This window comes from Leptinotarsa decemlineata, unplaced genomic scaffold (genome assembly GCF_025532065.1).
Source record: "Leptinotarsa decemlineata unplaced genomic scaffold, Ldec_3_MD MMD2_P_RNA_scaffold_9, whole genome shotgun sequence".
Lineage (NCBI taxonomy): Eukaryota > Metazoa > Arthropoda > Insecta > Coleoptera > Chrysomelidae > Leptinotarsa > Leptinotarsa decemlineata.
This window is the reverse complement of record NW_027412536.1, coordinates 2,413,459-2,557,637: the sequence shown is the minus strand read 5'-3', so window position 1 is coordinate 2,557,637 and position 144,179 is coordinate 2,413,459. Positions and strand designations below refer to the sequence as shown.

Genomic DNA, 144,179 nt, shown 5'->3' with positions numbered 1-144,179 from the left:
TACTGAGGGCTATTTTATCATAGTGAGTCGTTTGGTAAAGATTTTCTTGTGGAGTTAAGTCTGGGTTGTAAGTCTGACTCTTTGAACTACATTACTTTTGGTTAATTGAATTCTACTACCGAAAGTCATCAGATCTTCTCCCCTATGGAGTCGACTAGTTAATTCTTGAAATAAACAGTCCAAATCTCTCCTATCCGAAAAACATTGTTTCAGAGCAGATTTTAAGGGGTCCCAAGAATTGAGTTCGGTGCTGTTACCAACCATATACTCGGCTTTACCTGTCAGTTTTTCTTGAATACATTCAAGAATGTGTTCATTAAGTGAAGCATCATTAAACACGTTGTAAGCATTAACTATAGCATCGCATCTACTGATAAATTTGTTCAATGTATTGCTATCACCATCAAAACTTTATAAATTGTTTATTCTAGATTTGAAAAGGTTCCAAGTTGGTTGAGACTGGACTAGTGTAACCATTGTGGGTTGAAAAGTATTATCAAAATTTCCAGTTCCTTCTCCGTTGATTCCTTGCAGCTTCCCTGGGGCTGTGTCGTCTCCTTGTCAGCTCGTTCTGGGTGGTTCTCAAAGAATTCTTGTTGAATTGTGCTGAAGGGGTTGAAACTCCACGACGCAAAAAGTTCTTTTTCACGCTGCACAAATCCTACCGACTGCGCCAATTAAATGATTGGAACGAGAAAATAAATTTTTAAAAAAGAATTCATTTTACAAACTAGAAAGACTGTTTCTTACGATAGCTATGAACAGAATAATAATTAATATAATGTTAACTGGATGCTAACTGCATGTCGAGATAAGGGTTTCCTGGAATATCTTTTACTCAGCTGAATTTTCTTGTGAATGGCCGTGTCATGGGAACTATGACCACGTAGCTGGAGGGTCCAAATTATTTAAAACGATTAAAAACGTATACTCAATTTCATAATGCACAAAAAAATCTTGCATAAGTTACACAAAGCCGTCGTTTATCTTCAATGGAATTTGTCTAGTCATACTTAACTGAAAACTTTTTTTTGTGTTATATAAGTTTTCATATTCTAATATTTGTTTTTTTGTGGGATATTTCGATCAAGAGTTAATCATTTTTATATTTATAAACGTTGGTAGTATTTCTGTTTCCCTACCCAATGCCTCCTCTTTACTTGAAGATTGGCCACCTAAAATATTCCAAATCTGATATGTGCGGAATATTAAAATCAACCTGTAAAGTATGACTTCCTTATCAAAAACGGGAAGAAGTCCGAACTACAAGGTATATTTCCAATTTCACGAGAATTGTTGAAATTTTCCATATTCAAAAGGTAGGGGTGGAATTTAATTATTAATCTGGTCGAGGTTCATGTCTGGGAGGCCCGACCTGAAGGATTTTCTACCGATCAATTTTTATGGATAGTTCCAAAAAAGCTTGACGTTTCGGGACAAAGGCAACTTATAATAGACTTTAGAAAACTCAATGCTGAAACAATAGAAGATAAATATTCATTACCACGAATTGATTAAATTTTAGATAACATTGGTGATGTGTTTATTTTTCAACCCTCGATTTGGCACAAGGTTTTCATCAAATTGAAATGAGTCCGGAAAGTATTGAAAAAACCGCATCTTCAGTAAATATACGCGTAGGACATTTGGTTTAAAAAAATGTTCCATCAACATTTCAAACAGTTATGGATAATATCCTCAGAGAATATCTACATAAAACATGCTTTGTCTACATGGATGATGTCGTAATATTTCCAAAATCGGTTCACGATCAAAAAATTCATTTTAAACAAATCTTTGACAAATTTTGTGAATACAATTTGGAAATTCAATAGGATGGAGTCAGAATTATTCAGAAAACAAGTTGCCTCGTTAGGACATATCATTCATATTATTACACCTGAAGGAATTTAACTTAATCCTACAAAAATCAAAGCTGTACAAGACTAACCGTTACCCACTACAACAAAAGAAATAAAATCCTTTCTAGGATTGCCAGGTTACTATCGTATATTCATCAACAATTTGGCTAAAATAGTGCCACCATTTACTAGATGTTTAACAAACGGAAAAAAAATTGACTCAAACAATCCTGAATAATAATAATAATATTTATTGGTGAATATACATATTTCAATGTCACAAGTTGTACGAGGCAATTTCCGAATAAATATAGAAATCCCTCAGAAGGATAAACCTGTGCGTGGGTTCTGCAGAAATTGGAGTACTAATGAATACAAAAATTAAACTATAAAATAGTATAACTAAATGAATAAATGGTTAGACAGTTTAGAAGTATTAGACATACTAATTCAATTATATCTCCAAACTTTCTGTATGAAGATGTAAATCACTTTCTGTGCATGTCACTGTGATAATAAACATTTTTCATACCAACGTACTGGTGTATCTGAACCCTTGGCAAGCCTAAGACCCAGGTTTTGATCCAGTTTTGAATGAATTGTTACTCCTGATATTTTTTTTATGATATGGTACGAGATTATATAATCGAGCTAGGTATGAGTAAGACCTTTGAAAGATGTTTTTCCTTGAATTCAGATCATATGAATTATTTTTGTGTCGAGTTTCATATTGATGTTCTATTTTCCTTAATTCATGTCCATTAATATGTTGTTTTATTATAGTTTTGAGAAAGTAGAGTTGTCTGATGTCTAGAATTCATGTTTCTGTATATAATGACTCGCTCGGGTAAGTTCGGTTAATTCATGTCTATTAATATGTTGTCTAATTATGGTTTTGAGAAAGTAGAGTTGTGTGATGTCTAGAATTCATGTTTTATATAATGAGTCGCTCGGGTAAGTTTTTTTTGAGGTGGATAATTTTCAATACCGATTTTTATAACTTTTCTCGAGATCAATTGCCCAAACACCAAACTGATATTTTTGCACTCGACGCACGTTTCACCAAGTGAGCATCCTCGGGAGAAGAAAATTAATGCTGATTTATATATATATATATATATATATATATATATATATATATACCAAGGAATTTCAGCTTATCTACTGATAAAACAGAAAGTTCTACTTCATCGTATTTTATTAAAAGTGATTTGAAATCTGGTAGATTCTTGGCATACGAAGTGAAGGTAATGTAAAGTGTTTTGGATATATTTATACTCAATAATTTACTTTCAAACCATTTAATTATCGTTTTGAAATTTTTTTCTGCTTTTTGTTTCAGAGAATACCATTCAGAGAATTCCAGAGATACACATAAACATTCCATAAATGTAAATAATTATCATCTATAACGCCCCTCTTCTAAACTTATCCACATTTTTCCTAACCTTTTCGACTTAATACTGATGCTAATAATATTGCATTACGAGTTTTATCATGAAATAATCACCCTTTTATCCACAAATCGTTGTGCCGATCGTACAAAGTTTGAATACTGACGCAATTAATCAGTTAGAAACAGACATTAATAACAATATTTTATTTCTTTGCCTTACTGAAACACATACAAAAGTAGACACTATCCACATAAAAAACATAAGAAGATTTGAACTAAGCACCTACTTCTGTGGAAACCTATATGATCAAGGTGGCGTTGCTATATACTCAAGAGTCGGACTGAAATATAAAAAGATAAAACTAGATAAATATTGTATTGAAAAACACATCGAAATTTGTGGTATTTCTTGCAAATTAGATGGCATTACTACCATCATTTTCACTTGCTATAGATCTTCGTGTCGTGATCATAACCTATTTTTCGAAACTATACAGAAGGTTTTTGATGAGTTTTATAAGCCTATTGTAAATATTATTTCAGCAGGTGACATCAATAACGATTCTATCGCTGATTCAAGGGATTTGTAAAATGAACAAACTCGAAGATATTTTGTCTAGCTTTGCTTTGCATCCAATTGTGAAATGGCCAACTAGAGTTACCTCATATTCATCTACTATTATCGACCAAATTTTCAGTAACGTTGACAATGATATTTCAGACCATAAAACGGTACTTCTTCAGATATCTGAAACGAAATTGCTCCTTTCGAAAACTTTCCTAATGGGGAGAAGTTTCAATAGGCACTCTGTTGAACACTTATGTGAAGCACTCAAATTCGATTCATGGAAAGATGTTACCGAAGTTTGTACAGTAGATAAAGCATTTGAATACTTTTGTGCTGCATTTTTCCATCACTTCAAAATGGTAATTCACACGACAGGAATTGAGTAACCGATAAAGTGAAATTATCTAGTAGAAATTTGGAAGATCCTCATATTTTGCGAAATGGGTATCCTGAAACCCTCACAGCCGCTTACAGAAAGGCCAAAAAAACATGTTATATTGTTAAGAGACTCAAAAAAACTCTTTATCAGAACCGAATTATAGATTCCCCTAATCCTAGTAGAACAGCATGAGAAGTAATATCCGAACTTTGAAATAGGAAAGACGACACTCTACAAGATAACCCAGATGATTTATCAAATTTATTCAATGGATTTTTCATTATTTCTCCTTCAGAAATGATTAGCAAAATAAAAGTAGATGATGAAGTGAACCATCGTTCCATAAATACGAATCCGCATTCCATTTTCTTAGAGCCTTTTATACTTTTTCTGGTTAGCAACAAAATCAAAAACAAATAATCATCCGGCCCCGTTATTTCTCATCAAGAAATCTTTTCCCTTCCGTATAATGCTACTCACCTTCCTTGTCAACCTGTCATTTCCAACTGGATCAATTCCGGAAATATTGAAGGTCGGCAAAATTGTCCCAATTTTTAAAAAGCAGGAACCAGAAAAACTGTAAAACTATAGGCCAATTACCATAAATCCGGGTTTTTCCAAGATTTTTGAGTGCTCCTATTCAGATAGGTTACTAAAATTTCTGAAAAAACATGGTTAGACAAACAACATGGTTTTCGCACAAACGAATTCACAAACACTGCAAAAATTCCAATTATCGAAACAGTTTCAATGCTTCTGGAATTAGGAGAATGCTCTGTTGGAATATTCTGCGATCTCAGCAGGGCTTTCGACTGTGTCAATCAATATCAACTCATGTCAAAGCTTTATTCGTATGGTATACGAGGTGTTGACTATGACTGGACTTTATTGTTTCTGAAGAATAGACAGCAGTTTGTTAGCTTGAAATATCATAGTGAATCTACCACTACTACTTCGGACGTCACGATGGGTGTATCACAAGGATCTGTGCTAGGTCTGATATTATTCCTACTTTATATGAATGAAATCGATAACTTCATCATAGATTCATACATAACGATGTATGCTGATGACACATCCTTAGTGGTGTCCAGTAATGTGGATTATCTTCTGTTTGAGAAGTGTGAAAGTACTCTGAAGTCAGTTGTGAATTGGTGTGGATACAATTCATTGTACCTCAATGCTGAAAAACTCGGTGAAATTCCACAATCGTCAATGACAGTGCGAAAAATACAAATTCAAATAAATGATCAAACACCCATATACAGCATTTCTGGGGATAAACATGTGTAACTTAGAAAAAACACTGCACCTTTGATGAACAAATTGAATTCATTGTGTTACCTTCTCAGAAACATCACAAGCATTTTGACAGAACAACAACTATTAACATTATATCACGCGCAAGTTGCGACAAGGTTGCGATATGGCATATGTATATGGGGTAACTCTACACTAGCTTCAGATGTGTTTATTGTACAGAAAATAAATATTCGAAGAGTAGCAGGAGTTCTTAGTACTTTTTTGTAGAGATATATTTCAAAAATTTCGAATTATAACCCTATCCTGTATGTACATTTTTGAACTGTTAATCTATGTTTTTAAAAACAAGAATAGATTTCCATCAAATGGAAGTTTTTATAATGTGAACAAAAACGTCATATAAATGTTCCATTTCTTCCATATAAAACTACATTCAATTGTTCATCAGTGCTAGGTCTTATTATTCAATAAGCTCCCTAGGTTTGTTAAGAACAGTCGACAAAAATAAGGCTGCAACTGAAGCACACGGTACGATGCTCCGAGATAATTTCACAAAAAAAGAAACCTTATGAAGACGGGGAAATGATAAAACAGGCGTTTTTAGAAGCTGCTGATTCGTTATTTGCCAACTTTAGGAATAAAGACGAGATAGTTTCAGCTATAAAATCTATGCAACTTTCTGCTAATACAGTGATGAGATGTGTAGAAGTAATGAGCAATGATATTTTTTTACAGTTAAGAACTGATTTAGATAACTGTGTTTATTTTTCACTTCAACTGGATGAATCATCAGATGTCGTTGACACTGCCCAGATGGCCGTGTTCGTCAGGATGGTTTTTAATGATTTTACAATTAAAGAAGATCTTTTGAAGTTCATTCCACTGAAAGGACACACTACTGGACATGAGCTGTTTTCTCAATTAAAAAATATTATTTTTTCCGAGAAAATTCCAATATCGAAAATGGTAGGCTTGACAACCGATGGCGCTCCAGCTATGGTGGGTTGTGATAAGGATCTGGTGGCGTTATGTCGTAAAGATGAAACTTTTTCGCAATTTCTCTGTTACCACTGCATATCCATCAGTAAGCATTATGTGGAAATTTCCTGAAACTAAACAACGTTATGAAACTGGTGGTAAAAATTGTGAACAAGATTGGAGCTCAAGCGTTACAAAGAAGATTATTCAGAACCATGGCCGATGAAGTTGACTGTCAATACGGGGACCTACTCCTTCACTTTGAAGTCCGATGGTTAAGTAGAGGACGGGTGCTGAAAAGTTTTAATGATGTCCTATCTGGCATAGTTCAATTTTTCAAACAACGCGATGAACCGACTCCGGAACTAGAAAATTCAATATGGCTTAGAGATTTTGGTTTTCTCGTGGACATGACTAGCGGAAATGATTTCTGATATAAAAGCATTTAACAAAAAGCTGGAGTTTTGGGAACAAAACCTAATTAACAGCGATGCTAAGCATTTTCCTATTCTTTCAGAAAAAATATCTCTAAATCCCTTAGAACCCTATGACAACAAATATCATGTGGAAATAATTTCTACCCTGAAGAATAACTTCAAAAATCGTTAAGGATTTCAATGAAATGGCTTTAGTAGCGCAGTTTGTTGTTTCACCCTTTATGGAAATTGATATCCAACAGATTGCAACTTGTGTTATACAGAACTTTAGCGAAGACATCGCTGCAACAGAAATGGAAGTCATTGAGTTTCAAAATGATTTAGCCTTAAAATCGTTAGTCTCAAGTACTGAATGTATCTGGCCTATTGTAAGTAAAGACAAATATTCAGTTCTATGCCGTGTTGCCTTGAAAGTGAAAGCATTATTCAGTTCAACCTATTTGTGTGAATCTTTTTTTTCCAATATGAAGTTTATTAAGAACAAATATCGCAATCGACTTACAGATGAACATTTGGATGATTGTATTCGAATGGCTGCATCAAATTATACTGCAAACATTAAAAAAACTATCGATGAGTCTGAGTGTCAGCCTTCTCACTTAACGTGCTTTTTTATTTTTCAATGTTTATGTTCATTATAGTGCGTTACTTTTTTGTTGTTATTATTAACTATTTTTAAATCATACGTGACATGCCGTTGTGGCTGGATAAAAGCTTGTGTTTATTTTTCAAACACCTTCGTTTGATAGGTAGGAATGTAGCTATGAACAAGTACGTACTAGTAATATTATTTTGTTATTAGTTTATTATTAGTATCTATGTATTATGTATTACCAGTTAAATAGTAAAATAAATACATATAATGATAAATTAACTGTGGATTATTTCATTTACGTTACGTTACGTGGCTTCCGTGTGGGTAGCTCGCTGTTTATTCCAAAATTAACAAAGTAGCTCAACACATTGAAGAGGTTGGCGACCACTGCCATAGAGAAATTACGCTTATATTGTATATAGTCCTGGGTTACACATCTATTGATGAGCAGGTTCTGTTAACATCCAGCGACTCCTCTCTTCGACCCTCTCTGCTCATATATCCGTTCGAACACTCGGTCAACTGCGGTGAGTATTCGTGTGTATAAGATGCTTTTAAACAACTAATAACACGAATTCAAGCATGATATCGGTCTGCAATTCTTAGGAATCGACAAGTCTCCGCTTTTGGGGATGAGAATGGTCCGCTCCTCGACAAACCAATCCAAAATCGGCTGCTCTCCGTCCAGCCATGAGTTGAAAACTCAGGCCAGATGGCGGTGGGTTCTTAGTAGTTTTTTCCACCAATAAGTGTTCAGCCCATCTGGGCCTGGAGCAACAAAGTTCTTGGAACCTACAAGGGCTCTTCGAACGTTATCCGGGGTTATCGAGTTGCGCGGTTCATTGAGCGCAGGCTGTCGAAGCTCTCCGTTGAAAGCTTCGAACTGTGCTAGGGCTGGAGTGTCTAAGTTGACTGGCTGCGGGTGTTCATAGATATCCTTCCGGAAGGATTTCACCTGATCAGCAGTGAGCGGATTATCCACAACGAGTGAAGGCTCTTGGAATAAGCGAGAAGATTTCTGGCGGAACCTAAGGTTTTCCGCGATACTTCGTGTTCGCCTCACTAGTGACTTCTTAGGAGCCACTAGCATTCCTATCCTATCAAGGCAGTACTGTTTGGTGGTCAACAGCACGCCTTGAATCGAAGTGTGATGGATACATCGTCATTTGGCGGCTATTCGCCGCACTGCGGGCGTGAAAGGCCTGTTGGCCGCCCTGTAATCCATCATACATTGGATACGAGACGAGTGTTGTCTCGCCGACGTGATCTTAGCCTCCATTTTGTGTGCACGCAGTTCAATCTTCCGAATCGCTAGGCCGGGATTTCGTCCTTCCGATTCGGAAAGCGATTGGACGACATCATACACGGCGGTGTTGATTTGCCAGATGTCAGCCTCTTCTGTTAGAACACTACGAACCTCCGCATCCAAACAAGCCAGTTCTTGTGGCATCAGGGGCCTAATGCTGTGGAGCGCCCTGTGTGTTCTGATTGACTCCATTGGTGGCATGATGCGAGTCTTATTAGCTTGTATGAGGCTGAGGGTGGGGAACGACTAGTTCCAATCAATTCGGCACTTCTCGTTCCCCACAACGGATTCAATATCCCCCGGAGCGAGGGCAACACTGTTGTCTCGTCAATACCGTAAGAGTGGCGTAGATGGTAATATAGCACTCTTAGGGCCGCGTTATGTCGATGGATATAGGCCGAGGGCGTATATGCTGGACATGCTGATAGTAAGTGCATTAGGGTCTCGGGCGCCTCGCGGTAGGCCCTGCACCTTGTGTCAGGAACCTCTATACCCATCACGCTACTGCAATAGACTAAGTTGTTGAAGACACCATCCTGGCAAACCATGATGAACCCCTCAGTTTCCGACTTCAGCCCACTCGACCTGAGGAAAACAAAAGTCAGGCGCTTTGATGAGCCAAGGTCTCCAATGTTATTGAAGAAGACCCCATTCATTGGCTTATTCTTGTGTTTCCGCAGAAGTGAGATTATCTCTGCGGCTTTTATATGAGCTTTTTGCTGATCGGGTACCAACTCGGTGACAGAGTTGTGGTCACCTCGTTCAGTGTCGAAAATTAAACCGAGTTTATCAGCTGCTCGGGCAGCTGCCTCAAAGGAGGAATGCTCCAGTTCCTGTTTGCTCATGGTCACGGACCATGCAGAGAATGGGATTCGAACTCCTGACGACTTTACAGCCTATATCCAGTACCATTCTGTCATGTAGACACTCCAAACTCAAAAGTCCACGGCCTTCCTGTTGCCGGGGGAAGTACAACCGTGGAACGGAATATTTGAGATGCATAATTTTTCAAGTCTTTACGTCGAGTTGATACAGCACCTACCGAGTTCACTTCACTACTCCAAACGAGTAAAGTAAGAATGGAACGGCAAGCATATTTGCTTTCCCGACAGTTCCGATGACCAGATCTGTTGAAGTTTGTGCTGATACTTGCCACGGAGAGAGTTCTTCACTGCTGTTATCTCTTGCGAGTGGCGTTGTTCCACCCCGAGGTAAGTATACGTCTCTCCGGCATACAAATGGTGTAGGATGCTTCCACCTACGACCTGTACGTCCTCTCCGTAGTCCCCGTACCTTTCTCTTTTGAGATAGACCATTGCACATTTGTCTATCCCGAATTTCAGACCGATAGCATGCGTGTACTCTTCCACCACCCTCAAGGACTGATGGAGATCCTTCTCTCTAGAGGCATAGAATTTAAGATCATTCAATATCCAATATTGAAGCAGGTTCAGTTTCGTTGACCTTTTGCTTCAAATAGCCCCATGATGAAAGTCCAAAGGTGTCAATTTATGATGCACTGTTTGGAACCTTTGGTGTAGTAATGAATATTACTGGAGTTTTTTCCCAACACCAAATCGTTATTTTTAACACCTCGACACGTGTTTCGATCACCAAGTGATCATCTTCAAAGAGGAAGATTAAAACTCCAGTAATATTCAAAGGTGTCAAATCTGGTGAGTGAGCTGGTCATTCCATAGGACCTCGACGGCCAATCCAACGACCGGGAAAAGTAATATCCAAATCGTTTCTTACTTGTCTGGAGTAATGTGGTGATGCTTCATCTTGTTGGAATACAATATCCATATCGAATTCATTAGGATTCGCTTCGACGATTTCAGTGATGAGAGGGTCAACAGTAGCTTCCAGCATATTCAAATACAGTTCCCCTGTTGAATTTTGATCAATAAATAGAGGTCTTACAATATGGTTTCCCAATATTACTGTTAGATATCGGATCATGTATAAAAACAAAGGTTTTTGTTGAACATTTTTTTACATGAGCTACCGACTCGTGGGAAACGGAGTTCAGTTGTGGTTTGGTTTTGGAATTAGGAATATATGTATAGTTGTGAGCTGGAAGCGTTTTATTTCATTCTAATACTCAACAATTGGCGACGAGGATATAAGAAATTCCACGCCAATTAATTCTTTCGTTAAGTGTGGCAAAGTGAGAATAAAAACATCGAACAGAAAAAACAATGGCAACAGGACTTTTTGGTTCTCTCGCTGTATTTGATCACAAAAACTCAGACTTTTCTGTATTTAAGGAACGATTGAAACAGTTTTTCATTGCAACTGAAATCAAAGCAGAAACACGGAAAAAAGCAATCTTAATGAATACTTTGAACGAAAAGTGCTATGTTTTGCTGCGTAATTTATGCATACCGGACTTACCTGAAGCAAAAACTTATAGTGAAATCATCGACATCCTAACTGTGTATTTTTCCCCCGTAAAATCGTACTTTTCGGAACGTTTAAAATTTTACAATGCTCGAAAAAGTATGAGTGAAAGTGTTTCCGAATGGGAAGCAAAGTTGAAAAGTCTCGCTAAAAATTGCAAGTTCAGTGAGGAGCAGAAAATAGTGTTGCGAGACATATTTGTAATTGGGATGGGAAACGAAAAAATTATGTCCCGTTTATTTGAGGAAGATGCATCAAGTGAAGCAGTAACGTTAGCTTCCGTAGTGAAAATAGCTTTAGCAAAGGAATCCGCTATTAAAGAACAAGAAGAAGTGCAGAACGAATATTAAAGTTGAAGACGTCCATTTCAGTCGTTCCCCGGAAAGCAGAAGGGTTCGCAAAGGTATAGCAGCAGGTAGGACAGGGTGTGCACAGCGAAATGTGCTTTCTTCTGGAAGCATTTCACGAGATTCAAGTGAGTGCTATGTATGTGGTCGATTAAACCATAAAAGTTCGGAGTGTAGGTTCCGGAATAACAGTTGTTATAAATGCGGGAAAAAGGGGCATTTGGCACCAATGTGCAATCGTTCTAATGTTAGCCAAAATTTCATAAAAGATATAGAATCCGAACAAACTGCCGAGTTCATGTTTAATTTAGAAAATATCGAAATTGATAATAAAGGAAATGTAAAACCCACCTATGTTAAATTGATAATAACCCATTCAGTTTTGAAGCCGACTCCGGCTTTGCGTATGCCGCAATTTCTGAAGTTTATTTCAAAAACATTTTAGAAATAAGTTACTTCAGAAAAATGATTTGTTGTTAAGAGATTATGTTGGAATTTCGTTCAAGCCGTTAGGATTTGTAGAAGTTGAAGTATTTTACGAAGGTAAAGCTTACATGTTGAAAATATATATTATTAAAAACGGAGGTCCACCATTAATAGAAAGAAATGGATTAAAAATGTTAAAATTAGGAATAAGTAAAGTGAATAAGATCGAAAATAATCTGAACAATATAAGTTTTACTGTCAATCCTGATGATTAACTAATGAAGTATATTGCCGTATTCGAAAATAATTTCGGAACTTTTAACAAATTTAAAGTTTCTTTGAAATTAAAACCAGGGGCTGTTCCAAAATTTCATAAGGCTTGAAACCTAAAATAGAAAATGAATTAAAAAGATTAGTTGATAATGATATTTTAATGCCTGTCGAATTTTCGGAATGGGCAACACCCATCGCATCGTTCCGATATTGAAACAAAATGGTGGGACTCTGTGGCGATTTTAAAATAACCCTCAATCCTCAACTGGAGGTACAAAGATACCCTCTTCCGAGAATAGAGTATTTGTTTAATCAATTGCAAGGAGGTGAAAAATTTTCAAAAATAGATCTTTCTGAAGCCTACCAACAAGTGTTGTCAGACGATAGTCAAAAGTTGGTTACAATATCCACCCACAAGGGGTTATTTTCTTTCAAACGCTTACCGTACGGAATACGTTGTGCTCCATTTATTTTTCAAAATTTAATGGATAGTTATTTCACAATTCCCGGGGTAGTGTGTTTCTTAGATGATCTTCTTATCACGGGCAAAGATGTCAAAGATCATTACGAGAGATTAGAGTTAGTTTTACAACGTCTCCAAGAGTGTGGCTTGAAAATCCGTAAAGAAAAATGTGCTTTCTTTCAACATTCGGTTATATTTATATATATGGGTTACAAAACTGATAAAACCGGTCTCCATAAATCGGAAGATAGAGTTTATAAAATAAAACAATGTCCTCAACCACGAAATATCAGTGAGTTAAAATCGTTTCTAGGTATGGCAAACTATTATTGTAAATTTATACAAAATGCATCAATGATTTTGCAGCCTTTATACTGTTCGTGGCAATGGACCACAGAGTGCCAAAATAGTTTTGAATAAATTTAAAAAATGTTATTGTCAAATACGGTTTTAGCTCACTATGATCCGAATAGACCTTTGAAATTAATGGTGGACTCTTCTAATTTTGCAATTGGTGCAGTGATCAGTCATATTTATAACGACAATGTTGAACGACCTATTGCATTTGCATCTCGGATGATGACATCAGCCGAGATAAAATATTCACAAATAGAAAAGGAGGGACTGGCTATAATATTCGGTGTAAAACATTTTTTTCAGTATTTGTATGGGAGAAATTTTTTTCTTTACTGTGATCATAAACCATTACTTACCATATTTGGAGAAAATAAGAGTTTGCCGGTTTTCTCTGCAAATGAAATTAAATATATTCCATCAAATGAAAATACAGCAGATTATCTTTCACGCATAAAAATAGATAGGCAAAATAATGATTTTGGTGCATCAATTCACTATAACGAGACATTTGATTCTATGTCCTACTTTCATTTACTAGAAAAGGAGAATTTTCCGTTAAACTTTTCTCAAATTAGACAAGAATCAAGAGTAGATCCGATTTTGAGTAAAGTTATGTTTTATATACGAAATGGGTGGCCAAAAATTGTTTCAAAAGAACTTCAACCATTTTTTCTTCGAAATAAAGAATTAACAATAGAACAAGATTGTGTAATGTGGGGCTATCGTATAGTAATTCCGAAAAAATTTGTGTCAAATTCACTCGGGTCACGTAGGTATAGTAAAAATTAAAGCACCACTAAGGTCCTATGTATGGTGGCCGTCAATGGACGCAAACATTGAAGAAGTGGCAAGGACTTGTAAAATTTGTGCAAAATTTTCTAATAATCCCCCAAAAATATCACTGAAGCCTTGGGATTGGCCCAAAGAAGTGTTACAGTTACTTTTTAGTTTTGGAGGACGTCACTTCCAAGTGGATCGAATATTTTCAAATAAATAATATGTCTTCCAAAACTACCATAGAAATTCTTACTAGTGTTTTTGCAAGATTTGGGCTACCCAGGGAATTCTGTACCGATAATGCTCAATCATTTTTGTCGGATGAATTTCAATTTTTTTTAAACAAGGTATCAAGCATATTACAGGAGCCCCCATAATAAAAAAGCCCTAATTAAAGGTAAAGAAGAAGATAACGAAAGAAGTATCAATCATATCCTAAATTGTTTTTTATTTTACTACAGAAATACTCCACACACTACCACCGGGGAGACACCGTCTAAATTACTATTGGGACGAAAAATGCGTACCAGATTCGATTTAATGCTACCTTCAGTTGAAAGAGAGGTTCATAAAAAACAGGATTATCAAATAAAATATGATTATGAAAATGATATTATTTTTAGTGAACTCAAAAAGGTTTGGGTGCGAGATTTCAGACCGAGAAAGTCACCGTGGTGTGAAGGAATATTTTTAAAGAAAATTGGAAGTAGAACTTATATTGTAGAGGTAGAGGGAGATTTAAAATGAAAAAGACACAAAAATCAACTGAAAGCAAATAAGACTTTTGAAAAGGAAGGGAAGGATAAGGCAATTAATATAATACCTCGCTCTACTATCTCAGAAAAAATTGAAGAAATTGCCTCATCTTCGGAGGTAGCTGAAATATTAGATGTTACCCGGGAAAATATAAAATCTGATAATGATAGAATTTTAAGACGGCGTAGTCAGATTCGGCCTCCAGATAAATTGACATATTGATATTGTTTGTAATATATTCATCGTATAATTTGTATATATATATATATATATATATATATATATATATATATATATATATATATATATATATATATAAGGTGTTATATATATATATATAAGGTGTTAGATATCGGATCATGTATAAAAACAAAGGTTTTTATTGTTCATTTTTTTACATGAGCTACCGACTCGTGGGAAACGGAGTTCAGTTGTGGTTTGGTTTTGGAATTAGGAATATATGTATATACCATGTGAGCCGAAAATGTTTCATTTCATTCTAATACTTAACAATTACTGCCCAAACGTTAATTTTTTCTGGATATTGGGTATGTGTTTCCCGGAAAACGTGAGGGTTGGTGTCACTCCAATAACGGCAAATTTGTCTGTGAACATTGCCGTTTGAAAACAAAGTACACTCGTCACTAAAACAAATATTCTGGAGATAGGTAGCATGCCTTGCAATGATTTCAGTCATGATTTCGCAGAATTCTGTTCTTCGATCAGAGTCATCTTCAGTTAATTGGTGTAACATTTTAATGTTATATTGATGATACCTATTCCTCTTCAAAAGTCTTCATACAGTAGAAGGAGACACCTCACGAATATTCGTGACGGAATAAGTAGAGTGTTCAGGATTTCCTACCATCTCACCAATTATTTGCATTTGCTGTTCTTCCAGAACGGACGAATGACTACTCTACCGGTAGTTGTGAATTTGGATACAAGTTCCCTCAAATATTTTCTACAGATTCGGAAAACGTTCGTTGAAAATCCTTTCGGTCTCGTGAAAGTTACGCGTCGCACCGTAAATAAAAATCGCTTCAATTTTTTGTTCCAATGGACGAGAATCGACCATTTTAGAGATTGTTGACGTGGTACCCTTCTACTAGTAAAACCGAAAACTAAAAGAGAATATTCTTACTTAACAATGATGTTCATTGTCGTACTGACATTTTTTGTCGTTTTTATAAACAAAAAATAAATCAACAAATCTTATCGGGTTGTTGGAATTGCCATATGGCAGATAAAAAGGAATATTTAAAGAAATATCGATATTAATCTGTGTTTTCAGGAAATCATTAAATGTTTCGCCATTTTGTAGTAGGTGAAGATATTGACTTCATATTATCGGGTTGTGAAGTATTCGTCAGGAGCTTCAAAATGATGTATCACAAGACTCCCTTTTCCATTTAATTTTTTTTCTCAGATGGCGCCCAGTCGCCATCTTGAATCAATTTCACTTCAAAATAAAGTATTCATGCATTAATGTCATTAACTCAAATTACAATTTTTTGAGTTGATCCGTTCAAAAAATAAAAGGAGGGAGACATTGACACTGTATAAAATTTACCATCGAACGTGAGGATGGAGAACATACCGTTCCCTTCTTGGAAAAAAAACTTTTTCGAACTGCAGATAATACCATCAATAGGATGGGGAACCTGGAGGAATCAGTTCCCAAGTAACAGATAGTGTTTGGTTTGGGCGCAGTGCTGAGTCTGTCAAAAACCATTTACTTCAGTTGTGAGTGTTGGGAGCACTGTACCCAGAGTCAGATACTTTTGATTTTGTTTGTGTCAGCCATGGGTTTGGTGTCCCTTTTGGTGATTCTGTTATTGTCTTTTCTGTCAAATCATCAAACTTCAAATGTCTTTTCAGAATGTCAATTAAGTCAAAACAACTTACAATGTATGTGAGGTTATATGGCAGGTTGTTTGAAATATGGACGTAACATATATGAAAAATTACTATAGTGGAACTCAGGACGTTACAGACAAACAATATATAGTAGATTTAATGATATATCATTGTATCATGAAATTAAAAACCACGTGCATGATTCAAAAAGACATGACATGTAATCCAATCCCGCATGCGCTGTATCAACCAACTACGGGGCTCAAAATCGAATTGATATTCGACACCAACAAAATTATTTGACCTGTGACATAAAACCTTAGCCCTGTTGCCAAATGATTTTGGGCAATGTCTGGCTGTCGACATCGCAGATTCCATTACACTTTAAAGCCAAGTAATTTTTTAAACAATTTTTGAGAAAACTTATCCTAATGGATTATATATTAAACAATAATAATGAAAAAAGGATAATGATGTATTATATCTGGAAGATTCAATCTGTGAGAAGAATACCATTAGATGATATTTGGTGATTTCTCATTTTGTGATTATCCAGATATTGTTTAAAAAATTACTTGGCTTTGAAGTATAATGAAATCCAAACATGCGATGTCTACAGCCAGACATTGTCCAAAATCATTGAGGTTTTATGTCACAGATCAAACAATTTTGTTGATGTCGAATGTCAATTCGATTTTGAGCCCCGTAATTGGCTGATACAGCGCATGCGGGATTGGATTACATGTCATTGAATCATGCACGTGGTTTTCTCTTCTAGGAACAGGTGGTTTTTAATTTGATAATACAATGATATATCATTAAATCTACTATATATTGTTTGTCTGTAACGTCCTGAGTTTCACCATAGTAACTTTTCATATATGTTACAGGTTATTTCACTATCATTTCATTTCAGGTTTATTGTTACTTAATATAATTGTTATTTTCAACTATCCTTTTTTAATCATTCTTTTTCACTTGTTTCAGGGATTTCAAATCATTTTATATAATAGACAATGGAAGTCCGAACTAGTGAAATTCATCACGAAACATTGTCAATCACCTTCAAACATACACAAAAATGTTTCATACAAAAGTTGTAGGAGTTCATGAGAGCTATATTTTGATATAATTTTTAAATATACAGTGTGTGTAGGTGCTAAAGACCAAAATTCCATTTTTTAAAATATAACGCCCTGTATATCATTACATATTCAGATGCTACGTTAAATTCTGATATCATTTCATGTTTGGTTTTTGAAATTCGGTTACGGCGTTGTTGAGTTATTGCACTTTTCCTTAAATATAAAGTTTCAAAAAAACTTATTTACTCGTACACGAATCCAGTCTATATCTTTTATTAAAGTGAACTAGACTACTACTGAATACAAACCATTATTCTCACCTCTACGATACGATATCGATATCAGTTGAATATAATATTGAAATTCTTGAGAATGTAACTAACTTGAGGGTGAATTGCTTTATATTGCACAATTTCATCAAGTAGCTTATGCTTGTTGATGCCATAGTAACAAATGTTGTTGAACTGTATCTACTTGTCAGTTCGATTCAGTGATTCTTTGCAAAACAGTAACTGTGTTCTTTGTGCGAAAACTCCAGTATGCCTTTCGCGTTTAGTCCAAGTGATTGCATTGATATGTTATTAATTTTTGGGGAATGTCAGAAAAACTGCCATCAAGCACAACTTCTATACCAAGAACGTTTTCCAGACAGACCCATTCCGTCACGAATGACTTTTTCGAGAGTTGTAGAAAAATTGCGAACTGGCTCATTTCCTTCTACTATAAAGAATCGTCATCATACGAGATCTGTTAGAACTGAAGATTTAGAGATCAATGTGTTGGCTTATATTATTATTTATCCACATGTTTCTATCCGTACTCTTGCAGAAGAAGTCGGTGTGATTAAATCTAATGTACCCATTCAAAATTCAGTTGGTACAAGGTTTGAAACCCACGGATTTTGAACGACGACTTGAATTCATTGCTTGTATTCAGGTAATATTACATGAAAGTCCTAACATATTCAGTCAAATTTTGTGGAGCGATGAATCGCGATTCCACAATAATGGAGTTGTGAATCGACATAACAGTCACTATTGGTCTCAAGAAAATCCCCACTGGGTCCGCGAAGGTAATTTTCAAACTACTTGGGGTATTAATGTATGGTGTGGATTGTTCAATGGCCGCATCATAGGACCTTACTTTTTCAATGAAAATCTCAATGGATTGCGATATTTACATTTTCTAGAAAATGATTTGATCCAGTTGATGGAAGATATTCCCATAGCAGAACAACAAGGAATTTGGTGGCAACAAGATGGTGCTCCTCCTCACAGGTTGTTACTGAATATCTGGATAGAACGTACCCAAATAGATGGATTGGTAATAAGGGTCCAATTCGGTGGCCGGCTGGTTCCCCAGATTTATCACCGCTTGATTTTTTCCTATGGGGTTATTTAAAAGATATTGTTTTCACTACTCCCCCTTTGAATGTGGATGATCTGAAAATGAAAATTCGACTAGCGTGCAGTGATATTACGCCTGATATTATAAGAGCGACTTGTACGAGAGAAGTGATTCGACGTTTCGAAGCCTGTATAACATCTAATGGGCATCACTCTGAACAATTTTTATGACTTATTTCTAGGTACCTACCATTCTTATGAAATGATTTATCAAGTTATATTATTTACATTGTTATTGATTAAAGATTTGTTTTCGAATACACCTCTTTCAATTTCACAATTGTTTCATATTCAAAATGATTCCTGACTGAATTCCACAACTCAAAATTGAAACCATTACTTCGAACACCCAAAATTTTGACTAATTTTCATGTGATCTGATGCAGAGATAATAATTGTATGAGATATTTTTAAAAATAATAGTCGTTCTCAAGACTTTACATTTTGAGCAATAACTCAACAACGCCGTAACCGAATTTCAAAAACCAAACATGAAATGATATCAGAATTTAACGTAGCATCTGAATATGTAATGATATACAGGGCGTTCTATTTTAAAAAATGGAATTTTGGTCTGTAGCACCTACACCAAACACCCTGTATATTTAAAAATTATATCAAAATATAGCTCTCATGAACTCCTAAAACTTTCGTATTTATATATATATATATATATATATATATATATATATATATATATATATATATATATATATATATATATATATATATATATAAAACATCTTTATCTCTGTGTATATAAAGTGTGACCCATTCAAAATGGAACCACCCCTGTAGAATGTGCATTTTTCAATCAATCTCAATTTTTTTTTTATTGAAATATTAAGCATGAAAAAGTGTATCTTGACACTAACTTTCACAATTTTAGTTTCATTTCCAAGGCACTCTATGGTTTTTTTTGTTTGTCAAAAACGGCAAAAGTTTATTAGGCAATTTTTGTTTTCAAATTTGACTACACCACTGGATTCGTAGTCATTATAAATCAAAACTGTCAAATTTTCATTAAAAAATATTTGTTAACAACGAAGTTACAACAACTTCAATTTTGGAAACAAAGTATTTGTTTGTAATTTTTATTCAGATTATAGACATATTTGAGATCTGACAACACTGTCATCACCAAGTAGAACACCAGTGAATTTGTACAGTGAAAATCCGAAGTCAACAGCTCAATGCGTTCTACAGTTATAACTCCTGAAAATATGATAATGTGAGAGATTTGTGGTGCAAGCGTTTTGTAATAAAAATCTGACTACGCCACTGGATTTGTGGATAATATTCCCTTAAAATCATTCATTTGAGTGTAGGTTACGAGAAGTGAAAATTAAAATAAAAATTGAATAATTGAATAACAGAAAATTAAAAGTTCATTTTCAAGTTACGCAGTAGTAGACCAAGTTCAGAATCTCATGTCATGGGATCTCCCAATTGCGCTTTTACCAAATCTTGATAGAATCTTGAAGTATTAATGGTCATACTTGTAAGCTTTTTGGAAGTTTCCCAATAATAAATATTAGTACTTTTGTAACAGCGCACCTGGAAAATCACATTTTATGAGATTCTGAACTTACTCTACCTTCTTCTATAGCTGATGAAAACAAAATGTATACAAACAAGTTTCAAAGTATTTATTCAACAATTAATTGCCATTAAGAAAAAACTGATACTAAAATAAACATTGATTTAAAACTAAACATTCAAATTTTTGTGGCTTCTACCAAACCTCCATTAAGTTCAATACATTTATCGTATCTCTTCCGAATATTGTTTACACTATTTCTTATTTGTTGAACTGTAATTTCGGCACAAGCTTGTCGTATCCTTTGCATGAGTTCAGCTCGATTCGTTGGTCTTGTTCTGTATACTTTTTGTGTCAGAATACCCCACAGAAAAAAGTCTAATATTGTTAGATCAGGCGATCTAGGAGGCCATTCAATTAAGTCACTACCTCGTCCTATCCAATGATTTGGAAACTGGTTATTTAGCCACTCTTTAACAATCCACGAATTGTGCACGGAACAGCCGTCGAGCTGAAAATATAAATTCACTTGTTCCGCAAGAGGCATTTCATCTATTTCGTCCGATAATTGGTTATTTAGAAATTCCAAAAAATTTTGCCCGTTTATGTTTCCATCAAAAAAATATGGACCTATTATTCTATTTTGTACTATACCACACCAAACGTTAACTTTTTCGGAATATTGACTTTTACAATTTATGATCCAGTGCGGATTTTCCGTAGCCCAATACCGAGCATTTTGCGATGAAACTACCCCATTGGTGCTGAAAGAAGCTTCATCACTAAACATTATGCAGTTTAAAAAATTTCTTGTATTCAGGTACTCGCCTTGTGCCCACAAACAAAATTCCATACGTTTCACTTCATCACCTGCCTTTAAAGAGTGAAGAAATTTAGGTTTAAATGCTCTCATTTTGTTTTGTTTAAGACATCGTCGAATAGTCTCTCTCGGTAAGTTTAAATCCAAACTGGCGACTCGTAAACTTCTGTTTGGGTGGTTTCTAAAATAATCTAAAACAGCACCTTCGTTTAAATTTCTTCTTCGGTGATTATTTTTTAAAATATGTTTGCTGACTGCACCGGTTTCTTTAAATGTTTTGTTAATTTTACTGACGGTGCTTCTGTCAATGAGAAGTCGATTTGGATGTTTGTGATTAAATATCCTAGCTGCTTCTCTTTCACTATGATAATTGTCCCCAGAAATTCTCACAATTTCAATTCTTTCTTCTAATGATAATTGCAAAGCCATTATTAAATGCACGTAACTAACAACTATTATTATTATATTTATGATTAACTGTCAAAATCACAGCCTACTGTTGATTTATTATAAAACCTTTGCATAATGCACGATTTATGAGTGAAATTGTGCATCCAATGAAAAAATAATTTTCCGTTTAGCAAAAAGTGATAGGTACATACATTTATTTCGTTAAAAAATATTTGTTTGGACACCTTCTAATGTACAAAATTGAAACAAGATATCTTTCGTATATTTTTATCAGTCGTCAAATGGATTTCGCTTTGAAAAAATGACCATTTTTCGAAAGAAATGCTCATTTAAGAAAAACTATTGAACTTAGCCATAGGGAATACTTAATGAAATTTGTAGAGGTTTCGTTGGCGCTTCTTATGGATCAATAATATACAGGGTGTTCCATTTAATATAAGGAAGATTTTGCAAATTTTCATTTACAATATTTGGCAAGCGGTTTTTCATACCCTGTATATCACAGGTCAATTTCAGATATATCGTTTGAGAGAGTTACCAATGTAGAATATTCGACCAAAAAAAAATTTCAACTGGACTTGGCACCACTTTATAATTTCAAATATTCTGAGTGACGAATATTGGAAAAAAAAACCTGTCATGCTAGATATCTCGATAACCATCAATATTTTCGAAGTGCAGATATACATAAAGTTTATTTTATTTTCTATGAAGAAACCGAAAAAGCGATAAAACATATAGGTTGCCTTTTAAAAAGACACAGTTGGGATCCGCCCAGAAAAAATCGAACACCCTGTGTGACCGCCAATATTTTTATTTTGTCGAGCTCGAGCAATAAGGTAATATTATAGAAAATTAGATTCCTATCTGCTTCTTATATAGAGATATGGAACACCGCGCCACTGTTGCAGGACCCTGTATATATATATATATATATATATATATATATATATATATATATATATATATATATATATATATATATATATAGCTGCTGGAAAATAATTCTATAAAAATCAAAATATGAATAAATAAGTACTCTCTGATCATTCCCATATCAATTTCAATTTAAGAGCTACCGGTAGGCAGCTGTTTCAGCCTATTAGGCATCGCCTGCCTGATACTGACGATGCCCAATAGGGAAACAGCTGTCTACCGGTGGCTCTTAAATTGAAATCGATATGGGAATGATCAGAGAGTACTTATTTATTCATATTATATATATATATATATATATATATATATATATATATATATATATATATATATATATATAAATATATATATATATATATATATATATATAAATATATATATATATATATATATATATATATATATATATATATATATACAGTGCTAGTCAAAAGTCCCCTCCCCCCCTCGTATCTTTGGAACGGGTATACTTATAATAATGAAATTTGGAGGGTGGAAATAAACGGATGTAGGCTTCTTAACTGGTCATAACAGGTGACGCAATAGTCATAAATGACGTCACAAGGCCACTGTGACCAAAAATTTTAAATGGGACCCTATGGCAAGTGACAGCTCGTTTGAAAGGTATTGAAAATACCTATTCAGTCATACCCATTTTGTTTGGGTTTCGGCTGATTTTGATTGATAAATTGACGAAATACGAAAATTATTGTTTCGCATTTAATTAATAAAGATTTTAAAGTACGCCTCTGGTTCATTGTCAAAAAGGTTGACGTGTTTGAATTATCTACTTGTCAAAAGTGTTTATACCTTGAAAATTTACCTAAGCTATTGTTTAACGAGACGTTTAAGTGTTTACATAGGCAAAATGGTAAGTACTGTAGCCGACAAAGTAGCAGCTATCTTAATAATTGGTGAATGCAGCGGAACGACTGTTTAATGAGAGGTACCCCGATCGCCCTATATCGAGGGTTTATTTGAGGGAGCTTCTTCGGAAGTTTGAAGCATCAGGTAGTGTTCAAGATGCCAAACGATCTGGTCGACCAACAATTAGTGATGACAAAAAAATTGACATACTTGGAGAAATGGTAGTGAACCCTACTTCTTCCACAGCCCAAGTTGCGTCTATCTGTGAAGTCAGTCAAAGGACAGTACATAGGGTGTTGGCTAAAAACAAATTTCATCCATACAAATTAAAAATGGTGCACCAACTTTCAGATGATGACCCCGACCGAAGACTAGAATTCTGTGAAACTATGTCCGATAAAATGAACCAACAACCAGGCTACATACAGACAATTTGTTTTAGTGACAAAAGTACTTTCTTTCTCAATGGAAATGTTAACACTCAAAATGTGAGGTATTGGAGTGACACAAATCCTCACATCTTTCGTGAAAAACATACTCAATTTCCAGAAAAAGTAAATGTTTGGGCAGGTATTTTGGGAAACCACATAGTTGGGCTTCTTCTTCTCAATGCTAACTTTACCGGTGAATTCTATCTGGAGATGTTACAAACTGATATTGAGGCGTTAATTCTTGAAATTCTAGAAGATAATCCAGATGAATTCGACAACTTGGAAATAACGTTTCAACAAGATGGTGCTCCTGCACACTATTACGGTGCAGTAAGACGTTACCTAGGAAGAATATCGTGGTAGATGGATTGGACGACGAGGTTCGATCGAATGGCCAGCTCGGTCACCGGACCTTACACCATTAGATTTTTTTCTATGGGGGTACTTGAAATCTAAGGTTTACGCTACAGCACCTGACAGTATTGCCATTCTGAAACAACGAATTGTTGAAAATGTAGGGCAATTTCCGCTGACACACTGGTTCGAGTACGACAAGAGTTTAGCAATAGGATGCATTACTGCCAGGAAGTAGATGGAGCACATTTTGAACACTTATTATAAGAACTGGTTCTTAAATCTTTATTAATTAAATGCGAAACTATAATTTTCGTATTTCTTCAATTTATCAATCAAAATCAGCCGAAACCCAAACAAAATTGGTATGACTGAATAGGTATTTTCAATACCTTTCAAACGAGCTGTCACTTGCCATAGGGTCCCGTTTAAAATTTTTGGTCACAGTGGCCTTGTGACGTCATTTATGACTATTGCGTCACCTGTTATGACCAGTTAAGAAGCCTACATCCGTTTATTTCCACCCTCCAAATTTCATTATTATAAGTATACCCGTTCCAAAGATACGAGGGGGGGAGGGGACTTTTGACTAGCACTGTATAATAATATTTATTTATCAAAAAATTACAATATTGAATACATAAGTTTATATCAGTAGTGCTTGAGAGCTGCATAAATAAACAATGGCATCACTGAAGAAACAATCGCAAGATTGCTCCTTGTGCGTGATATAGCCTCTAGAAAAGATTCAAAAAAATGACAAAAAAAAACATTCATGTAGCACATAATACAATATTTAAAATATCACAATGATTGGTTGTCAGTTTCATGCAAGATACTACATGATATAAATATCACAGTCGAGTCGGTAAAAGCGTCGCATCCAGATCAAGTGAATAACACGATCGGTTTGAAATCTCAGTGAAACATAATATACATATATCACATTACAAATTATCTAGATATCACCAATAGATGGTTAACAGTTTTATGCAAAGTATCACATGAGATAAATATCACAGTCGGTAAAAGTCACATCTAGAGTCTTATTAGAGATATATGTCATTGTGTTTTGAATATAACAAACAATTTGTTAAAACTTAGGAATTATAACAGGTTTGAATTTTTGCAGTTTTTACTGTAAAATAATTTTTCGGAATATATCTCTGTCATAACTATTTAGCCAATTTTCTACTTGTTTTTTAAACTTAACGTAGTTTTGACTAGTTTTTATGGTTTTAGGTAGTAAATCCCAAGTTTTTGGACCCAGATAGCTGCAGTGTCTCTGTCCCACTGTTTTGATACATTTCGGAACCACAACACTATGTTTTGGTCTCCTACTATTGTATGGGTGATCCGAGCGTGTTATTTTAATTTCATTTTTGTATATTTTCTGCAACATTTTTTGGCAATAGAGTTGTCTAACATCGAAAATGCCACTTTCTTTGTATAAATTATCGCTTGAATACATCCTTCCTTTGCCCAAGATGATTTTAAGAATTTTTCTTTGTACAATATTGAGGCAATTTAAGTGTGTGTCATTTACTCCACCCCATCCTATTATGCCGTATGAAAGTTGGGACTGAACTAAACTATAATACACAGTTGTCAAATGGGTGATATCAAGGTATTCTTTCAAGAGTTTGAATCTTGATATGAATCCTCGAAGTTTATTTGTGAGATACGATATATGTAAATCCCATTTCAAATGTCGGTCAATTTTAATACCGAGGTATTTAATGGAGCTGGCTTCTGGAATTGATATATTCTGGTGTATATTCAATGGCCCCATATTCGGCAAATTATTAGTATAGGAGGTGAAGGGTAAGTATTTGGTTTCTTCCGCATTCAAAGTAAGTTTATTGTATAAAAACCATTTATTAATATTGTTGAAATCTTTTTCCGCCTTCGCTTTCAGTTGTTGCCATGTATCGTCACTATAAAATACTGCTGTGTCATCTGCAAAGCTCAGAATAGTTCCTTTAGAGGTCATTTTCAATAGGCTGTCTATATGTATATTTTCGGTTGAAATTTTGTAAGAAGTTGTTTTGAATGATTAGTTAACTTGAATGTGTTTTTATTGATGTTCAAAATATTATTTTAATAGAAACATACTTTTTCTATGACATCCATCATCTTGTAGAATCAAAACTATAACACTGAGGAAAGATCCATGTTGACTTCACGAAGATAGATTGACATAACCAGAAACAAAACCAAAAAAATAACCATTAAATCATCTTGGATGAAAGCTGTTCGGAAAAATGTGTAACTGAAACTGGTTTTGATCTATTTCACTACCAAAATAACCAAAAACATAAACATTAAATTATCTTGTATGAAAGCTGTTTGGAAAAGCGTGTAACTGAAACTGGTTTTGATCTATTTCAGTTTAGGATCAATTCAAAAATAACTGTTAACTTCTTTTGAATACATGTTGTTGATATAAATAGACGATATCACATAAAAAAATTCAGTGTTGACCAAATTGCAGTATATTCCATAGCAAAGTACTCCATTAATTATGAATCTCGGTATTATAGAAAATGCCATGTCGAACAAACATGTTAATATCAGCAAACCCTTTTCAATATTAGTCCTTATTGAGATTAAAATTTTTCATAATTACCAATCAACCACATCTATCCTTCCACTATTCTACACAAATATTTTCAATTTCATCAAAAGTCAAATATGGAGCCACATAATTGAAAATTGGTATGATGGAGATTGCGATCATACTGTTCGAATGAAACAATCACATTACAATTGTAGCGTATCAATTGTTTTGCTATTCGTCTGTATATTTGATCTAAATACATAACGTCGATATCTTTATGGCTACACATTGAAAAATTTTCTCAAATTCATATCAATATATTTCAAAAACGCACTTGGTGTTATGAGAATTTACTTGATTTTGAGATTTACTGGTGTGTAATTTTTCTGCGTATCAGTAGAATGGCTTTAGTTTTATAGGGAGACTAGATCAAGTTTTTTTTCAACCATTCTTAGCTGGAAATAAAGTCCAAACATAACGCATTTATGATTCAACACCAGACATCCCTGTTTCGACCCGCCATAGCTCTCATCAGTTGTGTTACGCTGAACCACAAATGCATTGCTAGAATCAACTGTAATTAAAGAACAAGCTATAGTGTCTATCATGAACATAAAGTCGAGTGGCCAAACGAGTGATTCTAGGAATGCATTTGTGGTTCAGCTGATGACAATCATTTTTCATCATCTCATATGGATCATAATTTATAATTTCATAAATCAAACTGTCCGTGTCAGTATAAACTGCGCAAAAATTTTCTCCAAACCTAGGAGCCATGTACTCATAATGTCAAATATAGGAAATAAACATGAAATAATTCAGATTCATTTAAGTAAATATATGAATTGAAAGATATTCCAACTTCACTTCAATATTTTAACACAAGAACACTCAGTATTCAGAATTCCATCTTTCAATATTTCAAGTCGAAATTGATCCGATCACAGGATATAGAATATAAAACAATCTCCAAATACGCAAACTTTGCACAGATTGCATACTGAGCATTTCACCTCAGTACAGTGACCGGATCAAAGTCGCAATGTCAGAGTATAATTCTTTATAAATATTGAGGGAGGTCAAGACAGACAACAGACAGTATTCAGTATTCATTTGAGTATCGATTAATCATCAGCAATGCAACACATCTCCTTCTCTTCGATCCTGCTGGGTGGCAGTATAATGTAAGTTTTTGATTGTTTTAATGTATTATTTTTATTAACATTTGAGTGTGAGTTTATTTTTTCTGTTTCTTCACAATAAATATTTAATTAAGTTTCAAATGAGTTCTTTCATTATTTTGGATGAATGAATGAATGGGTGAAACAGCAAATAAAAATCCTCTCGTAAATAGCCAAGCGAGAACTGAGTTGCGACAATAATAGAAATTATGTGTGGTCAACTTTGTCAAATCCAGAACTACCATTTCAACATTTATAGGTTTTTTGAAGAATATTTCGGATTTTCCCAATTCAATGGCCGCCAAGTTTTCATCGAAGACAATCAAACTCTTGAACCGAGGATTGGAGATTCTGGCTTCAGCACCATATCGTCATCCCAACTCGTTACAAGGCGAACATCAGAGTGCTTTCTCAGATTTTCCATAGTCTTCCCTGAAACAAATATTTAATTATATATATAAGACAAAAATTGAGTTTTGAATATAGTAGTACATACCAAATACGGCATTATTCATTAGTTTGAATAGGTTCTTCTCAAAATAATTCGAAGCAACAGTTCGCAAACGAGTGTTCAAGTCTATGTAGGGCAACCATGTGGACTGCTTGAACTTTAGAACACGATGAATCTTCTTCAAAATGAGACCATGTTCTAAGGCCTGCTTGAGATTTCTGTAATGGATCACATACTTTTTCTCGACTGGAGAGTAGCCATCAATTCAAATTGTTTCACATCCGATGTACTTTCGGCTCGAGATTTTTTTGTCTTAGGATTCACATGATCGTGGCAGAACGGTGAATCCTTATGCATATCAACTTCTAGTATATAACCTTCTGAGGCATTATCAGGCACATTTGTGATATCAATGTTGGTGTCCATCCACTAAAACCCGCCGTATGGTAGATATTGAGACATTGCCCAACCATGTCACCCATGTATTTGTTATTAGCTGTGACTGTTCGCTTGGAGCAAACTTGACTCAATCCACCTCTTGTTTCCTTTTCGAAAAACAGCAGCTGATCTACATCGGTGAGAAGTTCAAGTTGCTGTTTCGTTTTGAATAACATAGCATCCCATGCATAGCCAGGCAGAGTGAAATAATGGGCAGGATCCAAACCGTACGTTTTATGACAACTTGAGCGGAACCGCTCGAAGACATCAGCCAGAAGCATAACATCCGTCTTCAAATACAGATCCGTATATTCCCCCAATGTGTTTATCTTGAAAGTAGCTCATATCAACTTGGCACGTGAGTAGGATCTCCTAGAACACGGTTTATCCTCCAATTTGTTGTAAAAGGTTTCGATAGGGGGTAAACAATATTTTTTGAATTTTTCGAAAGAATCAATATAGTCATACGACATTACACATTTTTTTGTCAAAATCCGCTATTGATCATTCGAGAGGTTGGAGAACGGTGATATGAGATTTGGAAAATCTGATAGATATGATACTAACGTATCCAGCGAAGAACCCATGAATCTGAATGAGTAAATAAATCTGAAGTGGATATTGCTACCTGAAATACTTTTAGTGAAGAAGATATACTTTTCCTTTGTTATCGGCAAAATGGCGACACTTCCATTGAGATCCAATGCAATATTTTTCATAATAAAATGTGCATCATACCCTGATAAGTTATGAAACACGATGAGAATTGTTTAATCATCTTGATAGTTTATATAGCACTCATTGTGTGATGGTCCGCGATAATTATTTTTAGGTATTAGATGATTATGGTCGTGTACTTTTTTGTCTGATATAGTGAATGGTTTGTCACATATATGACAATGAGTTGCTACCCTGAAATCTGTTTCCTGGCTGGCTGATATATCTATATCGAATGGACACTGGAACACAGTTGCAACATCTTCAGCAAACTGACCTATGTCGTCGGCAAACCATTTCATACAATTTTCACCACGAAATGATCGATAAAATGATAGCGTATCATCGTAAGAGCATTTCACATAATATCCGATAGATGCTGGAATGTGTCGTTGATATTTATTGCCATCTTGTGTAGATATCAATACACTCTCCAGATCGGCGTATATGACAAAAGGCGATGTAATTTTATTTTTGAAATTTTTGAACTTCAAAATTTATTTTTCCTCCATGGGTAATTTTGGTAGGCATTCCTTTGTCTTCGAGCAGTCTTCAAGGTGTTTATCTAATTTAGCTTGCGTGGAAAAATAGTGAAAACACCTATTGCAAAAATATTTTTTTCCATTATGGTTGTCGAGTTGATTACTCACCAAACTAGATAGATCTTTCATCCAAACAAAGTGTTTTCTGGTTGGTGACGTAACATCATAGACATTTATTGAATCCTCACATCTTTCATCGTAATACATGTCTCGAATCGTGAGTAGATTCACACGTTTGCTTTTATTTTTTGCTAGGCTCAATCTTAGCGATATTACTGTATACTTGGATTTAGAAAGTTTCAACGAATAAACGTTGACTGAGAGATGATTTTGCTCTTCGAATCTATGTATCTGAATAATTTTCATTGGAAAGTAAATACCTGTCAACTTCAGAACTTTTGGATGGTCAGGATAAGATAGATTATGATCTGAATGTTGTCCATGGGCAACTGGATACAACGCCGAAACAATGGCCCAAGCGAAGCAGGCATTATCATGATTTTTCACATTTATACATGCTTGTTTATGTTAACCCCCAAATTCACTACTTCTTTCAACGTCCAACCACTGTCACGTTCCTGAAACTCTTCTAACTTTATCATATTGGCTCCATAACATGTTTCTCAAACCACATATTCATATCAGTGGTACTATAGATGGATGCGTTAGATGTTGTGAAATACTTATATTCGTTCAAAATTCGATCGCCTTTGACAACCTCAAATTCTCCACCGAATGCCATATTAACCTTTAAAAATGCATCCTTTTTCAATGAATTTTGAATTCGTCTCACAAAAAGGGTCTTACAGTCGATCAAAAATGAGGTAGGGTCCTTATACTTGAGATTACTAATCACTCCAGTCCAGATACGCGAATTGAAAGCCTATACTGAATCATTTCAATATACTCGATTAGAGGCTGTCTCTTTCCGGGTAATCAGGCCTGCTCCTTTCTTCATTTCAAATTTCATTTGATTACGTAGTGTTGTAATATTGGCCAAAAATGCTAGTAGATTTTGTTTCCCACCCATAGTAGTAATATTTTTCAAAGCTTTTTTTATTCTTTTAGAAGCCTTATAACACTCTTTAAGTCCATCCTTCACTGTTTTCTCCTTGAATTCATTCTTTATGAGGCTAAGGATAAATGCGATATATTTCACCACATCAGCAATAATTTTTCATAATACCATTTCATAATTGCAGAAGCAGGTTCAACAATAACTGATCGACCGAAGTGGAGCGCTTTTGTTTATAGCCGGGAAATATTCCTCGAACAGTAAATTAGAAACAGCACCACCTAGCGGGAGAAGCTTTGCGTTATAAGTAATGTGATCAAATATGAATAAAATCTGCTATAGAGACACATGTCTCATGGAATTATAGTATGTCAGAAAAATGAATTTCTATGATGATAAATATATTAGTCTGAAACACTATATTTACAGGAACAACAGTAAAAATGTGGAAAAAAATGTATATCGCGCTATTACAATACCCAATTCGATAGCGACAAGTTGCATTATTGTATCTTTATTGTGCAGCAAGTAAATGTAATACTGATTGAAAGAAAAGAGAAATCAATATATGAAAACTTCTTATTGAATAAATTGAACTGAAAAATTCTTTGAGATACTTGTGTTCGCCTTCTTTAGCGTACACTGATCGTAAGTATCGATATTAGGTCGAATCCAACTCATGTATTGGAATTGAATGCTAGTTTTTATCAAACTCCTAGTGTTGCACTTCTGATGGATACATCATAATACAACATGAAAATGTTGGTAGTGTGCTTTATGTAATATTTGGATGCTCACAGACCCGTATATCAGGATATCGACAGAAAATGACCTCGTATTCAAGTTGAAGATCACACTTAATCAGTTTTCAGGTCGAAGTGTGGAAATACCTCCTTTTCAGTTGAATACACACTTACCTCATATGGTATATTGGATTGACTCTTGGATAATATTGGGTTTCAAGAACAATATGTAATACATTTCAAATTGAAACATGTGTATTGCGACATGTAAAAGTTCATGTCGAGAATATATTTAGGTGTGAAAAATATGTGTCTTTTTCGCTATAAATTGGTGTGTTGTGACTGTATGCATAGTTTTGGAGAACTTCCAAACCCCGTTTAGCATGATGTTCGCAAAGAATGAACTCTGTATTCATTTTCATAGTCAAACCACACTCCACGGTCAGATATTGCAATATAGTGTTACATTTCAAATGATTAGATTGTATTGCAATACGCGGAATTTCTTGTTAGGCGTGCATATGTATGTGTGAGGAATATCAATCTATTCTACTGCAAAATGGCATGTGTTGACCCTACGCATCTCTTTCAGAAACTCCGCAAATCTCCGTATAGCATAACCTTGGCAGTGAATAAAGTCACGTTCAGTTTCGAACTCAAACCGAACTGCTTTTTAGTTGAAATCATATCAATATCATCTACTATATGGCTTCAGATTTGTAGTAAATTATGTTTCGAAAAGAAAAACGTAGTGTGACATTTTTAATTATTACATCGTTTTTAGGCATGCGGAAGTTCATGTAGGGCATGCATATCTGTGAGAAATATCAGTCAGTTCTGTTTTATTAATAATTTTTGATACATGAATGTATATATGACACATCACATTTTACAACAGATATTTTATCTAATATCACTTATATCAATAACAGCACATGTTACACAAATATATTATTTTCATACTCTTTCAGGGAGTAAAAACAACTTGTTACCAAGTTGTACCAAGTAAAAACAACTTGTTACCAAGTTGTTACCAAGTTGTTTTTACTCCCTGAAATTCAAGAAAAATGTCTGACTTTTTTCTTGAATTTGAGAAATTTTGTTTCACTTCTGATGCTGTGTGGTAATAAGTTAAAATATTTTGCCCCGGCATAAAGTGGCGAACCTTTGTAGTCATTACGGTTTATTTTTTCCTGATGGAAGTCGTTCCTCTGTCTCGTTTGATTAGAGTGAATTTCCTCATTTTTTGTTAGCAAATGGGAATGTACATGAACGTAGCTTAATATTTTGTGGAGATAAATACATGGTAATGTAAAAAATTTTTTGTCTTGGAATGTTTTCTTACAAGATTCTTTGTATTTGAGATCAAATATCAGTCATATGAAGCGTTTTCGAATTATAAAGATTCTATTCATTTGTGATGAGTATCCCCAAATGGTAATATTTATAGTGAGCTTAGAATACACTAGACCATAGTATATGTCCAAGAGATGATGTCTCAAAAAATTTGATTTCATGGTTAGGAAGTCAAAATACATTTTTTTCAGAGAAGTACACAAGTATTCGATGTGATTATTGAAAGACAATTTATTGTCAAGTTGTGTTCCAAGGAATTTTGTATATTCTGTTGCTTCGAAACCTAGATTTATTTGGAGAGGGCGCTGATACTCACTTGAAAACTGGATAAATGTTGTTTTATCTTCATTATTTATTAAATGATTGTTTCTACACCAACATTCGAATTCATTGATTACTAGTTCTGTTTTATTTTCAATTTCATTCAGACCTGGGGACGTAATAATGATTGTTGTGTCATCGGCATACATGAAAACCCGATCCTCGAGAAAAACCTAGCATTCAGTTTCGAGGTTAAACCAAACTTCACCGTCATATCTGGCCAATGTGTGGTGAAAAATAGACCAAAGTGAGGTGATACACACTTTTCAGTTGAAGTTACGTCAATATCATCTACTATGTTGCTTCAAATTATGATGTAATTATATTTCAAAAAAATATAGTGTAGCATTTTGAATCATTATTAAATATGTGGTAGTTTATGTTAGACATGCATATGCGTGAAAAATGTCAGTCCGTTCTCCTGTAAAATGTTATGTGTTGAGTCTACGCATCTGTTTTGGGTACCTCACACACATCCGTCTAGCATGACGTCGACAGATAATAACCTTGCATTTATTTCAAAGTCAAACCAAACTTGACGGCTAAATCTGGTAATGATAGGTGAATGAATTTTTTTCTGATCAAAGTGATGGCATATCCTACTTTTCAGTTATAGTTACGCCGATGTCATATGCTGTGAAGGTCGTAACGGAATGCAAAAGCTACGTGCAATATCAAATCGACAAGTTTTTTGTGTTACGTAACGAAGAATTACAGGTACAAACTATAGAAAATCGGCTCATCAAAGTAGTTGTCTCTCCCGACAATTTTTAAATTCTAACCAAACTCCAAGATTCTCTCAATCCTAAAATATTTCTCTTCCGAATATGTATTCTGTAAATCAATTTCAATCTTTTCAGTGTTTTCCCTACATAAAATATACCTAAATAATAACTGTTCTTTTATTCGTCACAATGATTACAACATTGCAAAGATTCAGATCTTAAATTCCATTGGATAGTTACAAACAACAAGAATTCACTCTCTGAACTCTTATTTCTTATCATTTGTGCTTTATTGGTTTGATTCATGTTGAATATTCAGTTCACTCTACTTTAGCACCTGTCTTAAATTTCAATCCGCCTCAACCTTACCTTTGCACAGCTCAAGTTGATAATTTTCAGATTAATACTTCACGAGATTCGACAATATCTACACATGCACGGTATTTACCCTCTTCAGTTCATACTACTTCAACACCTATGTCCTAAATTACAATTCGTCTTAACCTTACCTTGGCACAACTCAAGTTGATAATTATCAGGCTAATACTTCACGAGATTCGACAATATTATCGATACAAAGGCACTTTATTTACTCTCTTCAGTTCATACTACTTCAACACCTATGTCTTAAATTACAATTCGTCTCAACCTTACCTTGACACAACTCAAGTTGATAATTTTCAGGTTAATACTTCACGAGATTTTACAATATTGTTTATCAAATGCGTGTTATTTAATCTTCTCACTTAACACTACTTCAACACCTGTCTTAAATCGATTACATCACGGCTCTCGGCCGTTCACACACACAGACCCTACTTTTTAATATGGAACAGGTAGTTTGGGAAATTATTCAACCCACACGAGGGTGGCAATGACTGAATTTCATTTTTAATGCTAGATAGTATTGTGTCGAGCGCGCAGAGTTATTTTATTTTGATTTTCATTACAGTGGATCATGCGACATCTGAATGGTGTATGAAATCTTGTGGATCTGGGGAAATCTGGCAACACTGTCTTATGGAGATTTCCATGTTGGGACAAAAATTTGTAAAACGGAGCTTGGCTTTTTTCTCCAAATTTACATGGTATTTCCCATAAGGCGGTGTTGCCATTTGCCCCATGTTCTCTTAGCTATTCTACTAATGTCATATCACTTGGTTTCTGTTCTCCACCACCATGGACCATTAAGATCCCACCCTGTAACACCTCCACTCACAGGAAAAATGATATCACACCAAGTTTTATCCAAAAAACTCTCTAAAATAATCTCCAACTACAAGGAATACAATCACTTATACACAGATGCTTCGAAATCTTCTGATTGTGTAGGAGCAGCCGTCATTACAAGAGATACGGAACTTGCCTACTGTCTGCCGTCAATCTGTAGTGTTTATACAGGTGAATTATACGCCATAGATCAAGCCGTAGCACACTGTGAAAGACTGGAAGGCAACTATGTTATTATCACCGATTCTCTCAGCGCAATGTGATGGAATCAGACAGTTATACCCAAGGAATTCACTACTTGTCCGTATAAAGGAAAGGATATCCAAGCTAATACAGAATCAAAAATGTATTAAACTAATCTGCATACCTTCCCATACTGGAATGAGAGGCAATGAGAAAGCAGATGCAGTCGCTCGCAATGTTACTCCTTCCGCAACACTGTTTGAACAAATTTCCCACTCAGATCACTTTAAAATCATAAAAAAACTAATGAATGGAATCAAATAAATTACGTGATTTAAATCCCGACATGCGCTTCCAGAACTACCAATCAGCCCAACGAAGACATCAAGTCATTCTTCCTCGCCTCAGAATCGGACACACAAGACTAACACACCAACACTTCATGAAGAAAGAATTTGCTGCGGAGTGTGATATTTTTGGTGTGATCAACAGTGTGAAACACATTATCCTGGAGTGCCCAGTTTTTGAATATGAAAGACAAGAAGCAAGACTTCCCAGTGATCTCAATTCTGCCCTAGACGTGGCGAACTTGAATTCTTTAGTAACCTTTTTAAAATCATATTCATATATTACATAAAATATAATTATACCTAATTGTTCCTCCGCTAATAACCCTTCGCGGTTGATGCGGTTATTTTTGAAATAAAAAAAATCTTATTCCAAACCAATATTCAAAAAACAAATAAGAGAACACATTCTCGAAAAAAATAGACAATTAAAAAAAAATCTGTTGTGAAATGAGTTAGTCGTATCATACTGTTTTGTAAGTAGCATCATTTTATCCATATTGCCTGAGATTTTATCTATTTGTACATTAATATTTTATTCTTATAGAACGTATAATATTTGTCTAAGATTTTATCTATTTTTCTTACTTTTTGTTTTTCTTGTAGTTAATCGGCCTATTTTACCTCAAGCCGAAATATAATTTGCTTAACTATAACACCAAATTCACAAAATTTAATAAAATGTTTTGTAGTTTCTACTCCATGAAGGCCATACATATTTTTATACAAATATTTATGTACTTACATATTTTTTATAACTCCTTGCGAAACAAGAGCTCTGCTCTTATCGCCAAACCAGTTTGTTCACATATTTTGTTTTAATTATACTCTAATCTGTATACGTTGTGAATAAAGTTATTATTATTATTATCATTAACCAAATGTTGCTGTACTATACTGATGATGAGCCAAAAACCCGAAACACGTGTCTATGGTTTGCCACTTTCTTGAGTGATATGTCCGATTGGATCGGTAGTTTTATAACTCCTATTTAATTATATGCGAGCGCTTTCGACAGCTGGTCGTGCTATCATCATCAAAGCTCTATTCAAACTACTGAGTTTGTGATTCTTAACACGGTTGCAGAATATCCCAGATGAATTCACCAGCTTACTCCCTAAGTCAAGCGCGCGTAAAAAAGTTTCACTTCAAAAATCACAACACAACAAAAAAATATTTTTTGAATGTTTCCTACAGTAAATTAGTCAATTTATACTAATTTTGGGGTGATAAAAACGAAAATAACAATGAAAAATTTTTATTAGCTCTGGTTTTTGAGATACACAGTACTTAATCCTAAAGAGTAGTTATACTATACGTGAAAAGTGAAAGTACATAAAACAATATTGTTATGTTTCTTTTAGAATATTTTAAGTACAAAATTAATAAAAAAAACATTATTCTTAGTGTTTTGACAAATAAAAGAAGTTTGTAGCACCAAATTTCAATTAAGTCAATCCGATTCATTGTAAGATCGCTATCGTTTAGCTTGTCTTTTATAAAACACTTCTTGAGCGTCCCTACACACAGACCAGCAGTAGTCTGCAAGCATTGCTTCATTCCAACGGTCCTGATATCTCTGTTCCATTAAGGCAATGTCTTGATGGAATCTTTCTCCATGTTCGTCACTCACAGCTCCACAGTTTTGTGGGAAGAAATTAAGATGAGAGTGAAGAAAATGAATTTTTAAGGACATGTTGCATCCAAGTTGGTGGTAAGCTTGAAGAAGCTCTTTAACCAATGCTGTGAAGTTATCATCTCTTTTGTTACCTAAAAACCCATGTACAACCCCCTTAAAGGCTTCCCAGGCTCTTTTTTCATTTCCTGTTAAAATCATGTCAAAAGCAGGATCATTTACGATTTCACGGATTTGAGGCCCAATAAAGATGCCTTCCTTGACTTTAGCATCACTCAACCTGGGAAACTTTGCTCTCAAGTACTTAAAAGCTTGTCCTTCCTGGTCCATGGCCTTCACAAAGTTTTTCATTAGTCCCAACTTAATATGTAATGGGGGAAGGAGAACATCCTTAGGATCTACAAGAGGCTCGTAAACTACATTTTTCTCATTAGGGTTTAGGTCTCGTGTAGGCCAGTTCATTTTTTTATAGTGAGATTTTCTATCCCGACTGTCCCACAGACACAAAAACAACAGTACTTGGTGAACCCTAATTGCATTCTTAGGAGTATAGCAATGACTTTCAGATCACCACAGATGTGCCACTTGTGTTGTTCATATTTGATTGATTGGAGAAGTGTTTTCATATTTATATACGTTTCCTTCATGTGAACTGCATGACCTATAGGAATAGAGGGTAGCTGATTTTCATTATGCAGAAGTACAGCTTTTAAGCTTAGTTTTGAAGAGTCTATAAACAGTCTCCATTCAGATGGAGTGTGATCCAAATTCAAGCAGTCCATCAAACCATTAACATCAGAACAAACTACGAGGTTTTCTTTTTTCTCAAAAAAAGGAAGCAAATCTTTTTGACGCTGTCTGTACTGAGATATTTTCACATCATGTTTTAGAAGATTCCACTGTTGTAGTCTTGACCCTAACAGCTCAGCCTTTTCCTTAGACAAGCGAAGATCTCTTATAAGGTCACTCAACTCTGCTTGACTAATTCTGTGCGGATCACTAGACCTATCGCTTACCTCAAAATCAGGGTCATAGGATGTAGAAGGATGGGTTGCTCCTTCTAAACAGTCTTCATCACCTTCCTCTAAAATTTCATAGTTTTGGGGTGGAGAAGGGACTGGCAAATTGTCTGAGTGTGGTACAGGCCGAAGAGCAGATGGGAGATTAGGGTATTTAACCGTTCCTCTTTTCTTCATAGATAAACCTTGCTTAATGGGAGGAGTTAAGCAGAAATAACAGTCGTCTGTATGATTGGTAGGCTCACGCCAAACCATAGGTACTGCAAAAGCCATTGCCCGGTTGTTATTGTTCAGCCACTCTCGCAATATGACGGAACAAGAATTACAACATATATGAGGAGCCCATGATTTATCTTGGTCCCCAACTTTCACACCAAAATAATGTTCATAGGCTGTCTTAACGATAGGTGTCATTTTACGTTTCTGAGCCTTAAATGTTATTTCACCACATATATAGCAAAAGCTATCGACAGAATTCACACACTTTCGAGGCATTTCAGATCAGCACTTAAATTAATTTAAAAATCAACTTCACACGATAATTTCAATAGCAACCACGTGCGTACAATTGACAAACTCACATAGGTTATGTTTACTACTCAAGAACAGCTGATGAGAGGGGTGTTATGTAAACAAACATGTGTACCAACTGTTGGTGATGAAATATTTCATTTGTTGAAAACTCAATATACATATATAATGATACTATATCTTGAAAACAAGAGCTAATATATAATTTTTATGGTCACTTTCGGTTTTAACACGTGGAAATACATTAAAATCATCTAATTTCAACCCCGAAACAAAAACTTTGTTGTGTTAATTGTATAATGTTCCTCGGAGAACGGAAATCAAGTTACAAGGCCTTCCTAGCTAAAACCAACTAGCAGAATTTTGTATCGATACGGGCAGGGTGTCCGTATCGTTACAAAATTGTATCACTTGCATTGGTATTTCTAAAAAAGCACTAAGTATAATTCTTTATTCAGTTGAGAATAACTACCTGGGTACGTATACAACCAGCTGGCTTGGACAAGCAAATCAATTCTTTTCATTTTTTCAGAACTGTGTTCGATTGTATATTTTTTTTATATTTTTCTTCTATGCAAAAATATTGCTTTTTATCCAGTTCTGAGCTATATGTTTAAAGTTGTAAGTTCCTTTAGCTCCTCCATAACTTATTTTCAAATCGATTACAAAACTTGAACCAAACATACAAGGAGTGAGTAAAGAATTTCATAATATTCTACATTACTTCAAAACACCCATTTAATTTTCCATGAAATGTGTTATACTGTTGAGCAGTTTATATCAATTATTCACTTGTTAAGCAGTGTATAAAATGTCAAACGCTGACAAATCCACTCCGGACGGTTGATTATGGATGTGCAGTAGTCCAAAAAAAATGAAACTGTGAGACACAAACATCAGTATAACTCTTTCAATTTGAAACATCAAAGGTTCCGACGAGAGTAGGACTACTGGTTAGCTTTCGCTGTGACTGAGGTATACTTATTACATATCAATCACCACATTTGATTACTTACTCTTATTATATGCAATATTACAACTGACATTTGACACTTCAATATATGGATATGACTTGGAGCGTTTTCTGGCGCTCATGTATTCAAAACGTATTCATCTTTGATTCAAATACATTCATTCTGGCGTTAAAACGATGACGTCACACCAATTATGATCTGAAACATATTCAACATAATTGAAAACTAAGATGTTTTCTGGCGTTTATTCGTATTCGAGAGTGTATTCAAAAACGATTCGTAGTGACGTCATTGATAATAAGATTCGCCAGAATGGAATGATTCAATTTGTGTCAGATGTCCAAATCAATAATTAAAACATACTTTTCAATTTTCCCTAACCTCAGAATCGGATATGTACAAGTAATAATTTCTCAGCTTTATTTTGTACATCCTTACAAAGTATTTGAAAAAAGTTTTCAGCATTTTATAAACTATAACGACAACTGACTTAACGTAACATCAAATTTCGTTTCAACGTCAGAACGAATGTTTTTGAATCACAGACGACTACGTTTTGAATACACGAGCGCCAGAAAACGCCTCTAGCGTGAGGTTGGTTTTGAAACGGAATTTGATATTACGTTACGTTAGGTGTCAGTTTCTGCTTTATTTTGACCACATAGTTTATAAAGTGCTGAAAACTTTTCATCAAATATGTTGTAAGGATGTACGTGTTCCGAATGTCGAATGTCACCACTTTTTCATGGACAGTAGCGGTTAGTTTTAGAACACATAAACAGGATTTTAGTTAGTTTCGGACCATATAATAACTGAAAAACATGGGAATTAACTAAGTTCCAATTATCGCGAAACGCTCTATCTATATACTACAGGGGTAAGCTTTGTAGATAAGATTCAACTACCTACTTCTTAAAAAGTTGTTCCCTCTCTCTGCCCGATCAAATAAATAACATCGAGCAATAAGGTGGAATACATTTTGACGGGAATGACCCTATTGGAATAAGATTAGTGTTCACAGAATACACCTTCAAGTTCTCGATTGACGTTAGGTATTATTAGCGGTTGACGCAAAACAATTTGAAAGTGAAATGTGTTTCTGAATAATACGAAAGCGTAGAAGGACAATAAAAAATCTACAATATTATTTTCTACCATTTACACCTATAACTGGGAATTTACAATTATAATAGTGAAATTACAGTTTTGAGTACGAAGTCACAGTTATAAACTGTAAATTGGCAACTTCACTGTTTCCACTGTGAATTATGACCAGCGTTTGAAGACAGTAAATTCATCGCTTGTTCACTTTGAACTCGAAACAATCATTGCAAATCCATTCAGTATATATTGCTAATGAAACAAAAACTAACTTATAACCTAATCTAATCGAAATTAAATTCAACTAGTGCAACTGGAACTTGAAAACACATCTTGTATCAAAAATAGCTTTGGCTAGGTGAGATTGCAAGTAAGGTTTATTGTAGTGATTGCAAAGTGGTCCAGTTTATAGTTATAAGTATGAATTTGATAATTTACAGTGGTAACTGTGAATTATTACTTATAACGAAAATTCACCTTTTTATATCAATGAATTCACAGTATTGAGTATAAATTGTGGAAAAATAAAATCATAGATTTTGTGGCTTTTCCATAGAAGTTACAAAGTACATACAGTATACATCTATGAGCCCTTCTAAGCTTTCATACAATACATTTGTTAGCTCAATAACAAATATTGGAAAGAGCGTATTGCTATACCTTATTATTTGTACCAGAAATACATCCACTTCACAAATTGCGGTCAGTTGTCAATTTTATGTCAATCACCACTCAAACCAAACGCCTTCTGTTTTTGTTGTAGCTCCTAGTCTCGATGTTGCCGGATATACGTTAATGTACCGTGAGTACCGTTTGACATTTACTTCAAAACTCAAGTCTACAGTCTTTTAGCATTCTACTGTGACTCTACTTTTGAAAATCAGTTTTCAAAAAAAATTTAATTAGATGTTACTTTGACATTAAAAATGAACTTGAATTGGTTTCCTTTCAATACTGTATTTTCCGTGTTTCTTCGTTAAGTCAGTTTTTGAAATTGTTTCATTTTAGGTTACATCTATAAATAAAAGTATTTCAATTTGTTTCACTTTTTGTAGACGAAACCCATTTTTAACCATGTAGTAGTAACTAGTACTGGATATTGGATAAATAAATAGTAACATGGACATTGACACTTAACCTCGATCAAACAGTGAAGTATCGTCTGTGTCAGTCGTAGCCGAGAATTTCATTCCGTAGTCTGTCAACTGCTAACTCGATCTCATCTCTAAACACTTAACGGAGTCAACTCGGCCATTGTAGTTATTTTGGAAAACCGATTCGAAGTTTCAGAAGTGTTTCCCGGGTGAGTAAATTTGAATTAAAATGTCTAATTTTCAATTAGTTAACTCTAAACATCAACTAGGATTGTACATTTTTTTTAAATACAGACTTGTGTACTTCAATATCCGGCTGAACAGAAAGTTATTTTTTCTGTTTTTTTTAAATTATTTTTGCAATACCAATTTTCGATAGGGTACCTAAATTGTTGCCTATATAAAAACTACAATGAAAATTGATCGTTTGTATCTAATACAGCTGAAATAATAAAAAAATACCATTCAAGGAACAAATATTTGACAAGTTAACAGATCGAATATTTTGTAATAATCTCTAATTTTCACCTGTTTAAACTAAGTCACAAGGAAACGAAGTGATAGTTTGCCAGGTTTGTAGTACAACCCCTACAAATTTACATAAATATGAAAAATATGATTGTTTAACATTGTTGAAACAAATATTTTCCAATAGGAATTCTATGGACTCCAACCTAAAATATGCAACTTACAATTTAAGACTGTTGTCTTGAGTTAATCTGACTCTGTTATATCAACTTTAAAAAAGTCAAAAACGAAATAAAATCAATAGAATAGGTACTTTTAAGAGAATTGTTGATATAAATGTTCAGGGAAACATTTTCTTCTCACTGAAGAAATAATTTAACAAGGGAATTAGAACATTTTTGTCAGGATGTTAATCAAAGTATGCAGTTTTTTTGTTGTGAATAAACTGCTGAGTTTGAAATAACAGAAAAATGTTAAAAACATATATGCATACAGATCAGATCATGTAATAAACAAAGACTCATTTGATTGCATTTTCAAACATTTCAGTTGGTGTGTCACATAAGAGATGCACAATTATAACAAGGGACTACTCTCTATGAGCTCTGTGAACATCTGGTGAATGTTTTTGGCATCGGTTTGAATATTTGTTGCCTATTTATTAATTTCTCAGGAGCATTTGACTGAGAATTACTCTTGTTGAAAATGGAGAGACATAGTGTGAGGATTATCACCTAAAGACTTATGAAGTCTTATTTGCAAGGAAGAACCGAAAGAGTATTCATTTTTAGTATTCTACAAGTTTAGCACTCACCATAGAGTTAGGTGTTCCTCAAGGACTCATACTAGGACTCTCATTATTGCTGATATATGCCAATGACTTCATGAACTACCTCCATAGCCTTTCAATTTTCATATGCAAATGATACAAATTTTGTTAAGAATTGGAATTTATTAAGCCTCACCCAAAGTATGCAAAATCCCTATGAACAAATGGCATAGAAAAATCATCAGACTTTAATATGCGTAAAACAGCTATAATAATTTGAGGAAAAATTGTTATCTATTGAGATTCATAGTAACTTACTGTGACAGGGAAGTCCTGTTGAATCTATACTACATTGTCTCCGAAGATATGGAATTTTGGGTAACGGGAAATCATATGGAATTATCGCTCAGATAGTCTGGAGACAATCATTTAAAAACAAATTTAAAAAGTTCTCATCACCCTCAATGTTATTTCCTTAGAAACTTTATTTTTTGAGAAAATACCAAATTATACTTTTTGAACGTCTATTGACCTTTTTTGACAATCAACAACAACAACTTTTGTATAAACATATCTCATTCATAGCTACTCAACTGAATGTAACAAAAAATATACTGAATGATACATGAATTACAAAAATTTCAAAGCAACAAATAAACAAAATATATAATCTGTATTCTCCCCACCGTGAAAGTTTTTAAGAATTTTCACCAAATTCAACATCCACCCCACAGAATTTGGTTACAGGACGTTTGAAGACTCCTGTAGATGTTTTCACCTCGACTACTCTCGTAACATTGTTCTTTCCTGGAAAAACTGCAGTGATCCTACCCAGTGGCCAAGTATTTCTCGGAAGGTGACCATCTACAATGACGACTACATCGTCAACCGCAACAGGTTCATCGTCCTTGATCCATTTTGCACGCTTCGATAAAGTCGGTAAATATTCCTTGATCCACCTTGACCAAAATATCTCTGCCAGCCTTTGGGACTTCTTCCACGGCTTTCTTAGGTTTTGTTCTTCGAATTTTGTTGGAAATGGATTTTCTGAGGGTGAACCAATCAGAAGATGATTTGGCGTTAAACACTGAGGATCGGAAGGATCGGTTGAAACATGAGTTAATGGTCTACTATTAACTGCATACTCAGCTTCCGCGAACAATGTTAATAAAATTTCGTCTTTCTTCCTTTAAAGTAACCCCCAAAATTTTCTTGACCGAGCCTATTAACCTTTCCCAGCATCCACCCATAAGTGGACTACTAGGTGGAATGAAGTGCCATTCTATCTCCATCTCTCTCATTCTTCGAGTTAGCTCCTGGTGATCAAGTTCATGGTACAATTTCAAAAGTTCTTCATTCGCTCCCTTGAAATTTGTGCCATTGTCTGAATAAAGGCGTCTGATTGGACCCCGGCGTGATATCATCCTCCCTTTGGCCATTATTGTACCATCAGCAATGAGGGAGTATGTGATTTCCAAATGAATTGCACGAATTGTCATACAAGTGAAAAGAACTCCCCACCGTTTTTCTTTATGCCTTCCAACTGTGACATACAAGGGCCCGAAATAATCAATACCAGTACAAGTAAATGGTTTTAAGCCTGGTGTGAGGTGCATCTATGGCAAATCTCCCATCTTCGGTGTATTTCGTTTTGATTTTTTCAATTTACAGAAACGACACCTATAAAAAATATTTTTTACAGCTTGTCTTCCTTTAATTAGCAAATATTCCTGACGTATATTATTTAAAACCATTTCCTTTCCCTGATGATTATTCTTTTCATGGAAATGCTGTAATATCAGATCAACAGTAGCATTTTAGGGATCTAAAATCACCGGTTTCTTTACGGGTTCACCTAAACAGGGAGCCTGGCTGATTCTAGTTTGCATTTTGAGAAGTTCATCATCATCAATGAACGCTGAAAGATTAAAAAGCGAGCTTTTTCTGTCAAGTTGACCCTTTGCTTTAAGTAATTCAGTTTCCTTGCCAAAACTCTCCTCTTGGCTTCTTTTGAGACACAATCTCTTTGCATCATCTATTTCCTCGATAGTTAATTCTCCAGAAGAAATATCGGTTTTCCCACGATGTTTTCCTAGAAGAAGTCTGCAAAATCTTATTACCCATGCTGCACTTCTCACAAGTCTTCGCCATTTGGAAAACCGGTGTACTTCTGGCAGGTAGTCAAAAGATGGAACAATGAAACCAACAAATTGTTCAGCAGATTTTCTCTCATTTTCATCGTCGAGATGATAATTTGAAAAATCGAAGTGGTGAATCATTCAAGTTCCACAGAAAATCAGGACCTCGAAACTAACAAACAACTATCATAATTTGCGTCAATATTTGATGAATTTATTCTTGTTGTTTCATCAGCAACGTTTAATTTGCCAGGGACATATTTCCATTGAGCTGCAACTGTTAAATCCTGTATTTTACCGATTCTATGTGCGACGAATTGTTTATAATTCCGTCCATCACCTTTGATCCAACACAGAACTGTTTTAGAATCTGTCCACAAAAAAGAACTATATATTAACAGGAAAATCAATGTCTTTCAATATCGTGCATAACAATCGGGCTACCCATCACTGCAGCTTGTAACTCTATCCTTGGAATTGAAACAGACTTCAGGGGACTGACCCTGGCCTTTGCTGAAACGAAAGATACCTCAATGTGCGTTTCAAAAATTATTCTCAGGTAGGCTACCACCGCAAATGCTTCCTCGCTCGAATCACAGAATATGTGGATTTCTGTTGCCTTGGCTGTAGAATGATTTTTCTCTTGATAGACAAGAATGTGAGAAAGCCTAAGGGATCAAAAATCGACATAACCAACTGCAAAACTTGGCGTTTTGTAGGAATCACCGTACCGTCAGTTATTTCTTTGGGAACCTTATGATAATCGACTTTAAATGTAAACGAATCAGATTTCACATCCCACCATACTCCTAAAATGCGGTCCAACGATGACTTATTGAAATATTTTTCAACATGTTCGTTTCCGTATTTTGAGATAACCAAAGGTGAATTTGAAGACCAATTAACAATATCGAAACCACCATTTTTATGGAGTTCAATGATTCTTTCGATTTTTGAGAGTGCTTCTTGCTCTGTATCACAACAATCCAGATAGTCATCATCATAGAAATTTCTCTCGACATCTTTAATCAATTCAGGATATTTCGATTGCTTGGCATTTAAATTTTTAACATATTCTGCGGAACATAGAGAACAAGAAGCACCGAACATCATCACCTGTAACTCGTATTCATCTACCTGCCTATGTTGCTCGCCATTCCGCCAAAGAAACCGCTGTGCACATCTATCCTCCTTGCGAATTTTTACCCTATGGAACATCTCGGTTATATCCCCACAGAAACCCCATTTTGATCGACGAAAGCGCATCAGAACACCTTGTAATAAAGTCAGATAATTCGGACCTTGCAGAAGGTTTTCATTTAAGCTGGTACCATTACTCTTAGCGGCAGCGTCAAAACAAGTCTCAACTTATTGGGCTTATTAGGATTTACGACACCAAAATGTGGAAGATACCATGTGCGAGAATTTTGTTCAATCGCCTCAGAAGTTTCTAATTTACGAATGTTCCCCTTTTTAAAGTAGTCAGTGATTTTGTTGCTGTACTGATGAAAATATGATTTATCCCTCAACATTTTTTTCTCAGTACAAATCAACCTTCTCATAGCATTTGATTTACTTTCTGGTAAAGTTACATTGTCATGTTTTTCATTTTTCATTTTCTAAATAAACTCAAAATATCAAGGGCTCTTCTATGAGCAATGTCAATAATTCTATTATTAACGAAAACGCCAAATGATTCAGTTCATCATTGTTATCGCAGGAACAAATGTGGAAGCTATATACATTTTGATCAGATTCTGAAGTGTTACCATGGATAACCCATCCTAAATTAGTTTTAGTAGCAATTGGACTATATTCAGAACCTTGATAAACTTTTCTTGCTACTGTTAAATGGATATTGTCCTGACCTATGAGAACAGTAGGATTTGCATCTACTATATCTTGAAGATGTACATAATCTTTGAAATTATCCATCACAATGGTTTGAGAAGGTAAAGACAAATTTGTTACTGTTCTCAAACCAGTCATTTGGAAGATTCTTGCCCCTTCGTGAACTCTAGAAATTTTCATATTGATAGATAGATAGATACTTTATTGGTGTTAATATACTTACAGTATTCACACAAGTCAAACAAAGATACAACATAAAATAAGCTTATTACCATTATATTAAAATTACACACTAAAACAATCTTAAATAATTTCACGAAACTACATTTAAAGGTGAATACAATATAAAAATACAATCATGATTCGTCTTGTGTATTTATATACTAAGGTCATCCTGTAAAAGCTTTAGATACTGAAAACTCTTTTATTTTACGTTTGAATTCGCTAGTAGTTAATTGTTTTGTTTCCTCTTGAAGTTTATTATAAAATTTCACAGCCCAGTACTTCAGTCCATTTTGGCCTTTTTTAAGGCGACATGTATTAAAGATGATATCTTTTTTAATTCTAGTGTCGTATTCGTGTCTATTTTCAAATGATTCATATTGAGGTATATGCGATTTTATATAGAGTAAATTTTCTAATATGTATAATGATGGGAATGTTAAAATACTCAGTGTTATAAAAGATGTTCTATAATCATCTTTATAATAAACTCCATCTATAATTCTAATTGCCTTTCTTTGTAACCTGAAAATTCTATGCCTTTCCACAGCGTGCCCCCATGCAATAATGGCATAAGTTATGAGTGAATGACATAAAAAGCAAAATTTGCAGCTCGTAGTGTCACATTAGATACACATATTGATAAGTTTCTAAGTACATATAAATTTTTTTGTAATTTCTTTGCTGTATAGTTGATATGTTCATCCCATTTCAATTTTGGATCAAGATACACACCTAGGAATTCCGCACTTTTCAATGAGTTTTCGTAATCATTAGTGTTTTTTAACGTAAAGATCATATTTTGTGTTTTACTTTTGTTAATAAAAAGTTTATTTGCATCGAACCATTTTTCTGCTTTTGTCTATGCTTCACTCGATCTATTCACAACATAGTTTTGGAGGTAGTTAATAGGGTTGTGTCATCAGCATGTAGAGGATGAAAGAGGTAAATGTTTCTTCATAGGGTAAATTGTTGATAAAGATTAGAAAGAGCAGATTAGATACATTTTGAACCTTCATCATATGAAACAATATTCTTAGCACATTGCATGCATAAAGGTTTTGTTTCTCCTGATAATCCTAGTTGTTCTGCGATATGACTCTATCAAAGATATGGTTGATTCCTCATCGAACAGAGCATAAGTATTTATATACCCTTTTGGGCCATAGGAGCTATCCTGATAGGAGCTATCCTGAGAAGAACTTTAGAATTATTGTTGGTGAGACAAACTGTTTGAAAACTTTCATCAATTTTTTCAGTATAAGAAAGTACATCAGAAACTTCACTTTTATGCAGAAGGCTATGGTGGCGTAATTTGCATCCTTTGAAGCCGCAGCGTTGTTTTGATCTACAAAAACCTCTTTGAATGACCAGTTTTCAAACAACAGAAGCAAATTTTGGTTTTGTATAATTTTGACCAACGAATATATATGCTATCATTTTTCAATATGGAACAATTATTGTAAATTTCATGACCAGTTTTATTACAGTAAAGACGTTTAGGGTCATCATTTGCTTGATTTGTAGCAACCAAGATATTTTCCGATCTTGAATTATTAATTTTTTTCTGATGGTAAGTGGTAGTAGGAAATGTTCTTTGACTTACATAACATGCAGCTAAAGATAATTCATTGGCCCAGATTCCAAAATCTTTCAAATTCACCTTACCTCCTTTTAGCACCATCTTCTGTCCCCATTGTAATTTCAGACTATTGGGTAATTTTCCTACCAACTGCTCCAGTATAAACGGATTATTCAAATGATTACTTGCCTCAAATTGCTCCAATGTAGCCACCAGGTTATTGACGTGACATGAAAATTTAACAAAATTATTAAAATCGACATCTCTAACAAATTGCAAAGTCTGAGTTTTGTTTATCAAAGAACCAATGACGTATTCTGGACGACCAAAACGCATTTCTAATGTTTCAATAACATGAATAATATTTTTAGGGTGCAATAATAAACTCCTTACCTCTTCAAGCGCTTCTCTTTTCAGGCACCTCTGAAACATTAGCATCACTTCATCCTCTGAGTATTGATACATAACAGTTTTTCTATTAAATTGGCTGATGAATAACGGCCAGTCTTCTGGTTTGCCATCAAAAAAGGTAGTTCCTTAGCAATTGCATGGTTATTCGAACAATTTCCCCTTGTAACACTTCTAATGGCATCGGCAACAACATGACATAATTTTGAAATGTAATTTTCCTGTGACATATTTGTGTTTTGAATTTTCGTTATTTCTGGTGATAAAGTAACAGAATGCACTTCACACTTATCGACCGATTCTTGTACTCTTCTGAACATGCTTTCTTTATCTGTACTCTCTACAAGCGATCTTTTCGAACTGATATCTCTTGTAGAGCATAACTCTTCCTCTTCAATTCTAGTTTCAGCTAACTGTTTCTGAAGATCCAGAATCCTCATTTGATTTTCGAATTCCTGCTTTTTCATTTCCCTCATTAGCTCAGTCCTCGCGACCTCAGTTTCCAACGCCAAACGCTTCCTTTCAATTTCTACCCTCTTTGAAGGTACCTTGGATTTATTTGATTTTCTTGCCGATTTTCTAGTAGAATCTGATACTTTTGATGGATACATTATTGATCCTGGATCTGTTCCATCCCTACTGCCAGTTCTATTAGATTGTACATGAAATTCGGAACCTTTCGGCTCTTCTATGGGAGCTGTTTGGACAATTTCCAGCTCCTGAGTTGCGTCTTCTTGCTGATGCGAAGACATGAAGATATTTGATTCTGACTGAACAGTGTCATGAATACTTTGAATATTACTTTCTAATGCCAGCTGCCATCGAACATAATCATCAAAATTATTGGTTTTGCCAGCATTTTCCTCTGAGATCTCCTTCGATATTCAGACATGTTTCCTTTTAAGTACGTATTTGTGGACTGTATATACTATATTTTGATATCTAATCCGGTTAAAAGACCATGTAATTTCCTTAGAAACTTTATTTTTCAAGAAAATACCAAATTATACTTTTTGACGTCTATTGACCTTTTTTGACAATCAACAACAACTTTTTTATAAACATACTCATTCATAGCTACTTAACTGAATGGAACAAAAAATATTCTGAATGATACATGTTATATATAGCTACGATACAACATACATGAATTACATAAATTTCAAAGCAACAAATAAACAAAATATATAATCTGTAACACTCAAAGAGTTTCGATTTTAATTTTCGTGTTAATTTCAAGAATGTTTGTGTGAATATAATTTTCAACATGAGAAATGAAAGTATTATCACAGGGTTAATTTAAAGGTTAAATTCAATGATAATGAAGTGCATAACCTTTGTAATATAATATAATATAATATAATATAATCTCATTGATAGAAAATATGATAATATACCTAAACTGAAACAATTTTCACTGACATAGAAATTGATTTGTATCTTGAATTATTGTTAATATGTATTTGATCTTGAAAACAGGAGCATACCTGATTTTCAGTTTTATTTAAGATAAATAGGCCAATGACTGGCAACTATCTTACTTTATGAGAAATACAATAACTCAACATATTCTATTCGAAAGGCAAATTTTCTGACAGCAATATACACACCATGTTTCTAGATGGTAATGAGTCAGAAAATACATCCTGAGATGGCAACAAGGGAATCTTCATTGATCTCTGTCACAAAACCAATCAATAAACGTTTTTCATTCATTCATTTGTATGACTGTTGTCTTTTGTTCCACTCCCACATCTGATTGGAGGTATAACATTTTTTTTTGTTATTGAAGAAATATCTTCTAACTGAGGATAAACAAAAAAGGACTTAGTTGCTGTGGCGCAAAAATTCTACTTGTATTTTAATTATTTTTCCTACATAGACTATGCCTCTGAAGACTCGGAAAGAAATGGTGTGTTATAACTATGGGAAGATGGTCGATAGCCAAGCGGTTCGGCATGGGTGCTTTGTTCACTCACTCGAATTGACTGCCGTGTTGGTCGGTGGTTCAAGCCCTAGTCTGAACGATCGATCTTCACTTGCTATCGTCCAACCCGTGTTAGGAATCACACGTTAAAAGGTAAGACCTCGTTAATCCATAGCTCGCACAAGTTTCGACTTCTGAGGGTTGTCGTTCGTAGGGGTGCGACAGCTGGTTAACGGAAAAACAGATTTTAAACAGATTTTTTTAAACAGATGATAATATTTGCTACGTTTTGATATAGAGTACTTTATTTGATCATTTTACATACTATATGTAGTATATTTATGGCAATTCATGAATACAGAAATCCTTTTTCGGAGTTACAAAGATAAAATTAATGCCAATGGTTCCTTTAGCTGCATTCAGGGATGCCTTTGGCTTCTTTTGGTTTCAGTTGCAGTCTTATGTCTACTTTTTTTTTTGACTTCACCAATTTTCTTGGTGGGGCTTTTGGATATCCAAATAATTGTCCTGGACTTTTAATATTTATGATGCACTGTTTGGAACCTTTGGTGTAGTAATGAATATTACTGGAGTTTTTTCCCAACACCAAATCGTTATTTTTAACACCTCGACACGTGTTTCGATCACCGAGTGATCGGAACTAAGCTGTGATGTACACATGCATGAGGCAACAACATTTGAAATTCTCTCAACCTGATTATTAAACGCTCTACATGAATTCTTAATGCTGCTATTTTTTTGGACTGCTTCATCTCATGTTTTGTACTTGCTGTAAACTTGAACACTGAAGGAGGCCGAATAAGGGTACATTTTTTATTTTCTATCAAATGAGACAAGTCTTTGAAGCATCTGTCTGCCATAACAGCTGTGCTTGGAGGTAAACATTCTAGATAGCCACAATTTTCTACTATAATGATGTCAGAAGCCCTTCCACCATATCCTTCTGAAATAAAATTGACTAACCCATCTGGAGTACAAGAAATAAGGTATTTCAGAGTATTACATTTCTTATATTGTGACCATGACAGAGACTGGTAGATTGAATTGGACGGTTTTTCTATTTCTAAGCAATATATAATTGAAACAACTTGAGAATACCGTGCTCTAATATCGATAGGTAAGCGATGGTTTAGGCCACACAATTAACTCCCTCATTTTTTCTGCTAGAACAATTACTGTTTTCGAAAATATTCTACTTATAGTGCTGTGTGTATAGCCAAATTGTATAGCTAATATGTCAAATGATTCATTTAACTTTATTTTCTTCAAGGTTATTAAAATGTCGATAGTGGGAACTGGGATATTATCACTTAATAGTTTTATCAAATGGTAACTGTCTTTAGGCAGTCCTAACATCATTTTAGGCTCTTTTTCCACAACGGTCAATGTTGCACTATGCATTACATTTTGAAATTGTCTATCCTTGTTATCTTGAGACCAACTCGCTTCGGAAGAAGTAGTTTCTTGTTCATACTCACTAGAGATTGATGAAGATTGCGATGTAATAGATAAATCGTCTGTTGGTTTTGTATCTGGGAATAACTTCCTTTTCATACCGGCAATCTGGGCGGTTTTAATAGGTGAAGTTGATGTGTTTTTAACTGGTACTAGAAACGGTGATAATGCTTCATTTTTTGTCTTAGGACCAACAATGACACCTTTGTTCTATATTTTATTGTCGTTGGCTTCATTGTGTTAACTTGAACGGCTTTGTCACAAGCAAGGCTTTTATTTTCTGTTGAGAAAACGTCGTGTGAAGATGAACAAGGACCAGCTTCACAATAATTTATTTCTCTGGTGATTGTTTTATCTGCTGTATCCACAGGGCCTACACAATGTTTCATGGTGTATTTCATTAGTTCGAACTTCCATTGTCTAATATGATATAAAATGATGTAAAATCCCTGATCTCAGAACTGCTAACTGTATTGAAAATGGTGGAAATCATGAGATAAAAATCATGAAAGAAATTTTGGGAAACCGCATTATAATACAGGGTGTAACTGAATAATTGTAAAACATTTAAGAAGGTGATTCCTCATCGAAAAAAGATAGGATCTTTCATATAAAGAAACTTCATTGGAGCATCCCTTGTTAAGATACATCCCTTGTTAAAAGGGGTACATAAAATTTGTATAACAATTTTTTTCACAAGCACTGAAAAAGTTACAATATTGAAATTAATTATAGCACATAAATTAGTTTCATCCATAACTTCTCTGGGAGCAGCTTCTGATAGAGTCTCTTGAAGCAACCTAAGTCTTTGTCTTTTGAGAGCAGCCCCTCTTACAGGTTTTGGCCTATTTACTTTCTGACACTGAAATTTGTGGGGCACAATACAGCTTAGTTCCGATAGTAGATGAAGTAATAGTAATAGTATGTGGCATAATCAATATGCAAAACGTTTTAATAAAAAAATAAATAAAATTTTCAAGTGTTTTATTTTTATTCATATTGGTGTGGCACACTCAGAAGGTACCTTATTTTCAATGTACAAACTCCAAATAGAATGAATATAGGTTACAAGTAACTTGGCTGACAACTAAAATTTCAACTTGCTCCTCATACTATGATTTATTTGATATTTTTACATACAATAGGAAAAATATCATTACTCCAGAAGAGCATGCTGTTTTCCAAAATATTTGCACAATAATTCTCATCATAATTTACAATATAAATGTCTACTTCCTTTGATATTTCAAAATCATGATGTGCAACACAGAAAAGCCCTTTTTTTTTAAAAATACATCTGCATTTGGACCTGAGCCATATATTTTGAGGATATAACATCTTTTGAAACATACCTACTCATGGCTTTCTCAGATGATGGACATTTGATTTTCAATACTCAATAATCAATACTCTCACCATCAGGAGATGTACCAAATACGGGATAATTAGGGTTCAAGATCAAACCACACCCATTAATTTTTAGTTTCATTTTTTTTTTCGACTTCTTTCAATACTTTTTTCTCTAGCAAACGCCCTCTTTTCATCGCCTCTGTGTCCTTTAATTTAATTGCTCCCATTATACTTTCATATAAAGTGCCTTCGAAAACTTTGCAGTGTGCTGCTTCATGCATCTTCGAAGCAGTAATTCTAGCATACCGTAGCTCATGCCACAGCGGACAGTCATTCTGATCAATTGTAGCTAGATTAGCTTTATTGCAAGATGATGTGTCCATCATACTCCTGCAATAATTGATGAACTATGTGGCGTTAGCCGGTTTATTTGGTAGTGTATTTACTAAATGATGAAGGGATAATTTTTCTGCTCTGCTTTTTTCCTTGTAGTATTTCATGAGTTGACTTTCCATGTGACCGATGCTTTTGCTATGGTTTCGAGTATTGGCAGATGGAGCAGGTTTGGCTTTTGAACTACTACCTAACTCTTTAACTCTTATATACTTTAGGGTTGTGCCTATCGTGGATAATTTGGACTTCTTCCAGTAACAGTCGATACTAGTAGAGGGAGGGTCTTCGCTACGCCTGTGCAGCCAAGCTATAAAAGCTATTGCATGCTTACATCCACCTGAAAACTAAAAATATATATAATAATTATATTTTATGGATAAAACATGATCACATTATGAAATCAGACTCTTATTTTTATGAAACAAAATGTGTAAGTTGCAACTTGTGTCAATACTCATTCGTGCCCTCTAAATACTTTACCAATCAATTATATGTACCTAAATGTGCTGCGCAATCTTAACATTCTGCAGAGACAATTCTCTGTTCAGCTTCATCACATAGTGCTGATACAAAGTAACACTTCTGTTTCACATTATGTTCGGGAGTAATACGAGCTTTCACTACACATATGTTTGCTTCCCTATTTACTGGAACATATCCAATAGCTGAATCGCCATAAGAACATCTTTCGGACCTAAAAACACAAATATTATCAGGTTAGAATAAGAAGTGATTGTAAACATTTTTCTTAAACAAATTTTTCACTGCATTATTTGAGGTTATGTACACTTTCTCAATGTTAGTAAGCAAATAACTAGAAAACTGAACGAAAAGCTGAAATTAAAGACACTTAATACACAATAATTATTCAAGTACCTTGCAGCTTTGACGCCTCTAATCTCATCTGAAGTGAAATCGGGATGGTTTTCGAAAAAACTTGTCATCATGAAGACATCTATTCTCAGCAAATTGTCAGATTGTGCCATTACAAGTCCGGCTTCAGTCATTGTATTTATTTTCTGGGACCTTCACAGTAATGATAAAATGATAATGGCCAAATAACTGCTTGCAAAACTCTAATTAGACGGACAAACAATAATAGAATACTACAGAACAGCATGTAAATAAATGTTGTTGACATGGACTTTGACGTCATCCTAAGATCCTACCAATCCCGTTGTGTTTTACCTAATTTGAATCTGTCTCGTAATTTTTACGTTTTCAATTATGAACTATTTAAAATTTATAAAGTATATAGTCATGTGAACCCATTTACATTGATCTGGTATCAAAATAGATTAAGAAAAAATTAAAATGAGCTATTTTATATTACATGCATATGACCTATTCCATCATACATTTTATATAGAGAAGGGTAGAAGAATACCCAGTTGCACTTTTAAGAAAATTTTGAAGCTAGAACCTCTATTTCAACTTTAACACAAAATGATATCTTTTATTTTTGATAACAGAATCTCTAATAATATACATTATGATCCATACATGCACACCAACTTTATAAGCATGAATAGTAGATGTAAGGCCCTTATGAAATATGCATATATATATATATATATATATATATATATATATATATATATATATATATATATATATATATATATATATAGTTGAACAATTTGTAAAATATAGTCTACTGTACTTGTACTGTTTGGAATCTTTTAGATATAGATTTATTGATCCTTCAGGTGTACAAACAATTCAATACAGACAGGATAAGTCAAGAATTACAAAATAGTTCAGTTGAAATTAAAAAAAAATGTCAGCAGTAGCAGAAATTTGGGAAGCTAACCTGGAATGCCATCGAAAATTAATCCACATGTTTCTAGAAATGATATGAAATTGAAAAAGTTGAATGCAGTCAAACTGCTGGAAAATAATTTCGGTGGCTCTTAAATTGAAATCAATATGAGTGTGATCAGAATAGTGCTTTCTCGATTTCATATAATTTCTAGAAACGTGGATTCGTTTTCCGATGACATTCCAGGTTAGCTTCCCAAATTTCTGCTACCGCTGTTGTCGGTTGATTGATCAAACTATCAACACTGACGAAAAAACTTGACAAGTTGACATGGGTGGCACACCAATAGGTGGTTCCACTTATGTCTCGCTTGCGTTTACGCAGTTATTTTCATCAAGTACTTTTTTTGGTTAGTCACATTTTTTCTGCAATCGAGGACCTCCTGCCCGATACTGACGATGCCAATAGTCTGAAAAAGCCTATTGTTTGGATAGGTTTCCGCGGTCAGTAATTTGATATACTGTTGTTCGGGTTGAATTATTATTACAGATGCGGTTGAACCGCATCTGTAATTTTCATCGTTTTGACGTTTCGGTTCCTGCCTTGTCCAGTACGAACTTAGAGTGGAACACAGCAAGCATAGAGCTAGTAACAAGACTTGGGGACAAGGGAGATTACGGCCTAGTCCTCGAGTCATATAAGTACAAATCTAAGTGATTCTTGAAAATGGCTCCAAAGCAGGAGTCGAAACGATAAACGATGAAAATTACAAACAGATCGGATACATGTTCAATGAGTCACTGCAGTGAGGGCAGCCATATATTCTTTTATATAATAGTAAGCTTGCGTTGTCAAGAAGTCTTTCAAATATTTTTAAAACTTTTGGGGATTCATGTTTTTTACAAACATTGGTAATAAATACATTGTAGATGTTTACATCAAGATAATTTTTACTGGATTTTTGCAGTCTCTTTCTGCTTGGTCTGATTAATTGGAGGCCTCTGATGAGATAACTGTAGAAGCCCAAGTTTATTTCATAGTTTTCTTTATTTTTGTGAATTTCTTGTAGAAGTTGTCGGTGTCGGTGTAATTGGCACCAGCCATTATTCTTATTGCTTTTGTTGAAGGAGAAAAACTTCAAATGCCTTTGTATCATTACCCCATAAAATCGTACAATATATAATATTGAAGTGGAAAAAAGCATAATAGGTAGATAACGGAGCATGTAAGTTAATTGTTTTTTTTTAGTTTTCAGAGTAGGAACATGTATTCTAAGATAAGATTTTGGCACATAGCTGCTCTATGTGAAATGACCAGCTCAGTGAGTCATCAATTATAATTCCCAGCAAATTAACACTGCCACTCGTGGTTAGGAACCTAGTAGACGAGAAAAGTATTTTTTGCGTTTTACTTACGTGTAGCATCAAGTTATTTCTTCTAAACAATATTTCTGTTTTTTTCTGTGCTACATTCATTTCATTTGATATTGTATTCACATCCTTACCTGAGGTAGCGAGAGCTGTATCATCGGCAAATCCAATACAGTCAAATAGGGACATGTAAGCAAAAATATCGTTGACGTAAATTATAAACAGTAGCGGGCCCAGTACTGAGCCCTGCGGCACAGTATATGTGATAGGTTTCATGTTGGAAATATAATTTGAATCAATTACAACACATTGCTGCCTATTTGAAAGATATGATGGGAAAAGATGAATAGTTAACCCTTGCTTGTAGCATCAAGTTATTTCTTCTAAACAATATTTCAGTATTTTTCTGGGCTACATTCATTTCATTTGATATTGTATTCACATCCTTACCTGAGGTAGCGAGAGCTGTATCATCGGCAAATCCAATACAGTCAAATAGGGACATGTAAGCAAAAATATCGTTGACGTAAATTATAAACAGTAGCGGGCCCAGTACTGAGCCCTGCGGCACACTATATGTGATAGGTTTCATGTTGGAAATATAATTTGAATCAATTACAACACATTGATGCCTATTTGAAAGATATGATGGGAAAAGATGAATAGTTAACCCTCGTATACCGTTTGCCTCCAGTTTATATACAAGTATTGAATGTGAGACACAGTCTCAGTCAAAAGCTTTGGTTAGGTCACACAGAGCAGCGACAGTGTGTTACCCTTTCTCAAAACCTTCTATTATGTTGTCCACCACTTTTTTCAGAGCATGAGCTGTAGATGATGATTGGTTTGGGTTAAATAACTTGTCCTTTAACCCAGATACTCCCGAAATTATTTTTTCGAAAATTTTCCATAATGGTTCTTTTTTCTGCTCAATTAAATTACAAAAAACATACTTTTTAATATTTTCCTTATCTATCTACTGAAAGAACTGATATATATATATATATATATATATACCGTTCTTTCAAAAGGAAGGTGGCATAATAAACATCTACATGAATATTCATATCGTTTCATTCATATCTCTATTCTATAAAAGTTAACCTGAGAAACATTTCATAATAACTCTATTTTGTATGATATTCAAGAAAACAACTTTTAGGGTGTAGTGCTATATCACATTTATCGCATCTGAATTTTACCTTTTTATGACACTGTCCACATCTTGTCTGATTTTCTTGATAAACTATCAGATGATCTAAATGATCGTATCGAGAATGTTCATGTAAGTAGGCACTTGGTCTAATAGGACCTCGTTTGCTAGTTTTTTTATGAGTCTCTGAAATACCCTGAGCAAGAGATCGACGAAATGCCAGTTGATCCATCTTACCGCCTTGTAATTTATGCAGCTGCCAAGAATTTTGCACGGCCATATCCAAACATTGACTAATCAAAGGGAAATACCACTTTTTGCCTCTGATAGAGACACGATAGAGACTCACATTTTGGTCGGCTCTATCTACGCCTCCCATATTTTTATTGTACTTTTTGATGATATTTGGTTGTTTAACAACGATTTTTTTCTTTTCTTTCTGTGAATATCGTGAAACACTGGCTAGGGGAAAAACAGATTCAGAGTTGGATGCCATTGTCACTATACTGTTATCGTGCCATTTACAAACTAAAATATTTTCTTTTTCTTCCAGTACGTAATCAAATATACCCCGGACTTCTTTCTTCATTATAGTAGAACTCTTTATGGAACAATTTGGAATTCTATTTTCTCGAGCAGTGCCCGTTGCTCTTATTCTTCGATCTCTCAATACCATTAGAAGATCGAAAGATGTGAAAAAATTATCAAAAAAAAAGTGGAATGTTAAACATCCTTTCTCAGATACGAGAGCATCAGCAAAACTCAATATAACGGTGGCACCTAGACCTAGATTTTTATATCTTTCTGACAAGTTTGTTGTAGAACCTTGGTAAGGCTCAAACCACTCGATGTAACCTTTTGAAGTAGTTCCTGTCCATAACTTGTAGCCCCATCTTATGGGCTTACCTTTTATGAATTGTTTCGAACCATGGCGTCCAAAATATGGCACCATTGTCTCGTCGATACTATGACATTCCTGAACGGGTGCAAAAGTGATGAATCTTTTATTAAGTGCTTCCACAAGAGGTCGTATTTTTGAAAATTTGTCGCTTACATTCAGGATTGTATTATCGTTACAATGAATATTTTGCATAATGAAATTGAATCTGTTTCTCGATATTGCAGAAGTCACTAGTTTGCTACCAGCATCATCATTACTTTCCCAATACAAGGATCTTCTGGAAAAGTAGTGATAGCCACTTAGTAATAGTACTCCAAAAAAACATTTTATTTCATTGAGACTTATGTCACCAGGTCTATTTTTTTGGATTGAATACAAATTGGTATAGTCAGTTATCATTTGCCATACTTCATCATCAAAAAATAAGCTGAAGAGTTCTACTGACGATAACTGATTACTTGGTCCTTGTATATTTTTCCAGGAAGTCATGTTATCTTTAATATCTCTCTCAACCCAGTTACATGATTTTGCTTTCTTTTTTTTGTACCTTATAAAATATGACAAGGGACAATTTTCTTCAAATTCGTCATTTCTCTTATAAGAGTTATCTTGACTTATGTCGTTATTTTCCATGCCATTATTTTCGTCAGGAAAATCTAATTCATCCTTATTTCCTACATTTTCTTCCTCGCCTGAGTTCAGCCTTATTTCTACTTCTGCGTTGAGCTGCCCTGCAGGAAGATTATCGATACCGACATTTTCTTCGACTCCTGAATCCTCGTCTGTATCTCCTTCATTAGCATTAATAGGTGGAAAAAGCACTATAGCATCTGGTAACTTTGTATCATCATCAATATTTTCTATCTCTTCCATGAGTTCAAGAGCCGTAAGAGGTCTCTTGAAATAACTGTAACGATAAAAAAAGTTTGTAGTACCTGTTCATGCCACTGGCCTTTATAAAGGACAGCACATATTTTCAACAAAATGTACGAAAAAAAATAAAAAATTTGTTTATTTTAGTTATCAAATATGAAGAACAATATTTTTACGTTTCGATAAACATAACTTTGTCAAAATAAATAAATTTCAATAAATTCTACCTTACCTCCAATTGTCCAAATCTGTTACGCACAAATACAAGCAAACTCAATTATAAACTGAAGCTTACAGAAGTGAAATTTTTGTTATCTATTCACTGCAATAACTGACACATAGGTTAACTGTACATATAAGTAGGCGCCATCTATGAAAGAATGAATAAAATTCTTGAAATATAGGAATCTAGAAGCTGACCTATTAAAAGGACAGTGGCATTATCTGGGTTAAGAAGTAGTCCTAAAGTCTATTTTTTAGAATTGTCTCGAAGATCTTGCCAAGACTAGAGACAACTGAAATCGGTCGGTACTTACCAATTTCATTCTCATAAACTTTCTTGAAGATAGGGGTGACTCGAGATATTTTCAATTTGTCCGGGAATTTACCTTCTACAATAATGGAAGCATCGAAAAGATTTGTTAGAGGTTCAATCAAATCTGTTTCTTTTATAATTTTCGCATTGATGTCATAAATATAAAAAGAATTGGAGTTTTCTAGGTGAAGAATTACATTAGTTGTCTCCAAAGTTGTGATGGGTTATTAATGTCAAATACAAAAGGTGTATTAGAAATTGAGTTTGTTCTTGATATTTCTTCCGTTATTTTAGAACCAACATTTGCAAAGTATGAGTTGAATTCATTAGATGTAAATTTATTTTCTTTCATATTGGTAGGTTTTACTATTCATTTAGGATTTAATGAGTTTCCAGCTATCTCTGATTTTGTTGTTAGAATTTAGGATTGTTATCGTAACATTTTTTTTTTGCTGATATGACAATATGTAATCATTGATCCGGTAATTTTTATTTTTTCTTCCCCAGATACCCCCAGAAGGAAAGTGCTCATGTATAGCAGTTTAGTAAAAAGCTCGTTTGTAGGATGTGCTGATTGTAGGATGAATCCTAGTTTACTTCCCCCAATTACTTTTTTAAATTTTTTAGTCTTTTTTTATTAACATGTCTGATTTTAAGAGGTGTTTTCTTGACAGTAGCTGCACTATTTAATTCAATAAACTGGTCATAATGATTAGATAGAAATGCATCAGATACTCCAGTTTCATAATGCCGTTTTCTTGTAAGATTAGTGATGATGTTATCTAAGCAACTACCTGTACCGTTTACAACCCTGGTGTTTTCAAAGATAGTTGCTTCTAGACCAAAAGAATTAGCAGTAGATGAAGTTTTGACAAGTTTGAAGACGGTACCAAAAAGTCAATGTTAAAGTCACTCGAGATGATAATGTTTGTGAATTTATCAGAGAGGTTATTTAAGGGATTTTCAAGTTTATTCAAGAACAGATCGCAATTTGTGACGCACGCGGATCTATATATTGTAATTATGGTAATGTGCATATTTACTATTTTAAGTCCACAGACTTCAATATCTCTTTCAATGCTGAAATTGTTTAATGGTAATAGCTTTACCTCTATGTTGGCATTTCTAGTATATTTGGCTGCCACACCGTGCATGTTTTTTTGCCTACTGTAATGTGAGATAAGGTTGTAGTTGGGGATTTTACATAATTGGAGACATTGCTCGTCTAACCAGTGTTCAATCAGGCATAGTATATCAGGCATAGTATATCATAATTGTGTTCGTTCAAAAAAACATCAAGTCTGTCTATTTTATTCACTAGTGCGCAAATATTTAAATGATAAAATGCTTATGTTTTGAATATTTTTACATATTTCCTTCTTCTTCAATGATAATTTCAATGTTTCTTGGGATTCAAGTAAATAATTTTTTTCTTCCTTTGTTTCAACCGAGGATCCATCTTCTCCATTCACAATTGTGGAAACCCCCTCTTTGCAAAAAACCTGGATACTATCGCGCCTGTTGGCCAACCAAATTTCTCGCCTCTATACATTTTAAAAGTTTTCTATATTGATGATGACTTTCAGGGAATTTAAGTTGTGTTCCTCACATTGCACTTCAGGAAACGTTTTCTCTAGAATTTGCTTCACTAGTTCTGGTGCTGAGTGAGGTTTTAGTCGCGTGACATGTAGTGAGACGATTGTCTCTACTGTTTTATCCTCCGCTTTTTTGCGTTGGACACCCGGTCTCTTCCTCTAATGTCATATTCTGGCCGGCCAGTAATTGAATTTCTGTTTCTTCACAGCTTCAAAGATCACTTGATTTATTTTATTCCTATGAAAAATGTGCTTATTTTTCTGGCCAGTATTTTTGACAGTAGTGATTGTCAGTATTGACGTTTCTCACGGACGTAGATGAAGTATGACCAGGTGCGTTCAATTTTTCTGCACTGGTGTACGATTTCGTGGTCTGGTGCAAACTCTTAATTGTGGTTCAATGACTTGCTCAGTATCATTCTATGATTTGAATGTTTCATTGTCAGCGAGGTCCCACCAATCGGTTCTGTGTTTTATGGAGTTTTCGGTGTTGTTGATGATGTTGTATCTGTTTTTTATTGATTTTTTTTCTGGCGGTTCATGGTATAGGATTGTACGGTTTTTTCGAAGGTTTCGATTTTCGTTTTTAAATACATTGCATTTTCTTGTAGTAACTTTTGTTATCCGCGAGGATCTTAAGGTGCGTATTTACCAAAAAAGTGAGCACGAGCGAATAAGAGTGAACGGACATTCTGCATCAATAATCGTCTGATGAGTACGGGCTAGCGAGCGAGCGAACGTATGCTTGTTCGCGTTCAGAAAAGATCGAGAAGAAGGCGGTACATCAAAAGGTGCTCGCACAAAGTAGATGGATCATCTACGACTACGAACTTGAAGGTATTCGCTCTGGTGTGGACGAGACATCAATATGTCGAGCAAACACGAGCGAACACGAGCAAACATACACGAATGCTCGCTCGTGCTCGCTTTTTTGGTGAATACGCACCTTACAATTTCTCATCTTGGCTCACCAATCGGTTCTGTGTTTTATGGAGTTTTCGGTTTTCATGTTGTTGATGATGTTGTATCTGTTTTTTGTTGTTTTTTTTCCGACGGTCCATGGTATAGGATTTTTAAATACATTGCATTTTCTTGTAGTAACTTTTGTTATCCACGAGGATCTCAAATTTCTCATCTTGCTCACGGAAAATTCTCTTCAGCAGGTTAATTTATTGTAATGATTGTTCACATCGGCTTGCGAGTTTGGTGACTTTGGGTACATGCCATTACTATGACCCGATTGATATTAAATTATATTATTTTGGTCACTGTAAGCTTTCTAAACCTCGTTAAAATAAAAAGTTATCTAAAGAATTTAGATGATGTAATTCATTTTATATAAAATTGAATTAGATCGTTTTTGTATTTGTATTTGATGTTGTCTATCAACCTGTGATTGTGGTGTTTTGAATATATTTTCAGGTCACGGCAAATCTGATATCTCCATTGAACTGAACATCCTAATAATAAACTTGAGGGAAATTTAACACTTGATCAATTTCTTCATTATTTCCGTCAAACAAAACCATCTTATAGAAGTTTTCAGAACTTTCAGGTAGTACCTGTAATATTCCGCAGTCAGCCCTTTTCGCCAGACCACAATTTAATAGAAAAAGTCGAGTTTCATGGAAATGTCTACTTTTAACAAGCAATTATTTAACGGGCAATGTTTGTCTGTTAGTTGGGGTGAAATCTTGCAATTATATTTCAATGCAGCTATAATCAATGGATTGAGCTAGAATATTGGTTTAGCTTGGATGACAATGCATGGTTAGATTGGTTAGCTGGGTAACGGTATTCTACATCTAACATAATGACGGACTAGTTTTTTCCTCCCAAGAGAGGAATCCGTGTGATATGGGTATCAAACGAAACGGTTTGCTGAAAATAATACGGAAAATAAAATTACTTCACTCTTAATTCAATATGACTAACTAGATGTTGGACTGTGTTTTTTAGCACTTCCATGATATGAATGTCCTATGAGAGCGTTCTAGGGAAAACTCAATATGGTAGAAAACAAGATGGCCTTTACACCAATTTCAAAAAGTTATAGCAAAGGTTAAGGATACTTTGAACAAATTGAGCAATAACTGAAAGATAGAAAACAAACTGATAGTAAAATACATTTTTAAGCACAAGCTCTTATTTAACAGCTCTAATCAATTCCCGCAAAAAAGTTGTCACGAGATTAGCCTGTGTAGAAACAACAATATAAAATTACCCTTTTATAAAGTAGGTAAGTAAATCTCGCGCCAAGTTTTTATATTATGTAAATTCTGTGATGTAATAAGTTGTGTAATATCATTTAATTTAAAAATTATTCTCTCCTTTTTCTCCGGTAAATAAATCTTATACCTAAAAGTTTTTCACTATTAATTTATTATGTTTTTATTCAACAGTCCACGAGCAACTTTTATTTCTGGACAACCACTACACTCTATAACTATGATATTCTTAACATCACTGCAGACTTATATTAGTTCATGCAATAAAATTGATGTTCAGATACATTTTAAAATGTGCCTAACTTTTATATTGCTATTCAACAGTCGACTCATAACATTTGATTTTTATTTTTGACAACCACTACAATATATGGTATTCTAACATTCATTGTAGATTTATATTTCCTTTTGCTTCATCTTTCCCTTACAGTTACTTGAAAGATAATAGACTGATGATTGAAAGCGAAGCAGTTTTCAGGGCCAGTCTGTGATATTGTGTGAATTGATGAAGAGAAAAGTATTTGCTTTTTGCCTTCAAATTTCGTCATTGAAATTCTCTCTTCACGAAGTGAGATCAACAAATGATATGAATAAATGGTGTTGGGTTAAAGCACTCAATTTGGTTATTATTGTAAACATTTAAATATTTGAATTTGAGACACTGTATAAACCTTGGGGATTTTTTGAGATGAAATGACTTCTATATTCAGTCTTTTGATTTCTAGAATATACCAGTACACGTGGTCCAGACAAGCATACGAAAAATTGCAGTAAAAGCTTCTTAGGTTTTTTTTCATCACAGTTATTGTTGAATAACAAACTCAGAATCATACAAAATCGACCTAAAGAAACGCCCAAAGGCGATTTCAAAATAGCATACTAAATCCCCTCGATTTGAGATTGAGGTGAATTAATGTACACTTTTTATGAAAACATTGTTTTAATTCGATGTGATTTGAAATTAAGGTTCTTTTGCCAATTTTAGAATCTCAGTCGTGTAAAGTCCAAAATTTTTACTCGCCTTCATCACTTTCTTAGTATTAGGTATTCATTATCAGAAGTAGATTTACCATTGTTACAACCTTTGATTTGAAGTCCCCCCACAAACCGATGAGCAGGATAGTCTATCACGTCTACATTTGCATTCTAGCACACTTTGCCCTAAATGAGCAATAAATCATGTAAAGTAGATAAGTCACAAGAGTATCAGGTAATAAATATGTTTTACATATTAATCCCATTTGTCAGTTTTGATTTTTTGTTCTGTCTTTCCAGACTAGTATTTAGAAATTAGACTGAATACATGGCACTTTGAAGAAAAATCAATCAGAAGCATACGTTTCTGGGTAACGAATGATTTTGTTACTACTACTTTCCCGAGTATTAGGTTGTTTCAAAAGTCCGTTTTTATAAGTCTACTTCAAACTGTTAATATCTCAGTGAATAGTTATTTGATTCATTCCAAATAAGCGCCATTCGAATCGGTGCACTTTTAGCAATGTAACACAAGTCTATCAATTCCGTCAGCATAAAAATTGTGTGCTCGGGAATCAATGAAGTCGACGAGAGCCGTTTTTGCCTGGTAGTCGGTTGGCGAGAGGTCTGGGGAGTATGTGAATGGGGCAGAACTTTGACGCTAAATTCGTTTAATTTTCGGACTGTGTTTTGTGAAACAAGCGGGGAGAGCGTTGTCCTGGAGCAGGATCGTACCTCTTCTGTTGACAAAATTTTCGGTACATTTCGTCGATTTCCTCACAATAGGACTCTGCTGTGATAGTTTGGCCCGTTTGCAGAACGTTATAGTGAGTCACACCAGCCGCTGACCACCATACAGCAAAGAAGTAACAATTTCTGTCGATTGTTCAAATCGTGCGGCACCCAATTTCTGATATTTTTGACTTTACAATGAGTAAGTCTCCACCAGAGTTCTCAAAACCTAGTAATGGATTACTCTAGGTCGACCACTTCGGGGCTCATCTTTGAGGCTAAAATCCCCGTAACGAAATTTCGTACATCAAGGTCGAACAGGGTATTCATTAACACTATCATTGCCAAATGTCTGGTTAATTTTTCAGACTGTTTCGACAGCGTTTGGTTCAATTTGAATTCGTAAAGAAAAATGTCCGAAAATAGCTTAATAACACCATATAATAATAACCTGAACGGAACCTAAAAAATTGAAATTTGGAAAAAATGAGCAGCATCCATGTATAGAGTATAAAATTCTCAAATTCTCTATCGATCAGTATATACCACGACACAGTAGAATGATTATTTATTGAGATATGGAGCTACAAAAACACATGATATTGAAACTTTTGAACTTTTGAAAGAACCTAATAAGATTTGATAGCAAAGTAAGTTTATTGATTCCAACTTGCAAGCATAGAAAAAAAACATTGCTTTTCTGCCAGACACCGCTTGGCTACCAGTCGGTAGCCAAGCGGGTGCTTTGTTCACTCACTCGAATTGACTGCCGTGTTGGTCGGTGGTTCAAGCCCTAGTTTGAACGATCGATCTTCACTTGCTACCGTCCAACCCGTGTTAGGAATCACACGTTAAAAGGTTAGACCTCGTTAATCCTTAGCTCGCACAAGTTTCTACTTCTGAGGGTTGTCGTTCGTAGGGGTGCGACAGCTGGTTAACGGAAAAACAGATTTTAAACAGAGAGATATTTAAACTTCCATATATGACTTATAACCTGAACAAAATGTATTTGCAACAGCATTCAGCTCAGACCCCTTCATCAGTTTGAGAATGCTGTTGATGTTCCTTTCAAAAAAGCTCTGGATGTTATATGGCTCTGTTCAGGCATGCAGAAACAACAGTGACTCCAAATTCTCATTACCCAGTGTTTATTCAATACTGAGTATATCATGTGAGGGATTAATCCTATTATATCATTTGGTTAGTATAGCTTGAAGCATAACAAAGAGGCAAAGTCAGTATCTTCTACTATTACAGTGGTATGCATATTTTCTGACGACGAGACTGCAGCTCAAAAAATATCCTCATCATTACCCCCATCTGCGTTGTAAATAGTACGTTATTTCTGAGAGCAAGTCACCTATAAGGCAAATGATCGCTTACCCGTTATTTCATTTGCAAGAAACTGCACTTTTCTGGAGCACCGTTTGTGATCAACTGTAGCAGTCGAAAACAATGATATTATTGAAATCAACGTACTCATAAGATATGTCAATGATATCATGTGTCTGTCTCATTGTTACACCATGGAATGCGATATAAACGACATCCTCTATCCAAAATATATCGCTTTATTTTGTGCCTTTAGATTTTATACAATAAAATCCGAAATTGAGAAGAAAGTTGATATAATAGTTGATCTGAAAGTATGATGCAGCTGGACGGCCACTCATAGTTGTAGTGGACATAATAATCCTTTGGAACAGATTCTAAGCATAATAGTCTGATCGTCTTCATTTATTTCGACAGAAGGATCCTCACCGACAAATAACTCAATTAATAGCAGTTTGGAAGTATTGGAGACGTCATTCAAAACCATCTATTCTAAGAGGTCTGTTGGAGGTGGGTATACATCTGTCTTTAGACGGTATCAGTGATTCAACATGACAATCCATTGAGTATTGAGTACTAATAGTAATTTCGAAAACTTTCATACCAGTGTGAAGTCGGCCATTGGTTTCAGCCACGATTTGGGCGAATTTTCGCTAACTAAAAAGAGTGCGCCCAGTCGTCATTAGACGAAGCATATGGCAATTCGTTTCTAGCCATGAAAATGTGTCTTCTAGGACATTCATTGCCATGATTCAACAGTGCTGTGGGGATAAATTTATATAAAACAATGGTATGCAGCGTGTTCTATAATACCTATATGGTCCTAGATTTTGTCGTGAAAAATTACACCTACTGAGACCATTTTCATCATTTTGATTAAAAAAATCTTTCTTCCGGAAAATTAGCTTTGCTGGAAATATTTTTACATGGAACAATAAAATTCTCTGGTTTTTGTTATACCTATATTGAACTCGATTCTTTCGCGATAAATTACACCCAGAGCAACCCATTCCATCATTTTGATATAAACAATCATAAGTTATGAGAAAGTAATGTTGCTGGGAATATTTTCACGTCAAAGAATAGTACCTATTTGGCGTATTCTATAACACCGATGTGGTCTTCAATTTTGTCGCGGAAGATTACACCCCCTGCAACTCATTTCATCATTTCGATTTAAAAAGCCATAGTTCACATATTTTTACAATAATTGACAAATCAAATCGTAAACTAATGACTAACATCATGAAAAATGAAACTTCCCGTATTTTTATACCACTTGTATTTGTAACTAACGTTACTGCAGTTTCGTCCTACAAGTACATTTTCTATCTTATACAATAAACTGCTTGTCCTGGTTCTGATGTTCATGTATTTCGGGGTAATTTTCCTTTTTAGGTACTCTTGGTTGAACCATAGGTTCTGCAGTGCTTGATGGTACTTCATTTTCAGTTTGAAGTAGTAGGTGGCTTGTCTAGCTGTACTTGCTTCTTTCAACAAATTGATGGATGTGGCAGTTACTACGTGGTAGGAGATCATGAAAAATGAGAAATAAAACTTCATATGTTTTTATATCACTTGTATTCGTAACTAACGTTACTGCAGTTCCGTCCTACGAGGACATTTTCAAACTAATACATTAACTGCTTTCAAATCGCCGGCCTCCAGTCTGAATCAATGTATTTATTAGATATATTTTTCATAAAGGTCACTTATGATTGGATATGCGGAACTATTTTTCTGTTTTTCTTCATTCTTATATAAAATGGAACACCTAGAATACAGCTACACCATGCGTTGCTATATGTTTTAAGCTTTCTAAGGTTTTTTTATTCGTAAATTTTGTAGCGGCATTGAAGTTTTTCCAAATAACTGCTTTTGAATATTCATCTACATATCTACAGCAAGTTAGTGGATTCTTTAGGAATATTTGGTTAAGATTACTATGAGCGATATATATATATATATATATATATATATATATATATATATATATATATATAGGGTTCTCAGTAAAATCGTTCAAGTTCCATCCATTTCCAAAAAATCATTCAACATTTTCAAATGGAATACCCTAAACTTTTTCATTTGTATGCACACCACTAAAATTCCCCTACCTACATTTCTAATTAGAGGTGAATTATACCTAAAACTAGTATTTTTCAAACTATGATGTTGCAATAAATTTGTTGGGAATGACGAAAAAAAATATTGCCACCCCATACTTACTTTTCAGTCATTGGATCTGAATCTGGTGTTAGTTTAAGGGTTTGTGTGAATCTCTCTAACCACTAATGAGTTCATTTACTCGCTCAGTCAACTCGGTACTCGCAACCAACCACGATTATCATTCATTGAAACCAATACCATTACTAGTATTGGTAGTAGTTCTCGAGGATATCAAGAATATGAAGTGATACAAAATTATTATTTTCATTATTAGAGTCATGCTTCATATTTTAACAAACACCTTCATCAGTTTGAGAATGCTGTTGATGTTCCTTTCAAAAAAGTTCTGGATGTTATATGGCTCTCTGTTTAAACATGCAGAAACAAGAGTGACTCTCAATTCTCATCACCCAGTGTTTATTCAATACTGAGTATATCATGTGAGGGATTAATAGAAGATCCTATTATATCACTTGGTTAGTATAGCTTGAAGCATAACAAAGCGGCAAAGTCAGCAGGGCCATAGCGAAAAGAAAAACCAGGGGTGAAGGGAATCCAAATTTTCCCAACTCGAAGAAATGAAAACCGAGGGATGAGTTACTACTATAATATATTAATTCTATTACTTGGCTATCCAAAGATTGGCTGAATGATTGTGCCCGTTAGGGTATGCACAAACAAAAATTAATTTTGTTGATTACAAAAATAATAATGGGAATTATTCTACTTTGGACCAAATAATATTGTGCTTATTGTTTTCTACTATTATTTTTTCTATCTTCACAACCCGAAATTTCCCAACTTTTCCAAGTCGGAAAAACAGCGAAAAGTTGGGAATTTTGTAAAATTGTCACGTCAAAATTTGTGGACTGTTCTTACTTGAGAGTAATTAAACTTTTTATGAATATTTCAAACAACTCAGAATTCTCTTCAAGTTATGCATGTTGGGAAATCCCAACCTTCTCCTGGTTATTTCCCTTTTCTTATTTTTCCTATTACCTCTCCTTTTCTTTTCTCTCATTTTTATTTTTTTAATTTTTATTCATTTTTTACTATTATTTTTTTCTATCTTCATGGGCCAAAATTTACCAACTTTTTCCCAAGTCGAAAAAGCAGGGGGGGTCCCCATCCTCCTCCCCATGGCGACAGCCCTGAAAGTCAGTATCTTCTACTATTACAGTGTAGTCCAGTCATTTAAGGTTTTATCTGCGGAAAAATTCCTACTGAGCTGAATTTTGATATACACCTTTATTATGGCATTTTAATGAAGATGTGAAAAATCGACATTGATATCGTGCCGGCTAAAAAAGTTATTAGGGTCAAAAGGTTACGAAAATCAGTTTTTCGGGAATATCTCGCGACCTATGGCTCGGAGGTCAATAAAGGTCATTATAAAATTCTGTTACAATACAAATATTGGGTTATACTCCAAAACATTCAATTATCATTTTCATTATTAGAGTCATGCTTCATATTTCAACAAACACTGAAGAAAATCGTTGAACAGTGTATTTCGTAGTAATTAAAAAAAAGTCAGAAACCACTCAAATATTTCGTAAAAAAGAAGAACTGTATAAAACCACACTAACATCATTATTAAATGGATGGAATGTAGCCGTTACTACGTGAAAAAATTATATTGAAACTTCTTATGTTTCTATACCAATTTGTATTTGTAACTAACGTTACTGTTATTTCCTCCTTCAAGGACATTTTCAAACGAATATTCGTTTTTCATAACTTCATTATTGTATCAAGTTTGAATAACGCAAACATATTTTTAATGACAGATATTTTGAAAATTTCCTTGTAGGACGAAACTGCAGTAACGTTAGTTACAAATGCCAGTGGTATTAAAACATAGGAATTTCAATTCTCATTTTTCATGATTTCAAACTTTTCCCAAACATATAATCTCAGTCTGCTTTCAAATAAATTTTTCACGTCTTTAGATATGGGAGGAGTTTCATAGACAATTCATTTAATATAACCCCATATGGAACATGAACATCGTACCATATGCCGAAGAAATCTAATGTATTTCTTTCTAGTGACATGCCCATCAAACAAATACAGACCAATCCTCGTTTTCTGATAATAAGTGATCATTCATGTACTAGTGATGATTCTTGCAGCAATGTTGCATTCACAGCCGTTTTTATAAAATGTCGCTTCATCAAAAATTAGACGAAATATTTGTCAAGCCCAAACAAAAAATTCACACGTTTCTCAGATAATATTATTCTCCCAACTTCTAGTAATAATTGCGTGTAATTTGCTTGCTATTATCATTCCAGACACGTTAGTTCGAAATAATACTTATTCTCTACTCAGAAATTTATTTTCTTCATTTGTTGCAGGGCTTGTACGTTACAACTTCTTATAATATAAATTTCCAGTTTTTTCAAATTTTTTTAGAGTATAAAATTACTTGTTTTAGAGAATAAAATGCCTTTCCATATGGTTGGTTGTCTTCTTTCCCATTGAGATTAAACCATTCACTTCACAAGATACCTGAATCTGGTGTCATATCAAACACATAATTAATGATGATGATAATTGTAATCTGCACTCGAAATAAACTTTAACAAATATCGTTATTAACAAATTTCGAAATTAATTTTTTCAAGCTACCACTAAATGGAATTTAAAAAAATGCTACTGCACTAGTGGTTAGTTTCAAAATTAAAAAAAATAAAGTTGAACAAATGAACTGGTTACAACAAATATTTAAACTAAGTATATATCAAAAATATATTTTATCGTACTGTAGGGAAAATGGAGTGTTTTATTCAACTGGAAAATATAGTGTTTTACTAAAAGAATTGAATTATTACTATTTGAAAATGAATGAAACTTGAAAGATGTTATTGAGAACCTTCAACTTCAATTATCCTCAGAAGGCTGAAAAACTATACCGTTCCATTAAAAAAATATAAAATGGGTTGGCTACGCTCACATCAATCACCTGGTTTGTAAGAAATACAGAATGTAATACTCTGAACCCAGTTTATTTTCATGCAGTTGCAGTTTTTCTTGATTATCCTCCTGTATAATATCTTGAATATATCTTTGCAACTCCAGATGACTGCACTAATACATATATTTCTTGGCGGGAACTGAAAATATTTCGTACGTTAAAACTTATTACATTTACTTTACTGACAAAGAACGACCTGAATGAGGGATCTATATAGGTAGGTAGAAGGGGATCCCTTTGTATTTAAAAAAATTGTACAGAAATGAACAGATGGTCAGGATTTCTTTATAGTTTTCATTTTACACAGAGTAAGATCAGTAGGCGATTTGTTCACAAAAGGTATAGGCGGGAATAATATTTCGCAATTTTCTCCCAAAGTCAGTTCAGTTGATGAATAATTGTTCGTGAAAGGCGTGTAATAAGGTATGTTTATTAATTTATCACTACTTCTTATTTGCCACTTTTTGGGCGGTTCTTTGTATATAATAAATGTGAATAAAAAATTGGGATATGTGAGATTCAGATATCGTAAACTAATGACTAACACGGACATCGTGAAAAATGAGAAATAAAACTTCTCGTGTTTTTATACCACTTGTATTTGTAACTAACGTTACTGGGGTTTCGTCCTACAAGGACATTTTCAAACTGATACAATAAACTGTTTTTTAAAAAAATGCTTTTACTATTTTCATATACTCTTTCATTGTATGGCATACATGTTTTCGTTTGCGTTATTACCAACAAATTTTTAAATGGTAATAATAACCCTCATTTTCGAAAACTGGTTATACAATGAACGAAATTTTTGTAAAATGATTCTTTTATTTATATCACTACTCAATACATAGTATCGAAGCGGGGTATTTTAATAGATAGTGATTCAAGAGGAAGGTTTATATGTTTATAACATGCATAATATGGTAGAGAAAAACTGATAGATTTAGAGGTTTCTAATGTGATATCGTAAATAAACACATTGTTTTCGCTTTCATTGCATACGCTTGCTGAACGAGATCGATCAAAAAATATACTAGTGTTATACACCTTGCTAAAGGCCTACAAAAAAGTCCGTGATATGTCTATCTCTTAGAGGTAACCCACAATAACAATTTTTTATCCTCGAGAAATAATGGCTTATTTACCAAGCGATTTATGCAATACAGCATTAATCCTTATCCAATTGAGTACCTTAAAAACATTGTGCATTTAATATAGATCAATATGGCCCGTTATAGCATGTAATTTTTATTATGGGTCCAATTTATAAAATTATTACAATGTGCTAAAACAATGATAAAAATAAAATAAATACAACAATAAAATTTAATTGGCGCTCCGGGGCGACTTCCTTGATTCCAGTGGCGCATTTGCTTCTTCAGCTGCAGGAAACCCCGGAAAAACCTACAGCACCACATCATCTGAAGATCTTGATCTAACAATGTCCTCTCTCTCATAAAAGAAAATGAATATTTTCGAAGATATTACAGATTTAAATTGCAGGAACATCGCGGTTGCGGCGGTACCAGAACGGGGGCGGCGGCGCGTGCCCATAAATAGCGCGTCGAAGACCGCTCTTCGCTGGTGCTGTTTTGATTTCCTGAACTGTCAAAATGTATGATCCTTGAAAATAATATTACCTCTACAAAATATAAAAAATATGCATGTGAGTGTGTATATTAATGTTCATAGTAAATTATCAATCACTCGAAAATTAATGGAACACTTTTCAAAAACGGTGAAAGGTTATTTACGGAACAAAGATGTATTCAAAAATGAGGACAAACCGAAATTAAATATAAATTTACTAAATTTAATGATAGGTAGGAATGGAATTGTGCATATCAACAGGATAGAATGTCGCCAAGGATCTGGTAGACAAAAAGCACCAATTAATTCAATAATGTCCCCAACAAAAGTATGTTATAAAGCCAAATTTCAATATCGCCCACCAAATGAAAATCAGCTGTTTTGTGTATAACATTGAGAAATCAGTATTTTATAACTCGGCAAAATCTGATGTTTTATGTACTGATATATATTTTTTTTTATAGAAACTTCGAATGGATTCACCTAATATGACTTTGCTGCATTCAGCTGGTCCCATTCATCCTCCAAATATCACCCACCCAAGAAGAGGAAAAGGTAACCGACATGGTCCTCTACATGGAAATCTACAAAGTGAGCGATTGTCACTGGGAGAAGAAGCAAAACTGGTGAATTTTTCATGAAATATTTAACTGATACTTTTATAGATAAGAATTCATAGATCACTGACAACTTTTCAGATAATGCTAGTATTGCTATCTTGCAAATAATTAACGTGAATGCTTCATAATTGGACTATCTTGATAAAAATTTCAACATTATTCGATATTTTCCTAGGAAACCTATTTCTTATCAGTAATTATTTGTTACCTTGAACGTTTTCAACTGATACTTTTCTACTAGTACTAACCTAGTATGACATTTTTGAGTGACTGTATGTTTGCTGCTTAACGTTAATGTTTACTTAAATAAAACACAGTAATTATATTTATTACACTCATCTGTCGCAAATCACTAGTTTCACTGTTTGATTGGGCAATGGTTTCATAACATTGTGAATCTGCTGCTTAGACTCCTTCATCTCTCATTTAATATAAATAATAATTAGTGGCCGACCGAAAGTTCGATTTCGGTCGAGTTTCGGCAAAAAAACGGGTTTCGGTTTAGTTTCGGTTTCGGCGGCAAACCTGCCGAAACTACGACCGAAACCGAAACTGCATTCGGGAGTTCACGCGCTGTGATCGGTCATGTTCGGCGCGTTGAATTTCATACAAGCGACGAAGTCCGCGTGCCTAATCATGTCATGACTTTGTGATTTACTTTGTTTATTACATAAATACGTGTATCTATTGTGTTATAAATTAACGACTTAAATAAGTAATTTTACGTTAAGGAGGTTGCGTTAATGGCCATGTTACGATTGCACACGGCTGGTGTAAACCTTGAAGTAGGAATGGGTCAATTGAGACTGAACCCTACAAAATACAAATAAAACAACACAGAGTCAGATGCTACAAATGCAATACGCATATATACAGATGGCTCAAAAACCAAAGAAGGCTCAGGATATGGAGTGTACTCCAGATCACTAAGCCTAAGGATTAAGTGGGGAATAGGAAAAATACCAGCGTGGTTCAAACAGAACTGGCTGGTATCTCAATTGCTACAAAAGAAATAACCAGGAAAAGAATTTCTGGCAAAAAAATAACTGAAAGCAGACAAGCCCTATTAGCCTAGAACAGACGTGTTACCTTAGGCCTAGTACTAGAGTGCCACCCAGATTTAGCCAAAGCTTCGGTAGATAATAACATTATCCTGGGGTGGATTAAAGGGCACGACAGGAGTAAAGTTAATCGCCGACTCTTTATCCAAGGAAGCGGCGGACAAGGACAAGCGGCTCCGTCTAATATCTCCATTCTGGAGAGATTGCAAAATAAAATAATACGGATGAGAGTGAATGATCCGTGGTTCGTACAGAATGAAGCCATCCGCAGAGATTTGCAACTGCCTTTCATTAAGCAGTCCATTGAGTCGAGGAATCGGCAAGTCTTTGATTGCGCAGAAACCTACGATAATCCGTTAGTTAGGGAAGCTATGGATTATGCTGTAGACGACCTCTTCTGGTATAGAAGGCCCAGACACTCTGTCGAGTGAGGCCCTCATGTCCTCCGTTAAAAGATGAACAATATCTTCATCCAAACACCCCAGCCAGGTAGGGGTCCACATGAAGGGCAGTACTGATGTCTGAGGACATTCATGCCGCCATCACATAAATCAGTGTTGACCCATTTGTCTCTCTGACGAATATCAGTCGAAAGGGTAAGGGAGCCAGGCTCCAACGTGTTTTAAGCCATGATGACACGAACAAGGGACCTGCCCACCTTCCTGGAAAGGACAGGATCGACGATCACCTAGGAGGACAACTCCTTAGGAGGATGTACAATGGGTCGAATGTGGCCTAAGTGCTGTGGGCCTACACTCACCCTCCCCACTTTACATATACTATTAGAATTATAAAATCCGTTAGAAATTCTATCAAGTCCTTGGCAAAACGAACCAAGTGTTTGAAAGAGAATATTTAAAAAAAGCTTCCCGAAACACAGTGGAACAACCTTACGGCAATGCGCATGCAAACTTTCAAATATCTTGGCGACACAACCTGTTTCCACATGTACTCCTGAGAGGACTTTCTCTTCTCTGAAAAGCCTCAAAACTCCACAAGCCAGGAACGACTAAACGGTTTGGCGTTAATGTCAATCCACTGTAGAATTGACATAGACACCGAGGAGGTAATTGATTTGTTTGCAAAGAAAGCTAGAAAACTAAATTTGATTTTGTAAAAAGATGTTGATATTTCTGTAATAGTTTTCTAATGAATATATATGCTCATGAAAGACAATTTTCTTTCTTTTGTTATTTTTATATTTCATGTTTTTCTACTGCTCCACCAAACCCCCCCCCCCGAAATTGTTTTCTGGCTACGGCCTTGATAATATTCAAAAGAAAGATCTACACCTACTCAAAAAAACAACTCACCTATTTTAAATATTTTCAAGGTGCAGTTAATATTTTTTACTGCATAACGTTGTGATTTAAAGATATAAAAATACAGACTGACTGATTGTTATGACGTTTTCTTTATTTTTTCCCAAAAACATAATCCTTGCAAGAAAGTTTCGGTTTCGGCCGAAACTGAGACCGTTGCCGAAATTCGTTTTCGGTTTCGGTCGTAAAAATCAGTTTCAGTCAGACACTATAAATAATGTTTATTAGATTCCTCTGGATTGTGTGAAAACCTTGGAGAAAAATTGGTACAAATTGAGAAATCCTCGTATTGAATAGCGAAAAATATTTCTAGTATCTATTCAATATAGACTAGTTCATATTTTTCGATTTTAATTGTCATAAACCTAATTTCCTAGTTTATTATCAAAAGCTTTTATTGTCACCTGGTATCAAATGGTAAAAAATCCAACAGATGTTAAAAATAAATTCAGTTTCTTATATTACTTTTTATTGTTGTATAGTATTCAGTTTTTTATCTATTCAATTTCTTTGTTCTTTTGCTCATTATAGTTTTTAAAATGATAAAACATGGTAAACTCAAAAGTTTGTTGTTTTAAACACAAAGACTGTCAAAATATTTTATTGATAGACACCTCAAATCAACCATATTGTAAATGTATACAATCTAATGAAAAATCAAGATTTCTTGTACAAACAACAGGCAACTCATTTGAAAGTACTAGTACCCTGCGGAAATCAGTCAAGTATGAAAAAAATAATCCAATATCTATGAACTAAGTACTTTTTTTCTGCAAAATATCTGTATATCTTATTTCATAATATTTCTCTTCTCAGCTTTATTCTCAGGAAATGGCAGCCATGCCTAGCAAGACTCCAGTGTCGGTTCTCCAAGAGCTTCTAAGTCGGAGAGGTATCACTCCCAAATATGAACTGGTTCAGATAGAGGGGGCTATACATGAACCCATATTCCGCTACAGGGTATTTTTGAGCAATGAGCTTGTTGCAACGGGCACTGGTCGTTCCAAGAAGGATGCTAAACATGCAGCTGCTAAAAATTTGCTTGACTTGCTTGTTGGGAACATGACTCCAGAACAGGCTAATCAAACTAACGGCACTCCTGGTGCTGCTGATATGTAAGTATTATTTCTTTAGTGATACTACATACAAATGTAATGATTTAAAAAAGCCATGGGAGCCATTTCCCCATTAGGCCACAACTACTTCACAGCCAGGTAATATTTTGGCATCCTTTTACGTTCATGGCGTACATCCATGTTTTTTACACCCAATTTAAGCTAATTTTTTTCCTAATACGATGATATACTACTGCCTATGAAAAAGTGGCTGCTAGATAGGTATCAAAGGTATCATACACATATAACATATACATTACTGGTTCAATATTTATCAGACTAGTCACACAAACTGAAGAAAAAGCAGCTTATACATGCAAATCTAAAAATTCTTTGACATTGTAAAAGGCATTTTCTAGGAGAAGGTCTGTTAAAGCTTTTTTGAATGTATTGTAATTTTCAATATTTCCTAGTAACCTATTTCCTTTTTATAACATTGACTCCTTGTATTTTGTATTTGTATTTTGTATCTTTGTATTTTGATCATGTATCATACTGTTTTTTGTATGGTGTGATTCATTTCTTTTGATATTCATAGTTATGAGCAAAATATATAAAGAATGTAGTGTTAAAATAGCTAGATCTTTAAAAACTGTCTTGCATGATTGTCTACAATGTATGCCAGCGATATATCTAATTATTTTTTTTTATAACAAACACTCTTATTAGGAATGCTGAGTTTCCTCACAATATTTAACCCATTTGAGATATTAGATTGTACTAATCCGAAATAGGTCACTTTGAGTACTTCTAGAGATACTGTTCCATGTAGTTGTCTTATTATGAAGCAGACTCTACTCAGTTTTGTTATTAGATAATCTGTGTGTTTCCGCCAAGTTAACTTCTGATCAATTACTAATCCTAGATACTTATATTGATTCACCTGCTCTATAGATCTGTCATGTGTTTTTATTAGTGAACAATGATCATTAGTATGATTCTTTTGTTGATAATTCAGTTTTATTTACATTAACAAGTAGACCGTTATTTGTGCACCATTGTGAAAATTCATCAGCAGTTTTATTTGCAGCTTGAACAGGGAGGAGAAGTTCATTTTCTGCTACTATTTGATAGGTATCATCAGCATATATTATTGATTTTTGTGGAGATACACATGAATTTTCAATATCACTCATAAATATTATAAAAAGAAGCGGAGCCAATGTTGAGCCTTGTGGAACTCCTAATGAGACAGAAGCTCGTTGTGATTTTATTTCATCTATTACCACTATTTGCGACCTTTGACATAAATATGATGCTACCCATTCATTGGCTACTCCTCTTATTACCATTCTATACAGTTTATCAAGTAATAAACCGTGGTCAACTGTATCGAATGCCCAGGATAGATCAAAGAATAAACCAATTGGAAATTTCTTATCATTGAGGTTTTTGTAGATGTTGTCACACATTTCGAATATGGCAGATGATGTTGGTTTTTGCTGTCTAAAACCATGTTGACATGAGTTTATAGTGTTCAACAAATTTATGAAGTAGCAAATAATAGGCATAGTCGATAACTTTGGCAATTTGCGATTGCAAACAGATATTTCTATAGTTGGAGCCCTTGTTTTTATATATGTGAATAGACTTTGATGTTTTCAGTGATTCTGGATATATGCCATCACATAAAGATTTATTCACAATAAATTTATTAATTTATTGACAATAAATGATAAGAGGTTTTAGTGGTTTTATTAATGATTTCTTGGATCTCTATATGTGATGTTGGATATAAGTATAAGCTGTTGTATAGATATATAGATAGATCTTTATTTAAATAGGATATCCTAATAATATACAAATCAACTAGAATGGTAGAAATAAAAAAAAAGGTATGTGTTACATCTAGAAATGACTTAAATGTATGACAAACATAAGTTCAATAAAATATTTTTAAAGACATTACTACAAAAACAGCAACATTATACATTCGAAAAATTTCAATGCAACATGTAGAAAGATAAATTACATAATTATTAGAAATATATAATGAACATTAGAGAAAGGAGATGATTTCAATTAGTTTGTATTAGGTTGATTTGTTTTTATGTCAATGAAAAATATATTGAGAATGTTACTTACTGTTGTTTTATCTGTAATAGTATTACAGTTGATTGTTAGTTTCAAAGTATCATTATTTTTTATTTTATTCCTATTTTCAATGATAATTTTCCAACTTTCCTTAATATTTTCTGCATTTATAATTATGTTGTTGTTATATCCCATTTTTGCCCGTTTTACTATTTCTGTATATAAGTTCTTCAGTTGTATATATTTTTGTTTGATAATTGCTATGTTAGAAAATTTAGCTAATTTGCACATGTCACATACCATTTGATGCAGTTCTTTGATTTCTTCTGATATCCAGGGTTTGTCCTATATATAGTACTGAAGAATTTCTTCAACACTAGCTATTATTGTGTAGTTACTTTATTTTGCTTATACAAATAATAATAATAAAAAAAAATTTGATATATATATATATATATATATATAGCACTCCTCAAACTGAACTGGTCATCCTGTTGTCTGTCTCTTTATACGGTCAGAGCGTCTTAACTCAGATATTTCAGGTACTTTAGGTAAATTTGCCTGTATTTGTTCTGCATCAGGTACTCTTCTTCGTGTTAGATCTTCTCTAGGAATGTGTATGGTTTTGTTTAATATATTGAATGTGAGATCTTGTTGTGTTTTGATTTGTACTAGTTCCTTGATAAGTGATTTAATACTGTTGAATTTATGGATGTTCAAGTTTTCCCAAATGTCCATGCGGTTTCCCTTGTTGATTTGTTTTATTAGTTTTATGTTCTCTGGTGGTGAGAAATTATGTTTGTTTTGTATGGCATGTGTTGCAAGGTTTGATTTATAAACTGTTGGATTTATGTATGCCTTTTTGTGCTCATTATACCTTTAGATCAGTTTTTTCTTGGATTGGCCGATATAGAATTTGTTGCAGTCCGAGCATTGTATCCCGTTTTGGTCTTTGTCTTTGGTTTTCTGAACCAATTTTTGCAGAAAACCGAAGATAGTACTCTTGATTTGTTGAATTTTATGTTGGAGTATCATTTTTAGAGCCCATTCTAATAATATGGTTTTTAAGAAGGACAAGAATAAAAAGTTTGTGTCTTTTTTTATGCATTGATCAATGGCATATAAACTAGTCGTAAGGTTCAACTTTGCAATCAGTTATCATGAATCGAAAAAAAAAATTATGACAGTACAGTTAATTGACATAGTGAGCATCCTTAGAAGCTTAAAGCTGAAGCTAATGGAAGAATTGAAAAGATGGTTCAGATGAGTCTGAATTAGACTGTCATTGTTTCTGGTAGAAACAAACTGATATATCGATCCTTACATTAGACATCATTGACAGTAACCCAAACAAGTTTGTATTGTTGTCAAGTCATCTGTCATGTTTTACCTGAGCTACTTGAAGAAGTACCTCTATTGGTTCGAATGTGGGAATCATTTGTCAATTTCTTGATTAAACATTCCATGATAGGTGGATAGGTAGACGTGGTCCCATACACTGGCCTGCACGTTCTCCGGATTTAACGTCACTAAACTTTTATTGTGGGGATACCTTGAATCCCTGTTGTATTTGACACCTGTAGAGTCTGTTGGAAGATTTAAAGGCAATAATTTTAGCAACATGTACAATAATACAATATACACCAGGAATATTCCAAAGAATGCGACAGTCAATGGTACGGAGATGCTAATTGTATATCGAACTAAATGATTGTCATGGTGGTCCATTTGAACATTTACGTTAAGCCTTTTTTGTTTATATGTAGTGTACCCTAGAGGGTACCCTATAGGTATACCTCGACAGAAACTTTTCATCTCAAAATGAGGCGAGGAATCTGTAGTCGGGGTTTGTCGATCTTATTCTGACTCACTCTGTATATATGCTACAGTTTAGGTGAAAACACCATATCCTTGCTTTTCATTTTGTCGGGACGACCACCGATAGACCAGTTTTGGAGTACTTGCTCCTCGTCAGTACCGGGATGTCATTTCAGACGAGTGGTCCTGAACAAACAACTCCACAAACACATACTCCGGAATGAAAGTCAGAATGATAATTCAATACCTTCCGGAGAGGTGCATATGACATGCTCCAGTTTAGGTGAAAACACCATGTCTGTCATGTGAACCTACGACTTTGTAGGTATATGTGGCAGATATCCGCAGAACTAACCCAGTTAATGCCGCGCAGAAAACTGATGTTAAACGATCAGGCACCTGTGCAATATCTTCCATTTGAAAGATCCACCGCAGGTAACTTCCTACATATGAAAAGCAGAAATTAATTTGATTTTGTCGAGACGACCACCGATAGACAGGTTTCGGAGTACTTGCTCCTCGTCAGCATTGGTACTGACGGGTATTGTCTTTTTCATGATAATGAGTGAAGTCGTCATAGTTAGAGAGTATGCTTGAATTTGAAATCTCATGCGACCACGAGTGTTTCAAGTCTCTTGTGTTCGTTTAGACCTTTAACGATGAAATTATCAAGTCTACACTTTGTGTTTTAAAATAGTATTTTTCCCCAATAATTCTCTCCAATAAGGTAATAATATTTTCCATATCATTGATGTTAATAATTTCATCTTTTATGATTTGCTTTGAAAGCTTTTCTCTTTCAAATAATTCTCTTCTGTGAGAAATGCGTCGATTTCTTCGTCGTGGGTTTTTGATTTGATGGTGACACATCTATTGGGGTAAACTGAAAGGCACTCCACACATTTACGACAATTATAACATTTGATTTACAAAATTTACACCGTTTTCTTAAAATGTCTAAAATCATACTTTCACGTCAGTATAGTAGTCAGTTTAAATAATACATTTGCAACTTATTGACATATCTCATCTAACATCAAATTTCATTTATTTTCAGCACCAGTCAAGTAGTGTCGCCTTATGATGACAAAGTTATGGGAAATCCAATTGGTTGGCTGCAGGAGATGTGCATGAGTCGTCGTTGGCCACCACCATCTTATGAAATGGAACATGAAGAAGGTCTGCCACATGAGCGTCAGTTCACAATTTCTTGCCAGGTATTGAAGTTCAGAGAAGTTGGAACTGGCAAATCTAAGAAACTTGCCAAGCGAACTGCTGCCCACAAGATGTGGCAGGCACTTCAAGATCTACCTATGGAAGGTAACAACTTACAAATTGGATATGGCAGTGAAGAGGATGTGAGTATTAATTATGTGATATAGAAATTGTCATACTGAACGGTTAACGGAAAAAACCGTTTTTCCATTAACCAGCTGTCGTCCCCCTACAAACAACAACTCTTAAAAGTCTAAACTTGTGCGAGCTAAGGACTAACGAGGTCTTGCCTTTTAACGTATTATTCCTAACACGGTTATAGATTATAAAAATATCATACATTGCTTGATTGAAATAGAAAACATATTTAAATTTCGTTAAAAATTCAGGGATATAAAATAACTGTCTGGAGAGAAATTGTACCACGATATTTTTGAATTCGGATTGTGTAAGTTGATTCCTAATGTGAAAGTGGAATGGTTGAGTCGATTTTGATTTATTATTATAACAGGCAAAAAAGTCTTGGTTGAGCTCTGAGAGTTTTTTCCTAAACCAAAAATATCTTCTGTATAGAGGGAGAATTTTTCCACAGTAGGTTACCCTAAGTAATTCAGACTGGATTTTTGGCAAAATATGAATATATTTTTTATTCATTCTTATTAAGCACACTTTGTCAATGAGAATCTGTTTTTTTTACATGTCCATTTTCCCAGAACTGCTGCTCTCCCTTTCTTACTGTGCCTTAAGATGTGGTGATGAATTGAGATATTTCTCTCTGGATAAATTCGTTGAATTCTGTTTTTTCATTAATCAGCTGTCAACCCTCAAAAGGTGAAACTTGTATAAGCTTAGGATTACCGAGGTCTCCATATCCAGTTATCAATATATTTCAGTCTTACGTCTTTCAGTTGAAAAAGACATTTTCTTTCACGATTGTTCCAAAATAGCTTACTCTCAAATTAAGATAAACATATGATTAAAGATTGAGTCACAATTGATAAGGGTATATTTTAAGGAGAGATTGATTTTTGGGGAAAAAAAGCAATTAATTTCAAAATAAACTCTTTACAATGATGTGTAGATCATGCAAAGAAGTAATTTTGAAATACGAACTGGAAGAAATATTCCTCTTGAAACAACTACTTTCACATCGAATCAAATAAGAGAACGAATGTCCATCACTTACTGTCATTGATAAAATAAGTAGATTTAACTTATTTGTGGCATAAAGTCGTAATTGTATGAATGAGTTGAGTGCTTTAACTTATGATGTTATTCAGATTGATGCTAAAGAGGTAATATGACGAGTGTCTTATTATGAAAAATTGATGTTCGCTATTGAGGATGACAGTGTTGCATGTAAGTGAAATTTTATCTCTTTCATATACAATCCGTGAATGATATCTGACTCAATTCCATAACAAATGTTTGGAATACAAACTAAATAAGAAGAAAGTGTTTTTGTATAATTCAATGTTTATATAAAAGTAGTTGTTTCAAGATGGCTTCATCTGCCATTTTGTTTCTGAAAGTTACTTCTTCGCATAATTTACACATCATTATAAAGAGTTTATTTTGAAATAATTGCTTTCTTCCTTTCCCTGGAAGTTTTCCACATTTTTTGTATAAAGATGGGTAGGACGAAAGCCAAAACATTTTTTACCAAAAAATTAATCTCCTAAAAATATACCTCTCTCAATTTGAACAAAATTCCTATGGCTGTGATCGTAAGGTCGTAATGTTATGAATGAATGAATTTAGTGCTTCATCTTGTAATGTTATCCAAATTAGTGCTGAAGAGGTAATAAGACAAGGGTCTTATTCTATTTTTCTAAAACATCGTTATCCGCCATTGAGGACAACAGTGTGTTCCATGTAAGTGAAATTTTACCTCTTTCATCCCGTAAATAATACCTGATTTCAAAAAACAACTGAAATTCACTAAAGAAGTGTTTGGTTTCCGTGAAATTACAAAACTGAAAAATGAACAAATTTTTGTCTATTTCTAAAATTGACCCAAACTATAAAACAATATACAATATACAAATGTATTCAAAAAACACTTTATTGTAAGACACCTTATTGTGAGATTTTAGTGAAAATCTTACAATGAAGTGTTTTTTGAATACTTTAGTTATGGATTTTCATCAAGTATCGATCAATTCCATCATATAGCTTTATAAAAAAATTGCTCAATCAGACAATAAATCTAAAATGCTATGACACATCATCAAAGAAGTGACTGGTTCACTCCAAACTAATCAATAATAATAATAATAATAATAATCTTCATTTGAAATATGAATATCCTTATTTAAAAAATAAATGAAAAACATTAGATGATTACATTCTAAAGTTGATCAATAAGATAGGCATGATAATATTTCAAGAAAGAAAATTGTATCTATAGGTAACAAACACATAATACATATCATACTTGTACATTTAAAATAAATTTCTTTAGTTATGGGCTATTTTTAATTGCATTTGGTAATTTGTTGAACCGATCAAAACCCTTGAAAAACAAAGAATTCATGGTGTTTTTGTTTTTTGTTCTGTTTAAATATAAATTATTATTTCGAGTGAAGTGGTGGTGAATATCATGATGAAAGACAATGCACTGTTTGAAATAAGATGGTCCTAAATTGTTCAATATTTTGTATACAAGAAATATAATAGTCTTTGGGGAATGGATTGTCAATTTAAAACATTGAGCATAATAATAGCATAGTAATAGTGGTATCTCTACGGCACTTCAAAATGATCCTCATACCACGATTCTGTAGTTTTTGGAGTTGAGACAATTTATTCTGATTTAATAGATATAGGATAGAGGAACAGTAGTCAAAGTGTGGCTGAACAATTGACTTGTAATCTGTGATACTTGACTTGGTTGAAAGATTACTAGCAATTCTAGAGAAAAAGAATAATTTTTTTGAATTTTTTTTATGAATATACTCAAAATGTTCATCAAATAAAAGAGTGTTTTCTATCAGGAATCCCAGATATTTAGCTGAATTCACTAATTCAATTCGTTCATCATCAATGCTGAGGTTAATAATTTTTGAGTCTATTTGGCTGTATTTAAATTTGGTGGTGATTATTTTGTTTTCAAAACACTTAGCTTTAATTTATTCATTTTCAAATAATTGCTGACACTTTCTAGAGTATTATTCATTTTTTGTATAGCCATTTCGAGGTTCACATCGCTACATGCCAATAGAGTATCATCAACAAAAAAGTTCATAAATTCACAATTAACAAACAATGGCATGTCATTTAAATATAGTAGGTATGAATAGAAGGGGACCCAAAACACTACCCTGAAGAACTCGAACATCATTATCAATTTCACAAGAGAATATGTCTTTCACTCTTACCTGTTGTTTTTTGTTGGTCAAATAACCAATTGTACACTGTGCCCTCTAGTCCGTATATATTCAATTTAGTTAGTAGTATAGACCTATTATTGGTCTCAAATGCTCTTTTGAGGTCAAGGAACACTGCCACAACAAACTTATTATTATCCAGTTCAGTTTTAAATTTAGAAAATGATAATTCATTCAAAGCTGCAAATCGCTTTAATGAATATTTCATGAAAGCAACCTCTTAATGTTTATCATTGCAGAAAGATATTGGCATGGAAAATTGTTCTTGTCCCTGTTTAATGAATGTGAATTACTATCAATAAATGATATAAAAAACGTTTGCACATGAAATTGTAACCGTTTTAACTTACCTAATGAACAAATCTTTTGAGGGGAGTATTCTTCCAGATAATCTGAAGTGGCCACAGTAAAACCACTTTACAAACTTCTCAAAAAAGGAAATAAATGTAAATTATCCAACTTCAGATCTATCAACTTACTGACTAGTGTAACTAAACTTTCGAAAGAGCAATGGCTAACTGACTATATCATTCTTCAAATCATCTAAAAGAACAATTCGTTCAGGCCAGTCTCAACTCCCTACACTGTAGGTTAATGGACTGACACCTATCAGAAAACAACTACTCCCCTGGCTAATACCACGAAGGGCGTTGAATTATATCTGACAGGTGTCAGTGCAGGATTCTTCACAGAAGTTATTCCTGCATATACTGTTGGCGATACAACTGCGGCGATAAATTTTCAATTATTGGAACACACTTGCAGACCGGTTTCGGGTCAGTGCAAGGTAGTGTATATCATCAACATAAAGTTGATGATTTCTGATAATTGAAAATCAAATTCCTTCAGAGTATCGCCAACAGCATATGCAGGAATAACTTCTGTGAAGAATCCTGCACTGACACCTGTCGGATATAATTCAACGCCCTTCGTGGTATCAACCAGGGGAGTAGTTGTTTTCTGATAGGTGTCAGTCCATTAACCTACAGTGTAGGGAGCTGAGACTGGCCTGAATGAATTGTTCTTTCAGATGATTTGATTTATAGCCAGTCTTCAATTATGCCCACTGACTATATGTGAAAAGTTTTTTTTCCTTATACGAGGAATTGGGCAAATTTTGGATATGCAGTTTGGTTACCTCTTTCACAGGCAGATGGGACGACGACAAACCTGTTGTTTGTTGTATGCTTCAGCTTAGTTCGAGGAATGATACTCTGAAGAAATTTGATTTTCAATTATCGTCAACTTTATGTTGATGATATACTCTACCTTGCACTGGCGAGTGGGCAAACAGCCCGAAACCGGTCTACAAGTGTGTTCCAATAATTGAAAATCTATTAATCAAATCAAAATATACTTTATTGTCCGAAGATTTGCATCTTATTGACAAAGTCCAAGAAATACAATGTTGTTATAAAAAAAGTTCTAAAAAAGTATAAATGTAGATATGAAAAAATTCCAAAAATGAATACATGTAAATATAAAAAAAAAATCTAAAAATGTATAGATAAAATACCACCATGTATAAAGTGATAGTACAATAATAGTAAAAATATTAGTAATATATTGCTAATATATTATTAAAAGGATTCGCTAAAATAGTCTTCTAAACTATAATAGGGTCTATCCATAAGTAGGTTCTTCACCGCCTTTTTGAAATGAACGTTGCTTAAATTTGCAGATCTCATTTCTAATGGTAAATGATTGAACAATTTACCACCATTGTAGTATATGGAATCCTTGATTAAATTCGAAGTTGGGATGGGAAGTCTAAAGGTATAATTGCTATTGCGAGTAGCATAAGGAGTAGGAGCAAAGTTGAACTTCGATTTATGTTTATAAATAAGGCAAACTGTCTCTAAGATAAGAAGTGCGATGACTGTTAACATTTTATTGGCAGTGAACAAATTCCTGCACGATTCTCTGGGTTTGACTTTACAGAGATATCTTAGTGCCCTCTTCTGTAATATCAATACAGAAGAGAGAAGGGATGAGTTGCATGCTCCCCAAAAAGGTATTCCATAACGTAGTCGAGATTCAATAAGTGCATGGTAAACGGTCTTTGCGACATGGAAACCCAACTCATTTGAAACCACTCTAACTGCATAACATCCTGAGGAGATCTTACTCTTCAGTTGTTTAAGGTGCTCATCAAATGTCAGCCTATTATCAATGAATACACCGAGAAACTTTGTGTTTAATTTATTTTGTAATACGTCAGCGTCTATTGAAATATCATCAAGCGAACATTTGAATGATATTATATTCGTTTTGGATGCATTTAGAGAGAGTAAATTTGCATCGCACCAGCTCTTCACCTTCTTCAAGTCGGATGATATTATTTTATTTAGCTCCGAGTTTTTTTTTCTTTCCACAATATTGTAGTATCATCCGCGAATAGAGTGAAACTACCAGATATGTTAATCATAGATATGTCATTCATATATAGCAGAAACAATAGGGCCTTACACAGAACCCTGTGGTACACCAGATTCAATGGCCCTGTTTTCCGAGAGTTCCGTTGTCCTCACCATTTGACTCCGACCTGAAAGGTACGATTCGAACCAAGTGTTCGTTACACCTCTACATCCATATTTATGAAGTTTTTTTAATAAAATTTTATGATTGACGCAATCAAACGCCTTTGAAATATCGCAAACAATTGCGGCGGCTACTTCACCAGCATTCAATTCAGAGTAAATTTCATATAAAAAAGAGAAGATAGCATCATTTGTATATTTTTCCTCTTGAAACCCAAACTGGTTTTTGCTTATAATACAGTGCAGTTTTAAGAATTAATCTAAACGTTCTTTGACTAATTTCTCAATAATTTTTGCTAAAGTCGGTATTAAGGAAATAGGACGCAGATTGGAGGGATTATCTAAATCACCACCTTTATGTAGTGGAATGACAACGGAAGTCTTCAGGGAAGAAGGAAATGAGCCAGTTCTGAATGAGGTATTGATAAGGGCGACCAAAGTTTCTAGAGCATTGAGTGGTAAATTCAAGAGAATCTTAACAAAAATATCATCATATCCGGCCGTGTTTTTATTTTTAATGTCATGAAGTGTTTTGAACAATTCATTAAGGTCAGTGTCATATAGAAACACCCACAGAAACATCCAGAGTCTTTGGAATACAAAAAAAGTTCATCAAAATGAAATATGATTTAGACCACAAAGAATCGTGTAGGAACACCTTCACAAATAATATTTTAACATTCACATCTATTTATTTGTATAAATTACTGACGTATACCTTTTTAAATAAAGGAAAACTAAACAAAAACAGTGAGTACCACAGATACGATACGAGAAAGAAAAATGACTTTCACTTACATCCCATACTCAGATCACATCACAAAAAATCACCTCTACATGCAGGGGCATATTTATTCAACTTATTGCCTGAAAGCATGAAATCGGAAACAAAAATAAAAACTTTTAAACATACACTGAAAAAGTTCTTAATCCAAGGAGCATTTTATACTTTTAGACGATTTCATTCAAAAGTGTGGCTGATTCATTTTCATCTATGTAGTATGCATTATATGTACTGTTTTTAATATGTATCCATCCAATATGTTTTAACTTTTGTGTGAAATTGACTATTGTTAATGTGTTTGTACTTGTTGTTTGTTTTTCATTTTTTTTGACATTTCTCATGTTGTAAGAACAACCTAAATAGACAAATATATTATCTATCTATCTATCTATCTATCTATAAAATAAGACTATCATGAATATTTATATTTTCTAAGTTGATCAATGGATCATATGGAGCATGAATTGTGTTACTCAACTGTTCAGCAATAAAACAGTAGAACTCATTTATTATATTAGGATTAAGTGAGAGTTCAGAGTTTTTCTTTTTTGTTTTACCTCTTACATCATTAATAATTGACCAAATTTCTTAAATTTTATTCTTCGATTCCCCCATTCTGTTGCCGTAATATATTTCTGATATAATGCAGTGAGCGCAGGTTTCTAGAGGATGTTTTCAGTCCTTTTGTCACCTATGGCTTTTTACATTTATTTTTAATTATTTGTTCTGGAAACGCAGTTGTATCGTCAACAGCATATGCAGGAATAACTTCTGTGAAGAATCCTGCACTGACCTTTCGGATATAATTCAACGCCCTTCGTGGTATTAGCCAGAGGAGTAGTTGTTTTCTGATAGGTGTCACTCCATTAACCTACAGTGTAGGGAGTTGAGACTGGCCTGAACGAATTGTTCTTTTAGTAACGAAATTGTGGAATCAATGGAGAAGGGAGATCTGACTTGCGGCATTTTTCTTGGATTTGTCCAAAGTGATTGTATAGATCGACGAAACCTTTATTATTGGCTCGACTCATATCCGAAAAACAGAAAGAAAATGGTAAAACTCGATCAGAAAAATACAACAGTTAGATCAAGAACAATTGGAACATCGATAGAAGTTTGTTCGATCGATGACCTATTTATTCTTTAGAAATTAAATATAGGATAAAAAAATAACTTTTCTCTAATTTCAAGTAAGATTTTTATTTGTTACAACCGGTTTCGGTTTATTGAACCATTCTCAAGATATTGGCATGGAAAATGGTTTTGGAAAAGCAATAGATTTTCATGGCCATACATTATTCTTGCCACAGGTTACAGAATGTGAGTTTCTATGAATAAACGATATGAAGAACAAGAGAAGCATGGAAATTGATGAAGTACCCAACTAAAACATGTATGAATAGCATAGCGTTCCATTCAATAGTCATATTCAGTGAAAAAAACAAACAGTTTCGCGCCACATAGTTTCTTTAGATTTTAACTACTCTCCAAGAGTGATTATATTCAAAAGTACTCGTGAAGCTTTCTGACACTAAATTAGCTTTTATAAATGAAATTAGATATTCTGGTGATTCCAAATTGGTGAAACATGCTTTGAGAAGTGATTTCAAAATTCTAGTACTTGAGAAAATGAATTTTTTGTTGAATTTCTTTTGGAATTTTTTTCAGTAATTTTTTATGAATTCAATATATATATATATATATTATTTTTTGATTGATGCAACTAATTTTCCTTTATTCTGAGTATTTCAATATTAAATTCTACAAAAAGGATTTCAATTTATTGTTTTTAGCTACGGTAATTTTACTGTCTTTCAGTACTTGTGCAAAGCAAATAAAGTTCCTAGATTGAAAAATAGGCAGAATTGAAATGATTGAGAATCTGCTTCAGTTTTGAAAGAAAGTAAATTTTATCTTAGCACACTTATTTCAATTATGTGTGTTTTTTTTTAGTTGACCAACGTTCAGGCACGATATGAGGGACTGAAAGACACTAAAATCACAAAATTGGGCAACCAGCACTCACATAAAGTGTCACAGTTTCATAAGACTCTCAAAAATTCACTTGGGAAGAAGCTTGCAGACTTACAGGTAAAGATATTTTTGAACGTATTTATTTTGAGAGCCGTTTTTTTTTATTATCACATATTTTTGTGGATCACTTATTGTCTTCGAATTAGGAATGTAAAGAATTTTTTATAAATAATTCAATATTAAATATAATGTTAATTTGCGGAAAAGAGGTCATCATTAAAGATGCATCTAATTAGGTGCAAACCTATTTGTTCTTGCTGAAATGACTTGATTAAATATTTTGTTTGTGGACCATCAATCAACATTTTCATGAACAGATCCTTACAAAAATTACAAAAATGTAACCCAAATTATCAAAAAATTAGCACTAAAATAGTCAATTGCAAACACTTATTTTATGGTGGAGAATATTACATAAAAAAATTCAGTAAATCAAAATGAAACAGATTTCATTGTCTCAATAATTGCGCCTTATTGGTAAAGTCCAAGTAAATAACACCTGTTCTACCAATCTGGTTTCCTGTACTATTTTGTACCTTATTGGGTGTTTGTCATATTTTTTTGGAAATAATGAAGGTGAGGTTAGGCAGACAGAACGTTTGATACCTCAGGTTCCATTAAACCCTGCCAATGACCCCGATTTTGTTCTCTTGAGTAATGAATGTTGTTCATAGATATCTTGCCTCCTGTGATCCAGTGCCTCACATTCGCATAAAATTTGACGACCTCTTTCTGTTGGTAACTATTACTAAATTAATTCCCACGATAAGTGTTCTCCATTGGCGTACCGCGAAAATAGCCGCTAATGCCCCCTTTTCATTTACATAGTGTTTTAGTTCTGGGCCCTTGACTGTTCCCCTTATATAACCAAGAATTTTTTCTCATCATTTTCATCTATTTGATATTAGTATTTCCCTATATCATATTCAGAACTTATCAGATTAAATATAAAACGTACCTGTAAATCTGTATGATATATCATCTTAACTTCAATAAATGCTTCTTTAATTTTTTTGAATGCAATTTGTTCATCCTCGCTCCATCTCCAGTTTGTTTTTCTTTAATAAGTGTAACAAAGGAAATTTTCACAAAAAATGCTAGTCATAATTTATAAACCCCAAAAATTTGGGGTTTGTTATTTTTCTCGATCGCTCAAAATTAAATAGCTGATATCTGCTCAGGATTCATCTTTATCCCTTTGAATGTGTCAGTGTAACCCAAACACTTTACCTATTTTTTTACAAATTATTTAGTGTGTGTGTGTGTGTAATGAGTTCAAATGGCGTTGGTATAACCAATTTGCCAGTCTGATTTAACATGTCAAATTTCTACAATATTTTGATATTTTCTAGATTTATAATACATTCTTATTCATTTATAAAGTTTAGTGTTAGTCCTAATAAGTTGTTTTCCTTTTCTTTTTTTATTTTTCTCTTACTATTTCATTCATTTTTCAATATTTGTTTTCATTTTTTTAGTTTTCTCTTTTTTCTTTTTTTTAATTAATTTCTTGTTTTGTTGAGTTATCTAAGAATTTAAATATATACAGATTTTTCCTCTTCTTTTTAATTTTTTTTCATTTTTTTTATTTCTTTTTAATTTTTCCATTCTTTTTTTCCTTTACTTTTTTTTCTTCTTTCTGTTATTCTTATCTTCACCTTACACTATACGAACGGTTTTATATTCGTTTGGGACGTGACAGAACGCGACTTATAAGCTAGCTGGTAGTTCTGGTTATTTAGAGAATACATAATCACTGAAAAGTAAAATTATATTTCTAAATTAACCTTTTTGATCTATTCGAATAGAATTTTAAAAAGATTTTTATTTTTTCTATTGATTAGAAATTCTCCCAATCTTATTGGTAATATAGGGTCCGCCAAATAACTTTTTTTTAATGCTATAAAAAAAACTACTGAATATTTTTTCGAATTTCTTTTTTTATTTGAAAGTACAATCCTTCCGGTTAATAATGGAAAATAATTTCATTCAAATGACTGCCTCGGCTGGCCATGCAGTAGGCTACACGATCGGTCTAATTTTTAAGCACATTATCGATTGTGTGCAGCTGTATTTCACCAATGGCTTCACGAATATTGTCCTTTAAAGCTTCAATTGTCTCTGGCTTGCCGGCGTAACATTTATCTTTGACGGCACCCCACAAATAATAGTCCAACAGTATCAAAATGAGCTTCATCTGAAAAGATGTTTTTTTTTTGCAAAAGCATCTTCTGTAGGTCGATCGCAGGCCCACTTAGCGAAGCCAAAACGCATTGGATGGTCAGTTGGCTTCAATTCCTGAACCAATTGGACTTTGTATGGCGTCATTCCAAGGTCTTTATGCAAAATTCGTCTCAATGATGTCTTCGAAATGTTCAATTGTTTAGAACGACGGTGAATTGATGTTGATGGCGCTTCACGCACACTTTCTGCCACAGCAGCAATATTCTCGGGTGTACGCACTGTTTTTGGCTTTTCACGCTTTGGTTTATCGATGAGGATGCCAGTTTCTTTCACTTTTTTCACAAGATAACGAACATACGAAGCTGACGGTGCTACTCTTCTTCCAAAATCCGTACGCAATTTTCGCACACATTCTGCAACATTACCATGATTTTCAAAGTAATGTCGCAATATTTCCCAGCGTTCTTCAAGCGTATACGTTATTCATTCAGCGGAAGATAAAACTAATTATCTGTCTAATCAAACATGAGCTAAGTGTTACCATTCACGAAATAAGCACTAGTTGAAAAAAAAACCGTTAGATGGCGGACCCTATATCATATTTTCACTTTCCAGTATTTCGTATAGGTTGTCAATATGTTCTTTATTTTCGATACATTATAGAATTAGATGATCTAATGTACCAATTGTTCCACATGAGCAATTTGGATTTTCAGCTAATCCTATTCTGAATTTATATTCTGGGTACATTGCTTGTCTAGTTCGCATTCTGCAGATTGATCTCATGAAGTTTCTGTTAATTTCATATCTGTACCACGGAGACTTTTGCGGATTCTCCTGAATTATCCTATATCTCTGACCAGAAGTTGATCCAGAGTATAATTCCTGCCAGTGATAGAACATTTCTTTCCTGAACACTTTCGTTAGATCCGTGTATGGTATTTTGATATTAGAAATATTGTTACCACCTGCTTTCTTCGCCATTTTATCCACAATTTCATTTCCCTTAATTCCTGCGTGACCCTTAATCCATACAATTTCTAGAGTTTTGTTACTTTCTAGAATGTCTTCATTAAAATCAATTATATTCAAAAGAATATGTGAAAGATTGCTGTCCATTTGTAGATTTCTGAATTTATCTACAGCACTTTTGATATCTGTAAATATCAATATCTGTAAATATCATGAAATTCGTTTTATCATTTCCTTTAATATATTCAAGGGCTTTTTGAATAGCTACGATTTCCAAAGTATATATCGATGCCTTATTAGATAGTCTAAAAGTTTCTGAATATTCATTATTGGAATGGTAAAATGCACAAGTACATTTATCATCTATCATTGAGCCATCTGTATAGATATATTCTCTATTAGTCCATTTATTGGACATTCGTTCTTTGAAGATATTTTGGATTGTTGATTAAGGTAGTTCCCTACATATTCATGTTTAAACCAAGTTCTCGTAAAGATTGCTCTATATTTTTTCCTTCGCTGTAGAAACAAAAGTCGTCCGCAAATTGAATGAGTTTGGTTGATATGGACATGAATAGTGCCATCGCTCGATATTGTCCTGGCCGAAGGCCTTTCAATGGAGCATCTTCCCTCTATCTATCGAAACCACTGCCACGAGGACCCATGCTCCCCCAAATTAGAGGGGTGGAAAACCCTTTTCCTTATTTCCATAATAAACATTTACAATAAAATACTAAATCAAAATAAATACAATATATCATAATGATTCAAATAAAACATTTCTTCTTTTATCTGTACATTGCTTGAATGCCCGAACAATATCCATGGTCGCCACCATTGGGGAGACCGCTGCCAGCACTCCAAGTCCTCGGCACTCCAGATTTTTGGCACCAAGCTAACAGCCTGCTCTTTACCCTTCTCTTTCATCCCTCACCACACTCTCCGCCCATTCATTAACAAACCTTATCCATTCACTATTCTTTCCATTCTCTCCTCTCAGTGTTATCTCCCCATTTTCTCGCTCCTTATATTCTCTCTATTCTCGCCACCCAATCCTGTCTCCATCCATACATCTTTCTATCACATGTTCCGCCGTTTCGGGCTCACCGTAGCCGCAGAAACATGGCACTTCCGGGCCCAGGTTAAACCTGGCAAGGTATCCCGGAAAATTACCATGTCCCGTAAGCAGCTGGATGGCCTTCCGCGACAGATTCAATGATTCACTCCCGACTGTCCTGCAGAATATGTAGAACAGCCGCCCAGCCTCTCCCGTGTCCCATTCCCTCTGCCATTCTATCCTGATTCGTTCTTTAATCCTCTTCCTCTCTTCACTCTTACTCCCTATTTTCACTACTTCCCATGTAATCTCCGTTTTCCTCATTCCCTTTGTTGCCTCCTCGTGCGCTTTTCTATTACCAAGATTGTTGTTCTCATGACCGCGCTTCCAGCTTAAACAGGTCCGCGCTCCTCTCACTTTCCTCTCCTCTATCATCATCTGTATACGCGCTACCCTCTTATTCCTCGTTCTTCCTGCTTTCAAACGTTCCACAGCCATAGCAGAATCGCTTAGCACAGTTACACTCTCATTCATATCCCACATACCTATCACTCTCTCGATCGCAACCAGTTCTGCCTCATTCACACTACTCTGTCCGGGGATTCTTTCGTTCCCCTGTACCCATTCATTTTTTGCTGTCAAGGTAGAGGTTCAATATAGTTTTTGTAATAATATGAGGAAAATCCATTTGTTCTATCTTGCCTTTTGAAATATCCATATTCACATTATCGTATGCGTTTTGTATGTTTAAAAATAATGCTGATATGGAATTTCCTTTGGTAAATGCTAAGTTTGCGTCTATTATAAGATTTGCAACTGCTTCCTGAGTACATCTTTTTCTCCTGAAGCCATATTGATTATGCTGAATGAGTTTGCTCGTTTCTAACCACCTTTCAATTCTGTTTTTTATAAGTCTTTCATATGTTTTCATGACGCATGAAGCAAGAGTGATTGGTCTATAGGAGTCGACTTGATTTTCAGGTTTCTTTGGTATGAGTATAAGTACCACTATATATATACTTGTGCCATTCTTGTGGGATTTCTATTTGCCCACTCCATATTCTATCAAAAATAGATAGTAATTTTTGTTTTATTTCAATTGGCAGTTCTGCAATCATGGAGTAATGTATGTTATCCTTTCCTGGAGCTCTTTTGTTATGTTGACGAAGAGCTAGGTATATTGAGTTCCATGAGAGTGAATGGTTTCTGTATTTCGTTGTTTATATGGCTTTCATCAAATTCTATCAAGGGTTTCACCCAGGCTGGTGCAATTTTGTTATGAAACTCTTCTATCCACCCTTCTTCGATTATTGGATTTCTATTACTTTGTTTCCGGTTTTTGAACCTATTAACTTTATTCCATATTTCTTTCATATTATTATTTCTTTTCAGCGATGAACAAAAATGTTTCCAGCTGTCTCGTTTCGCTTTATTTGTTATTTTTTTCACCATTGCGTCTTGCTTTTTGTAGTTACTGAGAGTTTCAATACACGGTTCATCTCTGTATTTGATATACAGTTCTTTCCTTTTCTTACATGCCCTATCACATTCATCATTCCACCAGATTTTACCAGTTTTCTTCTTTGATTTATCTTTGTCAGGGTATTTGGGTATAGATTTTTCTGCGGCTTTATTCATTTCGTTCATCAGCTCTTGGTAATTTATCTCCTCTCCTTCTGTTTGTTCAAAATTGTTTGTATATTTTTCCCAGTTTGCCTTTCGAAGGTTCCATATTTTGTGTGTTCTTTTCCATTGAGCGTTTAATGAAGATTGGTAGGTGATTCAATCCGTGGGGGTCCGTACTTGTAGTCCAGGTAATATATTGAGATATATCCGGTGAACATAATGTGATATCTATTGCACTTCTTTTCTGGTTCAGATATAATACTAAGGTTGGTTCTCCATTGTTCAGGTATATTAGGTTGGTTTCCCCTAGGGATTCCAAAAGATTTTTGCCGTATGAGTCCTTAATTTCACTACCGAATGCTGTATGGTGTGAATTAAAATTCCCTCCTATCAGACATAGTTTTGGTACGTTATTGAAAAACTGAATCCATTCTTCTTTTGAGATCATAGTTTTAGGCTTGACATATAGTGACACTATAGTTATGTTACCGATATTGTATTGTATTTATTTATTGTATTTATTTATATTGCCCAATTGAACTCTCACACACACGGCAAGAAATGTAATAATATTGGTTGGTATTTGTTCATAATGAATATTTGCTGTAACCAAAATAGCTACTCCTGCTTTACCATCATCTCGATCCAATCGAACTACATTGCCAGAGAAATTATAATATGTATTTGGTTTGAACCATCAAGCAGATGTTCTAAATTGTTTTTATTTGCTACTGCTGAACGTCAATTCCATTGACAAAAATTGAATTCTTTCTTTAATTTATCGAATGTTGAATATTTGTATTATTTATTCCATTTTTTGTCATTCTTAGAACATCTGCTTCATCAACCTCGAAGGAATTTTTTCCTTCATTATTCTTATTATTGAACTAACCAACTCTAACACACATTTCACTAAATCCTTTTCTGTAATATTTCCTATAGTACTTATATCATGTACATTATTTTTATATTGTGGTTTTTATAAAATTCCTTCAACTATTCTTGGTGTTTCAATAGGTGAAATAATGTCTTTATGAGCTATTTGAATATCAATTTCTGTTAATGAATACCTAGGTCGTTTTGCCCTATTCTGAAAAAGTGAACTTGATGGTCGCGCATTGGCTTCCGTCTCTATTTTTTAAAATTTTCCGCTAACGGCATTTGCATAACTCTGTTTAATATTTTTTTTGCCGCATCATTGTAGTTTATATTCAGTTCCATCATTGTAGCTTTTATGGATTTTTGTCTTTCGAACTCTGGACAAATTTTCATTTCATAAGGCAAATGTTCTCCATTACAGTGAAAACAATTGATTTTTGTCAAACTTTGACATTCTGTACTCAAATGATTATTACCACATCTGAAGCATTTTGGCTTGCTTTTACACGGTCTGCCAATATGTCCGTAATGATAACAATTATAACAAAGTAAAACTTTTTGGACATACTGGTAGACGGTTGTCACTACTTTATTGATATGAATTTCTTTAGGGAGCTTCTGTGTTTTGAATGTTACCAGAAGGGTTTGAGTAGGTACGTAATTTACCTTTCCATTTTCGTCTATCACTTTTCGATTGAATCGTTTGACATTTTCAACTTCAAGACTGTTATACTGATCTAGGGGTTTGATTTTACTCTTAACTTCCTCCCCTGTGTAATCTATAGGTATTCCCTTAATAATTCCCTGTCTATAAATGAAGAATTTTGGTAAGTATGATTTAATTTTTTTTTCTTTGAACACTTTAGAATTATTTACTTCTGAAAGATAATTTGCACTATTAAAGTCTTTGAAATTTATTCTTACTCGACATCTACCAACCATATCAATATTTTTAAATTTTTTATCTAACAATTGCCAAGTAATCAAACAACAATTATCGTTGGTTGTTAACGTTTTTTCACCTATACTCTGAATTCCATCAATATTATCTACTTTTTTCCAAATCGGCTACTAATTTTCACCAAAATTTTATAAAAATCTTTGTAGTCTCGATGGTTCTACTTGCGTTCGGTTCTGCTACTTTTGTTTTTTCTATTATTTTTTGGTTGCCTATCGGGGTGTCCAATAACACGGCATCGTCGTCTAATGTTATATCTCAGGATGTTGGGGTCCAATTTACACAAGGGGGTTTCCCCCCTCTATTGACACTCATACCTTCCGCAAAATTCAATCTAATTAGCGAAGTTTCTCTAAAAAAAAACACTATTAATGCACAACTCACTATCGAACGTTTCCGTTAGCTTCGGAGCAGGGCCGTACTGTGACAAATTATTTAGATTTTCTCAATTTCTCAGTTATAATCACGAATTTTTTCATAATAAAGGACAAGTGCTTGATAAGTTTCAAGGATTTTCTGATAATATTAATAGTCGTCCACATATTCCGATGTAAAATCCTCAAATTCACACCTTCTGACTTCATTAATGAATCTCACAAATGCAGTTACCAAAGTACTCAATCGATATGGAGTAACTAAACAACAAGTTTTATTTTCAAATGTGAATCTCGTATTTTGGGTGGTCCCTCTCGATTGTCAACTGCCAAATTATTTTGTTATTTGTACAGTGTGATACACTCATGATGAAGTCATCCCTGTATTTTAGTCATTTTGAAAGCAGATATTTGATTTTTTGTACAGGCACAGATCTTCAGGGGCCTCACTTTTCGCATTACTAACCCCGAGTGACAGCCTCAAACCCAGCCTACTGCGATCCTGCGAAAGGCAAATTCTCTATATTTTGCTTCGCGTTAGAGATACCGAAATGAGTTAATCGAAAAAGTTGCTAAGAAATCGATTTTGACACTACATACCGAATTTCAACGCAAAATTCGAATTCCATATTCAAGTCCGATTTTCAGTTAATGATTCTAAATAGAGAGCTAGCAACGTCGAGAGAAAATTTCAGTTTTTAGATATACTATCTCTCACTCTCCCGGAAGACATACAGGCTATCTGGCTGGCAGTAGTGGTTGCGTTCATCAGTGCGCATCGTACCTGTATAGATAAAATATAAATATTTTAAATCATTAAAAGTTTTCTTTTTTTAATTTCAATTGAATTTTTTGATACATGAATCTATCATTGCCAGATATTTTTATTGTTGTTTAAACTGTGCCAGACGCTAATTTTAAATTCAATTTTTTTTTCAAAATATTTTAGTGTGGTTGAAATTTTTACATGATGTTATTCAAGTCTAAAAACCCAAAATCAATTTGCCAAACAATAATCCAATTGTTAACCTTCAGTCAGACCGATCTAAAAGTGAAAAGTGATTAGGCCATCCAAAATTTAATAATTTCATCATACATCTTGGCCCATTTCATTTAATGATGGCATTATTCAAAGCGATTATAGTAATTATCAATGAATATGGATTATCACATGTGATGATTGAAAGTAGTCGAAACAAGTCGAACACAATTTTTCAAAAGAGCAAATCTTTGATGATCTTTTACAATATCAGAATTTGAAGAATGTTTAGGAAACATATCCAGGACTTGAAGAGGACTTCAAATCTGGATATTTTGGAATTAAAAGAACTGATGAATCTTTTTCGAAAATACCAATAGGTCTTACACTGGAACAGACTATAAATGCTAATGCAGCTAAACGTCTCAGCGACTAATCAGATTATAATTTTTGAAAAACAACTGGCCGATTTTATTGATATTTAAAAAAAGCAATCCGTTCGATCCAGGTTTAAACAAAGATAATCTCTACAACATAGCTACTGGAAAGCCGGTCTCTCAACATGTAGCTGAGTTCCCACTGAACATCGAAGAAAATTGTGATGATTCAAAGAGGCAGTTCATTACTGAATGTGCTATATATGAGAGTAGATTTGACAAACCAATAAAAAAACAAATACTTGACTTTTCTAAGCCTCCAAAAAAAGAAATTATTTCTCGGAAATTAAGTTATTGAGCAGAGAATGCGAAGGGATTTGTTTGGAAATGCTATTCATAACGGGTTGAAATTAACATGGTTATTGAACCTATTGAAGATGAATTCAATAATACTTCTTGGTAACATGGATCATGGATTTATAAGCGTTAATCAAGTATATGAAATTCTAGGAAAGTCTTTATCGAAAGTTCTACCGTGCTTTCACGCACTCACATGATGCAACTACACACCAGCTTTTTTCCATAAAGGTAAACTTCGAGCTTTTAAAGTGTTGGAGCAATCAGATCAGTATCAGTCAAGCCTGTCAAAATATTGTAACAGATGATGAAGAATTGCTGGATAAGACATTTAAGACCTTAGAAAAATTAATTTTGTCATATTTATGAACTTGGAACGTCAGTGACGTTCGGTTTCATATGTTTTCAAGCACTTACCCGTATAAAAAATCGGACGATAACTTTGAGAAAAAATTCCGTAATTTTAACCCATCAAGCTTACCACCATTTAAAGCTAAATTGTATTAACATTTAATACGAGTTCTTTTAGTTAGTTAAAACACCCAATATCTCATCTCAAGTTTCCGACTGAACCATAAACGACGATAAATATGATTTTATCTGGCTTGTTGGAGAGCAATTACCTTCATTAGTTGCCGACATTGTTATTTAAGGTAAAAATTTGAAAAAATACTAATAAATTTCTTTGGGGAGAGATTATAAAATGTTTCATTTTGTTACATAACTTATTACAAAACGATAACATTTCAAACTCCGTTTTTCGTGATACAATTATGGATTAAAAATCCAACGTTAATTTTCATGTAACCATCCGAATTTTTGTTTTTAGATCGGTCTGGCTGAAGATTCAACAATTGAATTATCAATATTACTGGAATTTTTTTCCAATACCAAATCGTTATTGTGGATTCGTTTTCCGATGACATTTCAGGTCAGCTTCCCAAATTTCTGCTACCGTAGTTGTCGGTTCCATTTATGTTTCGCTTGCGTTTACGCAGCTATTTTTATCAAGTACTTTTCTGGTTTTTCACATTTTGTCTTCAATCGAGGACCGCCTGCCCGGTACTGAAGATGCCCAATAGGCTGAAACAGCTGTCTACCGGTGGCTCTTAAATTGAAAACAATATATATAGGTATATATATATATATATATATATATATATATATATATATATATATATATATATATATATATATATTCTCGAAGATTCTCACGGATAAAGTATGACGAGCTGTTTTCTCGGGTTTCGCTCCGTGTTCTGTGTATTTTCTCCCCATAAGGATTATGATTTTGATAGTTTTCTTGTGAACACGAGATCTATCAACTGAAACCACAAATGTGCGGTTGGCTCCTGTTGGTGGCTCCGTGCATTTGTATTTCTATATTTCTATCTTTTGGTAACCAAGTGTTGCCCATTCTGACACTTGGCTGCACCATACTGATGATGGGCCAAAAGCCCGAAACACGTGTCTATGGTTTGCCACTTTCATGAGTGCTATGTCCGATATTAACTTTTGTTTCTATATATATATATATATATATATATATATATATATATATATATATATATATATATATATATATATATATATATATATATATATATATATATAGATATAAATATTAACGAGTGTGTATGATATAAATCAAAATTCGGAAATATAGATATAAATATTAACGAGTGTGTATGATATAAATCAAAAGGAGGAAATTCGTGGACAGAACACTCAAAAAACAAAAAATAGGGGCAAACCGCGGACACGTGTTTCTGGCTATTGGCCTCATCAGCGCGGTGCAGCCAATTGCAAAGATGGACAACAACTGGTTACCAAAAATGAAAAACATCACATATGCACGGTGTCACCAACAGGAGCTAACCGCACATTTGTGGTTTCAATTAGAAGACCTAGAATTCCCAGGCATCATCTAACATCACCACGTAGGCAGCTATAGCTACCTTCGTGACTTCCGGGTCCAGGATATAAATACAGAGATATAAATATTAACGAGTGTGTATGATATAAATCAAAAGGAGGAAATTCGTGGACTTCGTGGACAGAACACATATATATATATATATATATATATATATATATATATATATATATATATATATATATATATATATATATATATATATATATATATATATATATATATATATATATATAAAACATAATAACGGATAAAACAGAATACCTGTGCTATGTGAGAATATTCAATTTGGAAATTTCAATTTTGAAAGAAGTCTTCAACATCAAAATGACAACTTTTTGACATTAAATAACGTGAAATACTTTTTCAAATTTTTTATTATCGTTTATTATGGGGATTTATACTGTGTTAATATTACAGGATGTACTCAGATTTATATTTTTTGTTAGTAACAACACAGTATAAATCCCCATAATAAACGATAATAACAAATTTGAAAAAGTATTTCACATTATTCAATGTCAAAAAGTTGTCATTTTGATGTTGAAGACTTCTTTCAAAATTGAAATTTCCAAATTGAATATTCTCACATAGCACAGGTATTCTGTTTTATCGGTTATTATGTTTTATATATATATATATATTTACTATGTCCTTTTTATATTACAGCCCTCGATAAAGCTAATAGACATTAGCGAAAGCTCGGGCAGCTAAAAAGAGTAAATATTTATTCTAATCAGACCGAATCCCCGAAAAACTACTATTCTATATATATATATATATATATATATATATATATATATATATATATATATATATTATATATATATATATATATATATATATAGAGAGAGAGAGAGAGAGAGAGAGAGAGAGATAAAGATGTTATTGAGTGTGTATGATATAAATCAAAAGGAAAAATTTGTGGACAGAACACTCAAGAAATGGAGGCAAACCGCGGACACGTGTTTCTGGTTTGCCTCCATTTCTTGAGTGTTCTGTATGAGAGGATGTATAAGCCTCTGAAGAAGCTAGCCTCTCGCGCTAGCGACACATTAGTAAGAAATTCCAAAAAATCCACGGCCTTCGAACCCGAAAAATAGTGACATTGAATATGAAAATTACAAAAAAAATCAAACTTTGAAAATTTAGTTGAAATTCGGTATGTAAGGTCAAAATCGATTTCTAAGCAACTTTTTCAAATAACTTATTTCGGTATCTCGGACACGAAGCAAAATATCGAGAATTTACTCTTTTCGCAGGCTGTTACTCGGGCGAAGTATTGCGAAAAGTGAGGCCCATGGAGGTCTATGCATGTACCAAAAATCAAATATCTGCTTTCAAAAATGAATGAAATACCGGGGTGCCTCCATCTAAGTCAAATCAAAATATACTTTATTGTCAAAAGATTTTGCATCCCATTGTAAAAAAAATATAAACATAACTAATGGTGTATAGATAAAAACTGGTAACTTACAAAAATTTGAATGAAACAAGCACAAATACAATAAAAATAAAATAGAATACACGTTTTTTTTTAATGATTAAGTAAAATACTCTTGCAGGCTATAATAGAGTCTATCAGCTAGCAATTTTCTAACTGCTTTCTTGAATTGTGCGTTGGTCAGATTTGTAGTTTTTGCGAGATATTCCAACCAAGCAATCTTTTGAAGTAACCTATGTGGATATCGAGGTAAAGTCTTCAGGTGGGCGTTGCCAATGCCTTGTGTGTGTCCTCTCTTACTGTAGCAGTGTGCTAGGGTGTAGGAAAAAGAAGCAAAAGGTTCTGCCGCCCACCATGCTCTTGAATACATGACCAAGAAGTGAGTCTACCATCGGTAACGTCTTACCATCCTCCTATATAAAAACCCTCGGTTTCTGATCATTTTGATATGTGTCTGTGGGAAACGACTACTTGGGAAAATATAGACACTGGTTTGAGCTCTGTTTTGTTTGTCAGGGCTCTTCTTTGCATGATCAGATTTCATCTTAAATGGCAAAGAGTTTAGAGAAGGGTTGCGTCACTTTTTACAGAAAATAATGTAATATTTCAGTTATTAGTTAATCATTATGACCAATTATGTGAGTGGCATGTTGAAGGCTTGTTGAAATTGTGTTATGACTGGCAGTTGTAGCTATTCACCTAATTGCTGAGTATATCTGTTACACTTCAGCAATGATATTTAATTTACATCGAGTAAAAATAGTAAACTAGCACGATTGAAGTGAAAATGTATAATTGTTTTCAGGACTGTATCATGTATTCGAAAGTGAAACTAACTCTTGTAAAAAAATCTTTTGTATTTTTGTTACTGATAAAACAAGTACAAATACAGTAAAATTAAAAATAAAATGAAATACAAGTTTTTTTAAATTATTCAATAAAATACTCTTCTAGGCTATAATAGGTTCTATCAGCTAGCAATTTCTAACTGCTTTCTGAAATTTTACGTTGGTCAGATTTGCAGGCCTTATATTTACTGGTGATTGAATAATTTTACACCATTACATTGTTCATGCCGCGGATTATTTTTCGTAAGTGAGGCATTGTGAGTACTTCAAATTTATCGAATGGCATGTATATATTATTATTTAAGTTGGTCCAGTCTTCATTAATATTTATACTATGAACTATACTGTGAATGATTTCAATAAAGTAGTGATTAAAACTTTGTGCTATTTCTAAGTTGTCTTTTATAGTTTTTTGCCCATCTGATGTATCAAAAATTATATTGAGTGGAGTGTTCAGATCATTTTTATTAACTAATTTTTTTAGTGTTTTCCACATTTCTTTTGGATTGTTTCTGAATATATCAATCTTATCAAAATAGTACTGCCTTTTCTTTACTTTCAGAAGGTTTGTCACCTCATTTCTAAACCGTTTGAAAATTTGCCATTTACTTTGAGTTTCATTATTAGAGTTATTTCGGAAATCTCTGTAAGCTCTGTCCCTTAATTGAATTTTATCAAATACTTCATCATAATCGAACCATGGAATATTTGACTTATATCGACACTGTTCTATAGGCGCCATATCGTTGATTACTTTTTCACATTTTTCCAAGAGATCGCGATAAATAATTTCAACATTAGCGGAGTCCAAATTGAAAGTTTGCATCATAAGACTAATTTTAATATTATCTAAATTTTTAACATTAAGTTTTCTGAATTGCTTCACACCAACTTCAAATTTGATGCTATTAATTGAATTGACTGATATTATCGAGTGATCAGTGATTTTGGGGCAATTATGAACTTCAGTTTTTAAATTATTAATATTACTCAAGACATAATCAACTAGTGTTTCGCTAGTATTTGTAACTCGGGTGGGATCATTTACACATTGTTCAATTCCATATGATAGTAGAAGGTTTTTCATTTTCTCACCATAAAAAGAATTAGTAAGCAGATCTATATTAAAATCTCCAACTACAATGCAATTTTTATTCGAAGTGAACAGACTATCGCAAATAGATTCCAAATCCTCAATAAATTTTGCATTAGAACTTGATGGTGAATGATACAAACATCCAACAAAATAAATTTTCGTAATGAAATCAATTCTTAATATTGTGCACCAATAGTTATCTTGTAGTTTGAATGTTTTGAATACAGAATAATGAATGTCATTTCTAATATACAAAATAACACCACCCGTAAATCTACTATTAGAGTCACAGCGAACATAATTATAATTATTAATGCAAATTTCGTTATCTTCAATATCTATGGTAGTTCTGATTTCACTCAGTAAAATGAGCTTAGGATAGTGGCACGCAATACATTCTTGAATTTGATCACGATTTTTTACAATGCTTTGAGCATTAAAATAGATAATATCTGAATTATATAGTATATTAGGGCTTACTGACCATTTTTTAGATCCTGTTTATCCACAATAGTTGGTTTATTGTTTATAAATTTAATTGTTTTATTATTGTAACCATTTTCAATCATATTTTTCAGATTTTCCTTAATAAGTTGAAAATATGCACGCTGTGCCTTAGTTTGATCCCCATATATTCTGATACTGGGAATATCACAAAAATGTTTATTTTTCAAGATGAACTTTGCATCATCTGATGATTTTAAAATAACTTTTATGGGTCTAATTTTATTAGCAGTATACTTTCCCAGCCTGAACATTTTCAACTGGCTCTTATCAATATTGTTATAATTTTTCAGAACATTTTCCACAGATTTGATATCTTCAGACATTCTTTCCGGTTGAGTTTTCAATTTTGATTCATTAATATTGAAGATAATAATGTTTGAAGTGCGCGATTGTCGGTCCACCATCTCACAAATCCAGTCTTCTCTACTTTGCATTTCTTCCGTAACAGGTTTTACTGAAACTGCTGAATTTTTCAATTTCTCTATCTCAGCTTCCAAGTTGTCTATTTTAACAATTAATTTGGGAATGAGTCGAATTCCGTTTTGACAATCCTCACAGTAGAACTTGAGAATTCTTTTACCCTTTAGGTCCATCACCTTCATCTCACTAGCGTTCAGGCCCCAACATTCTCTATGAGTGGGTCTTTGACAGCTATCACATGCTAGAGTCGGTTCAGCAGAAGTTTCTTTACAGGTGACACATTCCATAATTTATAGTTAAAATAATCCTAAAGCACCTAGACTATGAAATTCGTCCGTATAAAAAAATCGAAGATAAGCGAATAACTTTTTATTTTGAATACTTATCACAATTGTCCTTTTTTTTATACACTTTTTGTAGGCACTGCAATAAATTAAATGTTAATGCAGTTCATTTAAACTCTTTTAGCAAACTTCATCCACTAGTTTCAAATAAACAGCATAAAATTCTGCATCATTTAATATTAAATATTGTATTCTTCCTTCACTTTGAACTACACTTTGAAGAGAAAATCACATACGGCATCACATACACAAGGTTAACCTTTCCATTTGAATGGAATGGTTGATATTACCTCATTATCAATCATTGTTTTTTACAGAATATTGTTTTGTCTACTAAGGACTTCAACTTCGTACAGTTTTTGCAAGATATCGCAACCGAGCAATCTTTTGAAGTAACCTATGTGGATATCGAGGAAAAGTCTTCAGGTGGGCGTTGCCAATGCCTTGTGCAGCTGTCCTCTCTTCCTGTAGCAGTGTGCTATGGTGTAGGGAAAACACCCAAAGAAGCAAAAGGTTCTGCCGCCCACAATGCTCTTGAATACTTGAAAATCATGACCAAGAAGTGAGTCTAAATTATGCATCTACCATCGGTAACATCTTACCATCCTCCTATATAAAAATCCTCGTTTTCTGATCATTTTGATATGTGTCTGTGGGAAACGACTACTTGGGAAAATATAGACACCGGTAACAGCTTTGTTTTCTCCAAAAAATTAAAGGAAATTTGTTTGTCAGGGCTCTTCTTTGCATGATCAGATTTAATCTTTATTGGTAAAGAGTTTAAAGAAGGGTTGGGTCACTTTTTACAGAAAATAATGTAATATTTCAGTTATAACTTGTATCATTATGACCAATTATGCGAGTGGCATGTTGAAGGCTTGCAATGTTCATAATGAAATATAAAAACCTTTTAAGTTGTGTTGGAATTGTATTACCCCATGATAAGAATACATGGCTCATTATTAAGTGAAATGATGTGGCATAAAACAGCTCAAATCTAGGAAGAGATCTGAGGAATGTCTTAAGGTGCGCATCTAGTAGGCAAGACCGTATGAAATTTAAAAAACTCTTCTTAAATTTGAGAAGTTGTGTTATGACTGGCAGCTGTAGCTGTTCTCCTAATTGCGGAGTATATCTGTTACATTTCAAAAGCAATCTCATTCACTTGTTCAGTATCTTCAGCAATGACAATATGCAATTTACAGCGAGTAAAAATAGTAAACTAGCACAATTGAACTGAAGATGTATAATTATTTTCAGGACTGTATCATGTGTTTGAAACTAACTCTTTTTAAAAAATTCTTTTGTAATTTTGTTACTAATATTTTTGAAATTCTATTTGCTGTTAGTTTTGAAGCTTAATTACTTGAAATGAAAATATGAATTGCAATATGTGTATGTCCATAATTTGTACTTTAGCTGGCTTGGTACCGGAAGCAAAATATATCGGAGAGAAAGAGAAATATATCATGTGAAAGATTCACTGATAAGTAATGTGCACTGGTTGAGCATATCATATATATTTTTTAGTTTGTTCTTAGACTATTAACAGTGGTAAAGATTTTCAGAGTCATCAATATTATCGACAATTTCCTCTATATGATTAGTGAATAATTTATTGAAAAAAATTACATATTACAAATTCCTATTTAAACAATTCCACTTATATATCTAATTTTGTTTTGCTTTTTCATTCGTATATGAGAATTTGAGGGTGATCATGGTCTGACAGCAGGGCGTCAAGAACTTTTGCTCTTAGAAACTCAATATTTACAAGTATTGGACACATTTTAGATTTTTCTATTGAATTTTTGCAACTTTTTAGCAAATACTCTATAATTATATTGAAGAAATTTAAGACATTACCATTCAAGTCATTTCAAAATTGTAATGAATGGACAAATATTCCGGAATTATTTCTTGTTATATATTACATGCGTTTTCTTTTACATTATAGAGTTTTAATGAAATTTATTTTGATAATACTTCCTAAAAAGTGAATTGTTCACATGTTCTATTTTATTTTTTCTATTTCTAAATTACCATATATTAGTATAGACGTCAATTTCATATCTAAGATTGAGTTATAAGTTGAAAAACAGTTTAGTATATGATTTTCACATAAACGATTTACAGAACTGCAGAGTGTTTCACTATACCTACAACATATTCAATATTAGACACACCTAAAGAAGCTGATTAATACTCAAATACATGCTTTGTTTTTATACATTATTCATGTAACAGGCTAGTTATATCATTTTTTTACTGATCTGAAATGATATATCCTTTTTTGAAAATATTCTGGGGTGAAACATTTTTTTTGTGACAAGTGGCCCATCACCATATGTAAAGAGAGGAATAGCTCATAATTTTACAAGCTATACTTTGCATAGAATTAGTGGTTTTTTTCGAGGATCAATTGCATATTATTATGAGAATTTCGCATTTTGTTTTTGTGTGTATCTCATAACACACACTTAAATATTGGATCACATGGTTTAAATCTTGTCTACTAATTGTAATATAAACTGAAATCAAATGCTTCTTTCCAAGGGATGTAAATGTGCCCTAGTGTTAGAAAAAGCTCGTTCATGTAGAGGGAAGATTTGAGTCTGTGGTAATCTTAGTAATATTTAAATGGTGTTTATCATGTTATAGTTGATTAGCTTTAAGCATACTACACTATATTAGGCACTAGCGCATAATAATTATTGTAATCGAACTACATAACATGTAATCTGAATGTCTTTTTTTGTATAGTGCCCCAATGATATGATATGTATTTATTATATTGTGAAAAGGGAGCATTTATTTAATGCAAAGTATAGAGGTTGTACCAAAAACGTATTTTTTTAATAATGAAGATTCAACAGAAAATGAAAAACAGAGTTCTTGATAGATTTCACCCTTGTTTAGTATATACACTTATCTATCCCAGAAGTTCTTTGAGATTGATTTCCTGGTGGGTTTTCATTGAAGTAATTAACATATATGTCAATAGAAGTTCTTGTAGACACTTACCGTCACTGAATATTGTCAGTATCGGCTGATGTCATCAGGCATAGGAATTTAATTTTGTTTTGTTTTTTATTGTTTAGGTCATTTATATTGATGTGTATGCTAATTAATATAAATATATCTTGATGGCTTTTTTTGTTTTAATTCAATTACTAAACTCATGATATTCTATAGATGGCAAACAGAAACTGAAATTCAGCAAAAACAAATATAAATAGGATTTTCAATATAAATTCTTATTTCATAGATTATTTGCCGACATATACAGGCCGGTTTTTAGCCGATCCTACAAATGCTATCACAGAAATACTAAGACCAAAAAGGTTGGTTGACTTGTATAAAAGTTTCCTATTAAGAGAAGTAGAATAATCTCTTTTCAGGTCGAGAATATGTGGCTGTTTTTGAAATATTCACCAAAAACTAGAATTGTTGAAATTAGTTTTTTGGCTCTACCACCTCCAAAAAAAAACAAATTTCAACAATTCTAGTTTTTGTTTTTTTTTTGGCTCTACCACCTCCATTTAGGCTACAGAAGGCACTCTCAAATGACCACCATAAGAGTATCGGCATCCTGACGAGGGAAAATGGCGACAAAGCCGCTAACCTCCAGGAGAGTGCTGAGATTCTTATGGAAACTCACTTCCTGGAAACTCACTGCCTGGAAAGACAAACTGGGCGGATGTACCAACAACACCCCCACAATACGACTGGCAATCTGCTAATGCAGTAATTGATAAGGACAAAATAAGATGGGCTATATTGGGCTTTTCCCCCTGCAAGTCACCAGGACCCGACAGTATAAGACCAGCCCTACTTCAGTGGGGACTGGACACTCTTATGCCGCACCTGGTTGGAATATTCAGAGCCTCTCTGGCTCTGTGGTATATTCCCAGTAAGTGGAGAGAAGTAAGAGTAGTATTTATACCCAAACCAGATAGGATGGACTACACCCTACCAAAAGCATTCCGACCAATTAGTCTCACATCGTTTTTCTTAAAAACCATGGAGAGAAGAAGTACTAGTTCACAACCCACTTCATCCAAATCAGCACGCATATACTCCGGGAAGATCTGATTCGGCCCTTCACCATGTGGTTGGCAGAATCGAGAGATCATTGGACAACAAAGAATCCACCCTGGGTATATTCATAGATATCGAAGGAGCGTTTGATAAAACAACCTTTCCAACAATTACCCAGCAACTACACTTCAGGAATGTACCCCTGGTAGTAGGAGAATGGATACTCAAGATGCTCTCTAGTAGAGCAATAAATATTAATGTAGAAGACATCACAGTGAAAGGACTGGTCATGAGGGGATGTCCACAGGGAGTGGTCTTATCACCCCTTCTCTGGAACATAGTTCTGGAAACCCTGATTAATCACAGGAAGCTAACATGGAACTCTCATATACAGAGTAGAGCAAAAAGAGCATACATGGGTTATGAGCAATGTCGGAGGACAGGGGGACGCGCATGGGGTCTTTCACCCTGTGTGGTCACCTGGATCTACACTGCAATAATAAGACCTATGTTAACGTATGGAGCCATTGCATGGGGACCGAAAGTTCTACAAGCAACGGCCATCTAAAAATTATTTATTTATTTATAAACGGGTTACCCCAATACAGTTAAGAAATAGGATATATGTTGCGACATTTAACTTATGCACTATATCACATTGAAATCTCATCAGAATACAAAAATATAATAATATCTGAAATATATAAATATAAAATAATAATAACATTTCAATTTTACAACATTATCACTAATCATAAAATCATAAATAGAAATCAATTGAACAACAATCAAGCTATTTGTTTTTTAAAAATCTTTGGATTTTTGCAGAAGAAATCAACACTATGACAATATGTATTTCCCAATCTTAACATATTTGAGATGGGTGTATAAAAACCATAGTTGAGTGATTTGGTACAACGAATAAGTTTTTTTGTCTGGTTTGTCTATTTGGAACATTGAATGGTATAATAGAGAGAATTTTCGGACAATTTTTACAATAATTGAGGATATTATTAAAACAACGATAAAAATAAAATAAAAACAACAATAAAAATTAATTGGCGCTCCGGGGCGACTTCATTGATTCCAGTGGCGCATTTGCTTTTTCAGCTGCAGGAAAATCCGGAAAAACCTGCAGCACCACATCATCTGAAGATCTTGATCTAACAATGTCCTCTCTCTTATAAAACAAAATGTAGGGTGTCTCCAGAGGCTCCAATAAATTCAATGCATCGCCAGAACACTTCGTGACACGACTATCGTCAAACTTAAACCAGTCCGTTTCTTCTTTGACCAAGGCGTAATAATGACCAAATTCAACGCCAGAACCACAGTGAACAATGACTGCATGAATATTATAATTGGTAAATCATCTGAAAATGGAATTTGTTTGAAAATCATCTGGAGCCTCAGCTATACTTGTTTCCTTATAACAGTCAGTTAGTTTGCCGCATGTTTGACAATACAGTCGATCATCACCTGTTAAAAATTCCATTTTCAGATGATTTAACAATAAGCTTTGCACGGACTGATTATCAGTCGTATTAGGAAAAGCTAGATGAAGTTCCAGAAATTCACATAAGTCTTCAGTACTTCTTGAACATTTACCACAAAGTAAACCAGTGTGGATTTTTCCAGCAAAAGTCCAGAGCGGCCAGGAGTATTGATTTTGCTATTGTTTTGCTCACGAAGAGTATTCAACAAGAATCCCAAGAATTCGGAACAATCCTCTTGTTGTCCTAACGAGTATCTAGTGGACTTCAAAGACTCCAGGACAATTGATTATGCCAGAGATTATTTTGAAGAGATAAACCAACGATATCATAATCCTGCGATCACTTAGACTAGGTAGACTCATCAAGCTCATTACTTCATTGTAGTTATATTCACCAATTAGACCTAGTTTGTATGCTATGATTTTCAGAAATTTTCTTTGTACATTTTCTATTTGATGGATATACTTGTCATAGTATGGATTCCAAATTATGGTATTGTATTCAACAATGGATCTGACTAGAGAGCAGTATAAAACTTTTATAGTAGAAGGTGAAAAATTTGTTGATGACCTCGCAATAAAACCAAGCATTTTGAGCGCTCTTTGGGAGACATTGTTCACATGGTTATTAAAACAATTGCTGATTGTGATCTATTAAACACCATTGAGAAACATTTCTTATTATTAAGATAAAGACAATTTGCATAACACCATTCTGTTATATTATTGAAGTCTATTTGGAGAAGATTAGCATCATACATATTTTCCACTACACTGAAGATCTTCAGATCACCAGCGAAAAGGAGAAAATCAGAATACTGAATTTTAGTCTTAATGTCATTGATGAAAAGGCAAAACAGCAAGGGACCACAATGGGATCCCTGAGGTACTCCTGATTTTACTGCATAAGGTTCAGAGATTATACCATTCAACCTCACTGATTGAAAACGACCTATCAAATAACTGCTTATCTAATCCAACATCCTACCACCTAACCCAATGGCATATAGTTTTTTAATCAATAAATCATGAGAGATCCGATCGAAGGCTTTAGAAAAGTCTGTATAGATAACATCAACCTGTGCAGATCTCTCAAGTGTTTTTATTATGTAGTGATCTACCATTTGTGAACCCATGCTGCTCTGGTATAATTAATGATATACAAATATTAGTGAACACTTTGCTGACTAATCCATCTAAAAGTTTAGGAATAGCTGATTGTATACATATTCCTCGATAGTTGGATACATCCTCTTTCGAGCCACTTTTGAAAATGGGACGTATATAGCTCTGTTTCCATAAATCAGGAAATATACCACTAGCTAGGGATTTGTTGTATAAAAGAAAAAGTGGATATGATAATGAGTAAACACATTGTTTCAACAAGCATGAAGGAACTCCGTCTGGGCCACTAGATAATGTAAATTTCATCATACAAATGGCTTCAAAAACACTAGACAGTTCGAAAGCACAAATAGAGAGATTAATTGTATTATCACATTTAAAATAATTTATAAGGGAAGGATCTGATTCTACATAGACTGTCGAGAAAAATTCAGCAAAATAGTTAACTGTGCTATGGATATCTGTAGAAAGATGTTCATTATATGTCATTGAGTTAGGTATATCATTTGAGTTTGTTTTGTCACTTACATACTTCCAAAAATATTTTGGATCATTATTTAGGTTTGAGTCGATATTGTTTAAGTAAGCTTCATAGCATTATATCAAATACAGCGACTGGCTTGTTTAAACATCACATGAGCCATGAGAACAACACCAATCGCGGCAATGAAATTAATCACGTCTGAGAGTAGGACACGTTACAGAGTATAATGTTTGAAGTAATCAATAGTCTAAAAATATGATACATATAGGTATATACATATAATTATTTGTTTGGCTTAGATTATGTAAAAAAAAATAACTATAAATAAATGAAAGTCAATTTTATCACATAGTTGTGATATTTTGTCATTAAAATATAAAAAAACAGTTTAAAATTCGTCAAGTGTGTGGCAATTTTTTTCAATAAGTGCCTTTTTCAGTCTTGATTTAAAAATGTTAAGATTTGGTGATATTTGAATTGATTCTTCTAATTTATTAAACATTTTTGGTCCAAGATAAAGAAAACTTTTCTGATAAAGAGTTGTTCTATGAATATTGGGCATCAGTTTGCCTCTAGAACGAGTTGGATAATTATGTTGCTAGAAAGGTGTATTATGCTTGTTTCTATAAACGTATATACACAATTCATAAATATAGAGACTAGCAACAGTTAGTATCTTGAAATTTTTAAAAGCATTTCTACATGATTCTCTCCAACCAATACCGGCAATGATTCTTACTGCATATTTTTGCAAAATTAATATTCTTTCAGCAGCAGATCCGGTACCCCAATTCAAAATTCCATATCTCAAGTGGCAGTTTATGGTCGCATAGTATAAGCTCAGTAAAATCTCTTTACTACGAAAATTAGCCATGAATCTCAGAGCATAGCAGTTTTTTCTCAATTTAATACAGAGGGTCTCAATATGAGGAGTTCATGTGAGTTTGTAGTCCAAGGTGACGCCTAACATTTTTGTAGAAGTACAAGATTCAATTGGCAGATCCCCATTTTCATGGATAACAAAATGTTCGGGCCACTTACTAATTGTGAACTTCATCATCACAGTTTTAGATGTATTGAGTGTTAAGTGATTTTTTTCTGCCCATATGTTTACTTGTTTATGTACATCCTGGGTTCTTTCCAGTCCGTTTCGTCTTTGACCAAGGCGTAATAATGACCAAATTCAACGGCAGAACCACAGTGAACAATGACTGCATGAATATTATAATTGTTAAATAATCTGAAAATGGAATTTTTAACAGGTGATGATCGACTGTATTGCGAACTAACTGAATATTATAGAAAACAAGTATAGCTGAGGCACCAGTCAACCTAATAATAACACTGATGATTTTCAAACAAGACTCAACCAGAGCAACCAAGCAAGAAACTTTATCACCAAGAAACTTTGGAAGGTTCGAAATAGCAGACCACTATTATAATTTACCTAAACTACGATTTTATGCATAATTTAATAATATTCAGTTATGCAAATCACAAAATATAGCAAACTGGATTGAGGAATCATTTCAAATATTCAATTCATTCTACAATCCTCAATCTGTACAACTGCAATTTATTACAAAAAAACGAGTCCTACATACATACCTCTTTCTAATATAGCTACTAAATTCTAGCGTTATAGGCTCGCTTGGGTAATCTGTTGAATCTTCCAACACTTAGAGGAAGGTTGAATGAGGTACAGTATAGACAGAATTGATTGTACTCGAACTGATCCAGCAAAAGCTTCTGAGGTAATACCATTAATCATATGATAAAATTTAATGAAGTAAAATGTATCATACTTTCACCGACAGTATTAACTCCAGATAATACTTTCTGTGGACAATACTTGAAGTCGAAATGAAAAGAATGTGTCTTTAAATTCATTATTATCGTCTCCCTTTCATTTATAATCACTTTTTAAATGATTTCTATAAAGTGTTGGAAGAGTAGAAGGATTGTAGTTCTTTCTTTTCAATACATTCACCCATTTTTTTTTCTCATCATTTTATCCTTTGGGAACCTAAACTCATTATATGAAATAACTCATTTATAAACCAATGCGCTTTCTGTTTTCTTGTGCCTTTCCACACAATTAAAATCAGCACCATATTAATATTCAAATATACCTCTAAAACACTTTTAAAACACACACAAACTAAACTCGATGAAAAAACAAATTGTTCCTATGCGAAATGTCAACTGAGAAAAAGTTGAAACTCAATGTTGCAAAAATGAGCAGAATGGATCCGATATGACATACATTTTCAATGCCGAATAAACCAATAAATTGTGATATGGGCACTCCATTTTCCTGAGAAAATGAACGATCAATTAAATTTTTTTGTGATTATTCATTAATTTTTTTCAAGAATGAATTAAGCATAAAAATATTTGCCTTGATAACTGATATAGTACAAATTATATCTATATATGATTCTAAATAGAATTAAACGAGCTGTATTTTCAAATGGTTTTCGAATGCTCATTAATAAAATAAATTAATTATTCATTCATGCTAGCCACCAAAAATAAGAAATTCAACGTTACTGGTCTATTAGCCATATTGTCATCTGGTCAGCCAGCGCCTTCTGTAGTGAATGTGACAATGTGCTCTTTCTAATGTCAGTGGTTTCCACAAACTTCGTATTTTTGTTAAAATAATTTGAAAATGAATGTTGAGCCAGTGGCATAACTATACCGTTCGAGGCCCGTGGCAAATTTATCGGATGGGCCCCCTCCCCACAATATAAAGAAGCTGAACCAACAATTATAATATTTTTTTTACTTATTTATACACTTTTAATTGTAATTATACAATAATAAATCACTATGACAAGTAGGTACATATAAACTTTATAATAATACTTAGGTACTTGATTTTCTAATAATTCACTTTAAATTAAAAGTACCTAATTTAAAGCACAGTCAGCATCTAATTGATATGGGTACATAGAGTAGTCAAAATTATTTGTAAAACAAAATAGCAATTTGATATAGGCAGTCTGAATCATCATATTGAAAGCACACAAGGTGTTCAAGATGTAAAATGTTAATTATTAAAATTCCTTCGGTTCAAATTTCGGGCCGTTGAATTTTTTTGTCACATAGAATTTCTTAAATAAGTTTTAATCAATTTCAGTTTTGAAAATGATCGCTCGGCAGTAGCCGTAGTCACAGGAATGGTGAGAAATAATAGAAATGAAGTGCACACTTCAGGAAAGCTTGAAGATATAAAATTCTTTTTTTTATTATCAATAAGTCAGCAAGTTTTCTTATAGAAGATGATGTTTCTATTCCGTGTCTAAAAAGCCAATCGAAAACTGAGAATTTCCTTGGAAAACGAGATGAATATATCTTCTTTATATAGATGGACAAATGCTAAAGCCTTTTCCAATAAATCAGTAACGCTCAAATTTTGCAATGTGGCAGGTTGCAAGACACTGAAATTGGAAACAATTTCATTCATTTTAAGGAAACGCGATTTCAGTTGATTAATGATTATGTCTAATACACAATAGAATACGTTCACTTTAAACAAGCTTTCAAGATCTTGGAGACGTTCATCCTCACAAATTTCATCAAAATGATGTTTCATTTTTCTCTGTTGAGTTTTGGGAAATTTAGGGTTAATAGACTATTTCACTGTAATACTATTTGCTTCCGTTTTTAAATCTTCAAATTCATGTCGATACTTTTCAAGTTGTTCTAGACAGACTTGCAGCATTGGAAAAATCGATGGCTTTAGACTGAAGTACTTTAGAAGCCGCATCTATAGTTTGTAAGACTTTGCAATGGAAAACCAACAACATAATAACATTGTAGTTTTCTATCTTTTTCTTCTGCAAGATAGCTTCATTTCTCTCATCTGTTTCGGAATTTAATAAAATGGTTTTTGTAAGCGCTTTTTGAACATCAAAAATCCGAACTTTTGAAGCAAACATGGCATCTAGTTGGATTCATTGTTTTTATTGTTACTGAATTTGATGATATCCCGGGCTCTCCTTTATTGTTAGATATAAAACTAGATAATATATTCCATCGTTTAGTACTATGGCCAGAAAAATTATAAATTTGTTATACAGTTTCGAATAATGTTTTTTTGTATTTTTATGACCTCTTTTACTGCATCATTTACCACCAAATTTAAATTTTAAGTAGCACAATGGACATAAACCGCATTTGGCTCTATATCTTTCATGAGTTTTTGAACTCTGCCATAAGTGCCTTTCATGGTATTAGCTCCATCGTACCCTTGTCCACGGCACTCGCAGCGGAAACTCCGCGAACATCCGCAGTAATACTCGTATCAACACGCGTGTCGAGCATTTTATTATCTATCGGATACGTTTTGAAACTGGGTTACTTTTTTTTGATACATTTTTTTACTTGTGTATGCAACTGAGTAGGTAACAAAAATAAATCAGAGACATAACTTTTTTTACTAAAAATGTTTAATAAATAATAAATGTTGGGAGTTGGGATTCTCCTCTGACCGGGGGCCCGTGGCATTTTGCCGACTTGCCACCCTGTAGTTACGCCACTGTGTTGAGCCTAGTTTTGTTAAAGCTGTCTCCCGACAACTTACCAAGAGTCGATTTTGAAATGATTGATGAATTTTACTTGAGAAATTTGCATTTGGTAGCCAGGGCCGTCGCCATGGGGGGAGCCCCCCCTGATTTTTCGACTTGGGGAAAAGTTGGGAAATTTTGGGCCGTGAAGATAGAAAAAATAATAGTAAAAAAATTAATAAAAATTTAAAAAATTAAAATGAGAGAAAAGAAAATTAGAGCTAATAAGAAAAGGAGAAGGTTGGGATTTCCCAACATGCATAACTTGAAGAGAATTCTGAGTTGTTTGAAATCTTCAAAAAATTTTAATTTCTCCCAAGTAAGAAAACAGTCCTGAACAGTTGAAGAGTCCACAAATTTTGAAGTGACAATTTTACAAAATTGCTACCTTTTCGCTGTTTTTTCGACTTGGAAAAGTTGGGAAACTTTGGGCCATACAGATAGAAAAAATAATAATAGAAAACAATAAGCACAATATTATTTAAGTGTTGTTTCTTTTCATTTGTATTGAATATTCCTATACATGGTGGATATGGTGGAAGACCAAGGACCTTGGTCCAAAGTAGAATAATTCCCATTATTATTTTTATAATCACCAAAATTTATTTATGTTTGTGCATACCCTAATGCATAAGCATTCAGCCAATCTTTGGATAGCTAAGTAAGAAAATCAATATATTATAGTAGTAAGTAATCCCTCGGCTTTTTTTCGAAAGTTGAGAAATATTGCTGGTGGGGTTGGGAAAATTTGGATTCTCTCCTCCCCCTGGTTTTTCTTTTCGCGACGGCCGTATTTGGTACCGAAATGAAGAATGAAAAATTGAAATGGTAGGTGGTATATTTAGTAGGTCCCTTTTATTTATATGACATTCATTTCAGACTTTGTCTTTTATCGAAGGATGGAAAGTTTTGATTTAATTTTTATTTTATCTCGACCAAGGAGCAGTATGGTGACTGAAAAGAGAAGCAACAATATGTACAGTGAAATGTAGAATTACTCTAGCTAGAACATATCAATCCAAAAATAATCATCATCATCAACAAAATGAAAAGAGAGATACATTTTTTTACGAAACGTAATGTAGGCACGTTCATTGAAATGTTTGCGGATTATAGACAAGTAGGTAGCAAATTTGTTGTACTTGACAATGCGAAATTATATCTTTCACGCAACAAAACAGGTTGTACTGTTCTTAGATCAATTCAGATTGATGACAAACTTGCTACACATTCAAATTATGTAAGTGACGATAATTTTTTAGAGAATCGTCCAAGTCTGACAACAACTATGTAGAGGATTGTCTTATTTTGTACTCCCACTGCAGAGATATTATAAATATTGATCATATTGGTATAGATATAGATGGTAATTTTCATAGTTTTTTCAGATTTTTGCATGTGAACGTTCAAGGCTTTATAAACAATTTAAATCTCATTGATGTGATGAATAATTATCACAATGTATACATTTTGTGTTTGTCTGAGCACTGGTTCACAAAAGACAATTTCAATAAAGAATATTTCACTATTAACTATAAAGTAGTTACAATTTTCACTAGACAGAACCACATTCGTGGGGGAGTTCTTATTCTAGCAAAGAAGTCAAATCAGCAAATTGACGAAATTTCTGTTATCAAAAATTTATCTGTAGAATCTCATATTGAAATGTGTGCGGTTTGTTTGAGAATTGATGGTAAAAAAATTTGCGTAATAACTGTGTATAGGCCACCCGATGGCGACATAAATATTTTTATCAATTGCTTGACCCAGGCAATTAGCACGGCTACGGATCGTTCAGATTATTTGATATTGTGTGTAGATTTTAATATAGATTTTCTCAAGTCATCAGACAAAGATACAAAACTTCTTAAAGATATTTTTGATTGTTACCTTCTAGAAAACCACTATATGGGCCCAACTAGAATTTTTTTTATAGGAATGGTCATACTAGTTCTACTTGTATCGACTATATGGTCACTACCCTACCTAATGATACTTTCAAATGTGAATTGATTCAGCCAAATGTAGCTGACCACTTAGGCCAACTTATGACTTACTCTTTGAGTAGTGTTGCCATTGAGGATGGGGACATGTGTGTCAAAAGTGTATAGCCAAGCGTCAATTGTATTCCGAAAACATTATGGAGCTTCGAATATATCTGATGTCTGTCGACTGGATAGAATTATACTACCAGGATGTGACAACTTGTTTTTCTTATTTTCTGGACCAGATTTCATGGTGCTTCAATGTCTCGTGCCCTATCAAAAATATAAAACTCAAACAAAAAATTTACAAGCCATGGATAACAAATGATATCATACGAGAAGGAAAAACATTAAAAGACATGTTCTGGCTTATTTCTTCTAGTAACACTGTAGACCCTGATATGATGCATAGTTATAGGGCAAAACTAAAAAATCACAGATTAAAAATCAAACAAGGAAAGACCAACTATTATAATGCAAAAATATATAACTCCAACAATAAAACTAAATAAGTATGGACTATCATAAATAATGAACTTGGGAAAAAAACTAAAAATAAAAATCCAGCATGTATAGCTTTGAAATATAACAATCAAGAAATTGAAGATCAACATACGGTTGCAGATTTGTTTGCTAGGCATTTCTCTTCAGCGGCTGCAACAGCAATTTCGGATCATTTTGGATGTAACTTAATTCTACCATGTACTTTTGCCAAGAATACTGTCGTTCAAAATGAATTCGATCTCCCAGAAATTTCACCGCTTGAAGTTTTGAAAACTTTAGATAATATGAGGAACAAAAATTCAGCTGGTATTGAGGTATTGATGATATGTCTATTGTTACTGTAAAGCAAATTATTGATACAATTATTGAACCATTAGTTTTTTTGCTTAACCAGTTCTTTTATGGGTGTTTTTTCCCAGATGAATTGAAGAGGGCTCTTGTCTTTCCACTGCACAAAAAAGGTCGGATAACTCTTTGAGAAAATAATAGGTAATAGAATTTTGATGTATATTGAACAAAATGACCTATTCTGCAATAATCGACATGGTTTTAGGATCAGTAAATCAATTGAATCTGCATCTTATCAACTATTGAACTATATTTATGCACAAGTGGATAATAATAACCTGGTTTTTTCACTTTTTTTAGATCTATCAAAAGCATTCGATACTGTTTCTTCCAAATTTCTATTGAAAAAATTACTAGTAATGGGCTTTCTCAATAATGTGTTGTGTTGGATAGAATCGTACATGGAAAACCGTAGTTTGGTGGTTAAATGTAATGGAATTACATCAGTTCCTTATGATGTGAAACTAGGTGTTCCACAAGGGTCTGTTCTGGGTCCATTGTTATTCTTGACTTTTATCAATGACATGCCTGAATTTATATCAGATTGTCACATAACTATGTACGCTGACGATACTACAATCACTGTTTCTGGAAAAAATGAGAATGAATTATCGATGAAAATTAATTTAGTTATTGACGAATTCAGTAGTTGGTGTCAACGTAACAAACTGATTTTAAATAAATCTAAGTCAGTGCTGATGAAAACATTTGTTAGGAGGGATTTCTGTTGTAATTTAATCACTTTGAATGAAATAAAGATATCAAAAGAAGTTGATTTTCTTGGAACTATTTTAGATGAGAATCTCACCTGGAGAAGTCACATACAAAAAGTGTGCAGTAAACCCAATTCCGCTTATTATTCGATCAAACAGTTGAAACATTATTTAGATAGGTTTGGTTTACTAAATGTTTACTTTGCGAATGCATACTCCCACATTAGTTTCAACATAATGGCTTGAGGATGTGCAAAGGAATTTTCTATAGTTTTCATCTCTCAAAAACGACTGATAAGATTGATATTCAACCTGGGGTACCAAGAAAGTTGTAGACCCGTTTTCAAAAAAGAACGCTTGTTGACTGCACCCGCAATTTATATAATGAAATGTGTCATTTTTGTGCACTGGAACCTTGACTTGTATATAGGTAACGAACTTGAGCATTCACGGTCGTGATACTCGATATGCTACTGCTCTGAGGGTCCCTTCACATAAGAGTGACCATTTAAAAAAATCTCCATTATATAATGCCATAAATTTTTATAACAGACTGCCACTTTCTATAAAGAGATTGAATTCTTCAACTTTATTCAGTAAGAAAGTTAAAAACTTATTACTGGACAAATGTTACTACAGTCATAAGGAATATTTAGAGGATTCTTTCACAGAAGGATAATAAGATATATAATCGTTCTAAATTTTCACTTGCTGTTTTGCTTTAGTTTCAGTGTTCTGACTGGCAATTTTATCGTTTTTTTTTATAATATGTGTGTACATGTTTGTAAATATATGTATATATGTAAATATATACATATGTATATTTATATGACTACGGCAAGCAAAATTGCCACATTTTTTATTCATTTTTAATTAGCATTTTATATACCTATATGTACCTATACCTTTGTATATGCAAATATTAATTTTTATTCAAGCTTTGATTCCATAATTTTATTCATAAGTGACGTACTGTTTTTTGTAAATAATCATTGACCTACCATATATACGCTATGTATCACAAATGGTGAATAAATATTATTATTATTATCACACTTAAGGTTAGCGACACATGGAAGTTTTTTTTATTAATAGATATAATGAATATTCAACTTCACACTTAGTGTGTGCTTGAAAAATGAGTAACAAATAGCCTCTTTCTTTTTGTCATGTGCTACTCTGAACCTGTCAAATTTGACTTTTTTATAGAAAACCCTCAAAAAGTCTGTTGTTTTGTAAATTTCAAAAAACACCAAAAGGAAAGTTACTCGGTTTCCAATTTTATACCCTTGCCCGAAATTTCGACTCTACTGTCATTTCGACTTTTTTCCAATTTTTTTAGTTTTTCGAATCTTTCGCTCTATCTATTCGAACGAAACATGATTCAAATTTCATAATTTTGATGAATACGAGGCTTCAATGTCATATCTTGTCCAGAAAATACATGCATTGTCCTGTTACCAGAAAAAGGAACAAATACACCTCCAGAAATTCATCTCCAAAGTTCATCTAGTTTTTTCATTTCATTGTTAAACTGATTCGGATTTTCAATGTATGGACGTTTATATGTCGGTAATCGAATAAACGTATTTCTCTTCATTCTTATTACACTCGTATTCCTTTTTAAATAGATTTTTTATCCCGTTTGATTATTTTTCTGACCAATAATTCAGTTACAAACTAACCCGAAATATCAAATTTTCTGTAAACTAAACATTTACCTAATACAGTTTCATAACTATTCAAAAGACTTTCGTTCTAGCGATGTTTACTAATGATATAAAATTTCGTGATTTTAAACCCTACAATATTAATTCAACATGTCGGGAAGAAAACAGTAGGTATTAATCAAATGGTAATGAAATTTTCCCTTGGGAGGCTTTCGAAACAAATTTTCAGTTTTGGTTAATATGTCCCATCATTGCGTTTAATGAATCGAGTTGTTTTGTGTACAGATTTTCGTACATTTATAATTCACAAATAAGTTTTATGTACAATGTTATCCGCACAAGAGAAAGTGGAAATCGTTCTTTTATGTGGTGAGAATGTGTTATCACATCGATATCTTGCTGGTATTTTGAATCACCGGCATTCAAAAAGAAATATTCACTTCAGTGCCGTGGAAGGATATTGAAAACATTCAAAGAAACTGGCTCTGGACAATCGTTTCAAGAAACCACATAATCCAATAAAGTATAATGAAGAAGAACAACTCAGTGTTTGTTTAAGCGTTGTTGAAAACGGAAAAACTAATATTAGGAGTATTAGTGAATAATAAATTCCATCTCTTGAAGAAAAACATTTCGAAATTCGAGTAGGATTTTCATTTTGGTTCCAAGATGAGAGACAAAATGATATCGCATTTTCCTGCAGGATTTTATGGATAGACGTGGCAACTTTCACGTCAAACGGAACAGTTAGTTCCCAAAATTGTCGCTGGTGGTTGGTGGTCCAACAATAATCCAAATTTTGTATATAGAATGTCGTGACCGATATTCATTCAACAAAAAATGTGGTATGGGTTATCACATAACCAAATAATTGGACCATATTTTTTAGAGAAAGTTTGAACGCAGACATGTACAGAAATTTCATTATGAATCAGTTGTTTGAAGTTTTGGATAATCTGATTCTGTGTTAAACGAAATTTGTGGTGTGGACAGGGCATTAATTTGTAATGTAGTTATTGTAGGGTACATATTAAATAATAACATTAAGATTTTAGATAGAGCGCTTGCACGAAATGTGTAACGTGAAATAGCAGCGCCTACTGAACTAGCCGAAACGGTAGTTCTCGTACCACTACAAGTGCGCATGCGCACCACATTACTAGCACTTGCGATTTCGTATTTTGTATGCTCACATTTACCAAAACAACATGGTCATTGTGAATTCAATGTACATTTCCCTTATTTGAAATTGTAAATGTTAGTTGAAGTCACATTACCCAAACGAGGAGGCAAATATGCACATTTATCTGAAAATGTGTACATTTGTCGCAATATCTACTTTTACCGTAAAATATATATATATATATATATATATATATATATATATATATATATATATATATATATATATATACGTTTTCCTTACAAGATGAGATCTTATTAAAATTAAGACAACCCGAGATCTACCTGAAAGAGTGTAAATTCTGAAGTATATTTATAATTAGTAGCATTATAATGACTCATCAAACCTCTATCCCTTGAGAGGGGAAACAGATTTGAATTTTGGGTTTTTGTTAAAAAAGATTCGAAACGAGATCCATAGAAAGAGTTATCCACGTGTTGTATTAGATTTGTATGTTCTGTAAACTCACACTAACGTGAGATCCGTCGGTAGTGCGCAGCTATTGTTGAATTTGGCATTAAAATGCGAACCCTTAGCAGATGCTTGATAAAAAGACCACGTGCTAGACATTAGTTCGCATCGGAACAGGTCAATTTTAGTTGCCCTTAAACACACAATTGAATTTAAAGATATATTGAAGACAAATGCGAAATGTCGCGGGGAAAGTATATAGTGAAGTTGGTGGAATTACAAGTGGAAACAAATAAGGAAATTGATAGTTTCTATAATTTTGTTATTCCTTTCCACCAAGGATATTATTACTCCGTTACAGTCTAGAGAATTATTACCATTTCATCATCGACTAAAAGACTTAACCTTTCTACTCTACTTTTACAAGAGAACGCGAGCAATAATATGAAATGTGTCTAAATAAGGATTTCTAACATTCAAGAAAAAGTTTAATTATGACTGCAGTAATATAATCACATTTTGTTGATTTCATAAAAGTTTACGCTATTATTTTCCTGTTGACGATGTGCTACTCATTATCAACCCATGCTAGGTGGCAAAAAATTATTTCTTTTTTTAACACGCTTTTATTTGGTTCACCTGTAACTAACAAATAATGTGATGAAATCTTAGAAGTTAATTTTCACCTACTTCCAATCGTCTGAAGAATAATAAAATTTGGCACACATATCAAGAACCAATGACAATACAAGAATTTCGTGATGAGAATGTAATAATGATAATTATAATAATTATAATAATAATAATGATGTCCTCGACCATCAAAGTAAGACGATGTTCGTCATAGAGTTTTCGTCTCCTGGCGAATCGAACATCGCATCGTCCGAAAAGAGGAGGAAAAACGGACAAAATATCGAGACTTGCTCTTTGAACTCCGCAGGCTCTACCCAAACCATTCTGTAAAAATGGTGGTTCTGATCATAGGGGTTCTTAGTGGAATGATGGACACGCTGCTCTCCAATCTATAAATCATACTGGTTTGCCGTGATACGGCAGAAATCTTAGCCGGAAGAATGCAGAAGGCCGTCATCCTTGGTTCACTACGGCTACTCAGGGCACATGATACTCGGGCCCAGTAATCACTCACCCCACGGACGTGGGGAGTGGTTATCAGAGTAAATGATCCAGTGCGGCCTCCGGAAGTATCGGGGCTCCGGAGCTAGGGCCTGACTGGGACATCCTTTTATGGAAAAAAATAATAATGATGTGAATTTATTAATTATAAATTCCACCTGCTTCCAATCTTCCGAATAATCTAAAATTCGGCTTACACATCAAGGACCGACGACAGTACAAAAATTTATTATTATTAATGTAATAATAATAATAATGTTAAGAATTTGGAAATTTGATTTTTAGCCATATCTCATCCTCCGAATAATCTAAAATTTGGCACACATTTCAAAGACCAATGAAAATATAAGAATTTCCAGATATTTGAAGTTGAATAAGTGTATGCGTATGTTATAGGGATACTCATTAGTTGCTATGTAAGTTTTTCTATATCGGGAAATTTTTGTAAACAAAATCCCTCAGAAATGCCAACAATTTTCTATATACTTGAAGTCATACTCATTGCAAGGTACGAAATCTGTTGGTTATAATGTTATAAATAGTAACCCACACATTCCTTTAAAAAATCAGGAGATTTTGATACGCACGTACTTATTCAACTTAAAATATCTTGAAAAGCGTTGATATTTGTGAAACAAAACTCATCCCTTTTTTGTGTAGGAAATATTCGGGATTAAGAAAAAGAAGACGAAATCGATATTAATCCAGTGTTGTGAAATTTGGGGAGGGGCGATTAAGGGCACCCACCTGCCGTACGCTCCTGTTTGAAGTTACGAACACATGATTTGCATTGAAATTTGGAACTGAATGCTATCATGTGACATACCAAATTTCATTAAGAGAAGTTGAGCCGTTATGGAGTCAATCTGGAAAAATATATTTTTTGTCGCTTTCAACACCCAGTAACTCGGTTATTATTCATCTTAGGGTATATATTTATTGGAACTTTTATCCCTAAAATCCCTATCATCAAAGTTTGTCCCCTTTATTGTGGGACACCCTGTATATGGGCATACAAATTTTACCAACGAATAATACATTCTGATACACTGAACAAAAATTCTGTCAATTGCACAAAAAAATCATATCGATAATTCAATAAACAATCCACAGGAACATAGACAGAATTTCTCATAAGAGGTGACCGACATTCAACAACTTTTTTGGCCAACCCTGTAGACACACGAACGAAATAATTGTTTGAAGGTGATTGACAATGTTTCATGATGAATTTCACTAGTTCGGACTTCCATTGTCTCCTATATAAAATGATTTGAAATCCCTGAAACAACTAAAAAAGGAGAATTGAAAATGAATAGCTGAAAATAACAATTATATTAACCAAAATAAACCTGATTCCTCCGAGAGATGACTATTTATAGGTCGTTCGAGTACTTTCACTTATCCACGCTTTCCATTTTCTGCTTCACTGGTTCCGTGGGAGATGACCGTTTTGGCGGGAGTTGGCCATTTTTCGCTTGATGATGGGTTTCCATATGTTGCGTATTTCTACGCTGGTTTGGCTGAATACGTTGTTGGACAACATGTATGCGGCTTCTTTGAATTTTCTCCTTAACCAATGTTCCTCTCTGTGCAAGATCTCAGCTTGGGACCACTCGATGTTGTGTTGATGGGTCCAAACATGGTCTGCTATTCCTGATTTGCTATTCCGTTGAAGATCATTTTTGATGATGTCTAGTTCCTTCTCGAGACCTTCCTTCGTATTACAAAGCCCAAAAGCACGAGGGAAGGTCTCGAGAAGGAACTAGACATTATAAAAAATGATCTTCAACGGAATGGCTACTCCAAAGCGATGGTAGAAAAGACTTTGGCTAGAAGACAGCAGGAGCCTCGCAAGGAAGGATTATCGGAGAGGATAAGAAGAATTCGTTCCAAGTACAACATCAGAACCTGCTTCAGATCCGGTAACGCTATCCGTAGCAGCCTCACGAAAACCAGGCCACCAAACGCGGACTGCGATTCCAAGAATTGCATTTATCGGATACCCTGTGAGTGTGGAAAATCCTATATTGGTGAAACTAAGAGGCCATTGAATGTTCGCATTGCCGAGCACAAGAAACACACACAGCGAGGGGAAACCAGCAAATCAGGAATAGCAGACCATGTTTGGATCCATCAACACAACATCGAGTGGTCCCAAGCTGAGATCTTGCACAGAGAGGAACATTGGTTTAGGAGAAAATTCAAGGAAGCCGCATACATGTTGTCCAACAACGTATTCAGCCAAGCCAGCGTAGAAATACGCAACATATGGAAACCCATCATCAAGCGAAAAATGGCCATCTCTCGCCAAAACGGTCATCTCCCACGGAACCAGTGAAGCGGAAAATGGAAAGTGGGGCTAAGTGAAAGTACTCGAACGACCTATAAATAGTCATCTCTCGGAGGAATCAGTCCAGTCATCACCCGAAGACGATTGTAGATACTAACAATCGAAACATCGTGAACTAACGTGACTTGGAATCTCTCCACTTTTTATTTTTATTTTCTTTTTTCATTTCTTTATTTTCATTTTATTCATTCAATTGTTCTATTTTTACTTATATTTTATTTCACTATTATTTCATTTCAGGTTTATTTCTCCTTTTTTAGTTGTTTCAGGGATTTCAAATCATTTTATATAGTAGACAATGGAAGTCCGAACTAGAAATTCAACGAAATAATTCTTCTAAAAAGTTCGATCAGATTTGTCTGAAGAAAATAAAATCCAAAAATCAACAGAAAATACGCATGTGTAGACAAATTTCTTGATATATATTAGACATTTAATGCTTTTTGTGGCTCGCCCTGTCCAGTTACAAAAAACTTCTACGAACTAAAATTGTTTTTCTTGATCACTGAAATAAAACCTATATCTAAAAATTTAGAAAATCTGACGACCTACAGAAATGCATGTATCAAGAGACATGTCCTTTTCAGCATTCTCGTTCGACAACGTAGAATGACATATTTCACCATTTAGCAAAAGCACAATTGCGAAACAAATTATAATGAACACAAAAGATTAGGATGTAATGTTAACATATGTCTTGAGGAATGCAAGATGATACGAGATCCACAATAACGCCAAAATTACCGGATCTCAGGTTTACCGTAAAATGCATATTGAGCTGATACCGGTGTATGTTACTGCCACACCCTCTGTAGGCAACATCGAGGAACTTCTGAAGTATAAAATTGCATAAAATGGGCCCAATGTGAGATCCAACAAAAATTCAATCGTGCCTTTCCCCACCCTTCCTACACCTGATGAACTCTATATACACAGGGATACAAGACGAGATCCGAAATCGGATCTCGCCTTGAAAAATGGATCTCTACTTGTATGTTTTATATCTTAAAAGGATCTCGATTTGTTCGGAAATATATATATATATATATATATATATATATATATATATATATATATTTCCGAACAAATCGAGATCCTTCTGAGATATAAAACATACAAGTAGAGATCCATTTTTCAAGGCGAGATCCGATTTCGGATCTCGTCTTGTATCCCTGTGTATATCGAGTTCATCAGGTGTAGGAAGGGTGGGGAAAGGCATGATTGAATTTTTGTTAGGATCTCACATTGGACCCATTTTATGCAATTTTATACTCCAGTAGTTCCTCGATGTTGCCTACAGAGGGTGTGGCAGTAACATACACCGGTATCAGCTCAATATGCATTTTACGGTTAACCTGAGATCCGGTAAATTTGACGTTATTGTGGATCTCGTTTCATCTTGCATTCCTCAAGATATATGTTAACATTACAATATAATCTTTTGTGTTCATTATGATTTGTTTCGCAAGTGTGCTTTTGCTAAATGGTGAAATATGTCATTGAACGTTGACAAACGAGAATGCTGAAAAAGACATGACTCTTGATACATGCAATTCTGTAGGTCGTCAGATTTTCTAAATTTTCGGATATAGGTATTATTTTAGTGATCAAGAAACGCAATTTCAGTTCGTAGAAGTTTTTTTGTAACTGGACAGAGCGAGCCACAAAAAGCATTGAATGTCTAATATATCAAGAAATTTGTCTACACATGCGTATTTTCTATTGATTTCTGGATTTTATTTCCTTCAAACAAATCTGATCGAACTTTTCAGAAGAATTATTTCGTTCGTGTGTCTACCGGGTTGGCCAAAAAAGTTGTTGAATATCGGTCACCTCTTATGGGAAATTCTGTCTATGTTCCTGTGGATTGTTTATTGAATTATCGATATGATTTTGTATGCAATTGACAGAATTTTTGTTTAGTGTATCAGAATGTATTTCTCCTTGGTAAAACTTGTATGCCCATATACAGGGTGCCCCACAATGAAGGGGACAAACTCTGATGGTAGAATATTCATTTCATTTTAGGGCTCGAAGTTCCAATAAACACATACCCTAAGAAATAATAACCGAGTTACGGGGTGTTGAAAATGACAAAAAATATATGTTTTCCAGATAAACTCCATAACGGCTCAACTTCTCTTAATGAAATTTGGTATGTCACATGACAGCATTCAGTTCCAAATTTCAATGCAAATCATGTGTTCGTTACTTCAAACAGGAGCGTACGGCAGGTGGTTGCCCTTAATCGCCCCTCCCCAAATTTCACGACACTGGATTTATATCGATTTCGTCTTCTTTTTCCTAATCCCGAATATTTCCTACACAAAGGAGGGATGAGTTTCGTTTCACAAATATCAACGCTTTTCAAGATATTTTAAGTTGAATAAGTGCGTGCGTATCAAAATCTCCTGATTTCTGGAAGGAATGTGTAGGTAACTATTTATAACATTATAACCAACAGATTTCGTTGCAATGAGTATGACTAAGTATTTAGGAAATTATTGGCATTTCTGAGGGATTTCGTTTACAAAAAGTTCCCGATATAAAAAAACTTATATAGCAATTAATGAGTATCCATATAACATACGCATACACTTATTTAACTTCAAATATTTTGAAAACCATTGATATTTTTGATAACGAAATTCATCCCTTTTTGGTAACGGAAATATTGAGTATTGAGAATTAAGAAAAAGAAGACGAAATCGATATTAATCCAGTGGTGTGAAAGTTGGGGAAGGACGAATAGGGGTTCCCACTTGCCGTACGCCCCTGTTTGAAGTTACAAACACAAATTGCATTGAAATTCAAAACTAAATGCTGTCAAGTGACATACCATATTTCATTCAGAAAAGTTGAGCCGTTATGGAGTTATTCGGGAAAACATACTTTTTTGTCACTTTCAACACCCTGTAACTCGGTTAATATTCATCTTAGGGTATATGATTATGGGAACTTTTAGCGTTAAAATGTAGTGAGGATTCTACTATCGTAATTTATTCTGGGACACCCTGTACATATATGTTTTATTTCTCCCAATTGCGCTGCCAGGACTTTCGTTTGGGAGGGAAAATGAACATAGAATTCATCAGATTTTTTTCATACATACATTTACAAGCTTTTATTACTATTCAGTTTCGCCATTCCCGCTGTCTGTCTGTAATCAAATCTTGCAAGTTGAATACGACCCAAGTTGTCCGATAAACTTGGAATTTGGCAGGTGTTCATAATTCCGGTCATATGTTCGCTAGTTATGTTAGAGAAAAAAAATTGCGGACGAGCTTTGTATTACGGTCAGATTCTATTCTTAATTGGTATGTGGGGGTTTTCGGGGTCGAAGATTATGAATATGTTTATCAGAATTCATAAATTAAATATGGCAGCATCAAGATGGCGGGCCAGTTATGTGATTATGGTCAGACCTTATTGAAAAATTGTTATGAGGGGAGTTTCGGGGTAGCAGATTATGATTTTCGAGTCAAAATTCATAATATCAAGATGGCAGACGAGGCTTGTGATTATGGTCCAATTCCAATGAAAATTGCTATGTTAGGGATCTTGAAGTCGGATGCCATGATGACATTATTAACTTTAAAAAATCCAACATAACGTCTCCTATACATTTTGTTTGACAACTAAAAAATTTAAAATAAAATTAGATGGAAATTTTTTTTGAGGACAAGCTTTGAAATACCCCAAAGAGTAAAAAATAATTTCTTTGGATGAGCGGCATAGGTTATTCTATTACTAACAGATTCAAAAGCTTGTCGCTTCTGTATCCAAATTGAAAACTTTGCCCTGCAGGTTTTTGAATCTGTTACGTACAAAATAACCTACGTCACACATTTAGAAATTATTTTTTACTTGTAAGTGGTTTTCCATAGAATTTTGTGATTGAAAATTTTGTTTACCTATTTTTTTTTCGTCAACATGATATTAGGATTGCGTAAATGGAACAGAACAACATAAAATAATTTTCTATAATTAAGTAAGCAAAATATACATGGTGGAGGCAGAAATTAAATGAATAATATTGTAGAATAAAAATCATTCCTGGAGTTACCAGACACGCGAGTTTCATTGGGTAGTATATTTGTTAATGGGGGTAGTAAGTATATTTTATAACGAATATCACAAAAATTAATACGTTGCATAAGGTAGCTTTTCGACATTTAACGCTACATTTATCAGAAGTTTAGTTATTTTTGGCCAATTTTTCATTATACGCTTTCTGTTTGTTCTGAAAAAGCATAATTGAATAGCAATTATCTGCAAAGTGTTTACCCTCGATATACTTAAACGTAACAGAAACATTGTTTTTTTGTGAATAATTTGATTCAGAAACTTATAAAAGAGAAATTCCACACATTGCAATATGTTTAGAATCGTGATAATTTTGTTTTTCATTCCTCTCTGATCGTGTAGATATGTATGTAAATGAAACAGCAAAATATTCAGTAAGTATTTAATAACAATAAAGAAACAAAATATCGTTCTATGCAAAAAAATGATGAAATAAGGCAGCTCCTATAATAATTAAGTTATGGTAAACGATATGTATTATAAATAAAAGTTTTTATTTGAACCCATTTCTTATCAATGAACAAATCAGGTCTCTCATTTATGAGTTTGATACACTCAGCTTTCTTTGGTGCTATTTTATTTTTCAAGTGGGTTCTGAAATAAGATATCATAATTGATTTTTGTTTTGCTGTCCATGTACCTCGTGTGGATTGTTTAGTGGATGTTCTCTTCAGAGCGATCTCTTTCTTCACTGGTTCTTCTATGAATGAAAACTATCAGTTGGAAGCCAATGCTGAAAATGTCAAAGTAACATACCGATAAACTTTTCAGCAATCGTGCTAGCTGAGTGCACATCCTTTGGATGCTCTTCTTCGTCACATTGGTCCTGAACAGTTTCACTATGTTGTGAAGAATATTCAATGGAGTTGGAGCGAGTTATCTCTGGTTTCATGTCAACATTGTTCCACATTTCCAATTCCATATCGATTTCGTTCAACGTCCGTCCCTTATTTTCAGCACCAACTCCCTTTTCCATCATCAGTAACAGTTTAGCGATTTTAGCTGTTTGAAAGACATCCTGAGGTAATCTGGAATGATATATTGTTAGATGATGTGAACTGAAAAATTGTGGCTGCTTGAAACACACAGTTGACGTGAAATTTATTCAAGAGGTTTTTGATCGATTATATATCAGTAGATTTTTTTTACCAAAAAGAGAACATAGTCGATAATTGCGGCAACAACCAAAGTAAATAGTTAGAGTATAGTAAAGAGTTAGTGAATGAAGTCTTAGTCCAATTTTTATTAGATATATAACGATTTTAAAATATTATATCAACTAGAAGTGAGTTTGTCCTCAGACTCTCTCTACTCCAAAAACTTCCCTACAACACCCCTCAGTCAGTATTCCCACTTATCCCTGTATTACTCTGCTGTCGCAAATATTATTCAGTACTTGTTTGAAGAATAAGATCCAAATTAAAAAATTCCAGAAATTGATGAAATCGATTGTTAGTTGAGAAAATTAAAATCCCAAAAAACTCATCAAAGAATGAATTTTCTCCACAAACTCAATATTCAAAAAATCGAGAAAACGATACTTGAAAAAATTTAAAATCCCGAAAACAGGCCAAGAAATGAATTTTCCTGACAAACTCAAAACTCCAAAAATCGAGGAAATCGACACAGCCACTTGAAAAACTAAAAATCCCAAAAAACAGGCCAAGGAATGAATTTTTTCCACAAACTTAATACTCAAATTTGAATTTTTACCTGTAAAATTCTTCGTGGGTTTTCTTCGTGTGACCCATAAAAGACGCTACTTGTTCCATTTCTGTTTCATTCAGATTCAAAATCTGCAAAACTGTTGCAATCTGTTTTCTCAATCGTGACGATGTTAGAACACTGGGATTTTTAGCACCACAATTTGTGGCATATTTTCGTAATACCGATGAGCCGTCCACCCATTTCTTTCGACTTCCAGTCAATGCAAATAAAAAAGGATTTTCTTCAGGTACGAAATTGCTCGTTCTTCGAATAGAAAGCAGAGTGTTTACATATTCCTGCAACTTTCTAGAAAACAGAACCGGTACTGCTTTACTGCCTTTTCCGACTGTGATAATCCTTTTGAAATGATTTGACAGGGCAATTTCGTTTTCAGTGAGGACGTTCAAGCACTCTTCTTGATTTGTAGTGATGACATTAAGATTATACGCATCTTGTTTGATATACTGCACGTCACCTACCCTTTTCCTGTTTAATAAAATAGTTAAGGCGAGAGAGGCTTCCGTTAAATTCTTGTACGATTTAATATCTTCACAATTTACCTTTAAATTTGCCAGGCTTGTTTCGGCGATCGTTTGAGTGTAATTTTGAAACAAAATGATATCTTCTGTAACTGGCAACGTTTGTGGTTTTGAAGAATGTTTTTCGTTCAGATCTTTAAGTGCAAGCGATCCCATAGCATACTTCCAGTTCGACTCTACTATTTCCACAAATCTTTTCACATTTTTCAAAGATTCTTCGTAATTTGTTACTGGTAAGATCGGGTCCTTTTTCAACAGTAATAATTTGGCAGCTGAACCCACCGCTAACAGGGATGTTCTCATATGCATTGCTAAAGATGGTGCCTTAAAAGTTCGCGTTACGTCGTCATATCCAGATATAATCCTTGTTGCCGCCACTACTTTATCATAATTTTCAGGTTTGAAGGCCTCTAACATGCTGTCAATACCATAAATGTCTTGAAGAGGTATCAAGAGTCTACCTAATTCTCGTACTTTGTTTGATACGGCATTTTTTATATGCGGTCTTTTGTGTTTTCTTAAGTAGTTTTCAGCATATTGGCATATTAATGTGTCGCTCTTGCCGTTGAGTGAAATTCTGTCTGCTTGCATGGTGTGAAAAACTTCAGATTTCAATCTCAACCTATCCAGATACTGTCGGCGAGATTCATTGAATGCTATCATAGTTTGCCCTTCACTTGCGTACTTCAATTGTTTGTTTTTCTCAGTATTGAACTCACAAATCTTCGCATGTCGTTTTAGCGACTTACTTTTGTAAAGACCTTTGCAATATTTGCATGGTAAAAAGTCGGTCAAAGAAGTTATGATTCGTGAAGTGGAACTGGGTCGCTGAACAGGTCTAACTATATTGGCGCTATTCAACATCGAGAAATTGCCCTGTTTCCTCAACAGCTCAATCATTTTTTTTCTACTATGCTTCCCTTTAGGCTGTGATAAGATTGCCTGGACACTCTCTTCCTCGGCATGTTTTCTAAAAAGATGCCTTGAAAAGTTTGTAACATCTGTGTTGCAATATAGGCAACGATCTTTTTTATCCCACACTCTTCCCTTTCGTAAACTACATTCTACTATTTTTTCGTTTGAATTTTTATACTGCGGAGGAAAGAAAATATAAGTGAATAATTTTGCACATAGTGTTCAGTTATATAGCTACTGTTAGTTATTATAGTATTAGCCACGGCAAATAATAATAATAGCCGTCCTCTACTCGCATCTGCTATACCTTGGAGCACAATTCACGAGCTTTTATGAGGAAGTATTATTATTTTTAAGGGTTTCAAATTACAATAGAGAGTAATTGCAATATTTATGTTTTCCAATCACAGCATTTTGAATAATTGTTGTGAAATAATAAATAATGTTCCTTGAGTATGTATAGATGATTATAAAAAAGTTTTTCATACCTGTTTCATCCCACATCCTTCCTTAATAAGAATGTTGTCGTGAATAATTATTTTCTTTTGGCAATTTGTATTTTTATAGCTAACACCTTTCAAATACTTCTTCTCTCCGTTTTCCTGAAACCGATTATAAAATGATGATGCTTTGAAATCAAACAATAAGGTCAAGAATTGAACTTAAAAATTATTTTCGAAAATGAGTTTTCGGCATAGCAGAAGGAAAGATGAATATCAGAACTAAATAAAAAAAAATGCGGATCGACCGGGATTTGAACCCGGGTCTTTATGGTCTCCGTGCTTAAAAGCAAAAAACAAAAAAGCAAAAATCTTTTTTATTAAAATAAACTATTTACATGCCTACATTTCATGAGTACCTCCACCTTAAGGGTAGAGTAGCAAAGTGACATCAGACAGACGCGCCCTCACGTCCCCGCCGTGGGGAACGCCCCCGCGATGTTAGCAGGTTGATGCTCACCCAGAAACATAGACTTTATTGAAACGGCTAGGTTATGTGTCTCCTGCCACCAAGGCTTATGCACATCATTACATGGTGTTGATATTCAGGTCGCTCAAATGAAAACATACCTGTCGATGTGTTGGTTAGCTGTCTCCGTCCTTAATGTACTAACCACTATACCATCGATACAGTTTCGAAAACTGGTTAGCACATTAAGGCTGGAGACCATAAAGACCCGGGTTCGCCACATTTTCTAAATTTAGTTCTGATTTTCATCTTTCCGTCTGCTATGCCAAACACTTATTTTCGAATGTAATTCAACTACAGACTTCATTATTTCATTATTTGCTTCATTATTTAAAAATTATTTTTGTAAGTTATCAAATAAAATCAGTTTGACAAAAAAATGTTTTACTGTTGAACGACCAAAAGAGAGAGGAGGAAGTACTTATTTAGAAAATAAATCATATACATTGATTGTATACAACTTATGTAGAATAAAACACTTAAAGATAAAAAATATTAGTGTAGGTGTCTGTAGGTTTGTCCGAGTGTGACTTTTCGTGAAGTTCAAATTTGATATAATAAATGATGATTATTTTCTGAATGAAATAGGTACCCACATTTTGTTCTCTTTTTATAGCTTATCATGTATATGAAATGAAAACAATATAACTGAGAAGTTACCTGAACAATTTCCTGGGATGCCTTTGACGAAATGCTATCTGAACTTTCCGATTGGGTTTTTAATATTTCATTTTGATCTGGATACCAAGATTCCTAAAACCGAATATTTACATGATTATATTTTTTAATGATTACATTTTGTACCAACCGATGAATTTTCCCATGGGTCACTTGTTTTAGAATTCTGACTTTCATTTGCATTCATATACCGCATTTCCTTTGTCGGTCCACTTACTGCTGAAATTTCTGATAAGAAAAATGTTACTTACAAATATAAAATGATACAACTGCATAAGTGAGCCTTCAAAGCACGCGCAAAGAGCCTATAACAAAACGCGAGTACTTCAAAGGGGCTTGTACCCGTGTATCATCAGCAATTTTTGTTATGCCTGCATCGTTACTACAGAAACAATTCTGAAAATTAAGTTTAGATGAGGATAATATTCCTTATATTTTACTCTAATCAAATAGGTAATGGGGCATCTGATGTCACGTACTGTTGACATGGAAGCTTATTTGACAACATTTCATATGATCAAACTGGGAACTTGGCGTTGTTACTTAGCAACAGCATTTTTTCATGAAAATTTTGCACGTTTCCCAGAGCAATTGACAAGCATTACGATACAGGTAAAATAAAAATATCACATTCAAAAATATATTCAGCTACATTTCATTCAACTCTGAAAATACTGAAATTTGGTGTTCACCTTCTTTTTTGGAACATTCGAGTGAGTTTGATTCCGTTGCCTGACATTTTTCTTTTCTTGGACTAAGTGGTTTTAACTCTTGTACGACTCCTGTTGTGGAAATATCAAAATCAGCGTTCTCCACTCTTGTAACATGGCGGTTGGCTTTCCATTGATTGAAATGCAACCACGGATCATCGTCTGTTTCAGAAACAATATCATAGACACTAGCTTGATCCGCTGAAATAAATTTATGATTCAAGAAATAGAAACTACCAAAACACCAAAACTACCTACGTCAAAATCACATTCGATACACCTAGGTAATGAAAACCAGTGTTTCGCATAATTTTTATGTTTGATAATATTCTATAAATAATTTTTAGAATTTAATTCTCATTAGGTAAGCCGACGCAAATAATCGGATTTATTCTACCGTGGCGTGGGTCTGTATGATTCGTTCTTGTTTCGTCAATTCGTGATTCGTCACCTGCCCCAAAATTTCTTGTTTCATCACCTGTACCTTTTTGACCTTTTCGCAGGTAATAATTTATTTCGCATTCGTCAACTGGGACTAGTAGGGCCATAATTATTCAAGTTTAATTTGTCGTCCTGGCTTCATCAAATATATTATTTTTTTATTAGTCATATTTAACAAACAAACTAACTAACCAGTCAAATATATTTTTTTTTATTAGTCATGTTTAACAAACTGACTCACCAATTTCCAGAATTCATTTGGAATCGAATTGTTTAAACCGTATTTGATTATTTTTAAAATAAAAATAAAAAATGAATGATAAATAGAAGCCTCTTAATCACTAGCGCAGGTGCAAAGATGAGGTGACGAAACAAGAACACCTTAACCAGGTATATTTTGCAGTTGACGAAACAAGAATATAATGGGTCATAACAGGTGAAATTTCCCTAGGTGACGAAACACGAATTGACGAAACAAGAAACTACTGTCTGTATGGTTGCTGTGAATTTGGTTAAATACTATCGGTTGAATACAAAGAATATATGGAGATTTTGTTTTTCAAGACTAATATTTCCTCACAATTGATTATCATTCGTTTGGCAGGGACAAGACGAATTCAATGTTTACCGACATACCCTGGCACTGACGAGAGACAAGAACCTCAAAACGCGCCTGCAGGTGGTCATCCTCAGCCAAATGAAGGATATATTTTGTATAATTACGAGAAGCACTTGCATTTGGGTTCTCTTAAAGGAACGTTGCAAAATGTCTCTGCCAGAAGTACTTCGATTTTATTGATTTTATTATGTCATTTATTTGTACTCTCCGGCATATTTTCGAATTTTGTTCGATGTTCGAATCCTAAAATAAAAAATTCTCTTTTTTAAATTTCCGAATTCTAAGTCGGAATTTTACTTCAAAATTCCTAGTTGTATCTCGAAATTTTCAATTTCCGAGTTATAACTCGGAACTATTTCTCAAAATTCGAAATTTTAAAATTCCGAGTTTTAAATCGGAGTTTTATATAAAAATTCCGGGTTGTATCTAAGAATTTTAGAAAAAGAGAATTTTCTATTTCCTTCCAGAGTTTCGTAGGATCCCTATGCAGAAAGCATAATTTGAAGCAGTGCAATAAATATTGTTTTGAATTAAACTGAACGTAAAATTTGAAAAAGCTGAATGTGATTAAGATTGAAGAAGTATCTTTCGAAAGAAAGAAATAGTGTATCCATATCAAAATTGTGCGGGAACAATATAACAAAATAACATACCTCTTATACTTTCGACAGCACTCTTCTCTAGTGGCCTTTCAAAAACATTTTTCAATTCATTTGACTTTTCATTTGAAGGAAATCCATAACGGTAATCATCTTTGACGCATTTAGTCTCATTTTGAACATGCATTGCCATCACACCTGCAGACAAATTGATTATTAAAATAAACACTAAAACATAAACTATTATTCGACGATGAAGTAGCAGACAGGAATGTAAAAAATTGAAATTTATCAAATGGATGACCACCATATTTCCTAAAGTCATTCGAAAATAACATACCTCTTTTGCTTTCTACCACACTATTTTCTGGTGGCCTTTCAAAGAGTATTTTCATTTCATTCAATTTTTCATTTGAAGGAAATCCACAGCGGTAATCATCTTTAGTGCACATAATCTCATTTTGTACATGCACTGGCATCACATCTGCAGACAAATTGATTATTGAAAGAAATGTAAAAATATATAATTTAAAACACCTAAAAACACGCTTTTATCACGCACTAAAAATTATAACATAATTAAATTGGCTTGTATATCAGTTATGATATGAGTAAATATTCATTTTAATCTTGTTAATATTTTATTATCATCGTAGAGAAAACGCAAATATATTTTTTAAAACTGTATATGGTAGGTAATAGGGGTACCTTTGGTAGTGGTTAGTAAGCATGTCACTTGTTTATATCTAATTGTCAATTCAGAAAGCGTGGAGTGATTTTTGGTTTTGTGTACTTTTGATTAGTTTAAACAAAGCGCTCCACACTTTTTGAATCAACCATTGAATATAAAAGAAGTGACAAGCTTACTTACATCTTATATCCCTTATCATTACTTTTTTTTTTCTCGTTAGGAATATCCAAGTCAGCCTCTGTCTCTGGAGCTCCGACACATCCGCGGAGGGCGCGCTGGTGTCGTTCACCCCAATAATCACTTCTCACGTCCGTAGGGTAAGTGACTATTGGGTCCGAGAGTCATATGCTCTGAGCAGGAGAAGTAAACCAAGGATGACGGCCTTCTGCACTCGTGCGGTTAAGATTTCTGCCACATTATGGCAAGCCGGTATTTTTTCAAATTCGAGAGCAGTGGATACATCATTCCACCAAGGACTCTTGTGATCAGAACTATCATTACATAATGGTTTGGGTAGAGCCTGCAGAGTTCAAAGAGTAAATCTCGATATTTGGTTCGGTTTTCCTCCTCTTTTCGGACGATGTTCGTTTGGCCAGGAGCCGAAAACTCCATGACGAAAATAGTATTCCTTCGGAGGTCGAGGAGTACTACATCAGGGTTATTGGCTTGTATTTGC

At 33.9% G+C, this 144,179-nt stretch overlaps 5 protein-coding genes and 1 long non-coding RNA gene across 11 annotated transcripts in view; 2 read left to right on the top strand and 4 right to left on the bottom strand.

Annotated features, from left to right (window-relative positions):
* Positions 1 to 3,446: 3,446 nt before the first annotated feature.
* Positions 3,447 to 5,046, bottom strand: LOC141480622 (uncharacterized). The gene is made up of 3 exons (XR_012464448.1): positions 4,923 to 5,046; positions 4,686 to 4,866; positions 3,447 to 3,599 (listed from the first exon to the last, which is right to left on the bottom strand). It is a non-coding gene; the product is annotated as an uncharacterized lncRNA (long non-coding RNA).
* A 5,939-nt stretch (positions 5,047 to 10,985) lies between these two features.
* LOC141480605 (uncharacterized) lies at positions 10,986 to 11,537 on the top strand. The gene has a single exon (XM_074170795.1). It carries the CDS (start codon positions 10,986 to 10,988, stop codon positions 11,535 to 11,537), a length of 552 nt encoding a protein of 183 aa, XP_074026896.1.
* A 30,976-nt stretch (positions 11,538 to 42,513) lies between these two features.
* On the top strand, positions 42,514 to 112,683 carry LOC111510666 (protein Loquacious). Of its 4 annotated transcripts, none has more exons than XM_074170407.1 (6): positions 42,514 to 42,669; positions 75,704 to 75,865; positions 79,059 to 79,357; positions 84,267 to 84,567; positions 93,091 to 93,228; positions 109,847 to 112,683. In XM_074170407.1, the coding sequence occupies exons 2-6, from the start codon at positions 75,713 to 75,715 to the stop codon at positions 110,093 to 110,095; spliced, it is 1,140 nt and encodes a 379-aa protein (XP_074026508.1). In that variant the 5' UTR covers positions 42,514 to 42,669; positions 75,704 to 75,712; the 3' UTR covers positions 110,096 to 112,683. The 4 variants fall into 4 exon arrangements, with proteins under 4 accessions (XP_074026508.1, XP_074026510.1, XP_074026509.1 ...); XM_074170408.1 differs by lacking the exon at positions 42,514 to 42,669 and adding an exon at positions 73,922 to 74,072; XM_074170409.1 differs by lacking the exon at positions 93,091 to 93,228.
* LOC141480604 (uncharacterized) lies at positions 44,395 to 45,136 on the bottom strand. The gene is made up of 2 exons (XM_074170794.1): positions 44,928 to 45,136; positions 44,395 to 44,884 (listed from the first exon to the last, which is right to left on the bottom strand). Exons 1-2 carry the CDS (start codon positions 45,134 to 45,136, stop codon positions 44,395 to 44,397), a joined length of 699 nt encoding a protein of 232 aa, XP_074026895.1.
* On the bottom strand, positions 54,269 to 56,389 carry LOC141480444 (uncharacterized). Of its 3 annotated transcripts, none has more exons than XM_074170404.1 (3): positions 55,921 to 56,389; positions 55,542 to 55,738; positions 54,269 to 55,381 (listed from the first exon to the last, which is right to left on the bottom strand). In XM_074170404.1, the coding sequence occupies exons 1-2, from the start codon at positions 56,049 to 56,051 to the stop codon at positions 55,561 to 55,563; spliced, it is 309 nt and encodes a 102-aa protein (XP_074026505.1). In that variant the 5' UTR covers positions 56,052 to 56,389; the 3' UTR covers positions 54,269 to 55,381; positions 55,542 to 55,560. The 3 variants fall into 3 exon arrangements, with proteins under 3 accessions (XP_074026505.1, XP_074026507.1, XP_074026504.1); XM_074170406.1 differs by having other exon boundaries at positions 55,636 to 55,738; XM_074170403.1 differs by lacking the exon at positions 55,542 to 55,738.
* Positions 112,684 to 136,009: 23,326 nt separating the features above from the next.
* LOC111506492 (uncharacterized) overlaps positions 136,010 to 144,179 on the bottom strand; it is a 10,107-nt gene continuing 1,937 nt past the window's right edge. The window contains exons 2-10 of the mRNA XM_023161569.2: positions 143,153 to 143,296; positions 142,867 to 143,010; positions 141,136 to 141,354; positions 140,574 to 140,671; positions 140,426 to 140,518; positions 139,285 to 139,398; positions 137,349 to 138,973; positions 136,392 to 136,663; positions 136,010 to 136,335 (exon numbers count right to left, since the gene is read on the bottom strand). Coding sequence (XP_023017337.2) covers positions 136,094 to 136,335; positions 136,392 to 136,663; positions 137,349 to 138,973; positions 139,285 to 139,398; positions 140,426 to 140,518; positions 140,574 to 140,671; positions 141,136 to 141,354; positions 142,867 to 143,010; positions 143,153 to 143,296 — 2,951 coding nt within the window. The 3' untranslated portion in view covers positions 136,010 to 136,093. The remainder of the gene's footprint in view (positions 136,336 to 136,391; positions 136,664 to 137,348; positions 138,974 to 139,284; positions 139,399 to 140,425; positions 140,519 to 140,573; positions 140,672 to 141,135; positions 141,355 to 142,866; positions 143,011 to 143,152; positions 143,297 to 144,179) is intronic.

Coding starts and splice junctions, on each gene's coding strand:
- LOC141480444 (XM_074170403.1), bottom strand. CDS start 55,948: ATGAGATTAGAGGCGTCAAAGCTGCAAG. Junction 55,382..55,920: donor AGAGGCGTCAAAGCTGCAAG/GTACTTGAATAA, acceptor TTTAGTTTTCAG/GTGGATGTAAGCATGCAATA.
- LOC141480605 (XM_074170795.1), top strand. CDS start 10,986: ATGGCAACAGGACTTTTTGGTTCTCTCGCTGTATTTGATCACAAAAAC.
- LOC141480604 (XM_074170794.1), bottom strand. CDS start 45,136: ATGGCCAAAGGGAGGATGATATCACGCCGGGGTCCAATCAGACGCCTT. Junction 44,885..44,927: donor ATGGGTGGATGCTGGGAAAG/GTTAATAGGCTC, acceptor GTTACTTTAAAG/GAAGAAAGACGAAATTTTAT.
- LOC111510666 (XM_074170407.1), top strand. CDS start 75,713: ATGGATTCACCTAATATGACTTTGCTGCATTCAGCTGGTCCCATTCAT. Junction 75,866..79,058: donor TGGGAGAAGAAGCAAAACTG/GTGAATTTTTCA, acceptor TTCTCTTCTCAG/CTTTATTCTCAGGAAATGGC. Junction 79,358..84,266: donor ACTCCTGGTGCTGCTGATAT/GTAAGTATTATT, acceptor ATTTATTTTCAG/CACCAGTCAAGTAGTGTCGC.